Source organism: Nelusetta ayraudi, unplaced genomic scaffold, assembly GCF_046127955.1.
Source record: "Nelusetta ayraudi isolate G7.1 ecotype Tasmania unplaced genomic scaffold, CSIRO-AGI_Nayr_v1 ptg000023l, whole genome shotgun sequence".
Lineage (NCBI taxonomy): Eukaryota > Metazoa > Chordata > Actinopteri > Tetraodontiformes > Monacanthidae > Nelusetta > Nelusetta ayraudi.
The window spans coordinates 314378-458556 of NW_027466073.1; the positions used below are offsets into that span (position 1 = coordinate 314378).

At 43.8% G+C, this 144179-nt stretch overlaps 6 protein-coding genes and 1 non-coding gene across 10 annotated transcripts in view; 1 reads left to right on the forward strand and 6 right to left on the reverse strand.

Annotated features, from left to right (window-relative positions):
• rhpn2 (rhophilin, Rho GTPase binding protein 2) overlaps nucleotides 1–8780 on the reverse strand; it is a 26922-nt gene extending 18142 nt beyond the window's left edge. For both annotated transcript variants that reach the window (XM_076028422.1, XM_076028421.1), the window contains exons 1-3: nucleotides 8504–8780; nucleotides 2501–2616; nucleotides 1–83 (exon numbers count right to left, since the gene is read on the reverse strand). The exon at nucleotides 1–83 is cut by the window's left edge and continues 46 nt beyond it. In XM_076028422.1, coding sequence (XP_075884537.1) covers nucleotides 1–83; nucleotides 2501–2616; nucleotides 8504–8569 — 265 coding nt within the window. In that variant the 5' untranslated portion in view covers nucleotides 8570–8780. The remainder of the gene's footprint in view (nucleotides 84–2500; nucleotides 2617–8503) is intronic.
• A 12550-nt stretch (nucleotides 8781–21330) lies between these two features.
• On the forward strand, nucleotides 21331–45605 carry slc7a10a (solute carrier family 7 member 10a). 2 transcript variants are annotated; one of them, XM_076028409.1, is made up of 11 exons: nucleotides 21331–21555; nucleotides 28597–28801; nucleotides 30301–30452; nucleotides 37856–37981; nucleotides 38440–38593; nucleotides 38886–39009; nucleotides 40176–40279; nucleotides 40409–40505; nucleotides 40585–40734; nucleotides 43683–43860; nucleotides 43957–45605. In XM_076028409.1, exons 1-11 carry the CDS (start codon nucleotides 21450–21452, stop codon nucleotides 44055–44057), a joined length of 1497 nt encoding a protein of 498 aa, XP_075884524.1. In that variant the 5' UTR covers nucleotides 21331–21449; the 3' UTR covers nucleotides 44058–45605. The 2 variants fall into 2 exon arrangements, with proteins under 2 accessions (XP_075884524.1, XP_075884525.1); XM_076028410.1 differs by having other exon boundaries at nucleotides 21332–21555; nucleotides 37884–37981.
• Nucleotides 45606–52755: 7150 nt separating this feature from the next.
• Nucleotides 52756–64259, reverse strand: lrp3 (low density lipoprotein receptor-related protein 3). The gene is made up of 7 exons (XM_076028411.1): nucleotides 64055–64259; nucleotides 60957–61092; nucleotides 60419–60624; nucleotides 59263–59879; nucleotides 57293–57774; nucleotides 55791–55923; nucleotides 52756–55088 (listed from the first exon to the last, which is right to left on the reverse strand). Exons 1-7 carry the CDS (start codon nucleotides 64113–64115, stop codon nucleotides 54204–54206), a joined length of 2520 nt encoding a protein of 839 aa, XP_075884526.1. The 5' UTR covers nucleotides 64116–64259; the 3' UTR covers nucleotides 52756–54203.
• A 992-nt stretch (nucleotides 64260–65251) lies between these two features.
• Nucleotides 65252–65325, reverse strand: trnat-agu (transfer RNA threonine (anticodon AGU)). The gene has a single exon. It is a non-coding gene; the product is annotated as a tRNA-Thr (tRNA).
• Nucleotides 65326–67840: 2515 nt separating this feature from the next.
• Nucleotides 67841–76250, reverse strand: dnaja2a (DnaJ heat shock protein family (Hsp40) member A2a). 2 transcript variants are annotated; one of them, XM_076028412.1, is made up of 9 exons: nucleotides 76054–76250; nucleotides 74739–74798; nucleotides 73741–73967; nucleotides 73549–73629; nucleotides 72920–73053; nucleotides 72637–72833; nucleotides 70987–71131; nucleotides 70517–70644; nucleotides 67841–68955 (listed from the first exon to the last, which is right to left on the reverse strand). In XM_076028412.1, the coding sequence occupies exons 1-9, from the start codon at nucleotides 76129–76131 to the stop codon at nucleotides 68767–68769; spliced, it is 1239 nt and encodes a 412-aa protein (XP_075884527.1). In that variant the 5' UTR covers nucleotides 76132–76250; the 3' UTR covers nucleotides 67841–68766. The 2 variants fall into 2 exon arrangements, with proteins under 2 accessions (XP_075884527.1, XP_075884528.1); XM_076028413.1 differs by lacking the exon at nucleotides 70987–71131.
• Nucleotides 76251–79857: 3607 nt separating this feature from the next.
• neto2a (neuropilin (NRP) and tolloid (TLL)-like 2a) lies at nucleotides 79858–98504 on the reverse strand. The gene is made up of 10 exons (XM_076028414.1): nucleotides 97986–98504; nucleotides 93675–93731; nucleotides 93226–93369; nucleotides 89424–89672; nucleotides 88903–88950; nucleotides 86368–86495; nucleotides 84472–84700; nucleotides 82584–82697; nucleotides 82285–82415; nucleotides 79858–81761 (listed from the first exon to the last, which is right to left on the reverse strand). Exons 1-10 carry the CDS (start codon nucleotides 97999–98001, stop codon nucleotides 81048–81050), a joined length of 1830 nt encoding a protein of 609 aa, XP_075884529.1. The 5' UTR covers nucleotides 98002–98504; the 3' UTR covers nucleotides 79858–81047.
• Nucleotides 98505–108056: 9552 nt separating this feature from the next.
• The window catches only part of itfg1 (integrin alpha FG-GAP repeat containing 1), a 134282-nt gene continuing 98159 nt past the window's right edge, over nucleotides 108057–144179 (reverse strand). The window contains exons 14-18 of the mRNA XM_076028423.1: nucleotides 141278–141356; nucleotides 124248–124372; nucleotides 116366–116448; nucleotides 114966–115083; nucleotides 108057–109315 (exon numbers count right to left, since the gene is read on the reverse strand). Coding sequence (XP_075884538.1) covers nucleotides 109256–109315; nucleotides 114966–115083; nucleotides 116366–116448; nucleotides 124248–124372; nucleotides 141278–141356 — 465 coding nt within the window. The 3' untranslated portion in view covers nucleotides 108057–109255. The remainder of the gene's footprint in view (nucleotides 109316–114965; nucleotides 115084–116365; nucleotides 116449–124247; nucleotides 124373–141277; nucleotides 141357–144179) is intronic.

Genomic DNA, 144179 nt, shown 5'->3' on the forward strand with positions numbered 1-144179 from the left:
GTCCCATCAGCAGCTGAAGGTTGGAATTAACGTAGCTCAACTCCAAGAGCACCATGTCTTTAACCTTGTTGTTTGACGTGGCCCTGCACACAGGAGAGAGAGAAGAAAGAAGAAGAGATTGGAATATGAGAGAACGCGGACCGCTGAACCATTGAAATCATTCAAATCAACTTGACAAAAAAATTGTAGAGCCGTTATAATGAACGCAGATGCAGTCAAGGCCCCCCCCGCTGATGATTAGCAAAGCGAGCAAGCGTGCCTGGCTGAGAGACTGCCCACCACAAACCTGCGTCAGTGCTCTGCACTCCGACTGCTCTTGAGCGCAGAGCAGCTGACCGACAGACATGAATCACAGCTGTAGTTACCGTGCAGTTCCTCAGCCCAGCAACAGCGCGACGTCATGGGATGATAAGATATGAACAATCGCACAACGCGTGAAAAGTGAGAGTGGACTTGGTCCAAGTTTAAAACATGTCGCAAATTTCGCATCATTCGTCAAATGTGGTTAAACCCGCCGCCTTGTTTGTTACACAGCGCGTGTGCTTGTTTGGGGGCGTTGAAAGCACTGATTCGTGAACACCAGAGATAAGACGGCAATAATAGCTGCGGCGGGGGGGTGTGTGTGTGTGTCTGTGTGAGAGATATGCTTGTGTGGAAGAGAAAACACAAACACTTGCGAAGCAGAATTTCTGCTGAAATGGCTGCGGCCACACTCAGACAGAGATAAGACAACACAGCGTCGCGTTAACACATTGTCTGTCACTGGTGACTGATGATAGGAGACACACCCACAACACCCAGATGACGAAGGCTTCTCCTTCTTCTTCTCATTTGGACAACCTTAACACACTTTGAAATCAGCTAAATAAAGTTTCTAAAATCTTCTTCTTCCTACAAGAAGAAAGTTGCACCGATGTCGACAGTGGCAAATGGGATCTGACTCAGGAGAATAGACAAGAGAATGAGAGGAGAGGAGAGGAGAACAGGTCAGACCAGACCGACTCCCCCTACAGAAGGTAGAGAGAAGAATGCAGAACAGAAGAAATGACAAAACAAGGAACACGCATTGGCTGCAGTGCGGCAGCAAGTGAAACTCAGAATGAAAACACAACGACATATAACTTTTAATGTTTAAACCCCGCGTGTTTTAAATTTAATGTCGTCACAGTCCTGCAAAAGTGGGATTGATAAATTAAGGGTTGTTCAGGATCCAGTAGGTAAAAATTTAAGGAACCCAGGTATTCAAGGAAGTCCGCCTGACAGCGCGTCTGATTTTCAGTCCACTGTCAGGTGGACTTCCCTAAAACAAATTACTTTTATTGTACCGTGAGTAAACACTTTTATTAATGTATTCATGGGCCATATGTAAAACTTATGCAGATACAAAAATCATAAGTCAAGCTGTGAAAGTAAAAAAGAACACGTAGCTTTTATCTGTGTCTCTCTCTCACACACACACACACACACACACACACACACACACACACACACACACACACACACACACACACACACACACACACACACACACACACACACACACACACACACACACACACACACACACACACAACTCTACTTTTTTTGCCCATAACCTCGGCTGAGGGACTATGAAGTACTCAAGGAATGTGGAGGCTTCTGAGAGGCTCAGACAGACAGACCTTAGACATGGACACACACACACGTACACACACACACAGCCCTTGCAGAAAAATGTTCACTGGCCACATCAAAGTCAACACAAGAAAGAAAGAGAGTTGATTGAGGAAACTCAGTGGGGGGGGGGGGGGAGGAATAAAGGTGCCGACTCACTACTGGTGTCTCGAGAACAGAACCAAGTGATCCCAGGTCACTGACACGAACAGGTGCCACACTCTTTAATTTCATGCAATGCGCTGCTGCGACTGCAGGGCCATAAACACACCTTGACTGACACGAAGAACACTGGGTCCCCGTGGAGCAGCGCAATCTTACCAGCATCGGTTCAGCATTATTTTATCGAAGCTATGACAAACAACTCAACAGGCAGTCAGACCTGTAATGAGTCAGCCAATGCATGACAGACAAAAGAACAAACATCACCGAAGTTGAACCTAAAAATCAAAACACCGCTCTGTTCATTCATCACATTGCACACGACAGAGACTCGTGATTTTCAGGGCGGAATGCGTTCCTGTAGCATTGTTATCCAATATCCTCTGAATCTGCTGCGTCGGCTCACTGCTAACTCATCATCATCATCATCATCATCGCACACTGTGACAGAGCGATGACAGGGCGTTTGGGGTTTACTAAAGTTCAGATGTACTACCGTGATTAGCAAGTGCCGGGCAATATGAAGGAGATGAATGAACTCTCCATGAATGCTTGACAGAGACAGAGAATTGTCGCAGTACCAGAATGAAACTTTTTTTTTTTTTTTTTAAATCTCCCGTATAGGATGCATACAAGTGCTTTGCATGCATTTGTAATGAGTCATTAGCGATGGATTTGCACTTACTTGAGCAGGTTCTCAGCTCCGGCCCTCATCCTCATCTGTTTGATGATCTGCTGGTTGAGACCGGCCCTGGTGTTTTGCAGTTTGCTGCGTCCAGTCTGGGCAAACGGGTTACAACCCTTTCAAAAGAGGAAGATGGAAGAGCAAAGATGTCAGTACGGGAGACTTTTCCACATAATGGAGGTTTGCAGCGTCGTGGCGTTGCCTTGCGCACACAAACACACAAAAAAACTAGGAATGCACCGATACCGGTACCGGGTATCGGTACTGATACTAGGGTTGAGTACTCTACTCGCAAAATACGTGCTAGTTGCAGTATATATACAGCATATATGAATATGACAATGTTATTAAATTTGTGTTTTTGTACAGCAGTGAAACTTTGGAATGCTGTTCAAATAACAGAACATCCATGGAAAAAAAATCGAAGTACTTTACTGGTTTAAGTACTCAGTATCGGTATCAGTGCCGATACTGAGTGGTATTGTTGCATCCCTACAATACTGCGTGTTTCTTGCTGATGCTGATGTTTTGCAGGACATAATGTTTGGAAGGGGCAAATATCAAGCAGGCAGGCTGTGAGGCAGTCTCTTAACCTTGGACAGGTATCAATGAGGCGCGTGGTCACTCCCGCTGTGACATCACCATAGGTTGATTTCCCAAAACTTTATGTTTTATCACACACGTTTTAAAAAGCGCTGGACTTTTCTCATATGGAAACATGTTGTTGTCAAACATGCAATGAATTTTCCACGTCGCAGGACCTCTAAAGCTCCAAGCTGTTGCAATGTGATGGACTTGAGCACTGTTTGAGATTGCAGTGCGTCATATACAGTATGACAGATGTGGTATCAGCTGCACCTTGTTTTACAGTTTTACTTTTGGCTCAGACCTGCTGTCGGAGGGGTGGAATTTGTCCCGTTGTCCTTATTACAAGCGTCCCTCCATCATCACCGAGTCAACAGACCATGACTTCAAGTGGACACACACTAAGTGGCCTCACACATTCATTCTGACTCAGCCAAAGTACGGTCGAAGCGAACTCGACAGGAAAACAAAAACTGTAGTGGAGCGCTAGCGCTGACACCAAGTGTGGTGAGAGCACAGCTGGCTGCTTCAACAAAGTGGTGGTCATATGTGGCATCTTTTCAAGGCGAGACATTGTACTTATGGCTTACACGTGCACCACAACAAGCTGGAATCCTGCACATCCTCAGCAGATCTGAATGTAGCAGGTACTGAACCTTAGATGCACAAAGCCGTCCCAGTGTTCAACTTTTGCTTGCAGTTTTTAAATCAAAACATCCTTTGCTTGATCAAATTATGATACGAATTAAGATAATCAACAAGGAAAAATGTATTTCTAAACATATTTAGACCATGCATATTTCTCTCTTTAATTCTACACCCTCATAAATTGTGCTTTTATATGGAAATTAGCTGATTTCTAGCAACTTTTAGCTATTTAAAATGTGCTGTGAAGCAGTTAAAGCTCCATCCAATTCCACGATTCAACGTGAAAAACAACCTCAAGTCTCCTCCCATGCACAAAGAGTCACCTGACCCCTTCTTTCATCCGACATCAAGGACATTCATGATAAGGACATCAGAGCAGAAATCCGGCTCAGCGGCGCTAGGACAAGAGGGTCTTTATCTGGGATGAATTCAGTCCAAGTCGTCAGCCACGAAAAAAACACATTTGCTTGTCAACATTATCAGAGACAGGCGCACTCTTACTGCAGTAGTTGGTAATTACAGCAGTGGTTCACACATTCAGCATTGCCACTCAAATCAAAGTCAAGTGCACCGACGACGTCAATTAGTTTTTCAGATCTTGTATTTAAACTGAAGTTAATTCACTTTAATTAAATTAATACTCTTGTTGAAAAGAGCCGACGGCTAAGAGAGCGTTTACCCTCTTGTATCACACTTGTCACTTGCTGAAGCAACACCGAACCTCCCGAAACATGAGCAGGAGCATTGAGGCGGAGGTATGCGAGACTTCAGAGGGCTCACAATGACAGCAAACGGTTGCCACACGAACACAATAATGTCACACTTAATTGCGGCGCTATCTACTGTAGTTTGGCTTAAGGCCTATCTAAATAGGGGGTGAAAAGGTGCAACGATTAACTCTGTAACTCTGAATGAGTCAAAGCACTGACGGCGAGGCGCAAGAGCTGTGACGCGACTCGTGGAGGCGTGGCCAAAATGAATGTAAGCTGGACTTATTCTTAGAATGACGGCAGGGAGTGGACGCTCGTCCGGCGATCGCAGAGGGCGTGGGCTTTATGGTTGTCACGTCAAGCATGACATCAAACGCGGACGGTATGAGTGTACGTGAGTAAACAAAGGAGTACCCTGTGCTTTGATAGTAACCATAGCAGCACGTACTGTCTTTATTTTTGTACCGGCTATAAAACGTCAAGCCTTGTTAGCATTCCAAAGCCATGATCGCAAACCTGTCCAGCGACATTGCTGCAGTTATCAGCAACCTTTACATCTTGTTTCACTATACAGGCTGACAACATCAGTGGTTTTGCAACACACCAGAATATACACAAACCTGTCACACCAAGCGTTAAAATTTGGCACAGTGTCTGGTTTGCTCATTACCGGACAAAACCCAATGCGGTCCACTGAGTTACTCAGCACAGCTTTTCTGTGCAAACATACAAACTACATCATTAGGAGCACGCACAAAGGTGGTCACGTCCATTATCATATCCATCAAATAGCAAAAACATTATTCAATTGTACAACCGAGTTTTCGTGAAAAGCACGCAGGCCACTGATACACACAATAGGTGATTTGCCCGGCAATTACAACAAGCGTCCAATAAAAACTGCCAACATTTACACAAAATCTCACACCTCTCCGCGATTAGGTGAAACAAATTCATATTTGAAGTCATGCCAGTCACATACCCTTTGAGATCTCCAACAAATTAATTTGGGTCAAACACTTGTGTCAACCTGTGGGAGAAATAATTATTTCTCAACAAACAATATTTCTCAGCAGTATCCACAATGTGTAAATAACTAACACAAAGGAAAGTCTGTCTGCATGTCAAGGAAACTGGTCTGGGTACGAACCAGGACACGTGTTGTCAATTTGTGTCCGTGGTCGGGCTGGATCCCGGCCTTACGCCAGGAGCTACGTCAATGCCCTCCTTGGCCCAAAAGGATAAAGCAGAGAAACATGCCGATTCGGCTTTTTGTCCTGCCATCTTTCCATGGCGCTGCAGCCAGCTGGGGCTGAAACAGTGGACAGCTGGGAAGGAAGCCCTGAACCTCAGCAGCTCCCTGGAGCACCATGAGACCTCGTTACTCATTAAACTCATTTTCACCCAACACACAAGAGGGGCACAATTTGGACTGAACGATAATCTTGGCTGAACTTGGTTAATGCATTACCCAAAGTTTCCAAACTGCAAATGTCTCACCAAGGACATCGAGATAATGCAGGACTCGTTATTGCTACAGTTTTGAAATTAAAACCGAAGAATTTTCAGCGTTCAACATTTGCAAATATTACATATATAACATTTTGACTACACTGAACACAGTAGAATGGTTTATGTTGTGTGTGGCGTACAGGCTCTAAAAGTTTCTCATCATGTCTTGTGAGTGACAGTGCCACAGTCCGGCTCCCGCTGACCTTTATATAGACACAGGAAGTGCAGCACAGAGCCTAAATCCAGACAGCGTTCAGAGAGGGATTTGAGGGGATTCAAAGTTCCAAAGACCTTTCTCAGAAGCCCATCTAAACAAGCCGGTCTATAACAACACTGCAGCTGAGGACACTGGCACAATCGCCGAGGAGCGGGACACAGATGACAGCCGAGCAGGGAACTCGGTAAACACACATTGGATAATCGCCCAAACATCGCCAAAGACTTTTTCTCAAGGCCAACACCTGCTGCACAAACTCTCAGCTTTTACACGTTCAACAGTGGCAGGAACCGCAAGTCATTAAAAAAACTGGTTTGAGAACTTTCCCCTGCCCTTCTCGATTTCACGAGTCTTAATGACGACCAATTATGAGGTAATGACAGCCAATTAACGTCGCGGCAGCACTTCATCACTAATGGAGGCAGGACGAACGCCTTGCTAATCTAAAATAACATTGACATACCTGAATGCACGTTCGAATTGTTGAAGAAAATGTAAACTAGAGGAGTTTCCTTCGATATCAACTTCATAATCCCAAATGCAAAATGCAATGATTTTGAACATTAAGGAGCTGATTTCCTAAGATCCGAAATAAGGAGTGCTACACTGGTGTTGAGGGTGATCTACTAAGATTGCATGAGTAATTGTCCAACATGCGCTAAAAGCGGTCGAGACCACCCGATTTAAACGAGGACTTGGCTCCCGCTCCCGCCGGGGAGAATATGGGACAGCAGAGTGACTGCACTCAAGTGTAACCAGGACAGCACAGAGACACAGGAGGTGAGCACTGTTGCCTTAGATCCAATTCAATTCAATTCAATCCAAATAACTTTATTTATCTGTTAGCAACTTGCCATTTGTGTAAGACCATTATGAGATGTGCACATTCTATTTGGGACTTTCAGGCCATCGAGTCACTTCTGTATCTGCACTGACCGTAGACATGAACAGCTTGAGGTGCTTTTGCTATCCAGCTATTAAATGGCTCATGACTAGTGGCTTTGAATCACATCGTGTCCACAACATGGGTTGTCTTGTGTGTAAATAGTGCGTTGCGCAAGGTTAACGGCTGCTTTTTCAAAGCTAAGCAAACAAATAAAACAAAAAAAACTAACGGCTGCAACCAGTTTCAGTTTGGGTAAATCAAATTGTACCCTGCTGAATAGTTGATTTGTGTCCCCTCCACCCAATATTTTGTGCATTCTGTCAGAAACTGGAGTGTTGCGACAGAAGACCGTCGCAGCACTCATTGCACCCCTTTAGTAGAGAAAACCCAGAAACCCTGTGCTGAAAAAAACAGAGTTCAAGAAATGTGTGATACCCATGCCTATGGAGATACCACAAAGAGCACGGCTACCACTCCTTGGGTTAGTCACAACACCTAGCAAGGTTTCTGTTCCTCTCTCAAAGACTGCTTCTGAGCAGACGTGTTTGTCTCCTTCCAGACATGTGGAAGGCACAACTAAGCATCAGTTTCAGCAGGAAGCCAAATGTTCTGCTTTGCAGGTGGGCGTAAAAAAAAGGGGGGGAGGGGGTGGGAAAAGTGGTTTTCTGTCGACCTACAGATGTTTTTAATCATTTATTGCACTTCTGTGGAATGATTTGCAAAGTGGGTGAAGAATGGGATCTTTCAGAACCTATTACAATCAATTTGAAATGTCATCAGCCAAGGGTTCAGGAATAATGTAATTCCCTTTGGTTGTTTTTATTTTGTTTATGTTTTTTGTTTGTTTGTTTTTTTAATTTCGAGCAGATTTTAAAGAAAGGACACACAGACATGGAAGGGCAAGAGGCGGATCTGACCTACTTTCCTGGCAGAACAACAGAGAATGAGCTATCACACCTTCGACAACAGTGGGGAGCAGATCATGGCAAGATGTTTGCTCAGCGGTCTGTTATCGGGAACAGACGGACGGACGGACGCACGCGCACAGCTGAAGGTGACAGTGCCGACGAACGGCCGCTTCGAATAGACGCTGTCGGCTACTGGCCTTCTAAACTGGGTTCAGATTGTTTAAAAGCAGCTTTCTATGATAGTACCTCTGCTTCCAAGTCCGCATTTATTATGAAAGTATCTCGTCACCATTGAGCGCCACGGTGTTCAAACACGACCTCGCATACGAAGCAACAAGTTGACGGTCGATGCTGATAGCGTCGTTCTTCGAAAAGCAAGCGACTGTGTCACAATGAGTACTTGTGACAATGTGGACTTTGTTTCCAAAGCCAATCCATCCCCTTGGTTCCCACAGTGGGCAGAGTGTTTCCGATCGAATGAAGGACGAGTATGTGCGCTGACAGGGTGTTTGTAAGCGGAGAGGAGAGGTGACTGACCTTTCGGAAAAAATTGCGTTCTCCCCCGCCGTCCTTGACGCCGTTCGGTATGAGGGTGTCCGTCATGGTTCTCACTCAGTCTCGGAGACTCTTGGACACAGATTCGAGGAATGGGCTCGGACAGCTTGCGGTTCAACTGGTGGGCGAGTTATCTCCTCCGTCGTCCGTCGACACACCCGTTCTGACTTCTCTCCTCATTCCACTCGGGACTTTTCCAGCACCAAGGCTTTTAGGCCCCGCCCACTCTGACCGACAACAGCCCGGGTGGTGCGTTCACTGTCACATCCACAGTGCCGAGCAGCAACATCCGGCGGAGACACCTGTTTCCTTTAGGGCGGTGACGTCAGACTTTCACGCGTCCACTCCGTCAAGATACTGACTTTTGTTTTATGATGATGACCAATACAAGAATTTACGTCAACATAGTCCGCTGAACTTTGGACTTGTAGAGAGTAGAACTAATATCTCAAAGACATACTTCATATAGTATAGTCATGCTGGTATAAATATTGTGTGTGTGTGTGTGTGTGTGTGTGTGTGTGTGTGTGTGTGTGTGTGTGTGTGTGTGTGTGTGTGTGTGTGTGTGTGTGTGTGTGAAAGAGCGAGAGAGAGAGAGAGAGAATACTCATTCATCCTGGAAACTTCAATTCAAAGTTACATTGTGTACTGTTTTGTGTGATGTTTTCCCAACAGATGGCATTACCCTCATGAATGTACCATGGCCATCATTACCAAGCAGTAGTCTGCCGTACACATAAATGTATGAAAGCCAATGGCCACCATTACTTTGAGCACTTCTTGTAATTGTAGAGGCCAAAGGTAAGGTAAACTATTAATCTTGTGATGTCCGAATAAATTTGGTATTGAAATATTTATGCAAGTTTTTAATTTTCTTGATGTGTGTGGATTATTTTTGGCTGACTGTATAAACATATATATATTTATGTGTGTGTGTGTGTGTGTGTGTGTGTGTGTGTGTGTGTGTGTGTGTGTGTGTGTGTGTGTGTGTGTGTATCTAGACCTAGACTGAAAAATCCTATCTAAATGGCAACCATAATAACTCAAATGTTAACTTAAACGTTATTACATGCCATTTTTAAAGGTACGTTCACAGTACCTGGTGTTGCACGGCTAACCAGTTTACTTTGTCTTTGAGGTGAAACAATCAAGAGGAGCTGCAGTCGTTGCAGGTGTATGGCTGGTTTTTCTGGTTTGGAAGCAGGTTTAATTCCTACGTGTGTGAGAGGTAGTTGCGACTGCCGCAGTGGATTATTGATTGCCCCTGAAGAGGTGCACTGTAGTAAAAAGTGGTGTTGCTTTTAAGTGTGTGGCCATAAACTAGGTCAGAGCTGTAACACCTCCTCAGTAAGAAGGAGCACGTTTCACACTAGTGTGACCAGTAAGCTTGACCACTAGTTGACCAAAACTGTTTTTAAAAAAAAAGTGAAACCATGAAGGGAACTACTTGGTCCAAATAAATGGTACCTGTTATGTTCAGGTGATGTATGGCACACAACTGTCTCACAGTTGCCACTTTCCAGGGAGTTAAAGTTCAAGTTGAAACTGATTTATATAGCACTGTGAATAACAATTACATGCAGTGTTTGACACAGGATTTTGGGAGACTATGGTCGGTGGACTACAACCCACGCCAATGTCTGGTCAATGCATGGGGAACACTGTATATGTATTGGGAGGTTATTCATGGGTTTCGAGTCAAAGTGATTTTGGGTTTAGTCACCTGACACACAGAATTGACTGTCTTGATAAATTCTAGTTCTATTCAATTTTTTTTTTTAAACATATTTGTCTGGAAAGTTGCTTGTACAAAACAAACACAACAAACAAACTAAAGTGGTTCCAGCATTATGGACTTTTGGAAGGGAAGACCTTTTCAAAGAACACCAGGACTGGCCGAAGGCTTTCTCAGAGCAAGCGAATCACATTTCTTCAACTGTTGTAATGTTGTTGTTCTGCTTACAATAAAACAGTTTGAGTGTGTCACATGGGTGTGTACAGGCCGGACCCAAATGCAGAACAACTGGGTTGTGGAAAACAAACTCCATGTTTCAAACAAAAAGAAAAACAAACAAAAACTCTACTAAAGGTGTCCTTACAGGGTAGAAAGAACACATCTAATTATTATTATTATTATTATTATTATTATTATTATTATTATTATTATTATTATTATTATTATTATCATCTTTATTTCAGACCCAAGGGATCAGTAGCACGGTAAAAAAGTAAAAAAAAAACAACAAAAAAACAGCACAGTAAAAACATATACACACCCACAAAACAAACAAACAAAAACTTTCGACCATGTTTAATGCCTATCATCGCTGTGACTCCACAGCTTGGAAAAAGAAATCTGACAAAACTGCGTACAGGGTTCACCAGAACATCAATCAAGTTATTTTCTGACTCAGATGCCCAACACATAAATCTGTAGATCAGGTTGCGTAAAACAGCAGGGCAGGTAGGTCCCCCGACACTAACAAACATACGGCTGGCGCTGGAGCTTCTTGGAGCTCTCAACTAAAGTCTCGTGCCATCAAAGACAGGAGACTTTAACAGATAATTGAAATAGGCCAAAAACAGAAAGCCAAAAACAACCTAAACAACCAACCCCAGACAAAGGGAGCCCAGGACTATTTATAAAAGAGGGTAGGGGAACACAGGTGAGAAAAATTAAGAGCAGGACTGACAATGAGACACAGGTGATGAAATCACGCTGCTCAAAAACAAACAAAAAAACTCGGGAAATCAGAAACAGGGTGAAAACACAATGGGGGAACGAGACTATCAAAATAAAACAGCAAACAATAAATCAACAGGCCGTGACAAAGTGGGTATTCATGTGGGCTTCAGCCAAAATGACAGATTATTAAAGGTCCAGTGAGGTTTAAAAATAAATAAATAAATAAATAAGGAAGCCCGTCTGGCAGCGTGTTTCGTATTTGGGCCACTGTCAGGCGGGCTTTCATCAAAAGAAATGGCAGCAAAAGCTAGTAGCTAATAGGAGCAAGACCCTTATTGCTCTATGTATGTTCGTTTGAGAACCGTTGTAACGGTAGGAAAACCAAGCTAATTTTAATGCAGTGCGTGTGTACACTTTTATTGACGTATTTATGGGTAATATGCTAAGCCAATATAATATAATATTACCAACGTAAAAATCACAAATCAATGTCAGGTGGTTGTGGCCGATCAGAAATCAGCCTCGGCTAACCGGCTAGCCTTCAAGCTTGGGCAGATGAGGCAAACACAAGAGTTGTGGAAAGCCGAGTACTTTCCCACTGAAAACCTAAAAGTATTCGGTTCTTCGCCGCTTGTGAAGCAGCAACCACTGTTGTCAACTTTATTGTTGTCGTGTCGGATACCTGCCGGTGGTGTTACGCTCTCACCTTGATTTCTGTCGCGACTACATACCACAAACTGCACGGCGGTGCTGCCATCGCGAGGTGAACAGGAAAATTGCAGCGTCAGTTTGATTGATTCAATACTGAGTGGCGATCCAAGTCGCCCTGAGGACAATGGTCAAGTACAAACAGCATGACCACTGTGTTACATATATATATATATATATATATATATATATATATATATATATATATATATATATATATATATATATGTTATATATATATATATATATATATATATATATATATATATATATATATATATATATATATATATATATATATATATATATATATATATATATATACATATATATATATATATATATATATATATATATCCAACCATCTAGGAGGTCCAGCGGCATATGATGCGTCAATGCATCAAATGCATCGATCTGGTGAATTTTGAGTAGCAAAATATTATTAATGTTGACGACACCAAAAGGAGTCATACAACATGTTGTTAGGGAGCTAAACATTTCAGAAAAGATGACAACAAAAATAATTAAAACACAATAGTCAGTCGATATATTAGTTTATTTATATTGATAATATTAAAATTCTCTCTCTCTCTCTCTCTCTCTCTCTCTCTCTCTCTCTCTCTCTCTCTCTCTCTCTCTCTCTCTCTCTCTCTCTTCCTTCTGCCCCCTTCTCCCGCAGAAGAGAAGGGGGCCTCGGTGTGACTAGTTTCAGAAGAAGAGGTCTCTCAGTTTCATATTTGCAAACTCTCTGCTAAACAGAAGAGCAACAGTAACACCGGGATTTTGCATAATTTGCACCTTCACCAAACACAATTACGCTATGGTTTGTTACTATAATTCGTTGTTTGTTTGTTTGTTTTTTAATGTAATACGACATTATGACCACTAGATGATGGTCTAGTTAACTATATATTTCTAATGGCACTGTATGGACCTTTTTTCTTTTTTCTTTTTTTTTTCCTTTTTTTTAAACTAAGAAACGAAGTCCATAACACTTTTTTGTGTTGTAATTTTTTTTTTATTACATTATTTATTAATTGTTCCTCCAAAGGCTGGCTCACCAATATATTAAATCTCCGCATCATAGCTCAGTAATTAATGTTTGTAATAAATTGCACATCATCATACTTTTATTCTTGGTCTTTTTATCTTCCACTTATCAATCAATCTACTTCTATTTGTACAGCGCTAAATCACATCCATAGGCGTCTTAAAGCGCTTTGTACAATCAGAAGAAAACCAACCGACCCCTCCAAAGCAAGCAAGGTGCGACAGTGGCCAGGAAAAATTCCCCTGTAGAAAGAAGCCCAGAGCTGATCTAGCCTCCAGAGGGCGCTCATCTGCTTTGACCAGTTGAAAATGAATTCCAAAAAATGTGGAGAGATGATGGTGGTGAAGGACGGCATTCTCTTGCTCCTGGTGTCGCGGTTATCACCTGCCAGGGACGCACAGAGGGCGGCAGTATTTAACATATGACTGGTAATTCAGGTAAAGAGGAAGAGGTGATAGCAGCTCCACCTGCACAGAGCGACTAATCCTGCACTTTCACGAGAGAGAAAAATGTAAAAGCTAAAGGCCTACAGCAGCTTAACTGGCATTGAGTTGATTCTAACTGTAAGCTTTATGGATGAGGAAGGTCTTAAGTCTAGACTTTAAAAAAAACAACTTACTGTCTTCCCCTCCGAACTGAGGCAGGAAGATGGTTCCAAAGTAAAGGAGCCAAAAAACTAAAACTTCTGCCTTGTGATTGAATGGTGGATGTCATCTCTAACATTCTTAAACTCCATAATATTAAATTTTGCATTACATGTTTGACAGTGTTTTCCTCTTCTTCTTCTTCTTCTTCTTCTCAAGCTTATTGCAACAAAGTAACCGTTCAGTTACACAATATTTTTAGCAGTTACAGCAGGAAAGTGGAGTGGGCTAAAGATTTTAATCTTTTTTAACTGAACACATTGATATTACAAAAAAAGAATGCACATTTGCTACTTTTTCACCATTAAATAGGAGCTAAAAGAATACTAATTCTATACTATTCTATACTAAAAGTGGCCCTGCAATGAACTGGTGACTTGTCCAGGGTGTCACCCTGTCTTTGCCCCATGACAGCTGGGAGAGGCTCCAGCAGGTCCCCGCATCTCTGAATGCAGGATGGAGCGGGTACAGAAGAGGGATGGATGGATGGATGGATAGATGGATGGATATATACTTTAAACGTTTAAACCTTGTAGGTTAACAAATCCTTTCATTTTCTGCAACCACTGACGGGGTTGCTGGAGCCTGTGCCCACTGTCAGGGTTACACTCTCCAGTTTATCGCGAGGCCACAAAGAAAGACAAACCAACCATTTGCACTTTCACACACCTATTAGAGATCCCAATTCACCCCTTTTAATGTTTTTGGGACTATGAAAGGAAGCCGATGTGACTGAAAAGAGCATGTGCAGTCACAGGGAGAACATTCGAGCACATGCAAAACATGCAAACACCACACACAGAGTCCCTTGTTATGTTATGAAAAACAAACAAAGATAACATCAGCTAGCCCTGTAGACAGAGGCTGATGGTACACAATAATTATATTTTATGGACAAAAGCAAACCAAAGAAGCAACATAACATTATCAAGCCTACCTTACAGATATACCATAGAAACATTACAAAAATAAAAGCTTCATTCGCTAAAACGAATACATCTTTTATGAAAAATAAGAACAGTTTTTTTTTGTGCTGTTTTTCACTTCAGATAGTGGAATGTTTTCAGTGTTTTGGTTGGGGATGCTCCGATGCCAATCCCAGTAGGGGTATCGGTATCAATACCATGATCTGGGATTCCGGCGTCTTCTCTGTGTACTGGAGCTAAGGTTTGAGATTCCCAGCCGCTACAATGTCACAGCCATGGTGCTACCAAAACAGCATGACTCTGTGAAAAAACACCTCCGCAAGATAGTTTTTCACTGAACTTCACAGAAGCCAAATAGGTTTAGAGTTAGTTTTGAAGTTTGAAATATGTGGTAAAGCAGTTATAAAACAAACACACACACACACACACACACACACACACACACACACACACACACACACACACACACACACACACACAGTATTGAAATACAAGTACCCGTACTCGTTCTGTAAAAAAGTGGTATCAGTACATCCCTAGCATTGTTTGTTCTCCAAGGAACCCTTTGAGCTTAAACCTGAACTCGTGTGCTGTACTTCTTTGCTGCCGAGAGTCCTAGCAGACATGTCCAGCAAAAACAAAATATCTGTACATTCTTAAGCAGATTAAGTGCGTTATGCTAGTAGGGGCCCCTGGAGGTATTCTTGGAAAGTTATTGCACACAACTCTACATAATAACGACAACTAGGCCTATTTCTAAATGGCCTAAAAAAGATTTCTTCTAAACATGCATGGATATAGAATGACGGGGGATAGGGAGGTTGGCTGGGCTTCTGAAACACGCAGTCTATTTGATAAACCAATGTGGTAATATAGCAATATTTTGACGTTATTTTTTTTTAAGGATCGCTTTATATCCTGGGGTGGAAAAAATGGAACCCCGCAAGTTGACTGCAAACAGTCAGCCATTTAAAAAGTCACAGCAATCAACAAACAACAAAGTGTGTGCGTGCGCGCGTGTGTGTGTGTGTGTGTGTGTGTGTGGGCAAGTGGTCCATGGCACTTGAAAGCTCTCGTGGTTAGAAACACATGTCTGCATGCTTGGATTTTTCTCTCGCCATCATTAGCGATATGCATCAGGCACAGGCCAGTCTTCAGTCATGTCATCATCTCTCTCACATCTCCAAATTATGAGCGAACCACCCTTCAATGTTTGTTTTCATTAAACTAGACGTGCCTTGGTGTGAAATGTTTCACTCATTTCAAATATGACTGGATTGTCGGGCAACAGCTCGATGGCGTTGGGGAAATGTGTCGCGAAAGGTTTGTGTTCATCGACAGGAGCCACTTATTCATTGACACACCGGCACTTGCGCGGGACCGTAGAGTTCCACATTCCTGTCGTCGAGTCCTTTGTGTGTCATTAAGGCTCGGCTAACACGTGACCGAAACGAAAACTGGTTGCGACTTGACACACATGCGGCTTGGTTGCCCGCACCCTGTAAAGCGTCTCCTGACAGGGAAAACAGCAGGTCTCACTGTCTGTCGCACATCTGCACACACCCAGCCGTCACGCTGGGAAGAGACCAGATGCTTATCTTGCAGACTGCTTTGGCTCATCCTTTCCTTGTTTTTCTAGATCAATTGTCACCAGCAGACCAGCAGACCCAGTTTGACAACAACCAAACAACCATGATTGTATTATTCAGATCTGGCACGAACACCTGAATGACCAAAGTTTTAGTGGACTGGCGGTTTTATACATTTATTTATTTTACACACACACACACACACACACACACAGTATTGAAATACAAGTACCCGTACTCGTTCTGTAAAAAAGTGGTATCAGTACATCCCTAGCATTGTTTGTTCTCCAAGGAACCCTTTGAGCTTAAACCTGAACTTGTGTGCTGTACTTCTTTGCTGCCGAGAGTCCTAGCAGACATGTCCAGCAAAAACAAAATATCGGTACATTCTTAAGCAGATTAAGTGCGTTATGCTAGTAGGGGCCCCTGGAGGTATTCTTGGAAAGTTATTGCACACAACTCTACATAATAACGACAACTAGGCCTATTTCTAAATGGCCTAAAAAAGATTTCTTCTAAACATGCATGGATATAGAATGACGGGGGATAGGGAGGTTGGCAGGGCTTCTGAAACACGCAGTCTATTTGATAAACCAATGTGGTAATATAGCAATATTTTGACGTTATTTTTTTTTAAGGATCGCTTTATATCCTGGGGTGGAAAAAATGGAACCCCGCCAGGTTGACTGCAAACAGTCAGCCATTTAAAAAGTCACAGCAATCCTTGGCCAGTGCCACCATAATTCCAAACTCCTTCACGTCAGCTCTCAGACACACTGTTTTTTTTTCAACCATATAGAGGGGCCAGGCCCGTAAAGAGTGCAGTGAACTGAGAGTGCTTTGCCTTTCCGCTCATTTCTCTTCTCCTCACAACGAAGTACAAAGACAATTGTAAGTGAGCAGCTTCCAGGCCGCTTTCATAAAGGCAGAGGGGGCACTGCAGTGAACAACAGGCACCGGCGTTCAACCCCCAGACCAACAGGAAGTGCTGTGGGGTTGCTATGCAGCTTCGCTCCCCGACTTGAAAAACTCTAGGTCCCCTGTTAACAAATAGTGCGTGGTGTAGGCAGTGCGGCAAACCTTTTACACGGCCACTTCAGAAGCTCTACAGCGAGAAAAGATCAACGAGGGGATGAAAGAGAGAACAAGAGAATGTCTGTCCTTGTCCTCCGCCACTTCTCCTTGTCTCTTTCTCTCCTCATCCTTTCCTCCTCCTTTAATTCCTGCTGCAGCTCCCTCTTTGCACTCTCATTGGTGCTTGCCCAGGCTTCCCTCCGCATCCCTTTCCTGAAATATATATATGTATTTTTTTTTTCATAAACCAACAGTGCCATTGTTTTCTTGAAACCTGTTCACCAAGTGCACTATTGAACGCAGTAAAGCTTTGTTGCCTTGGACCAATAGTGAGCTATTACGTCCAATCAGCTCAATATGAACCTGCTGCCACTGTGCTGCAGTGATGCAATCTGTGTCTGTTCTCCTCATGCCACACCAGTACTTTGGCTGCCCACCCTACGCGTTCCTCCTCTTCCTCATCCCCGTCTGCTGTTACACTGAAGCTTGTGTTTCAGTTTGCCTTTCTGCCACCAACAAAGCGTCTTTTTTTTTTTTGGAGGGGGGTCGGGGTGGGAGGTTTGTGGCCTCCTATTGAAGACGGAGGTTGTCCTCCGAGTTAATTTTGGATTGGTTAGTGCTTGCCTGTGGCAGCTGAATGACTCAAGTCCTTAACTGGTAAATCCAAAAAGGAAGAATGTGGTGTGAAAGGTGGAAACATTTTTATTGATCCATCACTATTCTTTCGTTTTGACAAACTAATGACAATGTACAATAACAGTGAGGAATAAAATAGCTATTCAAGTTAGACAAATCGAGCGCAGAAATGTAGGATCAGATACGAATGGTAGTTAAAGGAATAAAGAATCTTGTAAATTACATTTACCATTGTAAATTATTACATTTTAAACATTGGAGTGTGCTATTGTTCTGTTGCAGATGTTTTGTCATGACTTAAAATGTTATAAATTTGTAAAGAAGTCAAAAGGAAATCTTTTGAAGCAATGCCTTCAAAAATAAGTTTTGTGTGAAATGCGTTTTGAGTAAACAAACTCAAGATAAAATGGTGTGGTTACTTACAATTTAGAGTTCTGTGAATTCATTCCAGTGGTTTGAAATTTCTAAAACTTGAAGTCACAGAAACTGAAAGGAATCAATTGAGCAAAATGAACACTTTAGCTTGAGCGCTATCAAAAAGTTCAAGTAGCAAGTTATCCAACCTTTGAAGTTCTGGATAATTTTGACTTTTAAGTTGATCAACTTTACAAAACTGATATGGGTGTGCATGGGTCACCAACCTTTTTGAACCTGAGAGCTGCTACTTGGGTACTTAGTCATATCAAGGGTAACCAGTTGGCTACACTCTCCTAAAATAACACATTTTCTCAGCTCGTCTTGAGTTATTTATGATTATTAATGACACTGATCTATGTGAAGACACTGATCACCTTAACGGGTTCTCAATAATTATCAACAATGACTCAACAAGGTTGGGTGAAATTTCATTTTAGACGTAGCTCAAGGAGTTTTGCTATTTTTCGAGGCCTGCAGGCTCCTCAAGTGGTCCTCGGGGGGCGCCACCTGGCCCCCACGGGCACAGTGTTTTGTGAGCCATGTTTTATAACAACAGTGAACAACGACAAGAGACATATTATAAAGAAACATTATTTCGATAAGGACTCAGGCAGGAGGTTGCATGTTCGATTCTGATGACTGTATGTTCTCCCTATGCCTACTTGGGGTTTCTCTCACAATGCCTTGAAATGCAAAACTGACATTTCTGAATCGTTCAAAGGTGTAGAATATAGTTGCTTATCTCTGGGGCCCCGAGATGGCTTATGATCATGGAATATGGGTGAATAGTTCTTGAAATTAAACTGACTAAATATAAAGTTGTAGTAATGTTGCCACATATACCTTTTGGTGAAATTGAAAGTTATTATGTAATGTATTTTAATGTTGTGGAAAATATGAATTTATATTTGATTTAATTATAATTATAAATCACTGGATTATCAAAGGTCGTTCCTTAAACTGGTGGTGCAAATGAATTGTACCAATAGACTAAAGTTGAAGTGAGCACAGTTCACTTTATAGATTCAAATTCATTATCTCTTGTTTTTTCTAATTGTCATTGAAACGCAGCTGATTGAAGTCATGCAAATTAGTCAACTACTTGAAGTCAGGATGGTGTGTCTGGTTCTTTCCTCTTACTCCCCATCCAAGCAATCCCATTGAGGAGTTCTCTTTCAGCGTGGACATGGAGGGTCTATGACTACCACATGGATAGGTGGCCCTCCTGGAAGCCATCAATGCCGCCTGCCAGGAGATCACACCTGCGCACTGTCAGGGCTGCATCAGACACGTGAGGAGATTCTTGTGTGAGGGAAGACTTCCGGTGTGATGTCGATGAGGCCATGTGGCCCAATACAGAAGACCGGACAAGTTAGGGTCTTGTTTTCTTTGTACAAGTATTTTTCTTTTTTTTTTAATTCTGTTTATCCACGCATTGTTGAATGGCAATGTTGTTTTTTTCTTGCAGGCTTGCAGCATTAAAGCTCTAAAGAAACAATGTATGCATCGAGGCCTACTACATGCCAAAAAGAACCTGACATACATGTGAAAAAAAAAGAGAGACGATAGTGTAAAAAATCCACAAAAGAATATCCAACTGGTGTTTGTGTTTTTTATGACAGTGTTATGTGACTGATTGGAAGTTTCTGATGTAAGAGAGAGGGGGTTGGTGTTTGGTTTACAATGTGAGCTTAGAGCATGACGTTAGCTGTTTTACAAGTTCTGTGTTGTAGGTGTGTTGGTGTCTTAGCAGCTTTGGAAAAGTGTGAGAAGGATCGGTCATTGTGCTCCGACGATTGTAAAAAAAAAAAAACTGTAAAGAAATAAAAGTTTTTTTTTAACCAGTTTTATAGCGCTCTGACCGTGTAGCGCATGCAACACCCGCTTTTCTGCTGTCGTCTAGCCACGCTATTGTTGTTTGCTGCAGGTGATGGGGAGGAGGTGCCGTGGAGATAAAGCACCAATAGGTGCAGCGATACCAAAGCTTTCTTAGGGGAATTCAAGAGCATCTGCTTACACAGGGGATCAGGTTTGTTTTTTCAGCAATTTACCCACCAACAACAGGGGGAAAGTCTTTTGTGGAATCAAACGCTTTGGACAGTGAGACAAAACACAGATAACTGAGGCCATTCATTTCCTGGATTGTTTGGCTAGAACCACAAATGACAAAAACAAACAGATGTGCGTGTGTGCGTGTGTGCGTGTGTGTGCGTGTGTGTGTATGTGTGTTCTTCGGAATATATTTTTAAACAACAGATTGAGGGCATTTCTTCAAGTTAGGATATCATGAAAATGATCTCCAAGATAAACATTGAAATTGGATAAACTAATTCATTAAAATTAATAATTGCACTTTGGTGTGGGGTCCTCCTGTCTGACTGGGCTGGGGCGGTCCCCGTGGCAGCGCCCCCCTGCAGACATGAACCATCACTCCTCTCGGTGTGTGTGCCCCCCAATGGTAGTCCTTCCTCACCTCAGAGCTCAGTGCCAAGCCATGTCTTCTCAATCATAGTCTGAGTGTGGCTGTGAGTACTGAGTCTGTGTGTATGTGTATGGGTGTGAATGTGTGCTTGTGCTTGTGTAACTGTGTAGGTGTTTGTTTGTCTTTGTATTGGGGTGTGTGGGCGGGTTAAGTTTGTTTTAATTCTCTTTCATTTTATCGATTTATTTATTTATTTCTATTTGGTGTTTATATTCTATTTCTTTGCTGTGAGTCACTTTGAGTCGCTCAATGTAGGAAAAGTGCCATACAAATAAATAAAGTTTGAAGTTTGAATCAAAGTAAAAAATATGAGCTGAATGGAAGTCTTTGGAGCCATACAAGGGTGGGAGAAACCATTAAGAATAAGAATAATATTGTCTTTATTTAGCTTATATATAGGTCTAATTAGTGTTGAAGGCTATAAAACCTAAAAAAAAACGATACAACCTATAAAAAAAAGCTATAAAACCATTGAATCCGTTAAATGAGTCATCTCAAACAAGAGGTAATACTTAACTCTACACCTGAGCCTTCAGTGCGCTTGAGGCGAGGCTGTAGGTGAAACGGTGCGCGGTACGCGGTACGCATGCGCACATCCTCCTCCGCGCATCCGAGATGTTAATAGGGCGACCCGGGAGAACGTTCGCGTGGTTCAGTACGCTATAACTGAACCGGGCCGAGGCGGGCAGGAAGACCGTTCAGCAAAGCCGAGGCGATGGGGGACAGCGAGAGAAGAGACCGGGAGGCGGCCTCCTCCTCGAGCGACAGGGTCACTCTGAAGAAAGAGATCGGACTCCTGAGCGCCTGCGCCATTATCATCGGTGAGTGGCGCTGACAGCGGGCTCGTCTCGCGCGGGGTCGTTCATTCGGAGGGAAAGTTGACGGGGAGGCGCGTGGCTCTGGCGGTAACGTGGCACCGGCACCTCCGCAGAAGTTCCAGTGGCACGGCACGAGTCGGCGGCAGGATTGGGTCAGAACTGGGTCAGCTCCGGATCCTGCTCAGCCGCGACTCTTACAGTAAGGAGGAAGTTAATAGGGTTTTATTGTTCGCACTGGTCTGATCCCCTGTGAGTTGGCGCTAAATTCGCGGCGCGTGTCAGACCGAGAGAGCGACAGGAATAAAATAGAAAAAAAAGAATGAATGAATGAATGAAAGAGAGGAAGAGAGATGCTTTTACGCAAAGATGCCCGGCTTTTCCTCAACTTGTGCCTCCTTGGATGCTTTGTGTCACTGTAGCGAACTGTTGCATCAGGTCTGGATGCTCTGCATGACGAAAATGCCGACGTGGCTTCGTCTTCACATTGAACTCGAGCTGCGTTGCACGCGAGGCTCCGCGTGGTTCCGCGGGACAATCGGGCTCACCGCGCTGGAAAACACTTGACAAGGTTGCTGCTGGTGTCATATGTCCCGCTGGTCTGCGGCCACATGAGTGCGCATGTCACGCTGGATCCAGTTATCCTACCACAAACCGCCTACCTATGAGAATAAACTGGACCTCTCTCTCTCTCTCTCTCTCTCTGTCTCTCTCTCTCTCTCTCTCTCTCTCTCTGTTTTAAAGCGCGTTTGCTTGGTTGTGCGTAACTGTGCATGACACCTAATCTGACGAAGCGAACTGTACAGAAAATCTCGTTTTGTTTACGTTGATCGCTGCGAGAACAGTCCACCCATTGCGCCAGCTGCAATCTGATACTGTATCCTGGGTTTATGTTTCTCATATGGGGGATGATGTAATAGTATTATTTTAGTTTGATCTCCCCCAGAGTCCCTCTCTCTGCTATTTAGAAATCCCTCTCTTTTTTTCCTATTTTAAATTATGCCAAGTATGTGTGCTGAGTGGCTTCATCTTAAAATAAGTTCTCATTTATTATTGGCCAGGAGTTTTTTTTTATATTGTTAGTTTTTTTTTTATAAAACGGTATGTGGAATAGATGAGGAATACATTTGTTTTCTAACACACGTGTGAGCTGGTGCTGATGGAAAACTTGGTCACGATGTATTAGAAGTTTTATTTGGGGTATAAAGTAAAAAAAAAACCATACTATATTAATGTACTGTAATGTACTACAACAATGTACTCATTGAATCATGTTGAATACGTGTATATCGAATGCTGTACTTGTCCCACATTCCAACAGATGTTAAAAGAGCTACAGTTCATTTATTATAAAAGCTGCAAACAAATCTGTCTGTGAAAGTCGCCATCATTTCCAAACAGTAATTTGCCACCAATACATGCATACATACATACATACATACTTACATATATATACACATATATGTTTGTCTCAGTTTGGCAAGGTGCCATATCTTTCTCTTCTTCTTCTTCTCACTTTTACACTTTTCTCATGTATTAAATTGTATCGTATTGTATTGTTTTTATTCCTCTTTTGACTTTATTTGCATTTATTGTATGGTTTGATTTTAACACAATATTTTTTTAAAGGTGCTGAAAATATTATAATTTTAATGATATTTATTTATTTAGTTACTTGTTATATTGTTAGAAATATAGTCCAAGCATGCAAATGGACAAGGACGAGGTGTTGGATAAGCTTTGTGTACTTTTTTTTTTTTTTTTTTTTTTTGACGAGCGCTGCATGCTTGAGAGGGTCAGTAGGACTTCACGCTTTCAGCAGAGATGCCAAACTTTATGACATAACAAACACAACACAGGCATTACATAAAACTTGCGCTGCTGCATCACACCACGGCCTCCACAATCAAATGTGACAGTGATAAATGTACTGCTCAGAGCGTCTTGTCTCCCACTGCATCATTAGCAGGCACTGGGAGCTGCACCAACAGCGAGGCTGCAGTGGCACGCCTCACTAAGTCTGAATGGCTGCAACTTTTTCGGGGATGCAGACATGGGCATCATTTTCTATATTTATTTTGTGGAGTTGCCTCGCATTGCAAAGTTGTCCAGAAGAGGACAAAAAGTGCTTTGCTTGAACAGCTGCATCGTGCTTACTTTCTTGTGCTAGCTTTTGTTTTGAGGGGATGACATTAGCAGTGTCGGGTTGAATGTGAGCATGTGACACGGTTGTTTGTGTCTCAGCAAGTGTTGTAGTGTAGATGGCCCGAACCCAGACCAAGACATTATCAAGACTAGAGAGTATCAAGATCGAGACAACATCAAGACTTTATATATATATCTAAGAAAAAGAACAACAAAGCATAACAAACTACCTCTTTCTTTTTTAAATTCAAGTTTGCTTCTACAAAAAATGGAACAGCGACATTTCTTTTCAGCAAGGTATCTTTTATTAATTTTCTTTAACATTTTGCTGCTTTGCCTGCTATTTTGAACCATTTCCAAGAAAAAACAGCTTTACTTCATAAAATTAAAAAATAATTTAAGTTGGAAGAATTTAACTGAAAATCATGCCATGCCAAGCATAAAACAAAATTCATAAAACCCTTCAATGTCAGAGCTTAAGCAAGAATAAAAATACACTCAACTCACTCGTGGTGGTTGTGAAAGACCTCAAAGTTCGGCACGGCTCCAGGACTGAGGTAGTTACACAAAGGCTTTCTTTTCTGTTGTTATCTGTCATCGCAGTTTTGGCCGAGTTTCAATAGGTCCTGATCAAAAATCCAGAGTGCGCCCAGTTCGAGACCGAGACAAGACAAGCAAAAATGCCTCAAAAATGCAACGACAAGACTGATAGTCTGAGACCCTTAAGAAGTGGTCTCCAGATCGGTCTTGAAACCAAGACCAATCTCAGGTACTACAACACTAGTCTAAGCTAAGCAGAAGAAACCAAATCGCTTGAGTAAATCCCTCTTTGGCTGTAAGCTGTGTCTCTGGATCTACTCTTCAGGTCCTGGGGGTGCTTTTGTTCAGACAATCTATCAGTATAATGTTTTAAAATTTTACCTTGGCTTGTGTAATTAGAATAACCTGATTTCCCTAAGTAAATTTGGTTAAGTCACCAAAAATCTGTTGCTGGAATCTGTTGTCTCAATTTTCAGGCTACTGCTGCTTGTTTAAACCCGTTGCCTGCTTAACAATCTAAATCACATTTTCTGAAGTACTATTACTTGATCCCTGCCCCAGCAACAACTGCATATTTTACTACCCTTTGTCATCAGCAGCCGTCTACTGTAGACACCACACTACATTTTTTAATTTTGGCAGACTGATTTGTCAAAGCTCAATCTGCATGCTCCGTCATGCAAGGGTAGTACTTTGCAGTAAGTGATGTGTCTGAAATAGTCAGGAGACGCACATGACATAAAAAAAAACTATATGAGTTACCACTGGAAAACGACAGTGTAGTTTATGTAAGAGCCAGCCCAGCCAACTGCTGCGCCAACTTTTGCCTCGTAGCCGCTACTCATTCTATGCCTGACTGTATATGAAATGTTTTGTGGTGCTGCTATCCAGGCTTTATACTTTCCATGTCGGCATTGAAAGAAGGGCACAAGCACTCTCCTGACCGCAAGATTTTCCACAGGAGTTGTGGGTAGCAGCCTGATTTACTCAGGCAGAAAAAAAAAAAAAAGAAAAATGTAATTACAGGCACTGACTGATGACGTAGCTGATCTACTGAAGAGGTGCAATGTGGGAGGCGGCTGTCGCTCGGGAAAAAAATTACATGATGCCCCTTTGGCGTTTTGGGCTTAAAGAATATGTAGATACAGGCATTTCTGAAAGAACGCGCAAAATATTGGTGAATTCAAAATATTGATTTATAAAATCTGAAACTGACTTGCGGCCGTAAGTTTTATGTTTTTATTGAGCCGGTTTGAAAGGCAAGCGTTCACTTCATGCAGCATGCTTGTTACACTCAGGGCAATGGATGCTGACTGGGTTGCAAACACAAGCCATCAGATTCAAAACCATGTCATGAGCTTTTTGATGGTTGGATAGTGACGGAAGTTATTATTATTATTATTATTATTATTATTATTATTATTATTATTATTATTATCATTATTATTATTATTATTATTATTATTATTAGTTGCAGTAGTAGTAGTAGTAGTAGTAGTAGTAGTATTGTCATACATTGATCACTCCAAAAAAATTCAAGGCACCTTGTCAAACAAATAGCAGTTTGTCAAAAACCGGCACCCATTTAAATATATTTTGCACAGTGAATCATTTTTGTTGGCTTACTTTCCCTTAAATGGTTGAAATCCCTCATGCCAGTGACGTCCAGTCCACTGTCAGTCCAGACAGCGCTCTATTGGGACGCCAGTCCGAGTCTCACCAACAAGACGCACACTCTGCGGGCCGCCTCCTATTTCACGTATGAGTAAATCAGTCCGTTAATCTATGGTTGTGTGCTCAGACTTGTTGGGACTAAAGATAGTCTGTACTTTGCTTCCTGCCGTTTGGCAATTGTGTCATGCAAAGATTATTTAAAGGGCCAACATTGTTGGGGCCTTTTATGTTTTGCTACTTCTACAAAGTGCACTTACATTCACACTGAATATTTTTAGTCCTTCAGTCCACAATGAGCACAGCCTGCAGGCATGCATAGTGCTGCCATGTGGTTCTGACTCAACATCCTGCCACAGTAAAGCAATGAGTCATATCACTGTAGACCAAAGCGGGTTTCCTATGTAGATACACAAAAGTGAGTTCACACTCACTTTTGCAGATATTTAAATATATATCTTCATGCGACAACACTGAAGAACTCATGCTCCTTTGTTGCCAGTTTAGGAATGTTTTACTGTGTTGTGTTATTTTGATGGGACAGTAAATTTACAGTTATTCAAGGTGTACACTGACTACTTTACATTGTATGAAATTGTCATTTCTCTCGTGTTGTCCTGTGAAAAGATATAATTAGATATTTGCAGAAATGTTTATGGTTTACTTATTTGTGAGATACCGTATGTCATACATAACTATTACCCATACACAACCTATAAAACAGGCACACCACTGACAGCAATGTGATCTTCCCCAGGTGATTGGAGGTGCTGTTTTTGAGGACAACATTCAGCCAAACTAAATCCCTTAAGATTTAGAGTGAAATGGTGAGGTTGCTTTAACAAGCTTTGTTGGGACATTGTGGTTTGCTGTAATGGAGGCGATCAGGGGGCAGGACCCAAAATGCAGACAAGGAGATTTGTAGAAAAGAAAAACTATTTATTTCAAAAAATATTTCATTAAAAAAAAAAGAAGAAAAAAAAAAAAGGTGTTTACAAAGGGAAAAAATTAAACAAAACCAAAATGGGAGACAAAAGAAAACAGACATTCTGGACAAGAAACACATGATGAAAACAAAGCTGAAGACCTCAACCACCATGAGGAAGATCCAACAAGGACAAAGGGAGACTAGGACTAGGACTGCGTTCAGACTGCAGCCGAATCCGATTGAAGTCTGATTCCTTCTCAAACCTGCAAGTTAGCAAGTGTCCAAATGGGATCTGGCTCTGTTCAGACTGGGCCACGTTACTGATCGATCGGACAGGTTCCTGTAGCAGCGAGTGTAGTGTAGTGTGACATACATTTGCAACAGCGGCAAAAACTAAATCGACTTGTTGCGATACATGCCCTGGAGCTTACGAGGGCACATATTGCATGTATCCATTTTGCAAAAATCGGATTTCGTGTAATTGGTGACTGTTCAGACTACAAAAGAGCCACCCAGTTTCAGTCTGGATGGGCTGAAAATCGGATTTTGACTGGCAGTCTGAACGCGGCTTAGGACCATTTATACAAAAGGTTTTGGGGGAACACTTGTGCGAGCAATCAAAGACAGGATTGACAACGACGCACAGGGGACAAAAATCAAGAGGCAGGAAAAAAGGCAGGAAAACAAAACAGGGCGTAAAGCACGGAAAAACACAAGGAGATGAGACTATCAAAAATAAAACAGAAACACTCAAACCACAGATCATGACAGTTTGCCAGTAGTTCACCAGTGTGTTTTGTCGCAGGTGTCATTAAACCTTAACTCCAATGTTCACTTGACTGTACAGCAACTTAAGAAAATAATTCCATGTAAAATGTTGCTGCTTAACAACCTAAATTGTTAAGGGCCAGGAGGTAGTCCAGGGTGTACTCTGCCTTCGCAACTATGACAGCTGGGATTGGCTGCAGCAGACCCCCATGAACCTGTGTGCAGGAATAAGAGGGTATAGAAGACGGATGGGTGGATGCTTCTGGCAAAAACGAATTCTATTAAGGCTGCACAATATCAGGACAACAGTTGTGCAGTTGCAATGATGACATAACTCATGATATGTGCGTAAATACTATCATCACACGGTGCCAGTGTCTCAGTGTTATGAGACGTCGCCAGCAGAGAGTGAGATGACTGTGCAGGCAATGACGATAAGGAACATTTCTTCTTCGCTTCCAGCAACATGAATGAACTGAGTGAAGCCCACTTCACTGCAACTGAACTAAATGAATGAACCAACTCCGTTGGCTTGAAATGCACTTAGTTATAGCTTTGTTTCCTTAAAAATATTTCTGTCTGCTTTCTATCCCCAACCATCAGTTTCCTCTGCTTTATGTGTTGCTCATTGCCAACCTCAACTACAATTTCGGGGGGATGCGATGAGAGTGGAATCACGGGCAGTAAAAGGCTTCACTCGATTTTCTGAGTACACTGTCATTTATTAGACCAACACTCAATGTAAGATTTGTCAGAGCTTCCCTAGTAAACACAAAGAGGTTTTTCTCTTTCTAAATAGAAAAGTCTGCGTCGTCTAAGTGTTTTCCCGAACCAGGACTACAGGATCTCTATGGTTTTTTTGTGATATGGTCAAATCTGAATGATGGACAGGATTGACTTGCCTCGGAGCTGAGACCAGGCATACACTCACACGCTCGGCTGCTGTGCACATGAAGAAAGAACTAAGGAAAACTTTCACTTTTTTTTTTCCGCAGGAAACATCATTGGCTCTGGGATATTCATCTCCCCCAAAGGTGTCCTGGAACATGCAGGCTCAGTCGGGCTGTCTCTCATTGTCTGGACCTGTGGCGGGGGGATATGCGCCCTTGGCTCCATGTGTTATGCCGAACTGGGTGTCACCATACCCAAGTCAGGAGGAGACTACTCATATGTGACCGAAATCTTTGGAGGCCTAGTGGGGTAAGAACTCTCCTGCAGCTGCAACTGATTTACAGTGCGCAGTGTGTGTGTGAGTGTGTGTGTGTGTGTGTGTGTGTGTGTGTGTGTGTGTGTGTGTGTGTGTGTGTGTGTGTGTGTGTGTGTGTGATCCACGTGATAGTTACATGAATGGAAGCTCCAATTAATTGCTCCGACCTGATCTGCATTGTGCTGAAACAGACGTGAGTCTGTTCTCATGGGAAGGCGGTTAACTTGAAACTCTCCCTCTGGGATCTAATCAACTCGGAGGGTCCTGTGACAGTCATGTGACAGTGACGTATCAGGTGATCACAGACTACTACTACAAGTCTGAGAAGGTCACACATGCCGTTCTCTGCCTTGTTCTTTGGCATGGAGTGGAGGAGTGCAACACTGCCAGGGTGAAGGAGTGCTGCTCACTCGTAGCCATGATGTAACTAAACAGGCCTCTTTCTTTATTATTTTATTTATACAACGTTTTAAGGGCAAAAGTCTAAAAGGTAGGGTGAGGTAATGGTATCACAAACGCACAATTTCTTATTTTCTATCCAGTCTCAAGCTCTACTTAACAGCTGTTAAGCTGTGAATAGGAAGAGCATTCAAACATGACCAAATATTAAAAGCTAAAATTCATGTACAATATTGAAGTTCACAACAGACTTCTTTCTGTGTACAAGGGGATTTGTCATGTGGCATTTCTCTGTTGCGTTTCACTGTTTCTCAACTTTTATTTCTAAATTTAAAACATAATGTTAAGTTGCGCCAACATTTTGGAAACTTTGAGCAGGGGAAATACTTCCAAAATTAAACAATGGCAATGCCAAAAAAATTAAGCCAATGGTCGATGAGTGCACTCAAAGAACGAATTCAGCGCGCTACTGTCTTCATGTCCTCGTGAGGAAATCTACTGCCTCTGTCCACCAACAGTAATGGTGTTTTTAACAGTCACTGACATCCTTTCAGTCGTTCATCTTCCAACGTTACCAAGTTTGCCGATCTGTCTGCTGTATAATATCCTTTCCTGATGCTCAATATACTTAATTAGTACTTCAATACCACAGTCGACTATTGCTAATGCTAAAGACCATGTAGTTACAAGATGATAAAATAGTATTATCGGGGCATCATTATAATAGTAAAGGCAGGACATGTTGATTATGATTTAAAAGAGAAATGTTTACCATTCTCAACAACTTTAACATAAAGGTAATAGTGCTGTCTCGCAGTAACTCTGCCTTGCTCAATTAGCTCAAAGGCATCATGGCATGAACCATTACCAATATATTTTTTTAACTACTTGTATGAGTGTGGGTTATTGGCCCGTGTTCTGACCACCCCTGAATAGAATTTCTAAATGTGAAGTGAGATCACGTGATGTAAAAGATCAAATAACGGCAACAAATTTCTGTCCGAAAACAAATCAAACCTGCAGTCTCGGCAGGGTTTTCTCCAGAGGCCAGTTAACACCATGTCCTGTTGTTGTTGTGCTCTTGTTCCTCTAGGTTCCTGTTGTTATGGAGTGCTGTACTCATCATGTATCCAACCACACTGGCTGTCATCGCACTCACCTTCTCAAATTACGTCCTGCAGCCAGCCTTCCCGTACTGCGTTCCTCCATACATTGCCACCAGACTCCTGGCCACCATATGTGTCTGTGAGTAGTCGAGACAAAAGAAGCCTACCAGACTTCCTTTTAGTCAGGATACACATTCAAGCTTGTGATGTTTTTTCTCTTGCTGTAGCCGTATCACTGCGCTGCATTGTTATGTGATAGAAAAGCATGGAAAATTAAAAAATAAGATTTCAGAGTCCATTCAAAGAAGAAAACGCTATTTATATATATAATATATTAATATTTATTGTGATTGAAAAAACAAGACAGAAATATAGAAATACAAAAAATACATCACTTTCCAGAAGACACACTGTACATTTATAATCCGTGATTTGACAAGAATGTTGTGCTGGCTTTTTGGTCATTTTGCTGTTTAATTCCTTGTATTATTTTCATCGCTCAGGCTGAACTCAGTAAAGCATCAAAACAGAAAGTTCAGTCTTCAATACAGAAATTAATATTAATTAATAGTTTACATCCACTTTTAATGGACGAAGCCTTAGCCTGGAAGGGGTCATTCCAAAAAAAAAGATAGAAACGCGCTCTCTCAAATAAAATATTAATCATAAAGAGGTGTAATGTATGTGTGCGTATATATGTGTGTATGTATATATGTATTTATATATATATATATATAAAAATGTATATATATATATATGTATATATATATATATATATATATACATATATACATAAATATGTGTGTATATATATGTATATATATATATATATATATATACATATATATATATATATATATGTATATATATACATACATATATATATATACATACATATATATATATATATATATATATATATATATATATATATACATATATATATATATATACATATATATATATATATATAGAGAGAGAGAGAGAGACACACATATGTATTTTATCTTTTTTTTGTTTTTGTTTTTTTTGTTTTTTTAAGAACGCAAAGCATTAAAAAGTTTTACCACTTACACCTGAAATCTGCACTTAAAGGTCACCTATTATACAATTTTCGGGCCTTTGTATTTGATATCTGGCCCCTCCAGAGCGGCAACACACGATTTTCCGCGCTGAAAGCTTTTTAGGTTTGCGTATCTCGCGCTCGTTTCCTCGTATTTCCTGCATCCCGCGAAAACGCTCTGTTGCACTTCACTCCACCCCAGCCTTGCCAGTGTACGCCCCCGCCGGGGGTCACACTCTTCGTCGCTGCTGAGCCTCACTTCCTCAGTTTGCCGGTGCGGGAGTGAAGAGGAAACGTCAAACTTTACTAAACAGGCACAATTTAAACACTTACCGTCGTGAAGGCTTCACCCTTTAGCAGTTGTTTACCGGCTAATCCAGCTTCGTACGGACCCAGCGCGGGCTGAGTTACGGCCGCAAGGCAGACCGAAGGTCCCTGGACGCTTTTTGTGCCTTCCGTGTCCCCGGAAATATATTTTACTTTGTTTACTGACCGTGTTTTTGTTTTGTATTTTTGCGAGACATCTTAATAGGGCTTAGAATGATTCCGTTTCATACTGTGGACTTGTATCAAAACACTGTCCAAGCAGAGAAAATATGGACGCTGAAACGATCGCTTCGGAGTTAGCGGTGGTGGCTAACAGTTCATCAACACCATTCAGCGGTTGTACGTTGCAAGTAGTCTTAAAACTAATGTTGCTTGAGGTCTCAATACACTCACAGTCCTCATACATGTTTTCAAATATTGCCGTGGCTGACTATTCTCTCGTCGTCCACCGGCCGAGTCGAGCCCGTCTCACTCCCGTCTCCCTCCCGTTGCCGACCGGACCGGCGTTCCATGGCATCCGCATTAGGCTGAACAAACCGCCAACATTTTCTCTGTTCGTTCCACTCCGACGGTTGTGGTCCTTGGTGCTTCGGTAGTTGCTCGGTATTTTTTATTTTATATTTTTTAATTTCCCTGACACCGAAAAAAACATTTTCTTGGAGCATCGCATTGCGACACCACTTCCGGGGCAGAGCGGGGGAGGGCGGAACCAGTCCGAGAGTGTGCCTGACCTTGGCCATGAAAGGAGCTCCGGAACGCAATTATGTCATTGCGTGCCCAGTGTTCTCTTCCTTGGTGAGACTTCTCAGGTACCACATTTCTGGCCGTTTTTGCGGCTGCATATCATTAGTGCTGTGTGGATTGTGGATCTTGTCCTTTATTTCTTTGCTTTTCTACAAACACAACATCAATAATATCAATTCCCTCGAAGGAAACTGTCTACTTTAAGTACATTTCAGATGATTTGGCTGACAAATGTTGTTTTCTTTGACATCATAGAGCAGCTTGAGACACAACAACAACTCTGACTTTGGTGAACTTGACATTTCCAAGTGTATCAGGTTCAGACTTCAGAGCAAAGTAAAAATATTGGCCTCTGGTGGTGGGTTGATTTCAAGTTTTTAAGCCCAAGGTAAATAAATAAATAAAAATGCTTTTGGGGTGGAAATCAGCCTTAATGTTTGCTGTGAAATGTGAGAACTTGTCTGTAATCCGTCTCCAAGCGTGATACTTTTTCATTTCTGCCAAATTTTTAGATATTCAGGTCAGCCGGCTGTGTGACCCACAATGAACCACGATGACGTAAACCTTGATGCGTCCTTGGGAGATCAACATTGCACGCGGGCTATATTCAGAGCAAAGGGCACAAGGCTTGGTAGCATTTCTGCTGTAGAATTATTTGATGAGTGTATATATTTAGAGATGATCCATATACATTGCCAGATGATTCTCTGAGAACAAAGTATCAGCATTTCAGAGCTCGCAGGCTGACTGAGACTGGAGCGCTGGCATTTTCATAGAATAGAATAGAATAAAATACACTTTATTGATCCCGCAAGGGGGTCATTTGTGTTGTTGCAGCAGCAACAGATACACAAGACAGAAACAGTATGAATGTTATCTATGCCAATGGCAGCCACACCATCAACAATAAATATTACAATAAATAAGATAAGGACAAAAACCTAATAAAGAAGATCAGATAAACTCAGATCAGATAAGGGAACCAGAGATTATTGAAAAAAATAATCAATGGTAAAACTCAAGCCAACCCAACCAAGCTTGTTATTTTCACTGCCAGCAGCATCGCAACTGCGCAAAACAGCTGTTGCACTAAAGGTCATTATTATATGATCAGTTCCATGTGAATTGCTCACTGCCACTATTTCTTGCCATTTCATTTTAATTGGCGTCCTTCCTCGAGGTGTTGGAACACAGCGTGCTGCACTTAAATAGCAAGTGGACGCAGCAACCAGTCTGAGCTTGTCTGAACTGGATGGACGGACGGACGGAGGGGGGGAGGGAGGGACGGAGGGAGGGAGGACCAGTGTGTCAGAGTGAGAGTTAGCATTGACAGCGCACGCCAACGGACCTCCACTATTTTTGGCCACAGAATGTTACAAGTTGCTGTCTGCTGAGGCCAGAGCCCACTCAACCCCCCACCCCCCACCCCCACCCCTCTGTGTAGTGCTCAAGGGCTCAACTAGTTTATGCGCTCACACGTGTGCTGTTGTGAGTGCCAGTATCAGTGTCAGACTGTATAATGGTGCCAGCCTTTGTGGCCGCCGCTAATGGCAGGGCGTGTCAATGCCTTTGTTCATTGTTTCCCACGGATAAAAAAAAATCATTGGTTGCCCCCTCACATCTTCCTGATTGTTATTCAATACCAATCTAAATTTCCTTAAAATGCAGGAGGCCTAGGATAACCTTACAATAGTCTACATACAATACAAGCCGACACAACAACACAAACATACTTGTACATATAAAAATACAAATTTGAATATTAGACTGGGTGATAAAGTGTCTTAAAGACTCAATTTTTTTTATAAATATTAGACCCCCTTAAATTTTGCTTTGAGGCTTTCAGGGGGTCTCATGGGTTAACCCCCCAGATACACCTGTATTTCAAACACTGCCCCCTCCCCTCTGTCAGACATTGCAAACAGCAGCATTCTCTCAATTTCAATTCAGTTCAGTTCAGTTCAGTTCAGTTCAGTTTAATTTAATTTAATTTCATATCATTCACTTTATTTGAATTCAGTTCAATTCATTGTTTCCCTCCAGTAACTGTGAGGCTTTGCTCACTGTGTTGTGGAAACAGGAAGTGGCAAGGGCTCATCAGCAACGGGGGATTCCCACCGGCAGTGCACATTCTGCTTCTGCTGTGTTCTTTATAGGTGTCTTCATCCAACCCCCTTTTTGGGCCACATGATCACAGTTCAGATGTGCTGTCAAGCTGAGATACGTGATCATCAGTTACAGTAGTTTCCATCTTTACAATGGAATCTACTCCCACTGGACACTTTCGTTTTGGTAAAGTGTTCAATTGCTTGTACTTGCAAATACCTAAGCAGCAAGTCACTGAGTCTGGACTTGGTGAAGATGACTTGCTTCAACGTATTCAGTGTATTTCGCAAACTGCTGTTTTTGCTAAATCAACAATCCCTTCTGTTTCCAGAGAGGGGTCCTGAAAGGAAAGCAGGGGTCCAGTGAGAAGCAGTGATTCAGGGGTCCAACCAACTGGTTGACCAATGAGAGACATTTTCTAACACTGGGCTCTGTGGTGGGAAGCCGGTCACATTGAGGGAGCTCTTTGAGTGGAGAGAGACAACGTTTAGACTCCCAACTCCGTGTGTCTGGGAATCAGGAGTATTGTAGTGTCACAGGTGGCCGACAAAAATCAGGACAACATAATACAAATAAATAATATAATATTACCTGTCTCTCATTCTGACAGGTAGGAGGTGCTCTCTGAACCGAAGGGAGGAGTCTCAGCTGTTTAGCCTGTCTGTGGTGGGCTTTGTCCTTTTGTGTTGCACTGCTCAGAAAGTGCCACCATTTGTGTGAGATGTTGTTTGAATGTGTTGTCAAACCAACCCGTGTAAGACGTGGAGATCAAATGTCATCCACCTTCCCAGACATTGTGAGATTGAGTGGAAAATTTCTCAAAGTAAATCCTTTGTGTATTAGCCCTGCCAGGCTGAGGCCTGTGGCCTTCATCAGGTACTTAGTCGAGAGTACTATAAACAAGAAGCTTGGAAACTACACACACTGAACTAGATAAAACCTTGTAATGGAAGCACAAGTTGACTACTGGCAGAACTTTGTTGCGTGATATATTTTAATGAGCTCAACTCCGTTTTCTTCATATTATTATGGCATGTCCAGTTTACAGGTAAAACGAACCATATTGTACTCATTATATGGAATGCTAACACACAAAATGCTTTTTTTGAAAATATTTAAAATCAGACACCAGGGCTAACAGCATGTCCTCAATCCCTTTAGTGTGTTTAATCTTTTTTTTATTTGCACTGAATAGATCTGTAAGCTCCAAGCATTTGGTATATATGAATAAGCATGTACAAATAAAGCAATATGCACACTACAAATTACTGCAGAAATGAGAATCTCTGAAATAGCAATGAAGAAAAAAAAAAAAGACACGCTGGTCAGAATGTGAACATGGCGCTATTTAAGTCGCAGGTGATTGATGCGCTGTACAATTGAAGAGCTGTTTGTGTCTTTGCAGACAGACATGTGCAACACATGCTAAAGTAAAGCTTATGGTTTTTGCACTGAATAAGGAGACTCACACACAGCGCAGAGTGTCAAGGTCTTGCACAGGGTGGTCACAGAATGTGCTCAGTTCCACGACACTCACATGCAAAATACAACACAACACACACAGCAGTACATAGAATATAAAATGAGGAAAAATTGCATTCTTACAGTCATGTCCCTGCATGGGTTTAATGTGTTGATCACGCTCTGATTAGTTCAAAGGATTAATTAAATAGCAGGATTTAACACAGCAACATATATTTATTTAATTTTATATATATATATATATTATTCAATAATGGTAAACAGGTTTTTTAAATTTGCAAAAGCTTTTTTTTTCTTTTCTTTTTTTACCTTTAAATTCAGTGTTTTCAGTGTTCACGTCCATCTGAACAACTTCCCGACTGCCCAGGTCTCTCTTTTTTTTTGGGGGGGGGGGGGTGGAGATAGTGGGTGAGAATGGATGTTCGATACAAGCAAATGAACTGTGATGCCAGGGTTAATTTTCAGCTACATTAAATGCATTATGTTAGGCGCCTGTGTACGTTGCAGTAAATTGCGCAGATTTACAGTCCTGCCAGGGGAAGCGAACATCTTTGTGTACTCAAGAAGCCTCTGGCAGCTCTTGACTCCGGTGACCAGGTCCTGGAGCAGTGGGGGGCGGTTCCCTCACATAAATCTGCCCCGAGTTTGGATGGGAATCCATTAAAGAGCAAAAAGCGGTAATTAGTTTAGTATTCTAGTGCCGACGCGGCTTTCAATGAGAGCTGTGACAGCGGGACACAGATTTACCTGTGTGTTCACATTCAGAGGCAGCTGGCACCTCCTTCCTGTCAGGGCCGACACTGGGAGAAGGGGGACAGGCAGGAAAATGGCAACGGAAATGTGCGCTACAGAAGCTCGAGTGGCCGACTATAAAACACCATGGTGCTGCAGGAGGAAGGAAGTCGTGCTCGGTGCCACCAGAAGCTCACTGCCAAAAATTATCGGCTCGGATGTGTGCGCTTAATTAAGCCTGTGCCAGATAAAGCCGTTTGTTCGGCGGTGGGAGGAGGGGAGACTTGCCCCCCCACCCCCAACCCTCTACGCCCTATTATCTAATACCGATATTACCTCCCATGACACACGATGGAGCAAATCGTCGAAAGGAAAGCAGACAGGATGCAGGAACCACGATCCCCAATGTGCCACGTGCCCTGAAACACATCCTCATCTTTACTTTTAGATTGCAATAACCCTTCTGTGGTTAGGCGACAGTGTGCGAAACACATGAGGGTCCGGAAGAGGATCCAATCAATGTCTTTAGGATCGCCCTGTTTGACATTTTATTGGCCAAGTGGAGCTTGTGTGCGTGTGTACGTAGACTGTCATGGCTCGCATCGGTCTAACACTCATTTGAATGGGAGGCGACAGCGTTTCTGTTGGTCTTCCTCGTGAACGAGTTCCAAGCGCCGCCTCGCGCCGGATCACTTGGAATTTCGTCTTCTTGTGCTGTGGTTGGCAGCCACGAGCACGTGAGCCTGAGGATCAGAGTGAAGTTCCATTGGTTGAGGGAGAACTGTAGGGGGCAGTCACACTGGAGAAAATAAAGAATAGGAAGCGTACGGCTTGATAAGTGGATAATTGATTCACCGAGACATGACTGTGCAAACACATGACTAGAACATTAACTTGTTATTGCTGTACTTAGTGTGTAGTTGATTTTTTTGTATTGTCTTTAGTGCTGCAACACTGTTGTTTCCCAATTTAGGATCAATAAAGTGCATCTATTTCTATTTCTATTCAATCTAGTGTTTAGCGAGATTGTGATTCAGTTTGTTTGTGTGTGTGTGTGTGTGTGTGTGTGTGTGTGTGTGTGTGCAAAGTGTTCCTCACCTGGGTGAATTGCCACAGTGTGCGCTGGGCGACGAGGATCCAGGACATCTTCACTGTGGGCAAACTTCTGGCTCTGGTTCTCATCATTGTGGTCGGACTCGTCCAGATCTCTAAAGGTAAAGTGTGAAGGTGTTTGTTGTAAAGTGAATTTATTGTTTCCTTTTTCTGTATAGATTTATGTATGTATATACATATATATATGTATATATATAGATATATACATATCTATATATATACACACATATATGTATATATATATATATATCTTTTAATATGTATATATATATATATATATATATATATATATACATATATATATATGTATATATATATATATATGTATATATATATATATATGTATATATATATATATATATATATATATATATATATGTATATATATATATATATATATATATATATATACATATATATACACACACACATATATACAGTATACACACACAAACATGCATTTCTCTGTGCCAACCTCGGTATCCTTCAGCTGATATATATAGTATATTGTAGGGAAAACTTAAAGGGGATGAAACGAATGGTTCCACTGTGTCTGCAGGTCATTATGAGGCGCTCCGACCCTCCGTGGCCTTTGAGTTCCGTCAGGAGCCGTCTGTAGGACAGATCGCTCTGGCTTTTCTTCAGGCCTCATTCGCTTACAGTGGCTGGAATTTTCTAAACTACGTCACAGAGGAGGTGGTTGAGCCACGCAAGTATGACATGCTCACAGACATTCCTTCAGATATGTTGACAGTTATCTCTAATAGACAGAATAATAGCATTTTAGGGCAACAATAAGCACATTTGTATATACAGTACTTGGTGAAATTGGTGCATTTCCCAGGCAAATTTGTCTCTTCAGCAAATGAAGCAAATCAACATCTGTAAAGATAGCCCGACTATTCATTCTTGTCATTCTCGGTTTGATGTGGCATTATTAGTTTGAACCTCTAGTGTGGATCCTGTAGGAACCTTGAATTCTATTTCTTTCATCAATTTTGTCAGGAACCTGCCTCGAGCCATCTACATCTCCATCCCCCTGGTGACTCTCGTCTACACCATGACCAACATCGCCTACTTCTCCTCCATGACCCCAGAAGAGCTGCTGGCCTCCAATGCCGTGGCAGTGGTGAGCACTACTCCTATAGGGATAGACTTATATACGTATATGTATATGTATATATATATATATATATATACATATATATATATATATATATATATATATATGTATATATATATATATATATATATATATATGTATATATATATATATGTATATATATATATATATATATATATATATATATACATATATATATGTGTATATATATATATGTATATATATATATATGTATATATATATATATATATATATATATATATATACATATATACATATATATATATACATATATACATATATATACATATATATATATATATATAAAAGGGCACTTTATAATAAGATAAAACAAGAGTTGTGTTGCCACACAGCAATATTTGACAGTAAAAAAAAAATGAATAACACAATTGAATCCAAGAGGACAATGCAAAATAGGCACGAGTTTATGACTGGGGTTTCTTTCAGTTTCAGATTAACTCTGAAACTGGTATTATCTTATTATCACTCTGACTAGCGCTTCCTAGGTGGGCCACCATCTGGCACCAGGATTAGCCTTGTTGCCAGAGGGAGGGTGGTTGGACTTTGGTGTTTCAAAAAATGTAACAGTTGTCGGAATCCATGAAACATTTACAAAAGAATATCTGTTTTTCAATAGCTTCCTATAAGTAGGCTGGAACACGAGCTAAACAAAATGTCAATGGATCCTGTGAAAAATAAAGTGGACAGTGGATGTGAACAAATAGTTTGAATGAAGCCAGAGTAGCATGTAAGCTAGCAGATGGCCATATACTGGCAGACATGAACAACAGTAAAGCAGTTATTCAATCACATCATTATGATACTAAAACAATTTAGCATTGTCTGCAGTGCTTAAAACTACAAAGTAAACCAAATTACGTACTCTAAAATAAAGGGTAGTTTACACTCATGACAAATATACATACATATATTTCTATATGTATGTACATTTACATAGCTAGAAGTTTAAAAGTTTACCCTCTATTTCCGACCACATTTTGTGCAATATAGTGATGCAATAAAACAATATGTACTTGCATTACATCTCCTGCACTGAAAAATAAGATCATATAGAATCAATCATCATATTTTAAGTGCCTCAGTGAAGCGATGTTCAGCCGTCTGATTTGTCAAACGTCATGTTGCTGCAGACTTTTGGTGAAAAACTGCTGGGAATGTTTTCTTGGGTGATGCCGATCTCTGTCGCGTTATCGACGTTTGGTGGCATAAACGGATATCTATTCACCTCTTCCAGGTAAAAACCCTTGCTTTCACGCTACTTCCCAAACTTTAAAATGAACAATGTTTGACGTCTTCTTTTCCAAGAGGGTAATTGAGGAACCACTCATGCGAAGTAGATCTGAGTGTGCCTGTCTATTTCTAGATTGTGCTTCTCAGGGGCCAGAGAGGGTCACCTGCCGTATCTCCTGGCGATGATCCACCTTAAGAATTGCACTCCCATCCCCGCCCTGCTGCTCTGCGTGAGTACAGCCATCCTATTTCTGTACTCCACTGATGATACGGCCAGAGGATCATTGCTCATCACCCTTTTTCCCTCAGTGCATCGCGACGATAGTCATCCTTTGCATCGGAGAGACACACAACCTGATCAACTACGTGTCCTTCATCAACTACCTGTCGTATGGAGTAACAATCGCTGGTCTCATCTACCTCCGCAAGAAGAAACCCCATCTGGCCAGACCCATAAAGGTAAAAAGTCATCAACCCTGTAAGATATTAGAAAATTGTCAATTGACAATTTTCTCTCTCCCTCTCTCTCTCTCGCTCTCTCCCTATATATATATATATATACATATATGTGTGTGTGTGTGTGTGTATGTATGTGTGTATGTATATATACATACACACACACACACACACACACATATATGTATATATATATATATATACATACATACATACATACATACACATATACTGTATATACATATATATACACACACACACACACTGTATTTTCTGAGTTGTTTTTTCTGTTTCTGTTCACTGGGATTTTCACACACAGTCATCTTGCAGATTGATGAACACAACACAAGCTCATGGTTCAGACTAGACCTTTCTCAACTAGTGTGTCTGTTTTGATTGGATGGCGGCTTTCTGGGCAGTTTCCCTTTTTTTTTTTGTAAAGGGATTTTAAAATATATATATATATTCATAGGGAAAATATAAATTATTTTTTCACTGGACACAATAGAAACTGGGCTAGCGTTTTTAATTTTGTGGAATATATTGGCTTCATTTTAAGAAAAAAATGTAGGTCCTGAGACGTTTAGAACACATTTGCAGCACAGCCTGTTCCAAGGAACACATTTTCTTTTTTTAAAAAAGTGCTATTTCGCAGAACATGCCCTCATTATTAACACTTTTTTAAATGCTGTATAAGATGCAGGACATCTTTGCAGAACCAGTGGCCCAGTTAGTTTCAGCCTCGGTGTGGGTGTTAAATAGACATTTCATCTCATCCTGCTGGTGGAGGGCCAGAGTGATCATGCTCAGTTCAGAAAAAAACTGAGCTGAGCAGCCCACTGGTGCTGTCTGTTCACATGTCCATGCGGAGAAGCTCTGTGGACGGTGAAAAATAGTGTTTTAAGTGTTTGGATAATCTGAATCGCTGTGGAGAGTCTGTAAGAACTGCGACCATAGGCAGTTCCAAATACGAAGCCTGTAGACAAACCTAAGACAACCTAAGAGCAGAACATCATCATTCGGGTTTTTCCTTCCTGATTTTTTTTTTTTCTTTTTTGTTTGATCCATCTTATTTTTTGTTTGTGTGAGGGTTTGTGGAATACAATGTTCAACATCAGTGGTTCTCAACTGGTGGAGGTTCAAGACCCACTTTTTTTTTTCTTGGTCATGAAGTCACGACCCAAATTTAATCGATAGCAATCAAATTTATTATACAAAATACCTTTGTTTTATTATTTTCACCCTTAATACATAAAGTCCTAGTGCTGCCACCCAGTGTCATGGTGTGTGCACGTTGTGCCTTTTAAAGGTCCATTGTGTAATATTTGGCTTGATTTCTGATTTTCTTTTGGTAAAAACGTAACGCACTGCACATGAATACATAATAAGAGTGTATACTCGCAATAGATTAAAGGTAATGTGTTTTTTGTTCTCACACACACGCACACACGCACACACACGTTAGCTTCCATCGTGTGTCACCATATTTCTAAGAAATGTCAGGACTGGACAAGGACTGAACCCAAAAGGCGACTACAACAAAGTTCCAAAAATAAAATGTTTCTTTAATAACTCCAAAAACAAAATCGCTCTTTTGAGGAAAAAATGAGTAACACAGCGACTGACCAAAAGCACAAGATGCCTACAAGAGGGACATCAAACGCAATTGAAAGCATGAGACACAAAATCACCCCAAAGTGGAAAAACGTGAACCAAACCAGAACAAAACGCTACAGATGTCCTGGACAAGACATGACTATGAAGGCGCTGCCTCTCTGTGAAACACAAGACGAACTGGAACAGGACAAAGGGGGACATGGAGTATAAATTCTCAAGGTAATGGGGAACAGGTGACCACAATCAAGGCAGGAAAATAAACTAAAAATTAGATAAATAAACGGGAACACTGAAGGAAATGTTCCAGTTGAAAATATTTTAGTCACACAGTGGAATGTGCCGAAAACAAAATAGAAATGATCAATCCCAAATGGATTTGGAAGTGCAACGTTCTCCACGGCTTCTCCAGAGTCGGTCACATGCTTAGTGTGAACCTGCTTTCATCTGTGAAGAGCACAGGGCGCCAACGGCGAATTTGCCAACCTTGATGTTCTCTGGCCAGTCGCGCTCTGCATGGTGTTGGGCCTGAAGCACAGGCCCCACCTATGGACGTCGGATCTGTTCCTGACCGTTTGAGCAGAAACGTGCACATCAGTGGCCTGCTGAATCTCATTTTTGCATGGTCCTGGCAGTGCTCCTCCTGTAACCCGTTGCGCAAAAAGTAGGTAGTGGTCCTGCTGCTGGGGTGTTACCCTCCTGCAGCCACCTCCTCGTCTCCTGGTATACTGGCCCGTCTCCCGGTATCTCCTCCTTGCCCTGGACACTACGCTGGGAGACACAGCAAACATTGTGTCGTTTTGGTGTTCCCTTTATTTTCATGAGCAGTACACATAAGGAAAGGGGCAGGCTGCTGGCACATAAGGGACAATGGGGTTTCAAAATAAAACAGGATGTGGAGACCGTGGACAGAAACAATTTGACGTGACAGGACACGACAAGGAAACCGGATTTGGACAATCCAGCCGCCTCGTAATTAGTATGAACGCTGGCGTCCTCAAACAAACCAACGAAGAAGAAGGTGGACAAGGTATCCAAGTTTGGTTGCGCAGGCCACCGTAGTTCACTGGAAAGCTCAGGAGGAGGAAGGAGAGACACTGAAATCTAAATTGGAACCACTTGATGTTGCTGCGTCTTCTTCCAAATCTCCAAATATTAAACACTTGACCTTGAAGTCATTTTTCGGCTGTCATACGTGTGAGGCTGACTGTCTGCAACGGTGTTACTTTTGGGCCTCGAAATAAACAGAAAATTCAAACCACAGTAATTGCGTGTTGTTAAATCTAAGTTGGAAATGGTCTTGTGTGAAACTGCAAAACCTTCCTCTCTCTTTCCAGGTGAACATGTTGATCCCTTTTAGCTACATGCTCTTCTGGGTGGTGCTGCTGGGCTTCAGCCTCTACTCAGAACCTGTGGTCTGCGGCCTGGGAATGGTCATCATGCTGACGGGGGTCCCCATTTACTTTGTGGGTGTTCGGTGGAGGGACAAACCCAAGTGGATCTACAGGCTAGTGGGTGAGTGAAGCCTCCGCGTCATCAAAAGTGTGTTTTTGTGCAGCGCCAGCCGTGCCATGATCAATGTCCTCGTCCCGTTCCTCCCTGTGCCTGCAGAGAGAGTGACGTACGTGGGACAGAAGCTGTGCTACGTGGTGTTTCCTCAGGCAGACCCCTCAGAGACTGAGCCCCTCACTACCCACAAAAACAGTGACTGACTCCTGCCAGCGGTTACAGCCGATTGAGATTTGGTGCCACGGCATTTTTTTTGGTTTTGTTGTTTGTTTTTTTTTGTTTTTTCTTTGTTTTTATTGAGTGAATGGTGACAAAGATGCAGTTTTGTCCAGCAGACTGAACTGTGGCTGTGGATGCCTGTACTGTACAGCATACGGCATCACTGAATAAGATACCTTATTTGGTACCTCACTTATCAACAACTTTTTTTTTTGGTGGGGGGGGGGCCTTCTAGCCACCCATTCTCTCCTGTGTGCCATGTTCCCTTGAGTACAGACTTAGTCAGTGTGCGAAATACCCAGTAATCGGTGTTCATTTAGGGGGAGGGGTCCCTGAGTGTAACACACAGGACCGGTTGACTCCGCTTGGCAAAAAAAAATTGTGAATAATGTTTTTTAAAAATGTAATATTAGACAGGGTGACCTTAAAGGCATATTAGTGGCCATTAGTGACAATAATGTATACATTTTTTTTTTTTAGCTGTTTGAAAAACCATGACACCCCCCTAAAATTTTGCTTTGAAGCTTTCGGGGGGTCTCATTGGTTAATCAGGGGGGGTCCAACCACCCCCCAGGGGTCCTCTGTATTTCGCACACTGGACTTGGTTTTCTTCCGTGTGTCTCTACTTTTGACTGTAACTTCATTCTTAAGCTAATGTGCCTTGTGTGGACGTGCGTGCGTAGCATTTTGGTTTCGTGCGGGTATTTTTCGATTGTGCTGTAACTTTTTGACGTAAAATATGCAAACAGTCTCTGCACTTAGCAATCCCTTTACTGCTGCAACACTCTTGCTGCTGATACTCCCAGCTCGTTTCGCTAACAACCTACTCTGTAAATATGGACTTTCCTTTTGCCGCGTCTATTTTACGCTCGTTTCACTGTGCGCCGCCTGTTGGTTTCTTCCGTTTATAGTTTTACACTTTTCTTTCGACAGAGTTCAGCTGCCTTTGGGTTTTCAGAGAATATTCAAATCATATGAATAATATCATCATAATAATATTCACAGAATAGCAGAGGCAGAAGGGTGTTGGACAGTTGATAGTTGACTTCCCAGGCTCTGTCAAATTTAGGTGCATGTCTTTTTTTGACGGGCTGCTTTTGTTTACATGCACGGTCATATTTTCATCCTGTCACTGTGAAGAACCGTTAAGGTGCCGGACCTGCCACTCAGATCAATATTGCAATTCAGTAATTTTTGGTTTGTTTTTTTACCTGAAGGTATTAGAATGGAATAGAAGAGAAGAGAACGCCTTTATTAATCCCACATTGGGGAAATTTGCATAATTACAGCAAAACTATAGTGCAAAGAGAAAGAAAATTATATTAATTAAAAATAAATAAATAGGGAAAATAAAATATTTATAGAATGAGAGGAAAAAGAAGATATTTACATCATCATCATCATACATGGACAGTTGTATTATTTACATTTAGCTACATAATACTGACATGTAAGTAAGTGTTTTATTGTACTTTCATGAAATGTAAGTGGTCCCTGACGAGAACGTTGTCATAATAACATAATTAATCATGTCAATGTCGTGTTTTCTGCACCAGTCCTTATTATTGGATAATCAATGCTCAAAATATGTGAGCATGCCCTAACTTATAGAAATTCCGTAGAAAGCAGAAAAGAGAATGTGACCAATTGGCCCTACAGCCAGTTTCTTCACGTTGCGACTTGAATCAGTCAGGAAGTCGACAGTTTGACCGGTTTTAGAAACTTTATGTGGCTTCACCGTAAAAGAGGAAGAGTTTGTAACTCAGCAATACCGGGGCTGATCCACATTCAGTTAGCCTGATTTGGCCTCTTTGATTTATTATAATGAGCACTTGGGCTTTTTCTTTTCTTTTTTGATGTAATGCTTTTCAAGAGCCACAATGGCTTATTACAAGCTGAGAATGCTGACAAGGCATAAAGGCAGCACTGACCAGGAGCACAGTTCAGCTCAGTCGTTGTCTGTCATCCGGTCAGCTACAAATTCAAGAAATAACATTTAGAATAGAATAGAATTGAAAAGAATAAAATAGAATAGAATGCCTTCATTGATATCACATTGGGAGAAAAAAAAATGCACAAATACAGCAACAACATAGTGCAAAAGAAGGAACATGTTATTAATTGAAAGAACTAAAGAAATATAACATTTGTTGTAACTGAGACAATATTATATCTCAGACAAATCTGTTAATTTGTCTTTTTCTATCCATTCATCCATTTATCCATCCACCCGCTTCCTCCTACACTCAAGGGTTGTGGGAAAGTCTCACAATACACACACACACACACACACACACACACACACACACCTATGGACAATTCAGCTCACATGCATGTTTTTGGACTGTGGAAGGGAGCAGAGAGCCTGGACAGAACCCACGCAGACTCCTGGAGAACATGCAAACTCCACACAGGAAGGCCCAACGAGACCCCGGGAATCGAACCCGCAACCCGCTTGCTGTGACGCCGACAGCCAGTGAATCCCCTTCATCCCCACTGCGCTTTATGCAAACACAAGGGTGTGTGCTTTTTCCAGCTTCACCCCCTCTACAAATAATACACTATAACTGCCAACTCAGGATATTTTTACGTGTACTTTTACAGCCACTGCTGCCTTCATGAGGTAGTTGTCGTATGTGTATATGTGAAGATGGAGGTATTAGTCGAGCCTGTGATTGAACAAACACAGCAGCTAAGTTCTAATATGAGTCTAAATGCAAAAGGTCCAGCACTTTGAATTAATCTTGAGTTTTGCTATTAATGTTTGTCAAGACACATTAAACAATTCTGTGTAACACAAAAAGACAACCAGCTGTTTTATTTTTAATTCAAAGGAACTGAATGTGTCGAGGGCACACTGTACTTCAGACTGAATCATTTACACATTGATCTCCACTTCATAGTCAAGTACGAGAGACAAAAACACCCCCCGACAAACGAGAAAGAGAAAACTGTGTTGATGGAGTTGTAGCCCCATGTTGTAGTTGAAGCTCCCAATTAAAAACATAATAAAAGACATTAAACTAATACTGCTGCATTATTTGATGTTTAAACCGTCCAACCTTTTCACCTCAGCAGTATTTGCAAACTCTTCCTCTCTGAATCTGTCATGTTGTGCTCCTTTGGTCACCAGTTGGATTCAGGTTCTGCCTCGGAAGAGAAAACCTGATCTTCTGGTCAAGCCATTCTTTTGGCAGTTTAGAACTTTCTTTATCGTCATGATTCAAATAGCCATACAGTTCCAAGGGTTTTACTTGATTGATTTTAAGCTTATTATTTTTTTTGGTTTAGTATTTATTAGAGCTGGTGAGTCGTGACCCACTTTCGGGTCTCAAACCTGTTTTGATTGGTTTGCGGCTTCCTAGGCAGTTTAAAGTTAAAAGTCCCAGTGATTGTCACATCCCGAAGGATGCAAAAGTTGTCCTCTGCATTTGACCCATCATCCACTGGGGGAGCGGTGGGCAGCAGCAGTGCTGCACCCGGGAATCATTGGGTGATGTAACCCGCCAGTTCCAACCTCAAATACTGAGTGCCAAGCAGGGAGGCAACGGGTACCATTTTTACAGTCTTTAGTATGACTTGGCCGAGGATCGAACCCACAACCTACCGGTCTCAGGGCTGACACTATACCACTAGACCACTGAACTGGTCCCTTGCCTTTTTTTTTTATTGAAAAAATGTTTGGCATTTTATTTTGCTGGTCACACAATTCAATATAATAATTTCAATAATTTATTTACTAGACACGATAAAAAGTGGGCTAACGTTTTTATTTTTGTGAAATAAATTTCTTGAAGGTCTCCCAGTCTTTCATCTGGTCTAAAACCACAATTCTAAATTATTTCTGCTGCCGCCACCATGCTCCACCGTGGAAATGCTGTTGCTAAATGTGCCATGTTGTTGTTTTTGTTTTTTTTATGACAGTCATTCCAAAACAGGTGATTGCTCCTTGCTTTTTGGCAGAAATGTTTTGCACAGCTTTGTACGAACACAGATCTCCTTGGATGCTGCAATTCAGTCTGATAGTCTTGTCTAAATAGCCCATGATGTATGCGTTGAGTTCAAGGTGTGTTGTTAATGTCAGATGCAGTCAGTAAACTCTCTTTTATAGTTCATCACAAGCAGGTTGCACCTCACCTTTAACTGTCAAAGTTTGAAGCAGGTTGTCAAATGCAAACATTGCTTGTATTACATTAATATTTGACTGTTAGTCTGTTCCATTTCTAAAAAAAAATAGAAAACAGAAATGAAAATGAAGAATGTCAATGTATTTCTATTGACATAGAAAATGTCAATGTTTTTGTGTTTAGTTAAATAGTTTGATAAAATGATAAAAACACTTTTTCAACACTAAATTGTTAATGTAAGTGCATATTGTAAGTACATTAGCAATCTGTGGAAGGCAGCTATGTCACATCATATTGGCCTCCGACTAACAGCTAACTAATGAATAAATAAATACATTTGGATAGAGCAAAAATGTGCAGTGGTCATATCCATCTGGTGCAACGGCTTCATCCAGACATGAAGCCAGCTCCTGAAAGCAACTTATTGACCGTCAGTCAGCTAATGCTCTTGAGCCCTAATGCACAGCTTCCTGTCCTAACAGAAGAACACAGGAATCAGACTACACAAAACATTTGAACACAGAGGCTTGAATCATCTCTGGCTTAAGGAAAATAAAGTCAAATGATACAAATTATTCACTCTGTGTTGATGTTCATGTTCCTGTCAGAATCGTCATCCAAATCCAAATCCATCCACCCATTTTCTTTCACTGAATTTGAGGTTGCAGGGGTGTTGGGAGCTATCCAAGGTGTCCCGGGTGTGGGCTTACACCCTGGACCCCGTCAGTTCATTGCTCATGCTCACACCTGCAGACAGTTTAGAGTTTCCCATTAGTCTTTAAAGTGCATGTCTTAAATCTGTGTGGTTCCAAGCTGTGTTTACTCAAAGGAACCCACACGACACGTAGGGACGGCACTGCTAATGGCCTCAACACTGTGTCCGCTTAATCCTCACTTAAAATTCTTAAGTGCACATTGTATCCATTTTCAAATTTCAGCAATCCTGTTCCCAACTTAATGATTATCATTGTTTTTGCTTGGCTTTCTCAGGCCATGATTGCAAAACACTACTCAAGAACATTGACTAGTCAAAAGTATTTCAAATTGGGCTTAAAAGTGTAAAGGGATTGCTCCTATATAGCGCTTTCAAGCACCTTCACACACTTTACAATGACCTCTCATTCACCCCCACATCAATAGGTGGCTGCTGCCATGCAAGGCTCTCCATTGGGAGCAATTAAGGGTTAAGTGGACACAACAACAGACAGGGATGGCGCGGGATTTGAACCGGCAACCTCTCGGTCAGTGGACGACTCGCTCTACCTCCTTAGCCACAGTCGACCTAATATTTGGAGAATTGGAGAAGAAACAGTGATATCAAGTGGTCACCATTTAGATTGCAGGGCTCACCCTCCCTCCCCCAAGCTTGCCAGTAAGGTACGGTGTACCTTCACGGGAACTGCTCAACTGATAGGACGACCAAGTTACTTGAACTGCGTGTATGTACTTTTAGTAATGTGTTTATGGGCAGTCTATATTAAGATTTTACAAATATAAAAATCCTAAATCGGGGCAAATTTTACACACTGGACCTTTAAGTAGGGCAGGCATTGAAAAAGGTTGCTTTAATTCATTTTTTCCCCCACATCCCTCTTAAAGCTTCATTCATCCAAAGATTTAGATGTAGACAAACCTGAACATTGTTTAGTATTCTTCGTAACTGACCTTTAAAACACACACACACACACACACACACACACACACACTCATAGAATTGAAAAAAAATATTTTATTTCTGAAACTCCAATGCCATAAAAATCCCAGAGACTCCTGATACAGTGGTGCACTACAAATCTATTACAGTCAGTGGTACCAATCACATGTCACATTAGTGATCCAAAGCCCATGCCCAGTCACACAGACACATCTAATCCCTTTCTAATAATGCAAACCACAAATGTGAGAGTGTTAACCCTATTTACAGCAAAAATCCATTAAGGCATCTTTATACACTTCTGTACAGACTACAGAAAAACATGAGGACAGACATTCTGCAGATATGTCGCATGTGACAGCAGCGAGACTTCTGTTCAAGAGCACGCCAGGCTTCAAAATGAAGTGTTGGAAAAAGGCACAATGAAAAAAGAAAAAAGACAGAAAAACTGAAAGAACCCTGTTGTCTTGCTGTCCACATCTTGGAAATGATAAATGAAAAAAAAAAAAAAAATCATAGCTCTTAACCTAACCAAAGTCCAGGTGTGATCTCTAATGGCACATTACACATAGCAGCTTAATGAGAAGAAAGCATGAGGTGCAAGGGTCATGGCACATTTAGCAGGCTAAAAGTAAAAAGCTGAGTTCACTTTGTTTAAAGAAGCATTACAGTGCACATGGAAAACTGGCAGCATTTTGGAGCACGTCATTCTCCGCTGTCCCCTGTCGTGTCACCTGATAAATATATTAATGCAGTAGCAGAGGCAGAAACTAAAAAAAAAAACACTATTGTGTGTTTGTATATATATATATTTTTTATATATAATTGAAAATAATAATTTTCAATAAAAATTTAAATTGTAATTAGAAGCAAGTAAAGGGTCATCACTTATGTCCAGCATATTGAAAATATCCGTTAAGTCGTTCAGTACCTTCTGGGAGGGGGGGGAAAGAAATCTTTGACATTGTGCCATTTCACGTTCCACAGTATAGATATATGACTCTAGAATCAATTAAACCGGCAGCTCAGACATCCACAGGGAGTAACTGGGCAGCAGCAGTAAGGCTGGAATATTCTGAAGTAAATGCTCTCTACAACATTTCCTGGCACGCGAGACTCGAGTTCATTCAAGGTGCAAAGGAGTTCCCCTGGAGGAGAGTTCACTCATCAATAATAACACCAATAAAGAGAGCGAGAGGGCCGAGTTAAAGGCCTGTCATTACATTTGGATTCTCAACCTGTGTCGACAAGTTAGAAGTAAAAAAAATTAAAAAGCTTTTGAAGTGTACAGTATTTGACAAGAGTGTTATTCTTAATGCAAAAGTAACTTTGATTGGTATCATCTGAAATACGTGCGTGTGACATTGCTGTGATTGATTTTTAGCTATGCTTCACCATATTAGTATTCCCAATTCTAAACGCTTAATGAAAACACACTTCAAATTTGGCTCTGATTTGTCTTCTTAGAGTGGCTTTAAGGAACCGGTAGCCCGCTGGCTTTGCGGAACTTAGCACCCCCTTTTGGACGAAAGTGGTTGTGACACCAGCGCCCTCTGCTGTCAGAGACTTTTGCTTGCACGCAGCGTACTCATCCTGCCATATGTGCATTTGTTTTGGAGGCGAATGAAAGTCACGGAAATATTTCACAATGAGTGTTTGATGAATATTTGAATCTGACGCCAAAATATTACTAAATGCAAAATGTAAAGACGGCGACACAAACTTTGACTGTTGCCATTCATACAGCTGAGTGAACCAAGTTAGTCTCTGTACGGGCTAACCACAATGTGTTTCCAACTGACAAGCTTTAGACTGGAGCTGGGATCTACTTGACAAGGCCAAATAAATAAGGTTTTCGCAAAAAAGCAAACTGCAATATAGACTCACTGGCCACTTTATTAGGTACACCTCACTAGTCTAGTCTTGCCCTCAGAACTGCCTGAGCTCTTGTGGCATACTTTCAACAAGGTCCTCAGAGATCTTGGTCCATATTGACACGATGGACGTTGCGGCTGATTTGTTGGCTGCACGTCTATAATGAATGCGGTTTCCGTCCTGATTGCGGAAAGCTGGGCTAGCTCTACGCTCTCAAACAGATGCTCGAGGGTTCATGGAAGTTCACCCCGACCGGTCCACATGTGCTTTGCAGATTTGGAGAAGGAGTCCGACAAGGGATCCCATTGCATCTTGTGGGAAGTACTCCAGGAGTACGGGGCCCGGGGTCCTCTGTTCAGGGCTGTTTAGTCCCTGTATGATTAGAGCAGCAGTCTGGTTCGCATTGCCAGCAGTAAGTCAGACTTGTTCCAAGTCTGTTTTAGGCTCTGGCAGGGCTGCCCTCTGTCACCGGTTCTGTTCATTATTTTTATGGACAGAATTTGTCGGCCCAGCCAGGGGCGCGAGGGGGTCCGGTTTGGGAACCACATGATTGCGTCTCTGCTTCTTGCAGATGATGTGGTCAAGTTGGCTTCATCGAGCCAGGACCTTCAATGCCTGCTGGGGCGGTTTGCAGTTGAGTGTGAAGTGGCTGGGATGAGAATCAGCACCTCCAAGTTCGAGGTCATGGCCCTCAACTGGAAAAAGGTGGCTTGTTCTCACCAGAGCCCCTGCAGATGGAGGAGTTCAAGTATCTCTTGAGGGTCTTGTTCACATATATAAAGCAGATCTCCCATTCCACCACATCCCAAAGATGCTCTATAGGATTGAGATCTGGTGACTGTGGAGGCCATTGGAGAACAGTCATGTTCTAGAAAACCAGTCTGACATGATATGAGCTTTGTGACATGGTGCATTATCCTGCTGGAAGTAGCCGTCAGGAGATGGGCACATTGCGGCCACAAAGGGATGGTCAGCAACAACACATAGGCTGTGGTATTTAAACAATGGTCAATGCCTTGAACCAGGTGTGGTCTTCTTCTACTGTAGCCCATCTTGTTCATGGTCCAACGTGTTGTGCATTCAGAGACGGTCTTCTCCACTCCTTCATAGTAATGAGTGGCTGTTTGAGCTATTGTTGCCTTGCTATCACCTCAAACCAGTCTGCCCATTCTCCTCTCACCTCTCACTTCAACAAGGCTTTTTCGTCCACACAACTGCCACTCACTGGATATATTTTCTTGTTCAGACCATTCTCTGTAAACCCCAGAGATGGATGTGCATGAAAATCCCTGCAGATCAGCAGTTTCTGTAATATTTAAGAGTTGCTTGTCTGTCACCAACAACAATACCATGTTCAAAGTCACTTGAATCCCCTCTCGTGCCCATTCTGATGCTCGCTTGGAACTTCAGCAAATTGTCTTCACCATCTAAACGCATTCAGCTGCTGTCGTGTGATTGGCTGATTCGGTATTCATGTTAACAAGCAAGCAGGTGTACCAAAGTGGCCAGTGAGTGTACGGCTCAGTAGCAAAAACGGTGGGTGAAATAATGCTATTTCACAGAATCTCTTGTTTCTTTTTACTTGGCAAAGACAAAGTGAAAGTAGTGACTGCCTGCAGTAAACCAATTTGTCTGAGTTTGCAGGGATTTGAACCTGGTCAGCAGTCTTTTTTGCTAAGGGTTTAATTTCCTGCCACAGGAAAATGTAAAAAAAAAAAATATTTAACATGATTCAGGGATCTCGACGTTGTTACATGCTGTAAATTGCTGGAAGTCCCTTTAGAATTTTCCTTTAGTTACCAGTCACTACTTACCAAAAAATAAGTTGAAGCCTAAACAAGTACTAACGATGTCATCAGATTTGTTATTAAATGTTCTAAAAATAATTCACTAAACGTCAGCTCATTTAATTACGTGGGTAATAAGACAGAGATCGTTGTCTTCTAACTTTATAGGCCTTGATGGTTCACAGTATAAAGCGGTGCAAAATGGCTCTTTTTAAAAAGGCGGCTTTGGCATTTTTGAGAGGACATGCGGCCTGGATAGTTTTGGTTACTGGAGCAGGTTTGCGTGGAGCAGGAGCGCAGGACTGCAGCAGGCTTTCTTCGACTGAAGTCAGAGGCAAATCCACCCAAAGGGAAATAAGCGTCACCGCAAAGAGAGACGGGACTTTACAGCGAACCTCAAAACCAATTCTACACAAAACTGGGTAAGCACATAAATCCTGAACGTCGGAGTGAACTGTCTCTTTAACATTCGGCTTAACAATAGAGATTCACTGTACAGCATAGACAGAAAGCGCTGGTTTCAATAATCAAAGGAGCTTTTGTGCAAATGTGGATTGGTAAGCGTTCAGAGGGTCGCTCACGGACCTGAGCGTCTTTGTTATTTTACATCACCTCCTCGGTGTTTCCTCTCTTGGAGGTGGAGGTGGAGGAGCATCGCGGGGGTGGCATCTTCCACCCACCACACTCTTAGCAGGGTGTCGATGCTGAACCTCCCCCCTCATCACTGAAGGTCCTGCTCAGCCTGCTGAGTCTCCTCTTGCCACGCCTCCTTCTGCTGGGCACTCCAGCAGTAAGGGGGTCCTTTGCTTTCACGGAGGAAAAAGAAGAAGAAGAAGAGGAAGAGGAAGTAGAAGAAGAAGAAGAAGTAGAAGACGAAGACGAAGACGAAACAGGCTCCGGAGATAAAGCCACTTCCAGCCCCTGTGACGGAGGCTGGCTTGTAGAGGCCAGCTGGGAGGAGGGAGACCCCGGAGACAGAGGCCCTAAGGGGGAGTAGCGTCTCAGGGAAACACCCTGCAGGTTGACGGCAAACTCCAGGATCAGTTTCTTAGACGCCCAGGGGGCCACCGAGGGCTCCTGTGGAGAGGGCCCACTTTGATGAGGGGTGAGGGTCTCCCACTGTTGAGGCCTGATGCTTTCCCTGCTGAGAGGCGACGGTCCCGCCCCCTCGGCGCCGTCCTCTGACTGAAAGGAGACGGGCGAGGCCGGACTCTCCCGTGCATAGGGCCGCAACTCCATGCTGGCCAGGCAACAGGAGCCGGGAGTGGCGCCCAGAGCTCCCTCCTCGTCCCCGAGCCCGGCCCCGGACCTGGGACTGGCCCGGGTCCCCGGCACGCTCACCGTCCGGTAGCTCTGAAGCCCCAGGGTGACCTGCGTGGGCCCGGGTGGGTCCAGGAGGAGGGCGTGGCCCCGCGTCCGCGGCCCCCGGGCGTTGAACAGGCGAGTCCACAGGTGGCTGAGGCGCCGACGGGAGGAAGATGAGGAGGAGGAGCTGCTGCTGCTGCTGCGGCGCGTCGAGTGACGCCGGATCTGTCTGCGCATCGCCAGGCGCAGGTTCTGCAACACGGAGGCCTGCGAGGACACATCGATGCTTTAGCGGTTTAGAGCCACTGTACGGTGGCAGGCTAATGCTAATGTACTGTGAGACGTCAGGTGTGTGGTGAAAAAATTGTACAATTTCAGTTAATTGGTCGAATTAAGATAAAAACAATTCCATTGAGGAGTGACTGTGCATTAAAACAGCGGTTCTCAACTGGTGGAGTCTCAGGACCCACATTTTTATCCTTTTAATGAAGTTGTGACACAATTTTTTCCCCCACAGCCCTCAAATTTATTCCACAAAAAATAAAAATGCCCAATTTCTAAATAAATTATTCTAATTACTTGAATGAAAATAAATGCCCAGCATTTTCTTTATAAATCAAAATCCTGGAGCTCCGCAACCCACTTTTGGGTCACGACCCACCAGTTAAGAAACGCTGCGTTCAGAAGAAATCTAATCTAAGTCCCTTAATTTAAAAAGAGTGAGTATAAGTAAATTCACAGACTATATTGTCATTATTAGGCTAAAAAGTGTAATTTCATATCATTTTTGTTTGGTGGTGTACGCGCCATGGGATTTTTTTCACTGTAAAAAATGTGCTGTGGCTCAAAAAAGGTTGAAAAACACTGTGCAGGTACAAATACAAGCGATCAGTTGCTAAAGCTGATTAAAGCATACAATGTTTTTTTTTTGGTTTTTATGTATCCAGTGTGTGTTGTGTTATCAACAACCTGGGCGGGGTTGTACACCGGGAAGTCCTCGACAGGAGGGATGAGGCCCTGAGCAATCAACTGGCCGTAGGAAGGCGGGGCTTCTCTCTCCACAAAGTCCGCCTCCATCTGAGTCATCTGGGTCTCGAAAGCTCTGCGAGAGAGACGAAAGCGAAAGAGAAGACGGACGCTGAGCACCTGCAGGGGGAGCCACGTTTCAGGAAACACACGCTGCACTTTGAAAGGACTTCTGCTAAACGCAACTGGCCCTGTTAGTACATACGTTGAGGTTTCAGGCTAACTCTGGCTACTTCCTGGTTACGTCATTTAACTCCTTCCTTACAGGCATATGTCAGTGCACGTATATACTTATATTGACGTTCACTCCTGTACAGGAGATGTCGTTTGACACACGAATGGACTATAAGAAAGCCATCCAGACTATCAATGAAGCCTTAAAATCCTCCGTATAAGTTAAATGTATGTGTTGATGATTTTTATCTTTGTCAATGTTGTTGAATTGCAATAAAGTTGAAGAAATAAAAACAAAGAGTGAACACCATTTTCATCACAGGCAAAAATAGACAAGGAGAACTTTTCTTTTAGTAGTATCTGATTTTGTTTTTTTTTTTTGAGCATCTGTATTCCTATTACAAGTAAATTTGTTTTTTAAATATCTGTTTGATAAATAAACATTTTTTTATATCTTTATTCTTGATATTAAAATAACAATTGTAGGGACGCATCAGCCTATCAGAACGAGCCGAGACACAGCAGCACGTAAGACGCCATGACGTCACGCTGGGAATATAAAAACTCTTTTCTATTGATTTTCTGGTCTTTATCTTTTTTCTTTTTTTTTTGAAAGATTAAAAGTCTGTCAAGTCCTGAAAAATGCACAATCCAAAAATTTATTATGAACTGTATTCCAGGTCACAGTCATCCTGCCAGCTGGTGTTTTTTTTTGTTTTGAAGTCTATGGGGAAAATGTGTTTTGAGCCTTATTTATGCGATTCTGGCTGCAGTACCTCGAGTGGCCACTGGGAAAAGAATTGACATTTAGCCAGTCTGCTGTTCAGTTTTTATGATCCATGTATGGTTTAGCATAGGGGTGGGCAAATTACGGCCCAGGGGCATATGCGGCCCGTTAAGATTTTTAATACGGCCCGCCGAACTTTAAGAAATTCAATTAATAGTAAGTAAGCAAAAAAAATGCTGTATTTCATCAATATTTTCAGTGTTTTAAGAGTAATTTTAATAAAGAGCTAAATACCTTGGGGCTTCAAAGACACATATTTTGTTGTAACTTTGCTTTCGTTCATTTTCAATTGACTTGAGAGCATAATTTTCACCAAAACACTCCATCAATCTGCTCCTGCCCCCGTCCGTCCATGTTTTAGAACCCATTGTGGCCCAACCATTCGAAAGGTTTGCCCAACCCTCGGTGTCGCCCCTGACCTCCAAGTGTGTCAATGCAGAGCAGAGCATAGCAGAGCAGAGCAGAGCGTCCTGGCGCCCCCTACCTGTACTCCCTGTTCCTGAGGGAGTGGAGTTTGAGCGCGCAGCCGAGCGCGATGACCAGCAGCAGGCTGCACACCAGGCTGCCGATCAGGGCGGCCGTGATGACTTTCCTGGGGACGGCGGCCAGGCAGTCCCTCTCGTCGCTGCCGTCCAGGCAGTCCTCCTGGCCGTCGCAGCGCCACGTCTCGAAGATGCACAGGTTGGTGCCGCAGTGGAAGTTCCCCGGCTGGCAGTCGAAGCAGTTCTTCTCGTCCGAGCCGTCCGGACACCTCTTCTGGTTGTTGCAGCGCTCCGAGGCCGGGTAGCAGCCCGTGGCTCCGCCCCCACCCCCCTCGCAGGGGAACTCCCCGCGGGGGCAGGCGGGGCAGCCCTCCTCGTCGCGGCCCGACGGGCAGTGCCAGTAGCCGTCGCAGCGCTGGCGCTCCGAGTAGCAGCCCTCATCGCCACCGCAGGGACGCTCGCCGGGGAAACAGTAACCTTTGACCTGGGAGACACGCACGGGAAGTGAACTCGAGGCAATACTCTCCTCCAGTTTTGCTTACATAGAAAACGTAAAACAGCGTTTCGCAACTCGTGGTTCGGGTGGGCTGTTGATTGGGTTGCAGCTCTGTGGGCAGTTTCCCCAGGTGTATACATACAGAGATACAAACAACCATTTGCTCTCTCACACACACCTTCGACAATTTAGAGTTTCCAATTGACCTCACATGCATGTTGTGAGGAGTGTGGGAGGAAGCCGGAGAACCCGGAGAGAAGCCACACAGACACAGGGAGACCATGCAAACTCCACACATGAAGGCCCCAGGCCGGGGATCAAACCCGCAACTTTCTTGCTAGGAGGCGACAGCGCAGTGTGTGTGTGTGTGTGTGGGGGGGGGGAATTTTGACAGATATTGGAATATACCAATAGTGACAAAAAAAGTGAATAATATTTTTTTAAAAATGTAATATTAGACAAGATGATCATAGAGAGATTTTAGTGACCATTAGTGACAATAATATATAATATATATTTTTTAGCTTTTTGAAAAAAATCGAGACCCCCTTAAAGTTTTGCTTTGAGACTTTCAATATTAATCGGGGGGGGGGGGTCCAACCAGCCAGGACCCCCTTATATTTCCTACGCTGCAACAGTGCTAACTGCTGCACCACCGTGTTGCCGTAACATCAATCCGTTTTTTTAAAACACCAGACAGTATCGATGGACCTCCTTCTGTCTTCGAGAGATGCGTCATCCTGTTGCTGGTGGAAACATGAACGTGCCTCATCATATTCATGTACATGCAGCACACCCTGCTCACTCCTCACAATCCTCCTTACTCATACCTGCGCTTGTGACCACATCAGCCTCGTCCTTCAGAATCTACAATGCATCCACTTCAAACTCCTCTCACTCACACACAGGCCCACACAACCCTAACCCCGTTCCACCAACACCACTCCTCTCACCATTCCCGTCACACCATTATACAGACCAAGGACAAAACCCTGCGGAGCGCGAGCCCTCTCTGCTGCTGAAATCTGTTCTCTTCAGTGCAAATGATTTTTGTTTCTTCCCACTTGATAATTTGGTTTTCACCACAGCAGTGATCGGCTATCGCTGCCTCTTTTTTTTTTTTGTCATCTTGTTTTGATTTTTCCTTTCCTTTTATGTTTGTTCATTCCTTGGTAACATCGGCTGATAAGACACGTTCCCCACCAACACCGGGGTGGCGCTTCTCTGAAGAAGACAGAAGAAAGCGCGTCGAAACTTTCAAGTATTTAAAAAAAAAAAACTTTTTATACCTAACATATATTAGAAAATGGAGAAAAGCATTGAAAACATAAAAGCTAAATGGGGCTATAGTGAACATGAGGCGCTTTATCGGCCGGTGCCTGATACTAAATTCACATTTAGCATCGAGAGGATGACGGGCAGCAGAGCTCAAATAGGTTTCGTGGTTATCATGCGAGACCAAAACATCGGCAGTACCTGGTAGGTGGCGTTGAAGCCGTGCCCGGGGCTGTGGAGCTGGGCCAGGTACAAAACGCTCATCTGGCCGTGGCTGGATTCCAGCAGCGCCGGGCGCCTGTTGTTGTGGTAGGACAGCACCTGCAGGAGGCGCTCCGCCCGCTGGAGCAGCCCGTCGTAGACGTGCAGCGAGTCCCCGGGGCCGAGGCGCAGGTCCAGCTGCAGCACGATGGGCTTGGGGTCCTGCGTGTCCAGCAGCCAGGAGCAGCGCAGCTCCGAGGCGGCGCTCCTGTTGGGCCGGAAGAAGTCGGGCGAGGCGAAGGAGCCGTAGAAGTTGCCCAGGCGTTTGCCGCAGGCGGTGTCGGGGCAGCCCAGCTCGTCGGCGCCGTCGGGGCAGTCGCGGGCCCGGTTGCAGCGCAGGGCGGCGGGCAGGCAGCGGGTGGACTGAGCCTGGGTGCAGGGCACGGAGCCCGGGGGGCAGAGGCCCGGGGGGGCCTCGGTGGGGGGCGGCCAGCAGCTGCGCTCGTCGGTGGCGTCGCCACACTCGTCCTGACCGTTACACCTCCAGGAGCGGGGGAGACACTTCCCGTTGCCGCAGAGGAACTCGTCCGGCTGGCAGCTGCTCTGACCCAGGTGACCTATGGTGGGGGTGGGCGGGGTGAACACCAAGTGGCGGGATTTTAAAACCAAGAAGCTGCTGCTAATGTCTACAGGGTCATCATGCGACCCTGTACACTGTGAGGACCCTGTCATGTGATACAGGGTCATCACAGTACGACACAGTATGACAAGTGCAGCATCTCGCTGCAGGACACACACACACATGCACACACACACACACACACACACAAATATTGAAATCAAACACACAATAACCTTTTTACATTGAGAAGGTTAAATAAAATTTAAAAAAAACATAAATAAATAAAAATATAATAATGAATGTAAATAATAAAACAACAACAACAACAACAACAACTCATAAAAACCCTTCTAAAAACTTGATGTTAAAGTGGAAATAAGGTGTTACAGCATGTCCTGCCTTTCACATTGCTCATATTGTTTCTTAGAGCAATAATATTGGTATTATAACAGAGAAGGAAAATATGTATTTTTTATTTTTACTCATTATACCTTTCAGATTATGACACATACTGTGACAGAGGACCCAGTTTACCTCTGATGTAGGAGAGGCGGAAGCCTTGCGCCTGCCCGCTGCTGTTGGGCTGAGAGTGGAAATAGAGCCACACCCGCCCCCTGGTGGAGAAGAAGGGCGGCGGCATCTCGGAGCCACACAGCCTGGACTCCCCGTTCCATGTGGGGCTCAGCACCAGCCAGTCGCCGGAGCAACTTCCGGACTCGGCCACGTCGAAGTTCCGGAAACTGCAGCAAGAACGCAGACGGCATCGTTCCAGTCAGTGGTGTGGTCTATGTCAGTGTTTCTCAACTGGTGGTGGAAATAGAGAAAATATCAATAGAGATGTTGTCCATCTATTTTGCTGGACACACAACTCAATTCAAAATAATTGATTTACTAGACATGACAGACAGTGGGCTCGCGTTTTTATTTCTGTGGAATAAATTTGTACCGCGGCTTCATAATAAGGCCCCGAGACTCCCACCAGTTGAGAACCACTGCATCAGAACAAACCAGACTCCAGCGCTGGTTCCAGTGGTCAGCCAGCAGCGGCTGCCTGCGTGAGCCTGAGCGCTACCTGATGGTGATGACCTCTCCCTGTCCCCCCTGGATGTGCCAGCTGCAGTTGACTCCAGGTGGGTAGTTTAAAGGCCAGGCGGGGCTGTAGATGACCCCCCTCCGCTCCGCGTGCACCTCCACTCGCTCGGTGCAGGCTGGTGCGGGACAGAGACACAGAGCCAGTCAGACTTTCACTGTTGAAAGGAGCTCGTGCTCCGGTCGAGACGGCGGTGACAGAAATATGACTCAGCGCGAGCCACCTTTATATCTAGTTTCAACGCAGGCAGGAGGTGGAGCTCTAAAAACATTTGAAAAGGCATTCCAGGCAACGACTTTATCATAGCACAAGCTGGAAGTAAGAAACGTTCTCTCACTTTGTCTGCTAGACATCTAACTCTTCTCATCAGTGTTAGTGGCATCGCCTGATCAAGCAGACAGAGGAAGGCAGAGCATTCACTGCACACGCAGTGCACTCTTGCTGATTATGTGTGTGTGTGTGTGTGTGTGTGTGTGTGCGTGTGTGTGTGTGTGAGAGAGAGCGAGAGAGAGAGAGAGAGAGAGAGGGGGCGGGGGAGAGAAGGAGAGTGAGAGAGAGGGAGGGAGAGAGAGAGAGAGAGAGAGAGAGAGAGAGAGGGAGAGGGAGTGAGAGAGAGCGAGAGAGAGACAGAGAGACAGAGAGAGAGAGAGAGAGAGAGAGAGAGAGAGAGAGAGAGAGAGAGAGAGGCAGGTGAAGCAGTCAAGTCAGCAGAAGTCAGAGGGAGGTGAGAAATCACTACTATCTCACCAGTGGATATTGACAGGCTATCACTCTTTTCTGTCCTTCACAGTTCTCACACGCTTTGTACACACATACAGTATATCCAGAGGTGGGAAATAACAAAGTACAAATACTTCACTCCTGTACCTGAGTAGAGTATATGTTTAAAATCTATTGAGGTAGATTATAAACACTTTATAGTTGTAGATTATATTATTTGTATCTGTACTTTACTTGAGTGTTTCTTTTTCTGATGACTTTCTACTTTTACTCACCACATTTGTTCACAAATATCTGTACTTTCCCCTACTTACATTGGGGGAAAAAAGATGCTTGTTAGCTTTGTGTTTAAAAGTGTTAGAGATGGAAATTCTTTTAAAAGAAATTCACTCAGTATTATAGTTGTTGTTGCTTAAAGTGAAGCTACTTGAACGATACTGTTGTGTAGTTAAACATAAAAGTGACATAAAAAACACAAAAGAAAATAACATTGGCTATTGCAATTAAGAGTGTAAACATCCAATAATGGTTCATTGGTCACAGGTATGACTGATTACAGTTTGATTGTGCCGCAGTTGAAAAAGGAAAAAAAACTATAATATTGAGAGTACAAAAGGTTTTTTTTTTTGCACTTTTGTAAAATTAACAACAAATGTGTTGTTTCATTAATTGCAAAAAAAAGGTAATTTTTCCTTTTCATTTCATTTCAGTACTTTTCAGAACTTGTACTTTCTTACTTTTACTTAAGTAAAAGAGCTGAATCAGTACTGTTGCTTTTACCTGAGTATTTCCTTCTTCTTCCTTTTTTACATCAGTATACATCATTTTTCTTAAGTACAGGATATGAATTCTTTGCCACCTCTGCACACACACAGACACACACACTCACACACACACACACACACACACACAGAAGCACATACTTTTCACAGAAGCACATACTTTTCACAGAAGCTAGTTATAAATGCTGTGTGTGACTTGAGTAGGAAGAAAAGAGTTGTTTCTACACAGCGTTGTCTTCTCAAACCATTACATTAGCGCGTCCGTTCGTGGGTTGTCCCGTGTGGATTGTCAACTAGCGTCACGCTTGTCCATTGTCAACTTGACAAGAAACACATTGGCCGATAAACCAACAATTAAGATGACCATTACTATTGTAACGACAACAACAACAGCGATCGACTAAAGAATCCACTTCAAACATCTCCAGGTCCTGCAGCCACCCGTCCGTAAACAGAACCTGTGCGTTCTGCAGTGATCTGGAGTTGCTGGACACTTTGTACACTCACAGGTAAAATCATATAATCATCAACGCAATGCTCCTCATAGTTTGGTAACAGGTTTACAGTAACATCTGCTGACCACTCAGAATGTACAGTATTGTCCTTCAACTGTTCATTTTTTTTGGAGAGAAAATGAAACTGAGGTACTTGGAGTACTGAGGCTCAGAGATCCATCCAGGGGCTGCGATCCTTGGTGTGCGAGTGTCGGGTCTACCTACTGGCATTTTGTGACAAGGGTGTCAAACAAGTTCAAGTGATTTGTATCACGGTGTGTGTGTGTGTGTGTGTGTGTGTGTGTGTGTGTGTGTGTGTGTGTGTGCAAAGTGTACACCCTTGTCAAGGTGTATTGCTTTTCTCTCTCTCTCTCTCTCTCTCTCTCTCTCTCCCACATACACACACACACACACACACACACACGCACACACACACACACACACACACACACACACACACCCTATCTCCTATCTTCCACACTGGTCGCCTGCTTATTTCTCTTAACACCCTTCGACTTTATTCTCGAGCCTGTTAAGTGCCGGCCATAACAATAGAGGGGGTGGGGAGATGGTGGAGGAGGTGGGGGTGCGGGTGCGGGAACCGAGCAGGGGGTTGACTGACTGACTGCAGAGGAGGAGTGATGTCATGCTGATGGCAGCATCACATTTGTGAGGTAGCCACCATGTTTCCACACAAACCCTGATCGTTTACCCACCACAGATCGATCACCATAGAAGGTCCCCACAGACACAGCGGCGGTCGCATCTTCTCACCCTCAACACATCACAAAAGTCAACACAACCACGTCTTCATTTGTCCCTTTAACAGGGAGATGCTGGATATAGCATGCAACACAGAGCCCCTGTACGGGGTGTGAACGTCCATTCTTCTGTCCCGACACTATCGCGTGTATGAGACGCGATATTAGACGCCAGATCTTTTGTTGGTGGCTATGATCTCGCAACAAACACGCACACCCAGGAGGATGAGAGAGCCCGTGGAAACACACATCCCCGGCAGTGGAGACGCTCTGTTGTTGTTGCTGCTGCTGCTGCTGCTGCTGCCGCTGTGGCTGTTTCTCACCTGCACAGAGCGAAGTGGAGCGGAACCACAGCAGTCCGAGCAGCAGCTCCGTCAGACCCATGGTCCTCCGGGGACTCCCGCTACGATCCGGGACACGGTCTCATCCACGTCGGTGTCCTCCAGCATCTGCTTTCCGCTCAGAGGATGGTGATGGTGAGGGCTCCTCTCTGCGGGAAGGCATCATGTCCTTAGCAGCGAACCAACAGGAGTCAAGTCGGCGGCAGTTAACAACAAGCGCTTCCGGTCAAGTTGCAGCACAAGATCAATCTTCGACAATTAACGCATTTAGAGGATTACTGTACACGTGTGTGACAAATTATTCTTTACGAACAGTGTGGGATGTATTTTAGTCCACAATAAAAACACAAGTTACCGTCGTTTGATAACACACCGGATGTATAATTACATATGCATACACAAACTGTAGGCGTAGTTGCTCAAGTGGATTATACCTAGTTTGCAAATCTGAAAATAGATAATATAGCTAGGATCTATCTTCTATTCTATTTATTTTTCTTTGGGATGGGTCAGGCTCCATCAGACCCCTGTGACCCTGACCTCAGGAAGAAGTGGGTATTGAAAATGATTGGATAGATGGAAAGATGGGAAGGAAAAAAAAAAGACTGAAACCTTGTGAACTAAAAAAAAAAAAAATTCAAACATAACTGCAGTCACTCCAACGCCGGTTTGCCCATCAATGACGTGGTCGTTGCCGTGGCCGTATAATTGCTCTTATTTTGAAAACAGCTCGCTATAATTTCCGCTCATCGTGGCCTCACAGAATTTAACAAGATCAAAAACATCCATCCTTTGTTTTTGATCTTATTCACGTTCTGAATCAAACGCACTTGATGGCGGCGATAACGGTGGAGCACCAATAACATTAAATAGGCAAACTGCTTCATGAAACGAAACAGCATTTTGATTTGTTTTTTTCTGATTTTCCATCTGTCGGATACGGTCTCACGGATCCAGTTGTCAGACTTTACCACCACCGTGTGGTTATACGAGAGTACTGCAGTCTATGTCGTATAAAAAAAGGAATCCAACATATATCGTATGTGCACATCAGACCTGACACATATACCTAAACATATAATACAATGGTTCACAGAAAGCACGTAATGTATAGATGTCATACGTCGAGTTTCCTGTTTAGCTTTCTTTTGACCCAGGCACTTTGAACGAGCTACTAAAAGGCACCGCTGGGATTCGAACCCAGGATCTCCTGTTTACTAGACAGGCGCTTTAACCAACTAAGCCACGGCGCCAGTGGCGGCAAAGTAGGACATCTAGGTTCCTGAATGTAACGTGTACATCCAGGTCAACCGTATCAAACAGGCTCATCAATTTGGTTTAGACAGTGTCCCCTAAACAGTTTATTAAAAAAAAAAAAAAAAGTAGCGAGACTGAAAAATCTAATGCAGTCCCACGACTTAGTGAACATCTGGAGGCTTCTTTATCCTATCAGAAAGTATTTTCCCAATTTTTCTGTTGTGTCGTGCATGTCCCACTTCACTACTTTTTGTTGGATTTAAAGTTGTTGTCACAATTTTTCCCAAACTTTTAAACTGTGCATATACACTTTTGCTAGTTCACACCCTTGTGTCTCTCAACCTTAAACTGAATTATAAAAGAGGAAAGGAATCAAACAAAGGAATTCTGCCTCTCTGTCTCATGTCTGTTTCTCTCACGGCTACGTTCTCTTGTGGCCTCCTTCGCCCTCTCCAACCAACTTTATATCTGTGGTATGGAGAGGTTCCCAGGTCCACCTCCTCCATGTCCCCAGTGATGATGTCTCCAATGTGCAGCCCCAGCAATCCTCAAACACATTCTGGTGGAAAATGTGGAAAATACAATCACTGATTGTGAGATCAGTCTATGTGAAGCAAGTTACACCTGACACCACAACCAAATGCCGCAGTGCTTATCCCCCAATGCCATACCTGGAAGGAGAGAAACAATGGTCCAAGCCATCTCCTCTAGAGTTGGACCCACTCAACATTGCCCAGGATTGGGAAATGCAGGTTGACCTCAGCCAGACTTAGGGAGGTGAGGGTGGGGGGTGGAGAGAGTGGACCATGACGTTGTGGAGTGGATTTGGGCTGCAGAGTCTTTGTAGCCAAGTGCAACACAAGGCTCCAGTAGGCATCAGAGGACAGACCCAATGGAAGGCAATCAAAGAAATTACCATTGTAACAGTTACTGACTGTGGCTGAAATGAAGGGACGCAACACGGGCTGCCAAAATGACCATGCAGTGCCACCTGCGAAACACACCCAGGTCTGATCAGTCTGTGGTGTGCCAGCCCCGGTAGGGGGTGTCTTGTGATAAGTGCCTGAAATACCCAATGAAGTCGGGGCACACAACTGATACGGCGTGCTCGTGGCACTGCACAATCAGCAGCTAATCTCACCTCACACTCAAGAGGACATCTCCAACCCCATTCAATTGCTGTCTTGAAATTTTGGCATCTTTAAAAACCGGTCCTAGTAGGAAGTCTGTGGATGAAGAGGAGAGACTCTGCCTCGGCTCCGAGGCGAGCCAGTGGCATCCCGGTGGTACTGACAGCACACTTTGCTTTTCTGGACAAATCTCAAAGTGCACCAAAGTGATGCCGGGAGTCACTGCTGAAAACCTCTGGAGGTGTTGACGGCCTATCAGCAAAACACCCAAGGAGGAGGGCGTCCACTTAATATCCCCATAGGCACACACAACTGATGATGTGATGTGCAGGGGGCACCGCACGATTGGCGCCTAATTCCACCTCACCCAAGTGGACATCTCCAATCCCATTCATTTGCTGTGCTGAAATTTTGGGATCTACTGTATAACAAACAGCGCCTGTCAATCAGGTGGCAGTATCATATTTTCATAGAGTATTTCTAGTTGCAATGTTTTTGACAGTTCACACAGCCAACTGTCGAATGTGGCACAGAGTCCTTTCACATTCTTAGGATTAACTTTTTAGCAGTCACCATATCAAATAAAACAGCAACTTTTTCATTTTCATTGTCGGATGGCAAAATGCAAGAGGCCCCAATGATGACAATGAGAGGACCTGGATCCCAGTGCTTAACAAAAGCCTCTGAAAAACAATGGAAAATACACTTCCAGAAATATTTACTGTTTGGACAGAAGGAACGTGTCAAAATGCCAATTGCTGACTCACAGCCATTGAAAACTGGTGACTCATTGGTGAAAAGAAAAAAAAAATGCAGTTCAGCTTCTCCCTCCAGTAGTACAATCTGTCTGCAGTTTTAAACTATACAAATGTATGCCTGGCATTGACTGAACAGTCAGTCACCCCAGATCTCCTCGGCTAGTTTCACTCCCCGCTCGTCTTCCCATGCCTTCTTAATTCCAGTCCTGTCCTGTCTGATACGGTCCCGTCACATAACCTCTTGTATGAATTGTTTTTCATTTCGTGAAACTGCATTGGAGATTACTTGGCGCAATGCAGGACAACAGCTGCCAACGCTTACCTCATCGATGGGTTAGCCAATACCCCCGATTTGTTTTTCATTGGAAAGAACGTCCATTTGTTGTTTGCCATTTAGTTCCTCTCTATCGCACACACAGGTTTGTTCCTACTGGTTTGCTATTGCTCCGCCGAGGTACTGCAGACAACCCCAATAGGATTTACATCAATCGTTTTTGTACTTTAGCAGAGGCAGCAACGTGCCAATGACTACATACTGAGCAGACACTAAAGGCAATGTTCCTATAACTATTACAACACTTTATTCACTTTTTTGTGACGCGACAAGAAGGCACCATACGTGATATGTTTTAGCAATTTATTCAATGCCATGGAAATGTTCTGAGGTGTGAGGCTTCATCTGATGTGTGGTCAGTGCAGGAACTTTCAAAGCTTTTTACATGCGCATGTTCTCAGTACGGACATACACTTAACATTTGTTATTTTACTTGTATATTTTTCTTCTTTAATAATAATAAAAAAAAAAAATCACAAAGCTTCAAATAAATCCACTGATGAAGCTTATCCATTGCCAGTCCAATGTTTCACACAATATAACCAGTTCTTTAGTTTCAATTAAACTATAAAAATGAACAAAATCTGAGTAAAAACTTACAAAGAAAAACAAAAACGTAAAAATCAAAAACACATCCTACAAATGGTGCCAAACGGACGAACCCGTGAACAAACGAGTCCCAGGAACACATTGCACTGCTTCGTCTTTAAATTATTGTAAATATTTAAGAAAACAAAATACAAGTCACACACTCGGCAATCAAACATATTTACTGTTGATCCGGAGTTGACACCCACTATGTGGGGAGAAGGGAATTGAACACGGTAGCAGAAGTAGAATGAAGGGTGAAGGTTCACCTGAACTTTATTTTGTAGAACGACGTTGCTTGGCATACACTGAGGCAACGATATGTTTTCATACATCGTGAATGTTAATTCTAATTAATTAATCGTTTCCTGTTTAAAGACTTTTAATTTGTTTCAGGTGCAAAGTCTTTGGCTACCCCCCCGACCCCACTAGTTCCTCTGACACTAGTCATAATCCCACAACACAAATCTTCCACGATTCAATAGAAGTGATCAATGTCAGTTGGACACGTCCAACCCTCTTGGACGTTTTTTCTTTTTCTTTTTTTTCTCTCATTCGATTACACGCACATCTTCTCCTAGTCCAAGCAGTGCACTGCTGACCGGGTGAGTGCGTGTGTCTGCGTGACTACTGGTGGGCACACTGCACCCCTGGCCCGTGGTGGCCGCCCTCGTCGTCGGAGCTGTCGTTGTAGGCCTCCCTGCGGCCGCCTGAGCTGGAGCTCTGGCTCATGTCGTGGTCCTGCAGGTCCACCTCCTCCGCGTCCGCAGTGATGATGGGCGGCTCGGATCGTGACGGCAACATGTCTTCCAACTCCTTCATGTGGACCCAAAACAAAAACAACCTTTGTTTATAAAGGAGCTTTGACAGACATCTTCACCACTTCACACTTCCACCAATAGCCGCAGTTTTTTTTTTTTATTACTTCAATTTAAAAATTCATGACCCTATTTCAAATATGATATAGGCCAGTGTTTCTAAACTGGTGGGTCGTGGTCCAAAAGTGGGTGGTCAGAAACTGGGATGCGGCTTTGGGGCCAGTTCAATAAACCCTCCCAACTCCTTTTTTTCTTCTTTTCTTAAAAGGGATTTCAAAATATATAAAGACAATGTAGGCCATTTATGTTGCCTGACACACAATTCAATTCAATAACTTCAATAATTTATTTACTAGTCATAATTGTGGAATTCATTTGGGTGGCGACTTCATGATGTGGGTCCTAAGCAGGGCTGCATTAAGAATTCAGAGGCCCCTGGGCCAGACTCTTGGAGAGGCCCCCCCACACAGCTGTTCTCTGGAAGCTGAACTACGGAGCTGGTACCACACACAAACACGCTTATACATGCATCAACGCATCAAATGGCTTATGGTGCACAAGAGTGGCCTTATATGTTGGAAGCTCATGTATGTCCACAGGATTCACACTGACTGGCGACATCTTATTTTAATATTTTTTAGATGAATTCATCCCAAGACTCTCAGAACGTGCTGGTGCTTTTCACCTTTATACTGGTAGAGACATGTGCGTTCATGTGGTGTCGAAATAATCGGAAAAACGACTTTCCGACTGGGTTATATTTCATGGCTGATCGTATCTGTTGCCTCTGCTACCTGGTGCCTCACACCTGATTTATTTGTTTGGAAAATTAAAGAAAATACTAGTATTCATGTTCTCCCACATTACAACTTTAGAGCACACAAACGCAACAAAGTTGGAAGAACGGCTTGTCAAGAAGGACTCGGATTTCCGACACCACATGAACGCAGCATACGTGACATAAAAGAAAGCTAACTGCCGGAGCCCGGAGGCTCCTGAGAGCTCGAGGCCCCCGGGCCGCCGGTTCATGATCCGGGCTTGGTCCTAAGACTCCAACAGTAGTGAACCGCTGCTGTGGGCCTCCACACTGCACCTTTCAGTCAGTCATAGTTCACCTCCCTAAACCCCCTTCATTCCAAATGGAGCATTGAACAGTGAGCAGTGACAGGTAATTTCGGTAAAGGGAGGAACGATGGTGAGTGAGGAGACAACAGGTGAACGAGCTCTTTGCCCTGAAGCCCAAGACGACTGCGCTTCAGGAAGAGTGACTGCAGTTGGAACGCTGTGGTCCACATCTTGGAGATATGTCACAACGCCAACAGAATACAAACACAGAACACAAACAGGCCAATTCCCCTGCGGTTACTGACGCGCTTTTCATCTCCACTTAATAGCAAAACATTTCAGCAAGTTTACTTCCCACTGTGTTGAGCAAAGTGATTAGCGTCTGATTTACCACCAGCTCAACCAAATGAGGGCTTGTGCAAATGCCCTCACACGGTAGCAAGCCTGACAGCACGAGAGAACAAGTGCGACGACACACACACGAGCGCCCTCACCGTAAGTTTCTCGGGACTGATCCAGTTGTTCTGAGGGAACTGGACTTCAAACTTGACGAACAGATCTCCCTTCTCGAAGGGGTTGCGATACTGTGGCATTCCCTCCGCTCGCACCACCCGCACAGAGCCTGGAGAAGTGTTGAAAACACACACATTCAGAGAATCCTGATCCCAAACCACGAGAAAAAGAAGGATTAAAAACACTCACAGGGCTACATGGGAAATTCATTAAGACCGAACAGTCACTGGGCAGCATTGGTTTGTAGCAATCAACCAAAACCCCTTTAAACATTATTTAACCGCTGTTTCTAGGAATCAGTTTAGAAGGAAAACAGTCAGAACACGGAGGCAACACACTCGTCGCACACACACTCGGTCACAATGTAGAGTTGAAACTATTTGGAGCTTCACTTTCAATGCTTCCGACACCTACGACGACTATCATTATAACCATAGAATGTATTGTCAACCTGGTTCGATGACTTTGCCAGCAGGGTATTTCACCACAATCTGCCTTCCGTCCAAATGCTTGAGCATGAACTGGAAGCCGCACAGCGCCTCCACCAGGCCGATCTTGTGGTTCATATGCAGGTCCTTTCCTTCTCGTCTGAACGTCTGCAAGTTATGAATAAAAGATGATGAGACAGATGTGTTGCAGATGTGTTGCAGGCCGACAGTCTTTTGTTTGGGGTCTAAACACGAACGCCAACGGCCAGCGCTGCGTTTGACGAAGGCAACTGCACTGGACAAGGTTTCTTCAAGGAGGGGGGGGGGTGGGAGAAGGATGAGCTGTCACAGCCAGATGGGGGCGCTCCACTGTTCTGGTACATGTGACGGTAAATGTACTCATTCAATGAATCAATCACTTGATTTTTACATTTAGTTATTGTGGAGCCGTTTCTGGCTTGGCTAACTGAAGTTTCTCAGTGATTGTATCAGATCTCACTGCAGCGGGCTCATGAGGCAGTGCCAATCATACACTCGCTGACTACACGTCCGCCCAACAACAAGCTAACAACATGCAGTCACTGTGTACGTACAGTCTCTTATTTGGCTACGGTGCAGTTGGGACACCAGTACAAAATATTTTTCGAAGACATCCAATGCAGGTGAAGGGGACACAAAAATGTCAGTACCAGAAAGACAAGAACTTGTTTTCTTCCCACCTGCATGAAAGACTTTGTTTGTCTTTTTGAAGTCAAAGGGTGAATTCCAATTCCTCCCTTAACCCTCAATCTCAAAAATGCGCGCTCCCGCGAGGTGCAAGTACTGTCCCGATTCTAAGAACGTCAAGTTGAGGGACGAGTTTAAGGGCTGTATTGCCCTCAATATTGAGATTCTCCGGCACCACCCTTGGCAGTAAGGGCTACCCAGAAGGCATTGCGTATTTTCGCCAAGACATCTTCGAAAAAGATCGCGATGTAAAAGCGAGCTACAAATGGAAGTATTTTCTTAGTCAATAAAGATATAAATATTACGAAACCATTGTATTGTCTTAGTTTTTAGTTTTATGGATTATTGACATCGTTGTGGCGTAACACTTTTTTTTTATTACTTTATGAGGTTTGTCAGCCGGACTGGCGGTCCCGGCTTCACGTTACTTGTGTACCTCGTTGTGTAGCGAAGGAGGACTTCTTCCTTTTTCACCGTCTTTTTCTTTTTCTCCTTCTTCTTCGTCGTTGTCGTCTTCTTGACAGACTGGACGTAGCTTTGGCGTAAGGCCGCCCCCCACAGTCTGAAGACGTAACTGCACTTAAGGGGTGTCCCATTTCTAAGCCCTTACACTTATTTTTGAGGGCCAAGATTGAGGGCCAAAGATTGAGGGTTAAGGGCGAGGGTTGAGATTGAGGAGTTAAGGGAGGAATTGGAATTGGCCCAAAGTAGCAACGCACCTGATTAAACTTTGCCAAAACTATTTGTGTGGGTTTGGATTTGGCAAGATGAAAATAGATTTTTTGACATATGCAGTTGATGGCTATAAGACACACTGCCTAAAACCAAGGGCATGCATTTACAACTGGAAATAATGATGTCATAATAATGAGAACTAAGACAGCAGTACAGATGAGGCAATGGAGAGCGGCCTGGCCTGGTCTGGCCCGGCCCGGCCCGGCCCCCACCTCATGGTCTTTCTCCTGCAGGACGAGGACGATGTCTCCAGGCTCCACGCTGGGTGCCTGGTCTGCTTCGCCCCCAAAGGTGATCTTCTGCCCGTGCTTCATGCCTTTATCCACGTGCACCTCCAGAATCTTCACCTCCTTCACCACTTTTTTGCCCTCACATTTTTTACAGCGATCCTTCTCGCTAATAACTTCCCCTGTAGAGAAACCACGGGTCACGGAATTGCAAAAGAAAAAGAGACTGTGACTGCGTTTGACCCGACAAGGTAGGTGGCACACTGACCTTCTCCATTGCAGTCTGTGCAAACCGACTGCATCTGTTGGACCATGCCTGGGGCCAGCTGCCTGATCATGATGCGCATTCCCCGGCCCCGGCACGTTGTACATTTTTGCACGGCACCTGTCTTGCCTCCTTGCCTACATACACACACACAGACAACGTGCACACGCACATTTAATTACCTAACAATATGACAGAATAAAACAAAACCAATATAATTAATATAATTACAAGGCATCAACATTGTGACGCAGCGCATAACGGAATGACAATGAATACTAGAGCAGTGTTTTTCAACCACTGCGCCGCGGTTCACTAGCGCACTGTGAGATAATGTCAGTTGTGCAGTGAAAAATTGCCCAGTTTCAATGAACACAGACAAAACTGATACAATTCAACATTATGGTGAGACTGTGCGATAAAAGGAATGTAACCCTATATATTGCATCTGAACAGGCCCAGGTTTCACTCTGAGTGACTATAAATACATTGAGACTATATTGTCATGACAATAAAAAGTGTGATTTTATAATATCTTTGCCTGGCCACGGGATTGTTTCAACGTAAAACAGATGTGCTGTGGCTCAAAGAAGGTTGAAGAACACTGTGCTTGAGCACCGTGTTGGACTTACCCATTACATGTGCTGCAAAGAACATTTTTGCTAAGCTGTAGTTTAGTCGTTTTTCCATTGTAAAGGTCTTCCAAGGACACTCTGGAGGGGGACACAATGTATTTAAGCCAGTTAGAAGCCATTCAAAGACAAATAATTATTCTTAATCAAATCTCAAACAACAATGTTACGATGCAAGAATTGCACTCTTACTTCAGTGGATGAACCATGTCCTCTCCTCTTCTCCGACCCCCGTTTCTGGAGCGACTCTGGCCGCCCATGAACCCGAAGAGTCCGCCACCAAAAATGTGGGAGAAAATATCATCCATCCCAGGTCCACAGCCGCCTCCTTCTCGCAGGCCTTGCTCTCCATAGCGGTCATACAGTTCTTTCTTTTCAGGGTTGGTCAGCACCTCATAGGCAAAACTGATCTCTTTGAACTGAGGAGAAAAGGTAGGATAAGCGACACAAGAGTTTCCCATCATTAACATCAACATTCGAAGTTGGAGGTTTTGTATGTCTTTATGCTGTGTGCTATTATAAAGCAGTCCTTGTTGCAAGTTCAGTCTTTCGCCCTGCTTTCATTTGTGCCTGGTACAAATAAATTACCCCCCCCCACCCTGTCACCATACACACCAGCATACACATCAGTCTGTCCTGTCGCGATCAGAACTAATCACACAAATGTTTCCAAAGTAGGACAATACAAGATCGTGATCAACATGCCAGGTTGGTAGCACTGGGTATCAAAACGGTTCAGAGCAACTCTGAAGTCGGTGTGAGCAGCTCAAGAAGCCACTTTCATCAAGCAACCCCATTGGAGGAATTGCAAAGGAACCAACCCAGTGTGACTCTCAGGATAACTGCAGAACACATAGAACAAACTGAAGTTCCAGTGGAGGGAACACCGGGCGGCTCGCTGTCAAAGTAGCATGATTTTGATGATGGTCATAGCGCAAAGGTCAGTAATAGTTTTGTTTTCATTCATGGTTTACTAAACCTGTACTTGTCAATATTTAGAGAAAAAGAAACAACTATAACCACACAGCAACATTATGTTAACATTTGAAAAAACAAAACAATGATTTAGAAATAATACTACTAATTTATAATACAATGCAGTCACATTATATTTCAAATGGCATTTCATTGATTTGAAATGAAACATTGTAACCGTTAGTTCTCCTGCTCAGCATTGGTTGACGGGTTACCTTGTCGCCAGCATTTGGGTTCTTGTCAGGGTGGTATTCCTTTGCCAATTTTCGGTACGCCTGAGAAAAAAATAAAACACACAGAATCTCTTTCAGACACAGGTGCACGGACTCAAAAAAAACCGAACACACTTATTTTCTGTTACCCGTGATCGCAGCGTTACAGTCAACACATCCTCAACGACGTAACCCACCGCGTGACGTCATTGCTTACGACATTTCTACGGTCCGTTCTCACCTTCCGTATCCTCGACTGAATGCGTGTTTCTCCGTTTCCACGAACTTTCAGCGACAGAAGTTCCAAATGTCGGACTAATCAATCGGTAACCATTCGGTGAATAACCGTAAGCCAATTTGTATACACAGCTAACGACCCCCCGCTAAAATGGCGTCATATCGCTCTAGCTACGTATACCAAATATAAAGAACATTCCCCACAAAAGATATGTATAACCGTATTAAGAATTAACTTAAATATAAATAATTATTTAAAAAAAAAGAAAGAAAGAAAGAAAGAAAGAAAGAAAGAAAGAAAGAAAGAAAGACGGATACCACGTTAACCACAGCCATGTAGTTAAGAGCACACTCATTTTCACATCACGTCGTCTATAGTGAGTGTAACCCCTATGCTAGCCTTGTGGTTAATCATCAGAATATACAGAACATACAGCAGTTTGCTGGCGGATGATACGGTTCAACAAGGGGAACAATACTGGATAACTGACATCAAGGCAGCAGTCTGATAGGGGGACGAGGCTCTGCGTAGTAGCCGTCAACACTCGGCCGGGGACCGAGGCAGCAGGAAATTAGCAAAAACACTAAATTACATTTATAAGGGACTTTGTCTGTCGACATTTTTCCTCGCACGCAAGAAACACGGCTGCACTGACAGGTGTGAGTTATTACAGACTAGGATCCGACCCGAACCTCTGAAACATAACAAACCCTCAACCAGCCGGCAGGTTCAGAGAGCTCTGTGATAAACACCTGAGCTAATGCTAATGCTGGGGCCAATCACATGTTAGCATCTGGTTTAACACGGCCGTTTTTACATTGTTCACGCGCTTCCTATCTGCCTCGAAGCGACGGTATACAATGTGATTATCTGTACAGTCATTTCCCCAATGAAATCGTCGTTTAAAAACTACGACATTGGACGTTGTAGCCGCACTTTTCGAACGAACATCTGCCGGTAGAACATCAGGTTCTACCGGCAGCTTCTCCGACCACGGGACTCATAGATGAACGCGTTTCACGATTTCTGGCTGCTGTAACACGTGAAACGAAGAAGCGACCCGACACCGACGACAGTTACCTTCTTGAGCTCATTTTCGGTGACCGACGGAGACACTCCGAGGAGGTCGTACAGCTTCGTGTCGACAACGTTAGCCATGGTGCTGCTGTGGACGATGTTCCAGCAGGGAGGCGAGCGGACAAAGAGAGCGAGCCGGTGGTGCTGGAAGCTGCTTTGCTTGTCTCCTGCCGATTTCCGGTGTAACGCCGACTTCCCAGTAGCGTAGAATACGAACGGTCCTTCGTTTGTTTGTCTCGATGTCGAGTTTAAAGCTGGAATCGTGAGTTAAATTCCACACAATTCTGAGATTGAAGAAGACAGATACATTAAAGCAGGATCTTTCTTTTGTTTTTGTTTGAAGGACCGTGTTTGTTTGTTTGTTTGTTTGTTTGTTTTTTACTGTTTGTATCTAAAAGAAAAAAAGTGTTTTATATGTCTCCATATTGATACTCAGTTTGCGTGGAATGAGTATGTAGGTTTCTTGTGAACCGTCTAGACCAGTGGGTTTGTTGTAACACTTTTGTTCATTTTCAATTTACACCAAAGCACATGTTTTCTTAACATCCCGTGATGACACCAGCACACCAGCACTTATCACCAGCAATATATAAATACCTTGCACTATACATATATATGTATATATATACATATATGTATATATATATATATATATATATATATATATATATATATATATATATATATATATATATATATATATATATATATAGATAGATAGATAGATAGATAGATAGATAGATAGTATTTGTTTATTTCCTCATTGCACTGTGTTGTATGTCTGTCAGTTGATGTATATGTGAAAAAAGAACTGAAATGCACACATGCCATTGCCAAAACAAATTTCTATTTGTTTTACACAATGGCAAATAAAATAAATCTGAAATCTGAAGCCTATGAGGTGGATCACCATCCATCTGCTCCCGCTCTGGCCCCTCTGTCGAATTTTAGAACCCATTGTGGCCCCCACCAGTCAAAAAAGTTGCCCACCCCTGGGGCCCGTTGCACGAAACTAGGATACGGGATTAAGCCGGGGTATGTTGGTCATCCTGGATGAATTTGTCCGTGATCCGGTTGCACAAAAGTAGGATAGGTGGAAGAGCAACATGTTATGGTATAAGTTACCATGGAGATTTATTCTGTGGAGTGACCCTGCTCCAGACCAGGCTAAATTCTAGGATCTATTTAATCTCACCCTGTATTTCAGTAAACAATCACCACCAACGGAAACCAATCGTTATTCCACTCAACACTGCACATTGTTATCACATTCAACTAGACTCACTGACATTATTTCAACATTTGGAATAATTTAATTATAGCATTTCAACTTTTGGAATCATTTAATTTCAATTATTATAGAGAAATTAGTTGAGATAATGTTGCAATCATTTGATAATTTGTTACATAACTTATACTTTACCACGCATCATATATAAAAATACACATCCCATATAAACATGAATACACATCAAAGAGTAACATAAGGTTCTTTTTTGTGACAGTTGACGGTCCTGTCACTATGCCTCCAATAATTGATCATGCACCCTGGCTACTTGACCAAATGGTTAGTGTGCATGAGTATCACCTGGGAGTCTGGGGTTTGAAGCCTGCCCAGGCCCTTTACGTCTTGCCACATTTATTGAGGTTTCTATTTACACCTCACAAGCTGCAAATTGTTAGTTTGTTATCACTGTACTTTTTTTTTCTTTAATTCAATGTTATTGTGATATCTACTACCTTAAAGAATAGATATTTTAACTGTTCCCTGTTCTCACGTTTTATTACCATAGAGTGTCTTAATAATTCTGAGAAGTTGCATTTCATGGTACATTAAGTGCATTTCTTCTAACCTTATGAATGATGCCCGAGTTTCAACTTCCAACCAATCATAGCACTGAGGTAGGATTACAGATAAAAAAAAAAACAACAACTTTCATCTCTGTTTAGGTCAAAAGGTGCATACATGAAACAAACAGACACCATCATAATTCAATTGACCTTTATTTATTTTAAGATGTCATGTTCTTGGAGCTGGGAGAGGAAAGGAGAATAATTATTATTACATTTTTGTTCCAGTCAGCATACAGTGTGCATTGAAAGCATGACTCAGCTCTAATTCAAGTTTTTTTCTTTTTTTCCCCCCCTCCATTTCAAGGTTGAGTTTTCTTATTGTTTCCCTTTTTATTTCGGACTCTTATAAAATGTCTGCAGTCTTCACCTTCTTGTATTGTATGCCCCGATCAGCCAGATGTATTTGCTGCTGTAGATGCTGGGCATACAATTGTCTGATAACTTATGAGTTCTGTTAACCCATGACAATTAGCACAGTGGCAATTTTGCATAATGGAAATTTCCTTCCATTAATTCCCACTATGTTGCCAGGATGGCTCTCTCCATGCACAACATCTGAGTCCTGTTACACAAATGAAATTTTGTGCAAATGATGCTAATACAAAAGGTGAGCAGGCACCTTCTGCATACAATGTACACTTGTGTATCTTAAATATTAGTTAGGGTTACCATTTTGCAGGATGTTCTTGTATTTTATCGCAGAACTTTTTTTTAAAGCTCAAACGGACATTCAGTGAAGTTGTCTATTTGTCATTGTGACGGTTTTTTGGAGCTACATTTACACAATTTCACTCACATCTGCTATAACGTCCACCTACAATTTCAACGGGCTCGTAATCGGAGTACGACATCGTTTTCGATTATTATTATTATTATTATTATTATTATTATTATTATTATTATTATTATTATTATTATTATTAATAACTATTATGATCGTAATTGCGATTGTTCCAGCGGAGGAGCGAGTTCGTATTTGTGCACTTCCTACGCATTCAGACGGTCTGCAATATTTCGCCACGCTTTTCTCTCTTGTTTTAACGCTGTGGTGGTGTTGCCTTTCTTCTGTATTTCTTCTTTTACCTCCTCATAAACCTCCATTTGGATTTCCGCCTCGGACGAGAAAAAGGACGCCGCTCTCGTTGTCATGGCAAATCCTTGATTCTGAGCTCGATAACGGGGGTCTATCTGAGGAAGCCGCGTGCGCGCACTTATCCAGGATAGGTTTCACCTGGCTTGATGAATCCGTGCGCTCTCATCCTGGATGTGTTTTTGTGCAACCGATTAAGCCTGGACACACGTGTTGTGGATTGGTTGAGCGCGGCTTAGTTACTCATCTTGGATGACGGAATCCTACTTTCGTGCAACAGAAGAAGTAGAATATTCTGGTTAGGTTGGGGCTGTAGGATGTGTTGGGATGATTAAAAATTATTAAACTTTTTTTTTTTTTTTTTTTTTGCATATTCGGGAAAAAAATTAATTAATCTGAATCTGGTATCCATGTAATTTGTGAAAATACACCAACACATACTTGTGGGTTAGTGCCATTACATTTTAATGACTCCTTGTGAAGTGAGCCACAGTTTCTATAAACATGCGTACGGTCGGTCTCTGCTGCCTCGCAAACCGCAAGGATTGAATACGACGATTCCAAACCCAGCTGGGCAGACCAAGTCGAGGAAGAAGGAGATGAAGGGACATTACCACCCTCCAAGGAAACCATCAAAGGAATCATAACGGGTTTAATATTTTCAATAGATGCCAAAGCTTAAATAGTTTTTTTTTTTTTCAGTGAGAACCAGAAAACCTTTTATTCAGTTAATGGAAGTACTGAGGAAGCCCTACTCTATTTATTCTACTCTAAACTATCTTAGATTGCATGTTCATATGTCTAGTATTTAAAAAATATCTTGTGTTCTGCTGTGAAACATCAGTAGCCGGTAGGTTGAGCCATTTTCATAGGAAACAGAAAAGCTCAATCATGGAGGTGAGTAAGCTCTCATTTAATTTAACAGAATGAAATAATACAACCAGTGGTTAAAATCAAAAAGAGTAACACATAGGCTACTTGTCTGTCTCTTCAGTGAAGAAGGTTGTGCTTGTTTTAAACACTTGGTCCATAGGGAAACTGAGACGTTGAAAAAAAAAAAAAGAATATTCCAGCAAGGTTGGGGCTGTAGGATGTGATGTTTTCCATTTTAAATTCAGTCTAGACCACACAATCAGACAATTTATAGTTCATAAATACAGGCAAGGGAAGCAGGGAATTCAGGCTACGACTCATCATAGTTTGTATTCCCCAATGTAAGAGAGCTTACAGAGCAGAAACAGTTTTGTGTCATTCTTTCCCTCATTTCTTACCAAAATAGGTCTCTTCATGTTCTGTTCCTGAGGAGAAGTGAATGGCATATTCCCTCTGTGTGTGTGTGTGTGCGTGTGTGTGTGTGCGTGTGTGTGTGTGTGTGTGTGTGTGTGTGAACCGTGAAAACTAATAACTATAGTTATATTACATCGTAATCATTATTGTCATCATCAACAGCACCATGAATTGTCTTCATAAAATCATGTGGGCAACATCGGCAAACATAAAAAGCCAAGCATCATCATGTGGCTGGATATTTACTGGAACAGTACAGAACACTGACGAAATAAAGACTCAAATTATTAGACCCACTATATATTCATATATCTGTGCATGGCAGGTGAGTAAATGTAAAAACTCAGTCTAGGTGTCTCTTTGTATTTCTCCGTCCCTGTTTGTGACTGGTATCTAGTCTACTGTGCTGACAGCAGAGAAGAATTCTGGGCCTGCATGCGAGAGCCCTCTTGTGATTGGTGTCCTTTGAAAGGGAGAGAATAGATGAGTTATAGACCAAGGACTTCATCCTTCCCAGCCAATTCAATGTATAGTCCCCCCCCCTCCCCACCACTCCTTTTTTGGTCTCTTTCACTCTTATTTGTCAGGCTCCCGAAGCTGCAGATGAGGTGTTGGGACAGGATGTCATTGTTTCAAGAGAAGAGTTGTTTCAGATGTTTCGACTGGGGTGTGGTTCTGCCACCGGTCTCCTTTATCCCCCTCTCTCTTCACAGGTTAAGTTTGACCACTCCGCATCCACCCTTCACTTCCCCCTCTCTTCCACCATCTAGAAGTCCATGGACATTGAGCGCTGCTGAGGGTCGACTACGGTGGTGCTGTTCCGAGCACTATTGCCACGAATAGTTAGGGTTCCGCAGGCTCCTGCCATCCCACCGCCAATACCTCCTGCGATACCGCTTGGCCCCGCCATGCCCATTCCTCCGGGCATCGTCATCCCTCCAGTTATGCCCACTGCTCCTCCCATCGATCCTCCTGCTATCCCCATCGGTCCTCCTACTGCTCCTCCCATTGAGACTCCACCAGTGGCTCCTCCACGACCGTAGATCTCACACGGGATCTCCTCCGTGACGCGGTCCTCGATGACCTGTTGGTCGCAGTCGTGAGTCTGTGAGTGCTGTTTGTAGCCGTAGCAGCTCTTCTTGTAGCTGGACGTGGAGTTGAAAGTCTTCATGGGCGGCGGCTTGGAGAAGTCGTTGTGGTAGGACAGCTCCATGGAGCTCAGGGTGGTGCGGCTGTGCTTCATGCTGCCGCCGCCGCCACCGGTGGTCACTGAGCCTTGCGAGCCACAGTGGTGCTCGTGGACACAGCGGGACATGGTGGAGGAGCGCCTCAGCTTGTGGAAGCTGTCCAGCTCCTCGGACAGATCCGCCAAATCTGAAGATACCTCTTTGTCGCGCAGAGAGAAGAGCTCGTAGTGTGGCGGGTCAAAGACCTCCTGGAAGCCGGCCTTGTTGAAAACTCCAGGCCGACGAGCAACAACCTGGGGGACCAAAACCGACCATGAGAACAGGCTCTTGCGTCTTGTTGAATTACAAAAAACGTTTGCTTCATTTGGGAATTCTGAGCAGGTCCAGTGTATTGAGTCTATAGGAACAAAACAACTTGTTTTATTGAAGTTTGTTTCTGTGCATTTTATCTGCCAGATCTCAGGTAATACTTTGAGCTTGTGGGTCAGTATTTTATATTCTACTAGTTTTGACACGTCATTTTAATTCTTCACTAAGTTCTTTCCAAATTCTTTAATATATGCTCTGCTCCATTTGGTTAGTGGCCAATTTATCATAGAAAATAGTATTTGTAATAGTGACTATTTTTGAGTGTAGAAAAAATAATGAGACCCATTTTAAACTGAATTTGGAATCAGGTATTCCAGTGTGGAATTTCCACACTTCCTCCCGGTTTCCAGAGCTACGTCTGGAATTCCACCATAACTATGTGTCTCTTTTCCTGGCTTGGTCGGATTTTGTGGTGAAAGAAAAGGTCAAACAAAAATGATGGCTTACCTTCTTCCTGGGTTGCTTCATCTGGACCAGGATGGAGATAATGAGAAGAACAAGAACTATGCCCGATGATACGCCAATGACAGTGCCATGGGTCTTAGTTATCTGATGGAAAAATCCTTTGGATCTCTTCTCTGAAGACACAAGATGGAGAGACGGAGAAATACGAGGAAAGAAAAAGAAAAGTAAATGAATTCAAACTTCAAAAAATTAAAAAATAAAACCGCAAATTACATCTTAAGAAAAAAAAAGTTCCAATTAACTATAATGACACACTGATAACCTCAAGGAGAAATAATTACCTTTGCAGTGGTTTTCATCCCAAGGGTAAACACAGTTCTGAACCCCATTGCACACCAGGGAGTTGTTAATACACATGTTGCTGTGGCAGAAGAATGTATTGGCTGAACATGGGGCTGCAAGGAAAAGAAGAAATAGACATTGAGGAAGAGCAACAACAGGCAGCTGTAACAGCCCGGTGTGAGCTATTTATGCTTGGAATAATAAAAGGTCCATATACTTTTCTGTGGGAATGTGTACAGAAAGTTAAGATAATAATGGGCGAATGGAGACCGTCCACTTGCTGATACAACATTTGTGTTCAGTGAGAGCTGAAGACGACAAAGCGTCAAAGAGCTGCAGTTTCAACAAGTGCGGCGATGTGCGAGAAATTGAGCTTGAAAAACAAACAGCAAAGGGAATAAACAAGAAGGCCTAGAAGAATGACAAGGTATCATTAGCGGTAAAATGTTTTAGGGTGCACAAAAGTCAGACAGGTGAAGCATGAGCTGACTATGAGCATATCAATGCTGTAGCGGCAGAAACAAAGAAAACGTTGCTTTTTCCAAGTAAATTAAAGAGGAAAAGAGAAACTAAGTTCACCTCTGACAAAACTAACAAGCTTTCCAGACAAATATCAGCCTTTTCTCCAAGCCTCTTCTCTTGTGTCCTATGACTCCTTCACTTCATTACTCCTTTCTCGATGTCTGTGGCACTTCGGGTTTTCCTTCACACCCCATGCAGCATGTGTGTAGCTTGTAAATCCTATGATGTCTTGAGTACATATCAAAGGAGATTGGCTCAAAAGAGTAAAATAGGGATAATGAAGTGTACAAGGAGGAACTTTATCGTTGCAGTGACACATACCCCAAAACCCCAAATAAACTTTAGTCCAAGTCTTTTAGACCCTGACTAAATAAAATTTCAGAGTTATTCAAGAGACCTCCTTGAGTTGAGCTGTGTGATCGGAATTATTTATCCAAGTGTAGCTCTTAAGAACTTTCAGAGTTACACACGCACGCATGCGTGAGCGCAAACACACACAACCATGGTGAGAGAGAAAAACAAACAAACCCATTTAAACTCTGCATATGTTATGAATGTCCAAATGAAAACACCATTAGTATTCACCCTTGGTTCGGGAAGTGTGTACGGGAATGTGCCAATTAATATTTCAGTCTATTCAGGCATTTAATAACAATATTATGTTCCTTCCTGCACTGTGATTCTTGCTATTTGCAATTTTTAACAGCGGCAGTTTGAGAGTTCCTCGTCCTTCGGAATAATGAAGATTAATGAATAATTACTTCCAGCAGATCTATTAACCCAACTCAGCTTTTCTTTTCGCTCAAAAAGGAAAATTCCTCTGCACTCTTCCGCAAACAGACTTTAATAAGCAAGGTGTCACGCTGTGGAAAGCATATCAATTCACTCTCTGAAGCTTTTCTGATGCATTTATTTAAAAAAAAAACGTTAGCATCAACAAATTATTTTTATAGCTGTAATTTAGAAACTATAAACTGTGTAATTGACATTTTTGCTGAAATGAAACTTCATTGTTGGGTCTTAGATGCTGATATAGACAGAAGGCAGAACACCATAAATAAGCTGTGTAAATATGGGTAATACATCAATTTGCCTCTTTTGTAAGAGTCAAATCCATCAACAAATCAACAGCTTTGCCTCTCTTCTATTATATGTCTACAGTCTTTCAAGGACATAAAAAACAAGTCAGTCTGGAACCATAAATGGGGTCTGACATAACTGTACTCTTCCCAGCTTGGTCCATAATCTTAATAACAATTGATTTTTTCGAAAGCATTAAACTAGTGAACAAAAAAACAAAAAAAACAAAACTAAACAGTGGAATGGTATCAAAAAGTAAGATCCAGACAGAGTTGTAGGACTTACGGTCAACAAATGAGGTGAAGAGCATGCGGAAGCGGCTCAGTCTGCTCTTCTCATCAGCCCACATCCGGACGACTCCCACGCCGTTATCGAGCATCACGTCGTTGGCCACGGTGCTGCAGAACTTGGCTTTGAGGTTTTCAATGGCGCTGCTGCCATCATACACAGCCACAAAGTTTTTCTTGCACTCGTTAGAATGCTCCATCTGGTACTCCATGAAGCGCAGGTAGATCTGCAGACACACAGCATGTTTGGACCATTGAGGAATTAAACCAGCAATAACCCCTCTCCAAAAAAAAAAAGACAGAGCTCTGCTTTGGGTGGCCTCGATTTGTTTAAGCGCTAGATAAATTTTCATTACTTTGAACTGAAGCCCATGAAATGTATTACTGCCTTTCGCAACCATACAAAGGAATATTATGGGCACCTAGAAGTGCCTGATTTTAAAGAGAAGCTTTAGATGATTATTACTGTTACTATTTATATGTATATGTATATTTATGTATATATATATATATATATATATATATATATATATATATATATATATATATATATATATATATATATATTTCAAGACACTCATAGCACTTTAAATTGAAACCATTTTTCATTCGCACACTGGTGGTGCTAAACTCCATGTGTAGCCACAGCTGCTCTGGGACTGACTGCTGGTATCGTGGCTGCCAATCGGCGGCAAACGGCGGCAAACGGCCCCTCTGACCAATAAATGATTCCCATCCAATTCATCTGGAAGCACCAGTTTCACTAAAGTCTCTCATTAACTTCTGTTTATGAACAACATTTTGCTCATAAATCTCCTCTATTTCAGAAAAAATATTACAAGTACAAAATATTACATTTCTGGAGCACATCAACATGCCTTTTTGTGTAACAGAGACTGTTGCTCGCACCTGTCCACCAGATGTCTCTGGCAAGTTTCTCGCCTGTCTCACTGACACCACTTTAACCAGCCACCTGTCCGTACAGCTGCCTTTCATTTGCCAGATCATCACAAATGCATTAGGCTTTAATCTGCAAAGTAATTACAAAATGTGTGTCCTTAAATTGTGCAAATATGTGGAACCAGCAGTAATGATGAGAGGACAGGATGCCGTCTGTGGGGCAAAAATCCTCTGGTTGAAAACATTTGAACACATTTGGCACTGGGACACACTTTGCCGCGCAGTCGTTGATGCTCCGGCATCGTTACGCTCTGCACAGCATCGCTTTTGCTACTCCATGAGGCTGATATCTGGCTAGATGTGTCAGCGAGCTGCTTTCCTGAACTCCTTTCTGCTGCTGCTGGACACTTTGTGCGAGCCTGTGGGTAAGAGTGAGTGTGTGCATGTGTGATTCATGCATGCGGGAATGTCAACATTCATATGTGAAAAGTGAATGCATAAGAGTGAAAATGTATGTGTGTGGGCAACTGCGTGCAATGAAACTGTATTATGTAATGTGTGTGTGTGTGTGTGTGTGTGTGTGTGTGTGTGTGTGTGTGTGTGTGTGTGTATGTGTGAGTGAGTGAGTGAGTGAGTGAGTGTGCGTGTGCGGACGTGTGTTTTGCACTGTTGCCAGTGAACAGCACAAGGGCATGCTGATGACTCAGTCCTAAGGGGGAAGCAAAGCAGTAACTGTATCGCAGCTGAATGTGTCTGTGATTGTCATCCATCCATCCATCCATCCATCTATGATTGTTATGTGAACGGAAATTTAAGGGTCTGGTGTGTGAAATTTGGCTTGATTTATGATTTTTATATCGGTAAAAGCTTATCATACAAGCCATAAATACATATACATACAAATAAGAGAGTATACTTGCAGTACAGTAAAAGTCATTTGGTTTTCCTACACTTAGAACGGCTCATACACATAAGAATATTCCCTGGTACTGACCTTGGAATTAGGAGGAGCCCTGATAGTCCAGATGCAGTCGAGAGCGTCTCCAGGTTTCACTCTCTCTTCCTCGTCCACCTGGCTGGAGCGAATGATCCCATCCCATCCAGTGATCTCAAACTGACAGTCTGAGGAGAGGCAGGGGAAATGCGGCGAGCGAAGGTCACGGGAGGAGAAAAGAAAGGGGAAAAAAAGGAGTATGGTCACAGAGAGGTAAGGTTAGAAAGAAGCCCGGGAGGGAGAAGCAAAGAGTGGCAACAGACAGAAAGGTGAGGGATTGTTGTTTCATGAAGTTTAGTATTCGGGATTGAAGAGCAACGAGAACAATAAGAAGCCAGAAGAACAAAGATCAAAGTGTCTGCGCTCCACGCTAATATTAAATTACATGATATTATATGATAGTATATAAATCATGTAACTATCATTATGTAATTATATTATATTGTTTATTATGTTCCCCACACCTCTGATGTTTATGTTTATTATATTTTGTTATACTGCACTATTGCACTATAATTATGACAATACTTATATTCTTACCATTATTATTTTACTAATGTTTTGATTATAATAATAATAATAATAATAATAATAATAATAATAATAATAATAAATAATAATAATAATAATGATAATAATAATAATAATAATAATAATAATAATAATAATAATAATAATAATAATAATGAATATCATAATAGACTTAGACTTTCTTTATTGTCATTGCAAACAGAAACACTGCAGTGATGTTGTTGCTCTGCTCCGGACGGAGTACAGCAATCTTTGCTACACTGTATAATTTAAAATAAAAATATAAAAATATAAACATCTAGAGGTAGAATGGTGCTAGAATAAAAATAAATAGATAGAATATAAAATGCACAGGTCAGAAAAATATTGCACTTCATGTACGTATCAACAGTGTACACAGAGACATATATATATATATATGTATATATATATATATATATAGTGGCAGCAGGGTGGAGGGGATGGGGGGGTTATTTGGCATTTGGCAGTCTGTTGGCAAGGGTAAGTAACTGTTTGTGAATCTGGCTGTTCTGCAGCGGATGCTACAGAACCTTCTGCCAGATGGCAGGTGGGAGAACAGTCCATGGTTGGGGTGGGTGGGGTCGGACAGGATCCAGTGGGCTCTGGATAAGCAGCGGCTGTCTGCAATGTCTTTGATGGGGGGGAGCGGGGTCCTGATAATCTTCTCTGTCCTCACCACTCTCTGCAGAGGCTTCCAGTCCGCGAACCTGCAGCTCCCACACCAGACGGAGGCATGCAGCTTCTTCTTCACCACGGTGGAGGTGTGGAGTGACCAGCTGAGTTTGTCGGTGATGTGCACCCCCAAGAACTTGGTGCTACTCACGACTTCCACGGCTGTGTCGTTAATGAGGAGGGTTGTATGACTCTCCTTTGTCTTGTCGTTGTTCAGGACGTTCAGGTTTTTCATCCTACACCGTAGCCCTAGATGTTTAATTTCCTCCCTGTAAGCCAGTCCATCGTTATCCCGAATGAGGCCTACAACTGTTGTGTCATCCGCATACTTCAGGATGTGGTTGGTGTTGAACCTTGGACGGAAGTCATGGGTCATCAGGGTGAAGAGCAGGGGACTCAGAACGCAGCCCTGGGGAGTGCCGCCGTTCAGAGAAATGACACCAGAGTTGTTTTTACCCCCCCAGACAGACTGGGTTCTGTTGGTGAGGAACTCTAGCAACCAATTACACAGGGTTGTCTTAAGGCCCAAGGGTCCCAGCTTGCATACCAGGTCTTGGGGGATGATGTTATTGAATGTCGAGCTGAAGTCCAAGAACAGCATGCGTACAAGGGCGTTCTTCTCCTCCAGGTGTTCCAGGCTCAGGTAGAGAGCAGTGGAGAAGGCATCCTCAGTGGAGCGGTTGGGCTGGTATGCAAACTGGAACGGGTCGAATGACGGGGGGAGTATGGAGATGTGTGGTCCTTCACGACTCTCTTGAAGCACTTCATGATGACGGTGGATGTAAGTGCAACATGGCGAAAGTCATTAAGGCATGTGATGGTTGATGGCTTTGGTACTGGAATTATTGTAGCTGCCTGGAAACCCGGGGGGGAGGATAGCCTGGTTAAGTGAGGTATTGAAAATGTCCGTGAGCACGGGTGCCAGCTGGTCTGCTTGATCAGCCATCCTGGAATGTTGTCCGGGCCTGCAGCTTTCCGTGCAGCAATGGCATAGTTTCATATTTTGCATTCCATTGTTTGCAACTAATTATATTATATTATATCATATTATATCATAAAATGTATTTTAGTAAACTTATATTTAACTTGACACTTTTTTTTTTACACTTTCTGTATTCCTTGTAATGAACAATCAAAAATATAAAAATCTTTGAATCTTCACCTCATGCATGTTTTCACCGGACACCTTTTCACTTCATGTGCACACATTCAGAAATATTCTCCTGTGAGCTCCGGCACAGCGAGGCTGCGTCCAAATCTTTCAAGACGCACTGAACACGAGACAAGAAGGCGTCACGACGGAGAGCTTACCTGGGATGGGGTTTAGCAGTCCACCCACGTGCAGATGGAAATCAGGGTCTGAAATGATAAGATTTGAGGAGCACTTCTCTCAGTCCATGTTGGAAGAAATTGGTAAAGCAAGAACACAAGATAAGATCCCGCTAATGGCAGCCAGATAAAGCAGAGAAGGGTGTGTTTGAAGCTAATGCCTGTCGTCTGATGAAGTGCAGCGATTCCTCACTGTATTGGGTTTAGGAGCCTCTCGTGATGACGAGCAAAAAAAATTAAAAAAAATAAAAAAATGCGAGGACGATGCTTTGACCTCCCCGGTGTCCAATGGCCCAGTGGTAAATGCCAATCCAGCTCTTAAGTTCCCATTTCCTTAACTGGTAATCAACATAAGTTTTAATGGGCCATGCATAAAATGATATTTTATGGACCGGATCTATTTATTTGCTCGGGTTGCTTAAATGAAACTGATGAGCCCGAGTGTGTTGTGAGGCTAATTAGAACTGCGAGCCAGCTGCCCAGTGCAATGGCGAAGCACTCACCTGCGATGAAGGTGTACTTGATGCGAAAGCCGAGACCCTCCAGCTCCTCGTCGCTGTTGAACTTGATCCACATGAACCGCCCCGTGGACGTCACCAATCCGGGGTTCTTCACGCCGCAGAAGCGATCAATGAGCGGCGAGAATCCAAACGGCCCGTCGCGGATTTCGATGTGATCAAAGCGGCACTCAAACGACGGCTCCATGTAGTAATTCTTATCAAAGGCCAGCTGGATCCTTTGTTTGGGGAGTGCTGTGGCAAACAAAGGAGTGGCGAGAGGAAAGAAAACAACTCTGTAAAGCCGTGAAAGAAATAAGATTCTAATCTCGTTTTTGGCAAGGCTGAAATGCAATCTGAAATGCAAATGCATTATTGAAAGGTGATTGGATACGAGTGAAATCTGGATTTTGAAGTTGAGCTACTTGTGTGGGGAGACAACAGTGATAGAGACTCTGTGTGTGGGGAACCGCAGACCCCCTGCTGCATTTCCACAATCTGTTCCGTTGCTTTTTGTCTCGTCTGATTTTTCTGCTGGTCTGAACGTTGCTGTGGCTCGAATCAAACATGATGGGGAAAATTTAGGGTCACAATCACTGAGGAGCATTTGAAGCAGCTGGATCGCAACATTTTGCTTTGCGACAGTATTGTTTTGCACCCTCGGCTTTGCTCTATTCACAAGTGGCTGCAACACAGGCTCTGCTGTCCGCACATGGGACGTCAGCTTTATTGAGGACCAAGAAAAAGCAGCTCGACAGTATTAAAGGCTATTTATTGCCTCTGACTAATCTATTTTAATGATCAAAGGAGAAAACTAGAAAATCAATCAATCTTTTACGACAGGCGATGACACTGTCTGTCCCGTCCCGCTCATTATGTGGGACCTTTTCGGGAAACACTTTCAGCTGAAGGTGACCTATTAGAATGGCCACTGAATAAAGCCAATCAACTGCTGAGCTGAGGAGACCTCTTCAAAAACCCTGGCTCTGTGTTTGGCCTTGCCACTAATCAACTGCAGGTCTGCGCAGACAAAAAGGAATGAAATACGATTGATCTTTAAAGACCGTACTAATAATAACAAGACTTCATCTTACTATTTTGACACTTCAGAGCTGTTCTAGCGGTCGGCTCAGGGTGTTGACGTGTTCTACTTTAATTCCAACAACAATTTTTGAAATGATTTCCATTGCTTTTAAAATGTGTGTAGCCTTAAGCTAGTTCCAAACACAATAGTTATATAATAGTGCAGTTGTAGCATTTCTCTCTTTCTCCTCCTCTTGCACTTGTTCTCCTTAGTTAAGTTTTCATTGTGTTGTCTGGAGAAGACAGCCTCCCGTGGCAAACAAGCGTCCCCGTTGGGAATCAATAAAACTCTCAAAGTCTTAAAGACTTAAAGTAACTGCATAGCATCATACTGACAAACGTGTCACACAGTTGCCTACACAAATACACGTGCACAAAATTGAAGTTGAGTAACAGTTCAGGTAAGGAGACCATCTAGCCTGCACATTCATTGAACAACACAGTTTCCATCTGTCAGCTCAGTCCACTTATTGTTCTGGTCCAATCATGAACCCCATGCGTCCCCTAATGGTGCCAGTGATCTGCAGTCTCCCAGTTTGAAGGCCCACATTTCATACATTTATCATATTATACTATGTTACACTATTGCACTATTCTTCTTCTTCTTCTTACCACCACTACTACTACTACTACTACTACTACTACTACTACTACTACTGTTTTATTAATGTATTAATTAATTAAATAATTCAATGTATTTGCAGATCAATGCTAAAGTTCAAGTCCCACTGATTGTCACATCCCGAAGGATGCAAAAGCTACCCTCCGCATTTGACCCACGGCCCCCGAGGCAGCGTTGAGCAGCAGCGGTGGGTGATCTATGTTCCATCACATCATCCATTCCCAAACACAGCAGGGCCTCACAGCACCACACACAGCAAGATCGTGTTCTTCATAATGTAGTAAATAACAAAACCAAGGTGCTAGACAACTTCTAAAACACTCACACATATAAAGGCAAAGTGTGTATAAAAATGTGGTTAAAAATGTGGTAATATCCCGGAATGTACTTTTTCAATTTATTTGTTGGTTTATTTTTTATTTGTCTTATAACATAAAATGTTATAACTTTCCTGAAAATGAGAAAATAGTTTCAGTTACAAAAAGAATCAGTTTCTGAGATCATATGAAGTTAAATAGATTAATCAATTCAAAAAAAGTGAGTCTGGAAGTTCTTTATTTCATGTCATTATCTCTCCAACTCTTCTTTCCCCCCCAAGCACGCGCGCCCACACACACACACACACACACACACACACACACACACACACACACACACACACACACACACACACACACACACACACACCACGGTGGACGTAACCCAATCACCAAGCCCCATTAAGTGCAAATTATAATTCCATCGCTCTCTGCTACGCACTGCAGCCATACATGAGCACGCCTTGATGAGGACATAACCAACAGGTTTGAAACTGCTAGTCTGTCACCGATCTGATGAATGCTGTTCAGCAGTAAATAATGGCAAATGATGGCTTCCATCTGTCACGTATCAGACTCAGCAACGTACTGCTGCACACATCAGCAGGCTGACTGTGATGGAGCCGCAGTTCATTTATCAAAAGCAGCGCTGAGCTTCATTTGTCCACAGGGGGAGCTCATGAGCCGTGTGTGAAACGCACTCTGCACTACAATATGGACTCGCCGGCGAACGCCTCATCAGTATAAAAGGCTGCAGCCTAGTACTGCATGAGCAAACAGTTCATCAATTTACTCGGACCACTACTCCAAAAACCCATCTACTACAGCCGCTAATGATATTTTTCATTATGCCTCCGTTGGGAGGGGGGCACCGAATTCCTAATGGATGTGATACTTCTGGTAAACACTTTCCAGACACTCACAATTCAGTGACATCCTACCAAGATTTTGCGGCAGATGTCCCAGTGTTTGATTGTTTCTCTTGGCTCACGCTGCCGACGCAAGTGAACGCAGCACAGTGGTGATGGTGGGGCCAGGAGTCTGGGTCTGCGCTGCGATATTGCACTCTGACTCCGTTTGACAGGGTTCTTAGCCAGTGTGCGAAATACAGGGGGGTCTCCAATGAGATCCCATGAAAACTTCAATGTAAAATTAAAGGGGGTCTCATATGTTTTCAAAATAAAAAATAAAAATAGAGAGATATAGTATTGTCAGTAATGGTCACTAAAATATCTTAAAGATCATCCTGTCTAATGTCAATTTAAAAAAAAAATATATATATATACATGCTGCATGTTAAAGAAATTTAGATTGGTATTTAGTAACTATCAGGATAGTATGGGGACCCCCCTGAATATTAATGGGTATTTTGCACACTGGACTGGACTTGTTGTATATAGATTCACTTGAATGTTTCTTGTAATTACTGTAATCACTGTAGAGATTACTTATTTTTTGTATTGTTTTTAGTGCTGCAACAGTAGTTTCCTAATTTGGGATCAATAAAGCACTTCTATTCTATTCTATTCTATTCTATTCTATCTGTGGGGTGAAGGAAACTCCAGATGGCTCGTTGGAAAAATATCAGGCTGGTGGCCCTGCGGTGACGGCGAGGCGAAAATCAGACGCAGTTATACAAAACAATGTCAGCCTGACTAAAGACATAAAGACATTCAGTTGAGGGAGGCGACACGCTGAGGGCTGCTGGGAAAACCGTGTCAGCTTTTCTGCAGGCAGGAAAAAAAAACCACAGTGCAGAGGACGACGATGATGATCCAGACGGTACCTTCCAGGATGTAGACGCACTCCTTGTTGGGTGGGTAGGTGTTTGGGTAGTTGGGGGACGTGAACACCCCACCGTTGATGTTGCGCACCCATGTGCCACAGTCGTTCTGATTAGGGATTTGGCCGCCATGTTCACTCGGGGGATCTTATAAGCAGAAAGGCAGGGAAGAGACAAACAGATGGGTTATTGAGCCGAGTGGATCGATGAGGGAGTGATTGAGGGTCTGAGCGAGAGAGAGAGAGAGAGAGAGAGAGAGAGAGAGGGAGAGAGAGAGAGAGAGAGAGAGAGAGAGTCAGTCTAACTAAAAGAATGCAAAAGAAGGCAGGGAGGAAAAGGCTGTTAAAACAAACCCTCCTTGTGCTACGTCAGAAGGACAGATAATTCTTTCACTGACAATTTGAATGTGGTGGTCGCCATCAATACTTTGAGAGCTTTGATCTTCAACATACCTTTAGTTCTCTGCGCCAAAGAAAAGCCCTCCTCTATTAGAAAGAAGAGTATCCACACTGCAAGACAGACACAGCACATTGGTCACGCCGAGCAGAATATCGGACTTACATACGAATGATTAAAAGCATACTAGAATAAAAAATAGCAGTGGCAGAATAAGTGCGAGTAATATAAACCGCAGTATGGATTTTTATCAGACTTTGATAAACAGAGAGCAATGCAATGTTACAGGTAACAGACTTAAAAAAATACTGTTTGTGGGAGAGTGAAAGAGGCAATTCACATCACACAATCAATAGAAACACACCGCGTTTTGGCAGAGGGAAACGAAAGAGGGAAAATCTATCTAGATATTTCATAATCATACTGCAGACTGCACAAAACACTTACTAGAAGTCTGAGCTGTAAAAACCGCTGCTCATCATGAATCATAAAAGGTAGCGCTACACAACCTAAGGCAATGCTGAGAGATACTCTGTCATGTGCGGGTGCTTCGTATTTGTGCAACTCTGAGATTCTCAAACTATTTGAGTTGTGCTTGTACCCAGAGGGACTGGGCATGATTTATTTTTTTGTTGACATACCAAATGTGAACCACATTTACAGGTCGATTTTACAGCAAACCGGGATTGGAAATGATCAGTATTTTACTGGAAAGCAACTTCTAGCGGTATTGATGATTACATTTTTTGCAAAATGTGCCAAAAGTATCCTCTGATTTTGCTTTTCACAAAGACAACAAACAATGAAAGCAGACAAAATTCTCCCACTGACGAGTTTAAGAAACATTGAACACGTGGAAAGAACTGACCATGGTCACTTCTACAGTTAAACCCTGGACTTTGAATCAGGCATTTTTCTACAGTTTGCAATAGAACAAAGTGCCTATTAAAAACAATGTAAACATTTCCTGCTCAATTTTGATGATGGAAAGAGGACCACAGTGGTGACCTACAGCCCCTTCATATCAGAGGGATCATACAAATCAATTGGGACTACATCACAACAGTCGTAACTGGCGGCTGGCAGTATTATTGACCAGCAGCAGCGGTTCATTAGTTTGAAACCTCAAACTCACAGTCAAACTATGAGATCCTGGAACCAACTAATCTGCAGCCTCTGGGCACCAGACACGCAGTGCATTAGCAGAAACAGCATTACAGGCTCCAAGCCTTAAAGCAATGATGAGACGACAGGCATTTGGGTCGGAGGACAGCTGCAGACAAAAGGTGAAATATGTTGAACACAATGATATCTGCACCGAGGGCCAGTGTGCCACTGTGAGACTGACAGGGTTGCTTCAATAAGCTGCTGGAGAGCTGAACCCCAATCAGTCCCTCATAGGTTGGCACAGTCACAATGAATGATACAGTGTACCTTATATTACTGTATATATTACATTTTAAAAACCATGTCACTAATTATATTATACTGCTCTATGACTACAGCACTATTATCATTACTTCTACTTATTACTATACTATATTATATATCATATTATATTATATACAGTATATGATATTATATTATATATATATATATATATATATATATATATACATATATATATTATAGACTAAATGGTATAGTTTCATACGTTGCATTCAATTGCTTGCAAGTCATTATATCTTATTATATTATATTATATTATATTATATTATATTATATTATACAGTATTGCACAACACTTCAAACACGCTTATCTGTACTTGCCCCTTTTTGCGAATCTTTTTAAGCTTATCTTTAACTTGCCATTTGCCACTTTTCACACTCTTTTTTTTATATCTTCATTCATTGTACGCACACTCACATCGGGCTCGGCCACACGAACATTTCAAAGCCATCTAACATGACATGTGACAAATGTAAAATCTTTGTATCTTTGAATCATAAGCCAGGCGCATAGCCTGGAGGCGCCCAGTGAAAACAGAGGTTGATCGTGGGTGTGGGGAGCAGCTGACGGGGCAGAATGGAGACCGATCTGGTTGTAGCGTACGCAGTGAGCACAACTGCACACATGAACACGCGTGTTTAACTGAGGTCGTTTTGCACACAGCCCAGCTCCCCACCCCTCCCAGGGCGCTGGGCTCCTCATTACAACTACCTCCATTATCTCTCAATGAAGTGCTGTAGGTGGAGTGAGAACCGTCCAAGACATATTCAGGAGGGGGAGAAAAGGCACTCAACCTCGAGAAGCAGTGATAACAACTATGCTAAAAGCCCCAAATGAAGCTGGATATCCTGAAGCGTTCAGTCTTGTGCACACTCAATGAGGTGAGTGTGGGGGAAATGTTTTTTTTTTTAAGTGTCTCTTCCTCAAATTATATATTAATTATTATCAAGAAAGAACTCATAAGGCAGTCAGTGTCTTTACATTTATTTTAGCTCTGGTAGCAATATTATGCTGAATGATTGTTAAAATGCAAAAATAAAATAACACTGGCATAAATATTTATATTTCCTTTAGGAAAACATGTTGAGGAATGTTGTTGAAATAACGGAACATCCGTGGGGGGGGGGGGGGGGGGGGGAAATCAAAGTCATTCTATAATGAGTAGTGGGATTATTAAGTACTTGGTATTGGTATCGGTGAGTACTGAAATGCAAGTACTAGTGCTATTGGTGCAGCCCCAATTTTTCCCATGGTTATTTGTATAAATGGAGCTGCATAGACAGCTGGCTGAAGCGACCTTAAAAATGCACAAACAAACAAACAAACAAACAAATGCAGTTAGTGAGCAGGTGGCCAAAGGTCAGTTTCACCTGCGGTCACTTCTGCAACACGTACAAAGATACCGCAGTGAAGTTAAGGCTGAATAGAATAGAATAGAATAGAATAGAACGCGTTTGTGAATCCAACGGTGGGCGGGAGGGGGGGCGGGGGGGTGTTGCATAATTAGCAACAAAAAGTAGTGCAATGAGAATGAAAATGTATACTAACTGAAAAGATATGAAGAAATAAAAATAAAATGAAAATATTCATAGAGTAAGAAGGAAAAAAGTCTAAATGATTGATTAAAAATAAAAAAAATAAAAAATAAAAAATAAGGCAGAATACTTAAAACGAAGGAAGAAACCGCCGGGAAAAGGGGCAACCGGGCGGGAACACGGCGCGTGCCTCAGGTGTGAGCGGCGCGAGACCCGCAGAAGCACGCGCGCACGCACACTGGGGGAGGGTTGCAGGCTCATCGCGTGCGCAGCGAGACGGTTCTTTTTCTCCAAGAGGGAACAAGACGCGCACGGCTGATGAATATGACGGCCAAGGCTCGTGATTATGGCGCCGCCGACGCCCGCTTTTCTCCTCGAAAATGTCAATAAATAAATCAAACTAATTAAACAAAAAAAACAAAAAACAAACACAAAATCGTCATCGTCTTACGATAAACACGCGTGTGTGTCCCCTCCTGACCCGACAGGTGCGTTTCAAACGAGCTCTGACGGCCGCTGACAGTGAACACGGAGCGGCAGCATCGCGTCGTCCCTCACCGTAGGATGGAAGAGGCAGCATCACGTCGTCCCTCACCGTAGGATGGAAGAGGCAGCATCACATCGTCCCTCACCGTAGGATGGAAGCGGCTCTCCGAGCACCGCGGCGCAACCAACCAACCAACCAACAGCGCAACGTCTTCGCTTTTTGACTTCATTTATCCACACAGAGCTTGGAGAAGCACCCGAGGTTCTGGAGGTGGTGATTCGGTCAAACTAATCCGTGATACCGTGATATGCGGAACAACTCCAGCTGGGCGGCTGCATCTGCTCGATCAACCCGCAAGAAACGCGCGCAAAAAGGGGGGCGGATTTGCCACCAAAACGAGGCGATTTATGTGTTAAGAAAAAAAAAAAGAAGGTTGAAACAAAACAGGTGAAGGATGGAGGTGAAGTCGATTGAGCACTTTTGGGGTTTTATTCATTTTTTCCTATTTACCCCCCCTCCGTTCTCCACAGCTGCGTCCGTGCACCTCAGAGGAGGGTGGATGCGCACGATGCACGTTGGTAGGTGTGAAATTCCACACACAACCACAAACACAAAGTGCTACGTGCGTGTTTTAATCATGCTCGTAGTAGATGGAAGACAATAATCACATGAAAAGAGAAACATTAGAATAGCAAAGAAATAATCAATAACAGCTGATTTATCCAAACCAGCAGCTGGAGCTCGAAGCGCATCGCCGAACTACGGAAGCAGCATCATTGCTGCCACACTAGAAAAAAAAATATGTAGTGCTCAGTTTCACGTTTTTTTTTTTTTCTAGTGTGGCAGCAATGATGCTGCTGCATCCGTAGCAACTGAACAGCCCTTTCCCACTCACCTCCTCGGAACATCATCTCCTCTGTGTCGCTGCGACCCTCCAGCTGCTCGTGTCTAGACTCGCTCCCCCTTACTGCCCATCCCTCCTCCTGTTCACGAGGACAAACTTTTCCCCGCGCGACCACAGTGATAAATCCATTCCGCAGGGTCCGGGTGGTGCGATCAGCCGGGTACCATCCCTGTGAGGGGCAGCAGCAGCAGCAGCAGCAGCTTCTGGTCGGACCACCACCACAGCGGGGAACCACGACGGATGCGATTGGGTTATCCCAAAGTCCAAGGTGCGCGCGCGCGCACTGGTGGATGGATGGACGTGTGGATATGGGCGCGAGAGCCGGAGCAGAGCGCAGCGCGTGCAGTGGAGGAGGCGGAGGAGGAGGAGGAGGAGGAGGAGAAGGAGGAAGAGGGGGAGGAGCAGCAGCAGCAGCAGCTCTTCCCACTCGCTCGCTCGCCGTCCGTGCGTGAACTGAGAGGCGCTCCTGAGCGACGCTCGTTTTAAAGCCGCGGGCGCCGCTTACATCAATAAGTAGCTTGTCACGAGCAAACCGTCAAGTCTCACACAGCGAAGACTTTCACTGCTTCCGGGGAAGTCTAGAAAAATAAAATCAAAATAAAATAAAAAGCCACTGGCAACCCCCATGGTTTAAATATACAACCTTGAAACGACACCCGAGGGGCACGGGGGTATTAATAAGCAAACATTTCCTGAGTTGAACCCGGCTTGATATTGCGGGAGGAAACATGAAACACGATAAAATCATTGAATTCTATCGATTGATTGATTTCTATTGATAGATAGATAGATATTGATAGATAGATAGATAGATAGATAGATATATGGATGTACTTTATTGATCCCAAAAGCAAAACATAAAAATAAACTATACAGTAATTACAAGAAACATTCAGGTCAATTTACAAACAACAAGAGCAGATGTGCAAAGACAGTAAAATGTGCAGAAACAGGGATAAGCAAGGTTTTTAGAAAACATGAGCGCAATATTTGCCATTGAGTACAGAAAAAGTCCAGTATGCTATCTGTCACATGGCAGGAAAGAGTTCTAGAGGGTGGTGCCTCTGGGCAGGAAGGAATTCCTGAGGCATTCCTTCGGACAACCAAACTGTCTCAGTCTCTTGGAGAAGACGCTTCATTGTCTGTCCAGTGCGTGGAGGTGTAGAGTGCGGTGGTCCTGGCTGTCCATGATGGAGAACAGTATGTGGTGATAGAGGGGGTGGTCCTGGTCGTCCATGAACCAGATAAAGTCAGGAGCGGCCAGCACTGGGGCGTGAGTGAGGAGTGATTTCTTGCTGTTGAATGCATGCTGGTACTCAGCTGTCCAGGCAAAACCTACCTTGGGCTGAGGTGATTAGTCAGCGAGTTGACCACAGTGGAGTGGAGTTACGGCAGAAGCTGCAGTAGTACCCGGCCATCTCGAGGAACCTGCGCAACGTCTTCCTGTTGAGTGGAACCGGACATGTTAAAATGGCGGAAATCTTGGCGTCGACACGACGCACCTGTCCCTGTCCCACTTTTCAACCTTAAGTTAGTGACAGTGGCTTGGACAAAGTCACATTTTGCTAGGCTGAGGGTGAGGTTGGCACCTGTGAGACAAGTGAACACCTGTTCAAGGATTTTCATGTGCTCTTCCCATGGTTGTGTATAGACCACAACGTCATCTAAATACGCAGTACAATGTTCCACCCCAGACAGGACGGTTTTGAAGGTGCTGAAAGGTGGCGGGGGCATAACACATGCCAAATGCCATCACAGTGTATTCCCAAAAGAATTGCGATTCTGGATTGTACACACTCGAGACTGCATGCTGTACGTTTAGGGTCACTGTAATTGGATGCAGAGGAGCCGGCGGAATCACTTGATTCAGTTTGCCAGTCACTGTGATGTGCCACCATCAGCATGTGCTGTTGGTAGCCAACCGGGACAGCTATTTGGTGTACAGCACTCCACTCTTCAGATAATAGTTTACCCCTTTGATGATCGCTTGACTTGCCGTTACTCACCACCTTTGTGAAGCATTCCACGAATGTCGGATCGGCTCTCTGTACCTCACACAGTTGAGCCCAGTGGGAGTGACGAGCCGTCATCAACCTGTACGTCGGGATCGAAGCCGACAGATGTAGTGACATTCACGCCCCAAATATCAGCTGTTGGCTCTGCCTGAGCTTGTTCTGAAAAAGCTGATATGAGTACAGAATCATATAGAGCTACATCATTATCAGCTGCCTTTTGGTAAACACCCGGGCCTCGAGTGACCATCACATGCGGGATACAGACCTGGGGTTTCGTGTTTCACTTGACCAGGTAGGGGGGTTGGGGAGAATTTAGCACCTCCAACGAGTGAATCACTTTTCCTTCGGCAATGCCGTTTCCCATTAGAAGTCCGACACCCTCAATCGGCAACTCCGGGGCAACAGACACAGGGAATAACCCACTTGTTAGTAGCTGGCACTCCATATGAATACGGTGGACGGATTGGAGTACATACCCCATTTCCACTCCACCAAGTATAGAGCCTTACCAACTTGCTGATTGATCAGAAAATGGAAGGACAGATAACAGAACAAATGACTGTGGACACGTCGCATCGCGTAGGATACAAACCAGTTGCTTACTTTCAGGTTCACCTGAAAGAGAAACTAGACCATCAAATATCAATGGGGTAAAACACTCATCAATGGCGCGGCTGTGATCATGGTTGTGGAGTAGATGTTGCTTTTTCTCATTTTTGATCAACCCCATTCCCTTTGGTGGAGACAATTGCTTGGCCCTCGTTAATTCTTTATGTTTCAGGGTTACTTGCAATAACGTGACCTGGTGCGTGACAACAAAAACACACTCGTTCCTCCTTCTGAGGACCGGCACTGATCTGACTAGGAGCTTTGGTTTTTCCTTCAGCAGCGGTACTCATGGGCTCAGGTCCAAAAGCACTTGTGCCTAAGCACATACTTGCGACTAATGCAGCGGCACAGGAGAGAGTAGAAACGTTTCGCTTTTTAGATACACTACCATGTGATCGGGCAGACACTTCTTAAATTCCTCAATCAACATAATGTCTCAAGGGATTTATAGTCTGAGACTTAACAAGATGAACGCCATTTATCGAATAAAGTTCCCTTTTCTCTTGCAAACTCAACATGTCTTGATTTTTTCTTATAATTATGAAATTTTTTGTCGGTATTCCTTGGGTACTAACTCATATGTGCGAAGGGTGGCTGCTTTGGCATTCATAATTTAAACTATCCTCCACTGGGAGTGTGGCTACGGCGTCTCGTGCTTTGCCATAAATCTTGCACCGCAAGAGCAAAGGCCAGACTTTGTCAGGCCGTTGCAGCGCAGATGTAATACATTCACATGTAGCAAAATATGAGTCCACTTCTGTTTCCTTAAATAGTGGTACCCTCACAATATGTCTACTTACATCAAATGCAGTAGCAGGCCCAGGTTGCGGGAAGGCAGAAGGGGTGACACCAGTCCCAAAGGCCCTGTGCGTCTCCCTGTGAGATGCCAACTCCAGCTCGCGGAGGCGCATTATCTTGTCCGCCTCGATCTCCAACTGCTTTCTGCCGGGCCAGAGCTGAGCCTCTCAGGCTTGAGCTCTTTCCTCCGACTCTGTCTGGAGCCGGGCGAGGTGGATTTTCAGTCTTGCCTCACGCAGCGAGTCTGAACTCTCTGTTGAGAGGGGTTGAAATTTGGGCAGGGTGACTACAATTTTGGGGGCATTTTCTGCCTCGTGGGCCAGTGGAGTCTCCTCCAGCTGGAGGTTGCCCTCTTCTTCCACAGCCCCAGCTGCTGGTGGTTGCGCTGGGCGTGTCACCAGGGTCCATTCTTCCAACTCTGCCAGCATCAGTTCCTGAAGATCAAGCTTCAGAATCCATTTGGGGTGATTCACTCCCAACTTTGCCGCAATTACAACTATCTCATCTTGCTTATATTTAATGAGGTCGGTTTTAATAGGAAAATAATTACATCGAACTCTGTCGCCATATTTATGGAAAAAAAAATTACTCTGCCAAAAATAAATAATTACCTTCCTCCGGGTCTGCTGTAATGGGTAAAATTATCCCTGACGGGATAATTAATGATGGTGGAGAACAGTGTGTGGTGGTGGAGAGGCTGGTCCTGGTGGTCCATGATGGTGGAGAACAGTGTGTGGTGGTGGAGAGGCTGGTCCTGGTGGTCCATGATGGTGGAGAACGGCGTGTGGTGGTGGAGAGGCTGGTCCTGGTGGTCCATGATGGTGGAGAACGGCGTGTGGTGGTGGAGAGGCTGGTCCTGGTGGTCCATGATGGTGGAGAACAGCGTGTGGTGGTGGAGAGGCTGGTCCTGGTGGTCCATGATGGTGGAGAACGGTGTGTGGTGGTGGAGAGGCTGGTCCTGGTGGTCCATGATGGTGGAGAACAGTGTGTGGTGGTGGAGAGGCTGGTCCTGGTGGTCCATGATGGTGGAGAACGGTGTGTGGTGGTGGAGAGGCTGGTCCTGGTGGTCCATGATGGTGGAGAATGGTGTGTGGTGGTGGAGAGGCTGGTCCTGGTGGTCCATGATGGTGGAGAACAGCGTGTGGTGGTGGAGAGGCTGGTCCTGGTGGTCCATGATGGTGGAGAACGGTGTGTGGTGGTGGAGAGGCTGGTCCTGGTGGTCCATGATGGTGGAGAACGGTGTGTGGTGGTGGAGAGGCTGGTCCTGGTGGTCCATGATGGTGGAGAACGGTGTGTGGTGGTGGAGAGGCTGGTCCTGGTGGTCCATGATGGTGGAGAACGGTGTGTGGTGGTGGAGAGGCTGGTCCTGGTGGTCCATGATGGTGGAGAACGGTGTGTGGTGGTGGAGAGGCTGGTCCTGGTGGTCCATGATGGTGGAGAACGGTGTGTGGTGGTGGAGAGGCTGGTCCTGGTGGTCCATGATGGTGGAGAACGGCGTGTGGTGGTGGAGAGGCTGGTCCTGGTGGTCCATGACGGACAACAGTTTGTTCAACGTCCTGTTCTCCACCACCACCGCTTCAAAGGTCTCCTGTTTGCAGGCACTGACAGAGCCAGCCTTCTTCTTAATCAGTTTGCTCAGTCTGCTAATGTCGCTGGCTGAGATGCTGGCTATATATAATCAATATAATCACACTGTACTGTTTTAATAGAGGTGTTCTATTCTATTCTATTCTATTCTATTCTATTCACTTCCTTCCCATTTCTGTGCTGACTCTTATTTTAACACCACATGACACAACTTCCGGTTTTGTACGTCTTATAAAACTCGATGGTTTGCATCCTGCCTACGAGCCCCCCCCCCCCCCCCTCCCTTCTCTTCCCCATTCGTCCGTCTTGCGATAGCAGGCAGCCACCCACACACACACACACTGTCTCGCTGCCTGCCTATCAATACCACTCGTTCCCCTCAACCATGTATGCTGTAAATTGTAATTTGCTGAAAAGGCTACACCAAGCCCGGGACTAGCTTCCTCTGATTTACCATGCAGGGGGAAAAGGTGATTTATGCATTATTTATCAGAGCGACTCCTAAAGTCGGCCGCCGGAGCCGCAGGGGTTTTTTCAAAGGAGCCTCTGGGGAGAATCTGGCAAATTAAAAGCAGCTTCATTTTCCCCCATTGCTTCAAACACAATAGATTAGAATAACGAGGGCACTCCAAGGTTTTTATTTTAGGTGTAAATTTCCCTGTTTGACTGGCAAATAAAATCAATATTTTGAATATTACTCTTTTTGGATTGAGGTTTCAACTTTTTTTTTTTATGATGATGATTCGTATTATTTTTGTATTAACTAAGTACCTGTGAAGATCCAGGCTAATGGTCTACCTGCTCGGCATTGCTGACTGACGCACCTCTAAACACCTCAGAGGGCCTGAACTGGGTATCAGCTGATGCCCTAGGTAGGTCATAGGTGTTCAACTCTGGCCCGTGGAGCAAATTTGAACCGCAGTATAATTATATTTGGCCCGAGCGGCAATCACTTCCAGAACTAACCCGCCGATATTACACAGGATGTGCTCTGCCCCATCAGGACAGGACATTCATTGTAGGATCTTATTATGGCTTAATAGTTTATTATTGTTATTTTATTTTTAAATGCACTATTAGGCTGTGGAAAAAAGATTCATGTTGAAATAAGTTGGCTGTAAATAAAAAAAAAGAGCCATGTGATTTTAATTTACATTTTATTTATTGTGAGGATTTTTTTTTATTTGATATTTGATATTGAATGTGTGCAATATAAAGTTATTCATAGTTTAGTATTTAGCTTTGCTTGATCCATCTTCATTTTGAAGCAAAACTTGTTCATAGAAAAAGGTTCACTGTTATATCTGGAGGAAGGTTTTGTTCAATAAATATCAATATTGGCCCGCGACTTTGTCCAAGTTTTACATCTTGGCCCGCAGTGTGTTTGACTTTTTGTTACTTGGCTGTGCTTTCTTCTTAGCTACAGCCAGAAGCTGCCCTTCTCTGCCTCCTTCGCCAGTTCTTTGATGGCTTTCGGACACGCTGCTCCTGTGAATCCCATGTCACAGAGCAGGGCAACCGTTGAGGACCCAACGAAGCCCTCACATCCCACTTCAACGGGGCATGTGATGGTTTTCCAGCCAGCCTCCCTTGCACTCTCCCGCCAGGTGTGCATATTTGGAACGTGTCCACTCCTTGGCAGCCTCCATGCCACCTCATCCCATGGGATCGTGAACTTCACCATTAGGACGGTCTTGTGATGTCGCGGGCCGTGCATTTCACCCCTGGGCCATCAGTGACGTCATATGTACTCCACCCACAATTAATATTCCTCATAATATCCTCAATATCACGCTAAGGTTTGAGAATCCAGACAAAATCACACAAACACATTCTATCACCTTCATATAGGGGACTTAGTCGAGCAAAGCTTAGTTCCTGGAGCATTTAAATCATAACTAAGACCAAGTAACTAAGGCCATTGATACTGTTAAAACTTCCTTTTTCAAGAGATTTCTCAACAAAGTCAAAATAAGTTCACCCAAACTAGACTCTTTAGCAGCTTTAACTCTTGTCCAATAAACCTTCTCCTTCAGGCGTCGTGGGTTTGCCCTGGTGGATCTCTGGGTTGAGTTGAGTAAGTCTGTAAGGTTCTCAGGATGTGTACCTGTGAAGTTCAGCAGAAAACCAGCTGGCAGGTCTCGGCATTGCAGACTCATGATCTGATTGGCTATCGCAACTAACTGTGTTCCGTTCACTTACAGCAGACAGGAGGAGCCTTCTATGTAGATTCTGCTGGCCTAAAGCAGATTTCATAGAACCTGACAACACAAGCTTAGCTGAAATATGATTGGATAGGAACTCTATCGTAATACACGACAATGAAAGCAACGTAATCAACAGGATATTACACGTGGTGAAAAGAACAGACTATTGAGAATAACTATTATCATATTTAAGGGAACATTTACTTTTAGACCAGCAGAGAAGGCCTTGCTGGCCCTGATGCCCCCCCCCACTGGTCTTGCATGGCTCTGACCAAATGACCAGATCAGGTCTGATTAATGTTTAAACTATCTGCCTGGGGAATTACAGTGGTCTCCCCAGGTCCACCCTCATGGTCCACTCACTGCTGGCTGAGAGGAGTCTTGGATCTTTGCTCTGGCACATGGGACGGGGGAGGGGAGGTCTTCTCCCCAGCTTTTGCAAACAGACTGGAAGGTCTCGCTGGAGCAGAGGGTCTGCTGTTAGCCTCCTGTCTGCATGACTCTGCCACCTCTGCCAGCTTCCTCGGCACCAGATCATGACGCCACCTGTAGCGACCTTGGGACAACACGGTCTTGCAGCCCGGCAGGATATGCTGGAGGTTCGCTTTGATAGTAATATTGATAATAATGATGGATTCGATTTATATTGCGCTTTTCTAGGCAATCAAAGCACCTCACATTGAAATCATTGTTCATTCACACCACATTCACACTGGTGGTGGTTGAGCTGCATGTGTGTAACAACAGCTGCATTGGGGCAGACTGACGAAAGCGTGGCAGCCAATCTGCGCCAAACAGCCCTTCGGACCACCACCCGACATTTACTCACATTTGTACGTCTCCACACCTCCGTGTGTGGAGGTGGAGAGGCTGGTGGTTGTAGTTGTCGATGATGGACAACAGTTTGTTCAACATCCTCCTCTCCACCACCACCGCCTCAAAGGTCTCCTCTGCATCCAGTTAGGTTAGATTTATAGAATACTTTTCTGAGCACTTAAAGCACTTTACATTGAAACCATTATGATAAAGAAATTGTTTAGACAACAGGCAGCAATATGTACAGTTTGCCGAGGAAAACGTCTGTTTAAAAATTGAATAAGGAGTCCCACAAGGCTCGTTTTTGAGGCTGAAATAGTTCATTTTGAACATTAATGACTTTTGCGAGGAATCAAAGATAATGCGTCTCATTTCATTTGCTGATGATACAAGCGTTCTTAGCTCAGGAGATGATTTAAAAATGTTAGCAGAGAGCATACAAAATGAGATGGTTGAACTCAAAAATGGTTTGATATAAACAAATGATTAATGATTAATGATTGAAATAGAAAAAAAAGGATGAAAATGTCTCACTGTCTATTAATGGCGCTGTAATTGAAAAAGTGTCAGAAATTCTTTTTTGGGTGTAATGGTGGATGATAAATTAACATGGAAACTAAAAATATCTCTGTTTTAAGTAAAGCAAAATATGTGTTGGATTACAAAGCAATGAGGATTTTATATTGTTCACTTGTTATGCCATATTGAAGTTTTTGTATGGAAGTATGGGACAACACTTGCATGAGTAACACAAATCCATTGGTTTTATTACAGAAAAGCAGGGATGGGAACTTATCACCTCAGACTTTTCTGGAAGCAAACTGTTTCAACAGGTCACACTGGAAGGAAGGATGGACCATATGGCTCACGGCCAAATAAGGACCTGCTTCCTCATTCACAAATAATGACAGTAACACCCAGGAACCCAAGGGGGAAGAATGGACAGCCAATCAAAGGACGACACTTGAGGAGTCAGATTGTCTGTGCATTTAAGGTCTTTCTTGGGAGAAAGGAGTCGGTCCGACTCCGGCGACGGCCAGGACTCGACTCCAGAGATCTCTCCATCAGATCTCTGTCCCAAATGTCTTGTGCTTCTTTTCAGATAAAATTGATTAGGATTTACTTGTCTCCTTTTCTTCATTAAACGAACATGCGGTTTGGTAACATGATATTAGATAAAGGAACCAAACCAACAAGATAGTGTACAATGTTGATTTCAGGCACCAAATTAGTTGTTTATAAAATCAGGACTCTTGAAATCCATAGAGATGACAGAATTAGCTACGCTGTTAGTTATATATAGAGCAAAAAGTGGACTGTTTGCTTTCCTATCACTGGATGACAATTACAAAAGGAAATGTAATTTCGCTTTACTTTAAAACAAATTTGTATTTCTCTTGTTGGTGTTAAAACATGGAATAGGAGAGTTATACAGTATAATAGCATGTGATAAAATCACTATTTATGGATTTGTTTGTTTTGTTTTTTGTCTTCGATGATGGCGACTCATCTGATGTAAGCAGGTAATTGTTTTAAGAAAGGAGCAGGTATTAAAACGTTTTTTTTCACCCTACTACTTTCCAATCACTTGATTGGAATGAATGAATAAATAAATTATTCATTGACACTGGTGGTGGTAACTGGTGGCGCCACAACTGCCGTGGGGCAGAGGCACAGCTCCTCGGACCACCGCTCAGGAGTGACTCACATTCGTGTGAGGCAATGTGGGTTAGAAGTGTCTTGCCCAAGGACACAAGGACAGACTGGGATTTGAACCGCCAATCTTTCGGTCATTGGACAACCCGCTCTACCTCCTGAACTACAGTCGTCCTATGGTACTGGTACCGCAACTGCAGAGTGGACAGCACTGACAGTACTGAACCACTGGTGGAGGCTTGGAGGACAAGGTGGGAGGGTGTCATAGGTGGATCTGATTAGGAAGCTGAGCCTGGCTTGGGGCTGAGTAACTGATGACATTTCAAAATGGAAATGATATGGACAAATATTTAAAAAAAGTATCAACACAGAGATGAATTAAGCAGGATAAACCTTTATTCTCTACCCCAGTAGTAAACAGGTTAAGTAGCTCGGACATTCATTTGCAAATCACTTCCACAGAAACAAAAATATAAATTAAACTCACCAGCAGTTAAACATTAGTAAAAAAGTGCAAATCACCTGGAAAGGCATGACATTAAAAATAAATAATAAAACACACTGGGGCTCTTGGCCCAATTAAGTAAAGACAAAAAAAAGAAAAAGAAAGAAAGAAAAAAAGAAATCACAGCAAGAAACAAGTTGGAATAAATTGTGTGTCATTTCGGATGGTGTGCATATCTGCTGAGCCTCAGTGCAGCTACAACAGAATCACAACAGATTCATCAAAATAACTGTTTTGGCACCGTCACAATGCTGCTACCACAATCAACCGAGGAGAAATACTTTTTTCATTTCGCAAGGCCTTTTCGCCAAAGGTTTTTGTTGCCTGCATTTTCAAGCGTCGTCGTTCTGTTGTTCTCTCTGCAACATGTTCTGCATGCAGTTGCGTGGCTGATGTTGACATCGATGAATGTGATACTGTTTGATTTCCCAGGAGATGAAGTCCTTGAGTGAAACGCAAAAGACGGAAATACGACTCAGTGTGGAGTTGAAATCACCTGACAGGTTGTAACATCGTGAATAAAGCAAGTAACGGAGCAAAACAACGGACCCAGTGTTTTGGTGGTTCTCACCACCGTGCATCATACCACCTTTCATTATTCTGACAATTATGATATTTAGAAAGAAAAAAATTACAAAAAAAAAAAATCCCTGTTTAGAACATTTCGATGATCTCCACAAAAGAAAATTAAAAAAAAATAATAAAAAAATCCTCTCACTGTCTCTGCGGCTCGACTTTTTTGAGCCCTTGTACTTCTAACACCGGAGTGAATTACGGGGAATCAAGCATAAATATTTGAGGTGTGACAGGAGGATTGGAGGATATCAAACAGAAACATTTTGGGGCAAATGAGGACCAATTTATGGGCCCTTAAAATGAGTCTGAGTGAAACTGTGTTCATGAAGGAGCCGGGTGAGGCAGGAGGCAGAGGAAGAGGAGCAGAAGACATTGAAGGCAATAAAAACATGGGGTGTTGCAGAGGGTGGATGGGGTGGGGGTGGGGTGGTGGGGGCAGAGGAGGGCAGAGTGGAATGCCCCCCCCCCCGCCCACGATGAAACTCTCTTGCATCACATGGCATCGAAGTGGAAACGGTGAGCTTCCTGCCTCTTCTCGCGGTCGTCTGCTTTCTGAAAACACAAAGACAACCAGTCAGTCGCCAATGGAAAATAAGCTCACCAGTAGTTGACCAGTGGGGAGTGTGCGCGTGTGTGTGTGTGTGTGTGCGTGTGCGCGTGAGGATGTCAATCCTACTGCCAAATGTCACTCGTCTTGGTTTATAACTTCAAAAAGTCATGTTTTGCCCCAACGATCAATATCTCCATGTACATGCCAGGTGTAAACTTCATCATTGCTGAGGCCTTCATCAGTAAGAGGCTGTTGGACATTCTGCTGACGATAGAGAAAGCTGAATCTACAGAACATAGCAAAACACCTTGGCTCGCTAACTGTCATCTCGGGTGTGTGCGTGTGTGTGTGTGCGTGTGTGTGTGTGTGTGTATGAGATGAAGATCTTTTTCTTCGGGCGTTTCTCACTAAAGGCCGACCAAGACCGATGCGGAGACTCTGATTTGAAAACAGGCTGCAACTACTTCCACGACAGGCTCCAACACATTTACATACAGCACATACTGCAAGTTGGCTCACGACTTTGATACGATTTGTGTCCTGTTTGTCGGACGGCGGTGCTAGGAGTGCGTGTCGACATTGCCGCTGGTAATGGTCGTGACGTGGACGTGATGGTCACAGCGTGCAAATATTGCGGCCGCGTTTGAAAATCCAGAAATAAACCCGTGTCAATACGAAATGGACAAATATAGCTCGCCGTGTCGGCAAAACAAAAAAAATGTATATATTTAAAAATTCAGACCGGTGGAATTGTGTAATTTTACAGTGTGAGATTAACGTCAATGTTCGGCAGATATCAGCGGCTCTTGTAACACATTTATAGAACCGCTTCATCCCAACCAAAGGGAGAACCAAGCAGATAATGAACTGAGAATAAACTGCGGGCCGCTGTCCTGGTATCCCCAACAACTCCACCTCCACCTCCACCTCCATCTGTGTTCTAATCATTTTTCGCATGTATCAGCCAATACTCCTGCAGGCCACTCCACACCTGGCAGGTAACAGACACTGAGCTTCCTTTCAATGGGCTGCTGTAGCAAAAGCAAAAGCACAGCCAAATACTCTGCTAGCCAATAAAAGAAAAGACCATCACAAAAAAAATGTTTGAAATTCGTCCTTTAGCCTCGTTATTTACCGTTCAATGTTTAACATCGTACCAAACACTAGCGTAGCATCGTCTCTGCTGTTATTTGACATCTTCAGTGTTTCGCTCAATTAATTCTGAGGTAAGAGAGTGCGGCGCAAAGCGTCCCACAGTCCCAGTCCCAGTCCCAGTCCCCCACATCTTCTGCACTCCTACCAGAGGACCAGGAGCTTTGAAGAGATAATGCCTTCCGCATATCGCTGTTCCCAGTCTGTGTTCATCACCTGGGCCGGTGTGATGGCTGGAGGAGGCTGCAGCGGTGGAGCTAAGCTGACAACGAGCCGACAGACGCACTCGGCCGCCATGTGAAAAGTACAAGTAGCGGAACAAGACCTGCATCTGCAGGAGGAATCAGGCCGGCAGCCGCAGCTCCACACACACTGCGTACGACTCTGCTGTTTGTGTTCAAACTGCGTTAATGACAAACCAATGAACAAAGAGTTGTTGAAACTCCTCCACACAGACACACAGACACACACACAGACACACACACAGACACACACGCACACACACACACACGCACACACACACACACACACACACTACTGTAGATGGTCCTTTACAGCAGCGGTCCCTAACCCCTGGGCCGCGGACGGGCACCAGTCTCAGGGTCATGAGATGGTACCGGGCCGCACAGAAAGAAGAAATCACTTACATGACTTCAATTCTATTTATTATCTGAGTCTGAACGAGGTTTTATTTTGAAAAATGATCAGATTCTCTCTCTCTCTCTTTTTTTTTTTTTTTTCATCAGTCTGTGGCTCAACTCTTGGTGCACAAGGACTTGACACGTCAATGCGCTTGTCTCTGTCATGTGGTACATTACCACTAAAATCAAACCCACAAGCTAGCTAGCTAGCAAAATGAGTGAAAACAAACGTCTTTGCAGAGTTTCTATGCAAAGGGATCACGTCTGGTTCTCCCACACCCACATTTCACTGCCCTGTCAGGTGATATGTGACACATAAAATCTATGAATCTTCGAATCAATCTGTAGACTCAAGTCAGTCACGTTCTGACGATGTAGATTTACCGCGGTATTCAGCTCTTTATTGAAATGCCTCTTAAAACAATGAAAAAAAATGGATGGAATAGAGTTATTTTATGACTATTAATAAAAGTTCTTCAAATTCGGCAGGCTAGATTAAAAAGCTTAACAGGCCACATATGGCCCCCGGGCCGTAGTTTGCCCACACCTTTGACAGTCGATCACCTGATATCGATCAATGTGACTTTTTTTCCTTCTCCGAGGGGCCGGTGTTGAGTGCAGATGGATTGATGTGATGTTCTTTACGACTGATAGCCGAACCACCGAGCTCCTGTTCAAGTCCCGCGCTAATTGACTATCTGGGGAACTGTACTGAATGTCTATCTGGAATGATCATTAAGCAGCAGCAGCAGCAGCAGCAGCCGCATTGATTGAGCCTTAAATGGCAGCGTGATGTGTCTCTGTCTGGATCCAGGTGGGGAGCTGCAGTGAGGCGCCGCTTTAAATACCAATGCCGCTCTGTGAAGGGAGGCTTCAGTACCCCCCCCCCCCCCCTCTCCAGATCCAGGACGTGCGTCGTCCTCGCACTCGGTGTGCAGTGTTTCTTTCTTCTGAACGTTTGAACCAGCCCGACCTCCCCCTTCACCCGGACTCGTTTTATTTTTCAGCAACTTTCATAAACAGAAGTTCAAAGGACAAGCGTCACGGCACCGACAGCAGTTATTTAACACTTGAATAAAATGTGAGGCGACTCAAGAGCTGCTGTCTCATTCTGTTTCTCCATTTAACCTTCATTCATTGTGAATGCAAGACGTCGGCTTTTTAACATTACGGCAAGCTGTCTTCTGGGGGCGCGAATGCGGTATTAGCGCGCGCTAACTGCCAGATTGTCACGCACAGTGCTGTCACAGTCTCATAGTATGAGTATGCACCAATGCTAACGTGTAAATGTAGCACTGTATTAAGAGTGCACAAAGCAGTAACAATGCTGCAACAGTAACACTAGCTAACGCCACTGTTAGCATCGCCGTTAGCCTCAGGTCCTAAAACAGCCTGAAGTCACAATGGAGGAAAAAGTCCAGAGAAGATCACGCACACCTGGATCGTGTCCTGTTAAAACTGACCTCGTTCAGGCGCTTTGCCTGTAAAAAACATTGTGGCCGTTGCAAATGAAGAACAACAGCAAACACAAAAGACGTCTTCTCTGACCTCGGCCTCCTGCTCCACCCTGAAATATCTTTAAGCTCCAGTTTCAGTCGCTTCATTCTGGTTGCACATCAGTGGGAAATATCCTTAGAAATTGCTCCCAAAGATTTGAAGGCGTTTCCCCCCCCCCCCATTTGAAACGTTCAACCATTGAGCTCTAAACATGTGGTGTGCAACATGGCAACAGGTCACACAGGGTGCATCGCTGGTCTGTTTGCTGCTTCTGGGAGGAAGAGTCTGCGTCGAAACGCTTCTTTCTTCATTAGTGAAACACGGGAGTTGGCGGCTTGGAGACAAAACCCCTGCAGCGGCAGCACCGACACTTGTGGGACTCATTGTATTTGGAGACGCTGTTGTTTTCTCTCAGGCTGATCAGCTGGGAAACTTTTCAGCTCCTTCATTAGAAAAAAAGAGCAGAAAGTGACGACTGGCAGAACGGCCTTCAAAGTGTTTGTGTGTGTGTGGGGGGGGATAATAAAAAAAGAGCGCGGCGGCTTCTCTGCCTGAGCGAACATGCCAGACTCGATTCATGTGAGAGAGAGAGAGAGAGAGAGAGAGAGGGAGAGAGAGAGAGAGATAGGGAGAGAGAGAGAGGGAGAGAGAGAGAGCGGGAGAAAGAGAGAGGGATAGAGAGAGAGCGGGAGAAAGAGAGAGGGATAGAGAGGGAGAGAGAGAGGGATAGAGAGGGAGAAAGAGAGAGAGAGAGAGATAGGGAGAGAGAGAGATAGAGAGGGAGAAAGAGAGATAGAGAGATAGAGAGGGAGAAAGAGAGAGAGAGATAGGGAGGGAGAGAGAGAGGGATAGAGAGGGAGAAAGAGAGAGAGAGAGAGATAGAGAGGGAGAAAGAGAGAGAGATAGGGAGAGAGAGAGATAGAGAGGGAGAAAGAGAGAGAGAGAGATAGAGAGGGAGAAAGAGAGAGAGAGATAGGGAGAGAGAGAGATAGAGAGGGAGAGAGAGAGGGATAGAGAGAGAGAGAGGGAGGGAGAGGGAGAAGAGAGAGAGATAGGGAGAGAGAGAGATAGAGAGGGAGAGAGAGAGGGATAGAGAGAGAGAGGGAGGGAGAGGGAGAAGAGAGAGAGAGAGCGGGAGAGAGAGAGAGAGGGAGAAAGAGAGAGAGAGAGAGAGGGAGAGAGAGAGAGAGAGGGAGGGAGAGGGAGAAGAGAGAGAGAGAGAGGGAGAAAGAGAGAGAGAGAGAGGGAGAAAGAGAGAGAGAGAAAGAAAGAGAGGGAGAGGGAGAGAGAGAGAGAGACAAACACTTCATCTGTGAAAAAGAAAAATAACGGTTTGCACACGAGTGTTTTGTCCTTTTTCTCTCTCTCTATTTTTTTTTAAAACGTTTTGTGCACATTCTCTCTGGGTGATGTGATCTCAACACTCACAGAGCTGCAGGACACCCCCACCCCACCCCCCCCAACCATCCAACTCCCCCGCTGCCCCCCCCCCCCCTCCCCACCCAGCTGAGCCTGCGAGCCTCATCACAGCCTCGCTGTCGGTTCAGGTGAAGCTGCTGCCACCCACGTAAAAGCCCCAAAAAGAGGGCAATTACAACACGTGTGTGAGTGTGTGAGTGTGTGTGTGAGCGTGTTTGTGTGCAACAGACACACATGTGCAGTCTCTCTCTCTCTCCCTCTCTCTCTCTCTCTCTCTCTCTCTCCCTCTCTCTCTCTCTCCCGGCAGATGGCTCGGAGGAGGAGGCGCTCACACACAGACTGCCAGCGACTCTCAGCGATGGAGAGGGAGACCAGTTCAAGGCCGGCGTTAAAAAAACAAGAGATGTTGCTCTGCACCGAGTCACATCACCACAGGAACTTATTATGTAGCATGTGTGTGTGTGTGTGTGTGCGTGTGTCACTGTGACGGAACCAGCCGGCGGGGAGAGAGGGGGGCGGGGAGTAAAAAAAACAAAACAACGATAACAACAAAACAAAGGCTCGCTGCTCCACTGCAGTCAGAAACAGCAGCGAGCAATCAGAGAGCGCAGGAGGAGGAAATGACTGCTGAATGTCCTCTAGGTTGGAGGAGGAAGAGGGAGGTAGAGGAGGAAGAAGAGGAGGGGGAGGTGGAACAGAAGGAACAGGAGGTGGAGGAAGAGGAGGAGGAGGTGAAGGTGGTGGAGGAGAAGGAAGAGGAGGAGGAGGAGGAGGAGGAAGAGCGAGAGTGTGTGTGTCAGTGGAGCCCAGAGGAGGCAGGATGGGGACAGTCGGACCATCTGCTGCTGTTTGTGACCAAGCTGCTCTCTTCCTTAAATCTCTCTGACACACACACACACACACACACACACACACACACACACACACACACACACACACTGACCTTCTCTTGCCAGTGCAGGATCCCGATGATGACGAGGATGAAGACGCAGACTCCGATCAGGGCGATGGCCGTCAGCAGCACACTGTTGCTGGGCGTCAGGTACAACTTGGCACTCCAGCTGAGGAGAGAAGGGGGGCAGAGAGAGGCAGGGGGGGAGAGAGAGGGAGAGGGTGGGGGAGTCAGGGGGGAGAGAGAGAGGGAGAGGGAGGGGGAGGCACAGAGGGAGGGAGGTGAGACGTCTTGTGCTCATATCAATCCCTCACATGGGAAGAGATCAGCTGGTGGTGGTGGTGGTGGTGGGGGGGGGGTCGGGGGGGGGCAAGACTTCCTCTTGAGGTTCATCCTGGTGACATCATCTTGGAATCTTGGAGCTCCTCTGCACTTGTGTTGTATGACGCTAAGCATTTGTACATGTGTGTAATACACTGATGTGGCCTGGGCATAAATCCTTTTACGAGTCTTTTAGGGGGGACAGCAGAGGAGTTTGATGCATTTTTTTTTTTTTTTTTTTTTTTTTTTCAAAGAAAATAAGCAGGAAATACCCAACAGTGGTGATGGGCTGGGAGCTGCTCAGGGAAAACCAACAGATCCGTCACGGCATCAGTGTGTCAGCTCATCAAAGCCACTTTATTTCAGCCGTCTAACAACCGTTTGGTCTAAACTGTGTGTCATCAGGTCTGGAAAGGACAAAGTCTAAATGATGTTTTACTTTAAGAATCTAGCAGCTTCTCTCCATTACATCCGCCTCCACTAAATGTAAACATACGAGCTAGCTAGCTAGCTAGCTAGCTAGCAAAAGGAGTGAAAGCAGACGTCTTTGGGAGGTTTTCCTTTTCCCAATCAAAAAGGGAGGAGACGGAAGAAGAAAAAAAGAAAGAAAGCTGCGTCTGACAGACCAGACCAGGAGTCCGACTTAAGATACAGATTTTTATTTGGACCGGAGACTCCCGTGCAGCAAGCCCACTCTGCATAATATGCAGCTACCGGCTCTCTAGTGACGCAATGAAGCCTTCAAAACTGCTCCTCCTCCACTAGGAGACCAAACGGCCGCACTAAAAGACCCGCAGCCTTTGGAGAGGTTTGTGGGAAAAGATCCTGTAGTACTCATGTTGTATTGTTGTCGCAATGTTAAGAAGACCCTGCTAATAAACTTGCGAGCGAGCACACGGCGGATTCATCTTTGTTATCATCATTAGAAAAATACCACAGTTGTCCCGCCGGTCAAACGTGACTTTGTGATATTCATCCACCTTCAACACCTTCAAGGTCGGTCCCTGACAACATTGTCCGGCATTAAACCGGCCTGTTGTGCAAAGCTCTTGTAAACACTATGCTAAAACACTATGGAACACTGTGGTAAAAATGAGGTGTACTGTAAAGGTGCGACGACATGCAGGTACCTGCGAGGTTTGTCGTGCGGGAAGGGGATGACGATGAGCTGCGAGTTGGGAATGATGGCCGTCCACTCCTGCTTCCTGATCTCCTGCAAACAAACAATGCGGCCGAGTTATTTACAGGTTGGTGCATTATCAGCGACAATCTGTGTTCATATATGCAAGATTTGTCCCCGCCGGGGGGAGAACAACGGAGCCCCGCAGGCTTCCCTGTCGCTGCGCTGCTGCAGAGTTGCTAATTGAAGCTGCACATTTAAAGCAGAGACCAGCAGCTGCCACCTGCTGAGATAAATGACCCTGAAGAGACTGTGGTGGTGGTGGTGGGGGGTGGGGGGCGGGGGGGTCAGGGGTGGGGGGTGCTGTTATTTGACTCCCTAGCATGATTTCTTTCTCGAACATGTTGTTACAAGTTTCACTGCAGTACAAAGACATATTTAACTAAATTGACATATGCATACATATACCACTGCTATTGGTGTCAGCACCGAAAGCCAATACTGGCGTCAGTATCAGTGCATCCCCAGTATCAACATGTATCTGTCCTACTTTTCATCATTGGCCGTATTCCACAATATTACAAACATACGTTATACTGAATGTGACCACATGTTTATTATTCATTTATTTAACAATAACGATCCGATAACTCTGAAAATTCAGGGTTGTTTTTTATTTTTGAATGATTGACATTGATGGTGATTTCTGTCCACCATATTTGGAACAATGTCTTGTATTGTACGTGTGTGTGTGTGTGTGTGTGCGCGGGTGCGTGCAGCAGTGTATCCACTCGCCATCTCCTTCAGTCCTGATGAAATGTGCACGAGTGTTTTTTAGTTATTGTTCTTAATGTGTTTTCATTCATTCAAGAGTGTTTTTCGCTCAGAACAACCTCAAAAGAATAATTTGTGACGTGCACGTCACGACAATAAACAATCTTGAATCCCGTTAATTCTGCTGAGATCGGCTTTGAACTTCCCACAGTCAGTGGCCACTTTCACTTCTTTTCCAACCAGGACTCCGAAATGAGCCGCCACACAAAAAACATTGTTATTGCCGCTGCTGCCGCATTTCTATCGCGTCTAACAAGATCTCCACAGGACTCCCGGGAAAAAATAAAACAAAGCCAACAAACTTGGCCCTCTGTTTATAGCCTCCATCTCAAATCCTGGATTATAGTGTCGCACGTTCCACGTGTTTGGAAGAGGACAAAAAAAAGAGGAAGTTTGAGGGCAGAATGGACAGAATGAACGTTGGGGTTGCTTTAATTATCCAGAGAGAAAGAGAGGTATCAGCTGGCTCCCCTTGTGACATCAGAAAGAGAAGAGAAGAGAAGAGAAGAGAAGAGAAGAGAAGAGAAGCAAGGAACGTATTTCAACAATACGCTTGGAAGTGAACTTTCCGTCACTTGGAACCTTTTGAAGAAAATAAAGGGAAACCTTCAACGTGTCTGAGTGGAGAATCTAATAAACCTATCACTCAATTTGCATTCCAGAAACCTGGTATAAAAAAAAAATTTAGCATTTCCCGTATCGAGTGAGACACTGCCGATGAAGATCAGCTCCACGTCGCAAAGTCAGTGGTTTGAAATCTTGCCGTCCTTCCCTTCCCATCAAGGGACAGCAGAGGTTTTCCGGTATTCCGGTCTTTTACGAGCAGCTCCACGGCCTCCTCAGATGCCCAGCGAGCACAGGGTAGCTACATAGCTAGCTAAGATATTCCAAGAGATACACTCGCGAAAAGCTGCAGACAAATGCACAACCTCGTCCCGCCGTTCCACCAATTCCTCCAATTTCCTCACCATTCCCAAGACCAAGGACAAGACCTGGGGGGACCTTGCCCTCTCGTTACTGTCCCCACCCTCTGGAACTCACTGCTGACCAGTAGCGGGCCGTGCGTTTCACGCCAAGGCCATCGGTGACAAAATATTTAGCCCACCCTAAATGAATGCACCTCATATTACAATCAAGATTACACTCCGGCTTGAGAAACTATAGAGAATCACTCTCACACATTATATCACCTAGTTGAGCAAAACGTAGTTTCCGGGGCAAATCATAATCTAATTAAATCCTAATCAAAACTAAGCAACTAAGGCCACTGATACGGTCAAAACTTACAAAAAAGGCCTCAACAAAGTTTTAAACTCTTGTCCAAACTCGTCCAATAAACTGCGCATTGTCGCTGATTCATATGAGTGACCAACGAGATGACAACGAAGCAAACTATTAAGTTATTAAACAATTAAACATGTCGGCTTGTGTTTACAGTTTAAATTGTGGACGATTCTGCAACTAAGTCTTCATTTTCTCTTTCAGCCGTTGTGGATTCGGATCCTGGTGGAAACCGGGTTGAGTTAAACCTGGAAGGTTCTCAGGTTCTTATCCAATCACAGGACACGCGCGTACGTGTAAAGTTCAGCAGCGTCGCAGACTCGAGATCTGATTGGCTGTCGCAACTCACTGAGGTCCGTTCACTCACAGCGGACGGGAGCCTGCTTTATCGGTTCTGCTGGCCTGAGGCAGATTTCATAGAACCTGGCAACACAAGCTGGCTGAAATACGATTGGATGAAAAGTGTACCGTAATATATACGACGATGGAAGCAGCACAACCAAGAGGATGTTACATAATGTGAAAAGAACAGACTATGGAGAATAACTTTATCATCGGTACGTTTCTAAAGGAAGTCGGGTTTTTCTAAACTAAAACCCGACTGTACTGACCTGCCATCATTCAAGTCGTGACTGAAAACACATCTAGTCTGTCCCGCTCTGTATGTTTAGCCACTGTTTCAATGTTACTTATTAACTACAACTGATACTCCCCTCCCTGTTTTCGCTTATGTTACGCTAATCTGCATTGGTTGATATGTTTGTATAGTTTTCAGTATTTTTTTTTAACTGCAAATTTTATCCTGATGTGTTTTAACCTTTTTTTGGAAAGTGCCTTTGAGGACTTTGAGGAAAAGCGCCCGAAAATAAAATGTATTATTATAATTATTAAATGCATTTTTTAAAAGCAATATTCCAAACAAACTGGCACTGAGTGCAAATCCCAGTACGTCAACGTTTGATGGTTGTTCAGACTGGGCCACTCCCAGTTCAGTGCCAGGCCCTCAGAACGAGGCGGTTTAGGAAGTCCTGAACATTGTGAAGGGAGCTCAGCGGTCCGGGGTCTTCAGGCCCACCAGGGTTCAGAGACACTCACACAGCTTCCGCATCTTAAAAGATGTAATCCTGTTTGTAGCTGCCACGTCTCAACTGTTCCACTTTCTCCTTTGCTCCTCCTCCTCCTCCTCCCTCCACCTCCTCCACTGTGACTCTCCGCTTCTCCGTCGTTTGAGAAGAACCACATCTCGCAGCTATTTTTACTGGGCTCGCCAGCTATTATTTTTTCCCTTTCTCCCATAACGATGAAACATTCTCGCCGGCAGCCACCCGCCGCTTTGCTCTTGAAAAGCGCTCGGCTCCACTGTCGGTGCTGGCAGCTGGCTCGCTGGGGAGACTGAGCCTCTCGCTCGGCCTCCACCGCCACTGGTGGCGCCGGAGAGCACGGTGCGCCGGGCTGTTTGGAAGAGAAAAGTGCCGCCGAGTCTTCAGAGAGACAGAGAGAGAGAGAGGGAGAGGGAAAGGGGGAGCAAGAGAAAAGGAGAGAGAGAGAGAGAGAGCGATAGAGACGCTCTGGTTTTTCAAGTCGGAGGGGAAACTGGCTCGAGGAGGACGGATATAAAGATGGAGGGAAGCGAGGAGGAGGAGGAGGATGAGGGGAAGGGAGGGTGGGAAGTGGGTGGGTGGGTGGGGGGGGCGTGTAAGCGACTGATTAGTGAAGCAAAGCACTGCGAGCGGCGGAGAGAATCCCTCCCGGGTGGAGCATGAGGGAGAGGAAGAGGGAGGAAGAGGGGGAGCGATTGGACGGAAGATGGAGGATAAACGAGTGGGTTTTAGCGAGACGGCCCCACGACGAGGTGGGAGGGGGGAGTGTGGGGAGTGTGGGGTGTGGGGGGGCGGGCTCTGGAGACAGGTGCTGCGGGATTTCTATTTCCAAGCCTTCTCCTAATTCCAGGTGGCTTTGACGGAGCCGCTCCACTCCTCCTCCTCCAGAGCTGCCAAGTAATGAAGTATAAATACTCTGTTAAATACTCTTCTGTTACTGTTCTTGAGGAGATGTTTCAGGTATCTGTACTTTACCCAAGTATTTTTACTTTTACTTCTTTCTACATTTGCACGCCAATTTTTGCACTTTTGCAAGCAGGTTACTAAACTGTGTTTAAAAGACACAAATTCTGTTAATTTGATAATCTGTATTCCCAGTTCTTATCTATTACAGTTATTGTTGGTGGCTGAAGTCGAGCTACTAGAACTCTGCTGGTGTGTAATTCAAAATAAAGGTGGATGATATTTTAGAGGGAGATTACTATAGAGTACTTCGGCATTGCGGTCACTTTTCAGTATGTACTCAAGTATTTTATTTTATTTTTTATACAAAGGTATCCGTACTTTTACTTACAGAGTACCAAATGTGAATCAAAATGTGAATGATTTTGTTTTACCACCTCTGCCCCTGAGGCAAGGTTGGGGGAGGGCTGAGCGGGGGTGGTGGCTCAACTCAGCATAATGGGACACATCTTTCGGAATTCATTAATTCACTTTGGAGAGAGAGAGAGAGAGTGAGCCAGGGAGAGAGAAAGAGAGAGAGAGAGAGAGACAGACAGAGAGAGAGAGACAGACAGAGACAGAGAGCGAGAGAGAGAGACAGAGAGAGAGAGAGAAAGAGAGACAGAGAGAGAAAGAGACAGAGACAGAGAGAGACAGCGAGAGCGAGAGAGAGAGAAAGAGAGACAGAGAGAGACAGAGAGACAGAGAGAGAAAGAGACAGAGACAGAGAGAGACAGCGAGAGCGAGAGAGAGAGAAAGAGAGACAGAGAGAGACAGAGAGACAGAGAGAGAGAGACAGAGCGAGAGAGAGAGAGACAGAGAGAGACAGAGTGAGAGTGAGAGCGAGAGAGAGAGAGAGAGAGAGAGAGAGCGAGAGAGACAGAGAGAGAGAGGGAGAGAGAGAGAGAGAGAAAGAGAGAGGGAGAGAGAATGGATTTCTTTGCTCAGGAAAAAGGCAGCGCGGCAACAAAGCAGCTTGTTTGAGACAAGTGCTCTAGATGCGCTCGAGCTTCTCAGTCCCCAGACTAAAGCCATCTACAATTCTAATCAGCTGCTTGACGAAGATCTGTGGCGCACGGGGATGGCGGGGCGGGGCGGGGAGGGGAGGGTGTCGGGTGGGGTGGGGTGGGGAGAGAGGGCCCCCGACGTGTGATGAACATAACGAGAGCGAGAGAACAGAGGGAGTGGGAGAAGTGCACGGGGAGGAAGGACGGAGGCTGCCGTGTTAAAAGTGGAGCAGCAGCGCCGCCGAGCCCGACAAAGACGTTACAAACGTAAAGTCAATCAATTATTCACAATATTAATGGAGCGCCGGCGCGTGTTGTGACAGCAGCCACAGCACTTCTGGGGAACTGACACCATTCCAGTTCAAAATCATAAATGACAGGTTCTGTTTTTTTTAAAAAATACATTTGAATATAATAATGATGATGATGATGATGATGATGATGATGATGATAACATTGGATTGCAAAACGGACGGAAGCCTGGCAGCCAACCTGCGCCAGACGGCCCCTCCGACCACCACCCAACATCCGCTCGCTTCCACATGAGGCAATGTGGGTCTTGCTCAAGGACACGACGACAGACTGGGATGGAGCGGGATTTGAACCGCCAACCTTTCCATCATTGGACAACCACACATGAGCTGCAGTCGCCCCATATTTCCTTTTCACTCACTCTTTAATTCTCCTCTTTGCACGGCACATGCCGTTGAAACTATGCAAATCAACCCAACGTGGGATAAATGAAGGCCTAAAGAAGAGCGCCACACCATGGCCAGTCCCAGAGGAGGTGTCAGCCACCTCCACACATTACACCAGCTCCCCCATGTCGGCTATTTTAAAACTGGGCCTCCGTCCCTCTGCCCCTCCCCCTCCCTCCACTCTGCCGCCTTTGTGATTTCCAGATGGGGGCGGAGACGAGAGGTGTGCACGAGACGTGCGCGCGGTCAAAACGGGACGAGTCATGAAGAGAACGATGAACAGGACGAGGAGGGGGAAACAAATGCTTATTTAACACTAGGACACAAACAAAGGGGTAAAAATCATATGATAAGGAAACACATGAATCAACCCTATTGCCTTAAAGGTGCAGTGTGTACATTGTGGCTGGGTTTATGATTTTCCTTTTTGGTAAAAGCTTAACATACCGCCCGTAAATACATCCATAAAAGTGTACACTTGCAGTAGAATAAAAATCATGTGGTTTTCCTGCCGTTAGAATGATTCAAATATGCAAGAATATCCACGGAGCAAAAAGACTCTTGCTTGCAGTTAGTGGGCATCTGGCGCCGCCATTGTTTTCAGGAAGCTCTACTGACAGCGGCCATGTACATATGGTCGAAACCACACCCCCTCCTTGGAGCAAATTACAGCCAATCAGATGGTTATCAGAAAGTTCCTCCTATATTCACACCTGTATAATGCCAGGATATTCACTCGGCCCAGGGAGGGAACTCAGCTGAGAACTTCTTCCCGGGCCAAACAACCAGGAATCCATGAACATGCAATATTAGACCTTGAAAACCCGACTGGAGACGCCAATGTGCGTCTCCATCTTGGACAAACCAACACACCACAGAAGAAAAAGTCAAAAAAAGTACACAACAACAAACACAAACAAAGGTTTCTTATCGCCAAGCAGGATTTAGCAGATTAACAGAAAGCTCAACTTGAGGAATTCAGCAACGGGACGGGACGAAGAGGAATGAGTAGAGACACCAACACACAATTACACCAGAGACTAGCGGGAGATAAGTGGAAAGAATGAGGAGCTGACGGGCAGCATCTTAATGGGTGAGTTGACATGCAGAAAAAGCAAAACAGAACACAAAGTAAGAATCAGCGGACGAGAATTTGAAAACGGTTTTCGCTGATTTGTGAATTTCCTAATTTTCAAAGACTCACTCCAGCAGAAGCAGAAACTCAGTCCCTCCTTCTCCCTTTATCCTTTGACTCATTGCCGACACATTCAACGTCCCAGCCACACAGGACAAATTCTATCACACTCTTTTTGAAAAGCCTTAAAACCCTTTAACGTTCTGCTCAACTGTTGGTCGAGCACATTTGAGTGCTTTTATCCTATTGAAAAATGAGCTGAAACCAAACTCAACCTGATTTTTTTTTTTTTTCAATCTTGCTATTATTGCCCCAAGAAAATAAAAAATGTAAAGAAAAAAATCCATAGTTTTTTTCTTGGTGTGGACTTCAAAAAGCTTCTTAAAAAAAATAAATAAAAAAAATGTATATATATATATATATATATATATATATATATATATATATATACATTTTTTTTATTTATTTTTTTATATATGTATATATATATATATGTATATATGTATATATATACATATATATATGTATATATATATATATATATATATATATATATAAAAAAAATGTATATATGTATATATATATATATATATATATATATATATATATATATATATATATATATATATACATATATATATACATATATAGGATAGGAACTACACATATATATACATATATATATATATACATATATATATATATATATATATATATATATATATATATATATATATATATATGTATATATATATGTATGTATTTTTTTTTTTTCACTGCACCTCCTCCAAAGCATCGATGAAACCATGAGTCAGCCAGTGGCTCTGGGCACTGACCAGGTTATATAAACCGCACACACACACACACACACACACTCGTTTTTTTCCTTCCTCACCGTCTCTCCAGGTTGCCGTGGGATGCCGACGAAAAGGTGATCCAGGAAGTTGGCGCTGCGTCCAAGGCCGAGCACAGTGTAGGGCAGCTGGAGGGAGAAGTGGGCTGACTGGCTCAGCTGGCCGGCTGCGGAGCAAGGACAGGGCAAGACGTCAGCAGTCGCACTCAGTATTTCACTGAAAAGTAGGGATGCACGGATACCACTTGTTTACAGAACCAGTGGAGTAGCAGTACTTGATTTTTCAGTACTCACAGGTACCTAGTGAGGCCATTACACATGATTTTCTTTTCATTTTTCTATTATTGTCAAACATTCCTCAGCATGTTTTTTTTAGAACAGGTTTCACTGCGGAACAAACAAAAATGGAACAAACACGTCATACACACACATACACAACTGGTATCGGTGTCATGGTATCGGCACATATTTTATGAGTCTGAGCAGAGCACTCAATAATAAAATAATAACACAAACACGCACGCGCGCACACACACACACACACACACACACAGAGTAAGTAATAAATAATAAAATAATAACACTAAAATAAAATGGAACAACACAGTTAGACAGAGTAGCCTATTTTAAACAGGTGGGTTTGGACTCTGGACTAAAGTGTGAAAAAATAGAATAAAATAGAATTAAATAAAGAGTTTTTGTTTCCTTTTCTCTCAGTGCCTTTGTCTAATAACCAACCCAGCAGAAAATGATATATAACCATTAACCAATCCAGTGGAAAATGGTGCTGATTGACACCTCGTCTACTTCTTCTATTACCATATCTAGTTTGGTTAAATGATGGCCAAATTGTTGGAGTCGGGGTGAAGGGGCTCGTCTCAGAAATGTCGTTATGTGAGGCAAGGAGAAGGAAAAAAAAAAAAAACGTCAGTTCAGGTTACGATTACACTGATGTTGTTCTGTGACTATTTCCAAATCATTTTTGGTTGGTGTGAATTCCAAACACATCTAGTTCCAAAAAGAAAAAAGAAAAAGAAAAAAGAAAAACTGTCTGTAGAACATTTAAAACCACAAGGTTGCCATGTAGCAACACAAACCCAAATCCAGGAGTGTCACAGTGTGGCCCCGTCTCTCACCCTGCATTCAGTACTTTTCCACCGCTCACACCACACCTGCTCTCACTCCATTCATCAGCACACCAGTCGCTCGTCCCCTGCAATCAGCCACACGGTGCATCTTCACCAGCTCCTCACTCAGCCCCAGACTCTTCTTTGCCATGCACGCAGCAACATTTATATTTTCGAATACGTTTATATTTGTATATGCTATACACTCATGCTTGTCTTTCTGTATTTGAATTATTTATCGATACACAACTACATCTATATTATGAGAGCTCTGTATGTATTTGGTTGTTCACCCTTGTGCAAAGTGCTTTGAGAAGCCTTTGGATGTGATTTAGTGCTTTGATTGATTGACTGACTGATTGATTGATTGATTGATTGATTGATTGATTGATTTTCTGACACGACTGTGCTGGACTTCCCGATACCAGGCTGTCCTGGTAAATTGCTTCTGCCTTCCTCACTTGGCCAAGAGTTCTGCCTGTGCCTGGTTGCCTGCAACTGGAAGATGTTTTGCTGTACCTGAGTGCAGCTTCACCTTCACTGGCTACCAGGACTTTGAGATTGTCGGGCATATATCGAACTTTGCCTGTTCTGACCATTTTATTTTATTTTTTGCTCTGATTAAAAAAAAAGTGAGCCCCTCATTAATCCTGTGTACCTTTGTTGTCCTGCATTTGCGTGTGTAATCCATTCGTCACACCGAGTTAAAATAGGTAAAACGCTCTTTGAAAAAAAAAAAAGCCCTGTTCTTCTCACTCCCTGTCCAATCAGCAGTCTGCACTTTGTTGACAGTGAAATTCGGCTTGCTTGGAATTCCGACTCGGTCGATGCTAAAATGGTACTTGTTAGTATTACAAACCAAGTTGGCCGAGCCAATTGGTGGAAAGGTCTGTAGTGATAAAAACCATTCACACTCACAACTACAGCTAATTTAGCGTTGCCAATTAACCTAATGTGCACGTCTACGCCCTGAGGTAGGAGGCCGTACTTGGAGCGAACCCACACAGACCCGGGGAGAACAAGCAAACTCTGCGCAAAGGCGTCTTGGAAGCGAATCTGAGAACTTGTAAGGCAACAGTGCCGGCTGCCAACTTGCCAACGTGTTCAAGATGCTGTTTAAAAAGACAACGACGACGAAATGCTGCGTTCTAATTTCTGTAATGCACTTGGAGCCAGTGAAGGAAAAGTCAAAATGGGCTCACGTCTGTTTGGATGAAGCGGCAAGCAGGCACGTGGTAACGGAGTACGAGTCAAGTACTCAATTCCGGTATTGGTACCGATACTGGTACTGGTGCATCCCTACTAAACAGTAAAAAAAAATAAATCGATAAATAAAAAAAAAGAAAAAGTGTTTTTTTAATATATTTTTTTTCTCAGTGCCTCCGTCTAATAACCAATCCAGTGGAAAATGGTGCTGATTGACACCTCGTCTACTTATATTTTGGTTGGTATTCTGATGCTCCAGAATCTCTTTTGCGATCAGTGCATCCAATTAATGTTCTAAACATTAAAAAAATGTGTCAAAAATCAGCAGTAGCACACTGTCAGTGTGAGGTTGCCAATTTTAAACATTTCCTGAACAAGGCTGCTCTTAAGCCTAGCTTATTGTGGCTAATTATGAGATGCGGATGTAGACACGACTCCAATCTCCCTCGTCTGTCTTCTGCAGCAGTGGCAGCAGCAGCGGCAGCAGCAGCAGCTCCTCCCTTCCCTTTGCCAGAGGATTCACTTTTACTCAATGTCGTGTAATCAGCCCCGACCTGACCTATTGTGGCAGTGACTGACTGTGATACAAATAAAATACACGTGTAATTACATTTACACGTGTGTGTGTGTCAGGGGAGGAGGAGGTGAAGGGGGGTTCGGCGATGGAGCCAGAGGTGCCTCGAGTCCTTGTGTTCTGACATTAAGCAGCGTCATAAAAGATACAGATCAGAGGGGTGGGTGGGGGGGGGATGGGGGTGGTCACCTGAGGCCAGTCTAACAACCCCCCCACCCCCCGTGTCTCCTCACACAACCTCCCTCCTCCCACTTCACTATTCTCATCCAACCCCGAGAGCCCTTTGTTTCCTCGTCTCTGCTTATCTCCTCCCCCCACCCCTCCCTCCTTCCTTTGCACAACGCATCACTCGGATTTCGCCTTACTCATTTCGCCCCCCCCCCTCCACGCCCCAAACACGTTTCTTCCCCCCCCCCCTGCCTCCCCGTCAGCTGCTGTATCTCGCCCACGCCACCCAACTCTGCCAAGTGCAGCCGACATAAATCAACCTCTATGTGGTAAACAAAGAGAAGAGAGAGAGAGAGAGAGAGAAGGATGCAAGAGAAGGAAGGAAGACAGGAGGGAGGGAAGGAGGGAGGGAGGCCTGGAGGCAGCCAGTGATCAGAACTAATGTGGATGGACTGCATATTGCAGGCTGAGAGCCCGATAACAGCTTTGCTTCCTGGACTTAAATTATATTAGAAAATCTCAATCTAACCTCGTTTTAAAGTTAGAAAAAAAAAAAAAAAAAAAGGTTGAGGGGCATTTTTTTGGCAGTCCTCAGGTTCAGCCATTCAATACATCCCAGCTTGTCAGCAGTTTGACAGCAAAACGTGTTACATATCATCATATATACCTCACATGACATGCATGCTGATGTCGTTTATCTCCCTTCTAGCACTTTACTCACTGGTCAAACAGGTTTGAGGGGAAAAAAAACTCTTCAAGCTGGCGCTTTAAATAGTTCAAGATAACGCAGTAATTCTTTAGAAACTGTTCAGGTACTCTGACAAAAACCCTTCAAAACTCTACCAGGTGCATGCACTGCAGCATGTGGTTCAAATAGAGTGCAATGAGGAGACAGTCCTGGATTAATCAAGGCCACAGAAGAGACAAAAACAGGACAGTTGTAAAACTGACTACTATATACAGTTTTACCCATAAACCCAGATTGCCAGACCATATAAAGTTATAAATTGGTTCCATCAAGCCACAACTTCCCACATGTCCTCTGCTGGACGTGTACTGCGGAAGATCCTACCAATACAAAGTATTGTTTTTTTTTGGAGAATCAGAACCAAACATTCCAGCAGGATGCTGTAAACATGGGGCTAATACAGTTTGAGCTTGATACAGTCTTTCTTCGATAACTGTTGGAATAAAAAGAGGCGCCACTGCAACCAAGAATTAAAGAAGAAACATGGAGAACTGGGTCGAGTCAGTGGGACTTGTTTCCAACAACCACCTGCTGTCTGTCGGAGTCCTGCATGTCTTCATTACTACAAATGATTTTTCTTACACCTACCCCATGTGTATTCGAGCATTACCACTATAGGTGTATGTTTCCACAAGGTGATAGCTATACATCCCCTCCCCACCCCGGGGGGGGCTGCTCAACAGCGCAGAGATGGACCTAATGTTACCGAGTGCTTCCTTCACTGGTCTGTACAGAATGGGATTTTTGAAGCAGTCGGACCTGTAAGCCAGTCATGGTGTGATGTTGGTGACAGGCTGCTGCTCCCCGTCAGGTGGATGGCATGCACTCAGGCACTCAGCAGGGTGGAGTGCCTCTGATTGTGTGTGTGTGTGTGTGTGTGTGTGTGTGTGTGTGTGTGTGTGTGTGTGTGTGTGTCTGATAAGGGATCAAGCAGGGTTACATGAAGGCAGGAGGCCTGGGCTCAGTGTCAGCTGAGAGGTTGTGTGTCTGTGTATGTGTGTGTCGATGGGCGAGGAAACGTGGCCGTGGCTGGACGGGGGCCCATTTCACATTTCACAAACACGGGCCACGCTGGCAAAGGGTATTATGCAAAGTCCATTGCCGTGTGTGTGTGTGTGAGCGGCGCGTGCGTGTGTGAGAGCCATCAGAGGCATTGGCAGGGGATTCCACACATGACTGACAGGGACCAAGCCATCTCTTAGAAGACAAATCCAATTCAAAGCAGCAAAGGCAGTCAGCCTGTTTGTGTTGTTGTGCATCTTATATATATATTTTTTTCCCACACTACAAACACAAATCCTCGTGCGGGAAGCAGAGTTTAAAAAAAAAAAAAAAAAAATGAAGGCCACACACTGTCGATGACCATTTGGATTTGTTTTTTTTTTGACTGACAACTTATGCTCCTGAGATGATCATTAACTACTGCAGGTGGCCTTCTACTCAGAACTCTGCTGCGGTGCCTCTAAAGGAATAGTTCACCCAGAAAGTCAGGTGACTCAGTGAAATCTGCAAATACAATGTGTGTTGGAGACATGTATACAAACCACGATCATTTGCAGTCTAATGACCATGTGAGAAATTAGATAAAAAATAATGTGGCGTAAAACATTAAAAAAAAAAGAAGAGAAAATGGAAAACAGATTTTAAAAGGACCTGCATAAGATTCCCTTATACAATACTGTTATTGAGTTTGAGGCACCACCTAAACAGGTTTGATTATCATCACTACAGATTAGACAGCATGTAATGTATAATACCTGCATGGTGAAGGGGGAGGAGCAGGTTGAAGGATAAATATGTTTACCGGAAACGCAGCGCGCGCTATCATTCTTCAAAAATCATTTTTCCCCATCTTTCCCACAGGGGGCGAGAGCGGAGCGAACGGCATAGCCCGCATATGGTGCTGAGCTGTGGCATGCAGAATGAAAAGGACATATTAAGTGATAACAGTGTAATGCTGGATTTGGAATACGGTAAATGTCACGCTTGAAAGGTCACTTTGTGCTACGTCTCTGTAATTTCCCTTTCATTGACATCAGTGTTTTTCAACCTCTGTCTCTTTGGGGAATGTCACATCGCGAGGACGCCGACTCTGTGCCCTGGAATACCAGCTCGCTCCTCATGGGCAAGCAAAAATAAATAAATAAAGGAATAAAATAAATAAAGAAGTGAGATTTTTAGAGAGGGAATAACAGCCAGGGAGAGGACATGGATGCCTCTGAGGGAGTTACTGCAAAATGTGTGTGTGTGTGTGTGTGTGTGTGTGTGTGTGTGTGTGCCCATCACTTGTCAGCGAAGGCAACACCCCGCGTTGAGGTTTCACTGCCGGCAGTCGGCACACACGGCGTGATGAAGTGATGCTTATTTCAGCCTGAAACCGAGAAACACTGATGAGAGCAGTGGTGAAAACATTGCTTTTGAGAGAACGACACTAACGCTAAGTTCCCGGCAAAACCGAGACTTGGAGCTAATCCTGACGCACATTATCAAGCTTCCCTCCAAAATGTAATCAATTTCCCGAAGAAAGGAGGCGCTAGCGCGATGATGGACAAATTCATGGGGTGGTTTCTGTTGTGAGCACGGTGTATCTCTATCACCTTTCTCTGGGATTCAAAAAAAAAAAAAAAAAATTCCCAGCGCCTGTCGCTATAGAAACCATTTGCTCCCATGATGGCGATAAAAGAAGCAAATTGCAGAGATGGAGGGAGAGAGCCCACACACACACCCACACACAGACAGACAGACTCGCACTCACGCGTGCGCGTGCGCGCAAGCACACACACACACACACACACACACACACACACACACACACACACACACACACACACACAAGCACACGTCGAGATAAGGGCATTGACTTGCGTGTGTGTGTGGATGTTGTGCATGCGCTGCAGTCATTCGCCGGGGGGGCGGGGGGGGTTTGTAGTTGTTGGTGCCTTATCGTTGTCCAGCTTTGTGCCGCCTCTCGCACACTCCTGTACTGACGCACGGTGATACGAACGCAGCCCAGACGGCAAACTGTGCGTAATGTTTGCCGTTCACATGAGGAAGGGAAAACTGACTGTGAAGAGCTGAATGTGCAAAGTGGGAGTGGAAGTGCTTTACACCTCTCACTCACTCTCGCCCTCCTTGTCAAAACAGCCTTCCTATTGTGACCGAACACCTGGTTATGTTTTGCCATCTGCGGCAGAGTAAAAAGAACAGCGACTGAAGTGACTAAGCAACAAGGTTCAGGATGAAGATGGACCACCATGTCAATACACGCCGCTAAAACAAATGTGAAAAATCAAGTTTGAAACATTTGGAAGAGTTGCATTCACGTGCGCAGAGAAAGAAAGGAGAATTAATTTGGAGTTGGCTGGCCAACTTGTCTATTTTGCAGAGATAGTAGGAGGGACGCATTTATTCACCTCTGCTAGCAATTTTACAGTAGTGTAACCGTTACTAGTATTCATTGACACAAACAGTCACTACATGTACCAAAAAATGTGTCGTTTGATGCTGCTTTTCTGTTGGCTGGTTTGTAGTGGTGGGCTGTAAAACTGTCCGAATTCCATCGAAGGCCGTGTTTGGCGGCCGTCCTTGAACCTGTCTCACGGTGCGACGCCAGACCAACATTTTGGAGCCAAAACCAAAGACTTTGACAGGATGGTGGCGCGATGGCCGTCTTTCATCTGAGATGGACAAAAATCGTACAGTGTCTGGCGACATTTAGGCAATTTTCTTTACATCCTATCAAGCCTGAACTATGAGATTTTGCTTAAAGGTCCAGTGTGTACAATTTGACTGAATTTATCATTTTTATATTTGTAAAACCTTAAAATACTGCCAATAAGTACAAATAAAAGTGTATACCCACCATACAATAAAAGTCATTTGGTTTTCCTACCCTTAGAACGGTTCTTATATGTACTATATAAGAATATAAATAGATCAAGGGTCTTCCTCCTAGTTAGCTTCTATCTTGCACCGCCTTATTTCTAAGGAAGCCTGGTGTGGGCAATCCAGCTGCCTGACGGCACATTTCGTATTTAGGGTGAACGCCTTCAAATAAACCAACAAAGAAGAAGGTGGACGAGGTCCCCGGGCTTGTGTGCTCAGGCCACTGTAGCTCACTGGCGAGCTCGGGAAGGGGAAGGTACGCGACACAAGTGATAAAGTGGTGCCGCATCTAAAATGTAACCACTTGATGTCGCTGTTTCTTCTTAAAATCCAATCTCCAAATATTACACACTTAACTTTTAAGTCTAACGGGTTGAGAAGGTTTGCAAGGTGAATGAAAATGACTGTGAGAGTAAGCCTTTATACTGTGAAGGTAGTACAACAAAACCATCATTGAATATTAATGAGAGTTCCCAGCAAAAAGTGGTAAAAATCATTGAAAAGAACAAGTAAGAAAAAAAAAAAATCCTGGCAGGTTCAGCAGAGAACAGCGTTGGAGAGTTAAGACTCTTATGAGCCTTATGGCGCCATTCCAACTGAAAATAAAGAAAAGCCAAACAGCCTTGAACAACATTTGTACAGATAAGATCAAAATGCCCATTTGACCTCATCAGCGCAACAGCTTGGCTATTTTTGGCAGCGTTAAACCAAGTGCCCACGGAGCGGCAGAAATACGGACGAGCATTAGCATTAACGAGCTACAGACATTATCACACTAATGAGGGAGGCTCCCGCCAAAACCTTTCAGCAAGCGAGTGAGCAAACAAACCAACCACCCTGAGACGAGTTCAACGTCGTACGCTGGGACACGCACAGCCGTTTAGTTCCTCTCAACCGGGGGATATTTGAAGATTCACGCGCGGACGTGGAAATTACATATATATAAAAAAAAAAAAAAAAAAAAAGGCAAGAGACAAAATAAACAGCCTCCTGACGATTCGTGGAACGCATGAATTTGCCACAGGGAAAGAGAGATAACGTGGCGAAAAAGGAGGGAGGGAGGGAGGGATGAAAGTCAGGAGAGAGGGCTGGAGGAGGGAGACGCAGGACAAACAGAAGAGAAGGAGCGCAGAGGCTGATCAATAGTAATTCTGCTGGTCACCGCAGAGGGGTTATCTCTCTGCAGTCTCTCCACTCAATTTCTTCTTCTTTTTCTTCTCTGCCTCTCCGCTCTCATCTCCCGCCGCTCCACTCCTCCCACTTCCTACTCGCCTCCTTTTTTTTCTTTTTTTTTTTTTTCTACACACCACTCTTTATTCTTCTGCGCGCCTTCAGCTCCTTCTCATTTCCCCGTCTCCCGGCCATTTTCATTTCACTCCGTCTCGTTCGCCATCGTTCTACTTTTCCCGCCGTGTAACTGGTTGTCGGAGTCGCAGCCTCGCCAATGAACCCCCAGCCGGGTCGCTATAATTCCCGGCTTCACCAGTCGCCATGAAGCCCCTTTAATTCATATCATTTTCCTTCTTTTGTACCGTACTGTTGCTGTAATTATGCACATTTCCCCAATGTGGGCTTAGTAAATGCTTCTATTCTATTCTACTATTCTTTGTTGTTTTGTTAGTTTTGGCTTTGACTGCGCCCCCTCATGCATGACAAGGAGAACCTAGAAAACACAAATGGATTTGGGGAGAGTCGACTGCAATGCACATGCCGGATACACAGGACCCCATGCGCCCACTTTGCATCAAACTTAGTTTTAAAACCTAGTTAGCATTTTTAAACAGTACACAACATAGGGAAATGATAAAGGCGGCATATGTGTGTAGTTGCTTTGGGCAATGTGTTTTTCTTTAATGTAAAATAAATGTGTACAAGTGTGTGTGTGTGTGTGTGTGCGTGTGTGTGTGCGTGTGTGGGAGAGAGACACTGCTAATCCCCCGAACTCATTAGTCTAATTGGACAGAGTGCATAGCGCTCCGAGTTGATCTGGGCCTGTTATGATTCTCCTCCCATTGAGTCCCCCACAACCCACCACAACAACCCCATATCCCACGCCACACACACACACACACACACACACACACACACACACGCACACACACACACACACACACACACACACACACTCACGCACGCACGCACGCACACACTTCACTACAAGTCCCACATCTCTCCCCACTGTGCATTGGAATTACTTGGTGTGCCACACAACCTGGGCCCGTCTGTTGCAGCCAGCGAGCCAAACGGCGCCGCTCTCCTCTTTGTGCTTTACGCTGTTCATTTTTTAATTTGTGTCTCAGTGACACTAACAGCCAAATATGGCGGGTTAATGGAAGAGGTTAATGCAAAAATTGCTTGGTTTGAACACTTTGGCAGTGGGCCGCACATCAGCAGTCCCGCCCAAAATGTGCGGTGCGCGATACAATATATCAGTTGAAACATATGGTAAAGCGCAACTGTTTTTTTTTTTTTCTTTCCCCAGTGAGTTAAAAATGACAGAAATTAATTGATAATCATTTCAAGTGTTTAAGTCAGCACACACAATACAGCCATGAAGCCGTGTTGTAAAGCATCTTTGGCCTTCAAACAGATTTTATGGTGAGGGCGAACTTTGACAACAAGTAAAAGTTTGCATTTGGAAAAATGATGTTAAAATTAAAATATGTACGCGTGTTTGGTTCGTTTTGTAAAGCATTTTGTTGTCTTGAGAGTGGTTAGACAGTTATTTTGTATTCTGGTCATTGTTGATTTTTGGATTAATTTAAGAAATGTTTGGTTGTTTTCAACTTGTTTTTTTGTTATTTATCACTGTCTTGGTTGATGAATTTAAAAAGATGTGGTGGATGGGGGTGATGGGGAAGTGGGGCGGGGCGGGGGGGGGGGGGGGGTGTTTGGGGGATTCTTCCAACTATGTGAAAATACTTTGGAGACACAAAAAAAGATTTCCAAAGAACATACGCTAGCCTTTAAATGAGCATTTCCATTAGTTCCGATGGTTGCCAAGTGCTTCCGTTAGAATAAAGCTAATTTGTCTTCTCTGTCCTTTGAGCCGTGAGCCAGCTGCACTGCAGACTGGTGACAAACAACTCTGCCTTCAATACACCTGACAAATCTAAAGCACAGAGGGAACAGTCAGCACAAACCGAGTCCACATTTCCAGCTGAGATGGCATCCGCACAGAGATGTGGAGGTAAAGCAGCATCGCTCAAGAGGAATGCAGCTTTGAGTTCAGGACGGCTCATCTCGGGCCCGACAGCCACACCGAATTAAAAGCCTCTGATGTCTTTGTCTATTGTCGACTGTAATCTAACGCAGCGTCATCACCGTTTACGCAGTCTCGGATGCGAAATGAATGGCCGTGGAGAGAGACATCGCTCATTTCAACCAACCAGCCAACTGGGCTCCTCCTCCATCTCCCTGCCTCAGCAGTAGGCAGTTGACAATGAGGTGTGGTGCTGTCAGAATCACAGCCAGGACTCATCCATCCAACCTGCTTAGTAAGGACCACCGCAAGCTGGTGTCTGCTCCTGCCCCCCCGCAAAAAAAAACAAGCAACCACAAGAAAAACAAAGAACACACGCATGTACAAGGTTAAAAAGAAACACATGCCATTGCGCACACGCACACAGGACCCACACTCTGGTGAAAGGCAGAGAGAAACGTCTTGAGTGGAGCTTTTTGAAAAATCCCGAGTGCTGCTGTTGACCTTTTTAGACAAGCTGGTGACATTATACCTGATATATGTCGGTGAGTGAGTGTGTAGGCACGCCATGCTGTAGCTATGCGTGCACTGGTAGAGCGTCTCTGTGTATTTGACTGTACTGGCATTCATGGCACTGAACCTTTGATTTCTATTCTGATGTTTTCATCCAGCCACTCTCTGTTCTATTAATACCCATCACCTTCATTTAATAAGTCAACCTAAAGTCACTTGTACAAAGACAAAGCTGACAGGAGTTTCCTTGAAAAAAAGAAAGAAAGAAAAGAAAACCAGGCCAAAAAAAAGCACAATTGACCTATAGAGTGTAACATATGACTGTAAGAATTTATAGAAACTCATCAAACTGGTATTCCTGGAGTATGAGTGAGGTGCATCTGAATGGAAGTTGACCTTGCCAATGCTAAATAAAGGTCACGCTGGCCCAGAAGAGTGGTCGAATTTTGCTAGCGACGTACATATGGTCATCCCCTGTTAACCTGTTTCCTGTTGTCTGACCCTGTTGTTGGTCCTAGTTTGTCTTTACTATTTATTTTATTCAATTGCTGTAAAGCACTCTGCCCTCTCCCTGCGCTACATCCTACAATTTGTCGGCACTCAGATTGTATCTTGACAAAGCCTATTAATCTTAAACACGATTAGCCTATTAGAAGTTTTTAAGCTTACGCATGTACAGTAAGTGACAAGAGCGACGGGCTGTACCTGATTCAGTTTTTTTTTTCCCACTGTGTAAAATTTGGCTAAATTTATGATTTTTATATTGGCAAAATACTGCCCATAAATACATTGAGAAAAGTGTATACTCGCAGTACAACAAAAGTGATTTGGTTTTCCTAACCTGAGAACGGTTCATATGTATAAAAGGTACACATACAGCAATAAGGCTCTTGCTCCTGCTTAGCTGCCATCTTGTGGCACCATTATTTACTTAAAAATTTGACACACTGGACCTTTAAATTTGTTTTAGACTTTTCAAACAGGTCAAAAGTTTAGCTCACACCTTCGCAGGCCTTGAAGTCCACTGGCGCTCGCTATATCATCCTTAACTTATCCCTCTCGGGCTCCACTTACACTGTCTGTCATTGCCATCTAACACATTCAATCCCTCCTGCACCCTCTCACCCCTTTTATCCTTCCTCTTTTTTTCCTCGGCTCTAACGCCGTGACTTCTCTGACCCCATCTCTGTCACCCGGCATAATATAATCCCTCCTTCCCTTTCTGTGTGTCATCATGGTGGAGGGGAAGTGAAGATCGTTGGAGGAGAGAGGAGGCCAAGACATCTTTGGTGTGAGTGAGGTTAGAGAGAGAGGGGGAGAGAGAGAGAGAGAGAGAGGGAGAGAGAGAGGGAGAGAGAGAGAGAGAGTGTGAGAGAGAGAGAGAGAGAGAGAGAGAGTGTGAGAGAGAGAGAGAGAGAGAGAGAGAGAGAGAGAGAGAGAGAGAGAGTTTTGAAGGCAAAGACATTTTTATCTTTCTGTCAACAATAGATTGCAGGAAGATTTTTTATTTTTTTCCCCCCAGCTTCCTGGAAAGATAAGGTGAGTGCTCAGGAAGTGACGCTGGCTAAAATAGTTTCCTGACCTACAGTTTCATGTAATTCTGTCCTATCACATCTCTTGTGTCTTGTTTGGGTTGTTCATCAAATCACCTACCAATTGATGTGCTTCTGTTTGGAAATTCTTTCTATGGCTCTTTTTCCCAGGTAGATGTGTGAATTAAATCAAATGGCTGTGGGACAAAGTCAAGGTAATGGGTCACATGCATGTGACCCATTCATATATATATATATATATATATATATATATATATATATACATATATATATATATATATATATATATACGTATATATATATATATATATATATATATATATATATATATATATATATACGTATATATATATATATATATATATATATATATATATATATATATATATATATATATATATATATATATATATATATATATACATATATATATATATATATATATATATATATATATATATATATATATATATTCAGTGACTGCCTTTGCCTTGCAGCAGAGTGGTCTTTAGTCAGAAGCACACTTGGATGTGACCAGCCTAGAGCATAAATAATAATCATGAATGATAAAGAGTCAGTGTTCCATCCTCCACTCTACTCTCACACCTGCAGTGTTTTGCCCTGTTTTTGAAAAACAGATGTTTTTTTTTTTCCTCTATCAATTTGCATATTTCCCCATTGGGTTGTTTATTTAAGTGGCCGAGGCTCCCAACGTGGTCCTTGTTCAGTCCTAATCCCATCATTGGGCAGGTAAGGTGCAGACCCAGCATGGAGGGTTGGAATAGATTCACCAACATTCCACCTTCAGAGGTGATAAAGCCAACATGGGGTCATAGCGACGCCTCTGTAGAGAGGAATGCTGCAGGGGATTGAAGCTGGCAATTGGAGATAGCTGACTGGGCACAGGTAACCCGCTGAATCAGAGAAATCATGGCAGAAGTAAACCAGTGGTTCTGAGGAACGGTGGAGGGTTGCAGCACTGTGAGTTCTCACATAATTGTCATGTTAAAACAAAGGCGGTGGTGGTTCACTGGTGGACTTCTGTTATGGCTGTCGGTCAACTTGTCGCAGAAATTAGCCTTGATGGACATTTGGCCAGAGAAACACATTTTCCAGACACCACACATAAAAAACACTGAAGTTTGAAAAACTGTGACTATTGTTGCATTTCTCTTAAACAGCCGTTTTAGACTCGACTCGACTCTGCATCGTATGTTCTCAATAGCAATTGAGTACCACCTCAATGTGGGCGGAGCAGTCGCAGCGAAAAAGCCGCACATTCCAACTATGCCAAATTTATATCACCATATTCTTGTAATGGCAATCACTTATTAGTTTTTTTCAGTTTCTCTCAACACATTAAGAATGTCAGAAGGTGCTTGTGGACGGCCGTCACCTCAGAGACCTGATGGACCTTCTCGCTCCCTCTGAATTTTTGCACGTCGTCATTTGATCACAACACTGGTTTCCTGGTATTTATCCACCATAGATAAAATCGACACAATCGCTGGAGCCAGATTATTATTATTAGTTTTTTTTTAAATGCCGGGTTTGATTTCTGAGAAGGAGCCACTAACTTGAAACATCCAGTGTCGTCTCTCCCGGTCCAATCAGTGGTCTGCACTCTATTGATGTAAGAACTTTTGACTCGACTTGACTCAGCTCCCTTGGTACACTAGTAAAGTAAGTACTAAAAAAAGTACCTGGTACTACGTACTACCACCTAATGGAAAGCCTTAAAAGCTGAGTACAGCATAGCCGAGTAGAATCAAGTAGGAGCAGGGAAAGCCCCATAAATAAATGAAAGAGAGGGACTATTAGTAACAGAGCCAGAGGAAGGGAGCAACACATAACAATAAGAGAGCATGCTGTCCATATTCACGGTGATCTCTTGGCGGCGGTTGCTGAACCGGCACATACCAATTATTCGTTCCGGCTTAAGCCACTCGAGTTTTTATTCCAAGCAAAATGCTCCAGAGTTTGAATAGAGTGCAGCTGAGACTAATGAGGCCCTTTTCAGGGCAGAATCATGGCTGTTATTTGGTTTCACATCGGTGTGATCGATCTGCGTTCACGTATGTCCAAAGTCATTCTGGTTTGGAAACATCTAAAAGCACCGTGAGTGCCCACTGTTGCTGAGTGCTGTGGCGTGGGGATACAGCTTATAGATGTTCTTTATGAAGACACCAGACAGGAGGACCTCATATTTAGTCATATTTAGGCTTTGGCACAGTGATCCTCCTCAAAAAGTTCCAAGCCATTGATGGTTAGGGTCAGTTTTTCTTTTTTTTTCTAGCACTTTCAAAGCCAGGAGCTTGCAGCTGTCATTTCGGTGGGGAAATAATGAGTGCGTCAACTCTGATACGTCTACTCATTCTTCAACTATGTATACAGTCCGACTATGCCATCAGATAAATGAGACAATGACATTCGGGCAAAGTGGGATAATGCGGGACAATGAAACACACATGGCACATCCACACACACACACACACACACACACACACACACACACACACACACACACACACACACACACACACACACGTACTATATATATCACTGACCCCAGGCTGTCGGGCCATCTTGTTCTCTTCCAGCTCTGTGTCCTTCCCACAATGTTACATCAACTAGGTTAACAGCAGCTAATAGGGTGCAGCACTGCTGTCTTCCACGTCTTGCCCAATCTTTGTGCGCACCACCGTGAAGCTAGCTTAGCCTCGTATGTTCCTGTTCCCATCACTCTGACGGTGAGAGGTTGTGATCATCAGCAAGGACTGCACATATATGCAGGAGCCTATAGAGTCACTTGTCCACTGCAACCTGACCAGGGTGCACCGCTCAACCATATCCATACTTATCTCAATCACATTCCCCAGATGTTCACGCTGTATTTAATTGTGCGTCCCTGAGGGTTGTTATTATACGTTGGGTGTGAACACTGAGCCTCTGTAAATGTTGTTTTAAATGGAGATGGGTGGGGGGGATGTGGGGATGAAGGGGCCTGTGGGGTTGTGGAAATCTTGTAACTGAGCTCCTATGAGGAACATTTGTTTTTATACGGGAATCTATTTTAAAGATGTATCTCACCATTTTACAAAGACAGGTGCAGAGGATCGTAATGGGGGTCAACCGTATGAGCTGGCTAGAAAATTCCAAAACCACATGAAAGCTGAGAAATATTAAAGGGCAGCTGTGGCTCAGTTGGTAGAGCAGGATGCAAACTGATGATCGAAGGGTTGGCGGTTTAAATCCCGGCTCCAAATGTCCACATGCTGAAGTGTCCTTGGGTAAGACACTGAACCCTAATTGCTCCCAATGGGGCGAGGCAGCGCCATGCATGGCAGCCGCCACCCATTGGTGTATGAATGTGTGTGTGAATGGGTGAATGAGAGGCCAATGTAAAGCGCTTTGGGTAACCGTGAAGATGCTGAAAAGCGCTATATAACTGCAGTCCAAATAGACCTTTGCGTCCATCTCATCCAATATCATCCCATGTCGTTACAGTAGGCTCAAGAACCTCCCTGGTACGACCGTCCAATCAAAGTCAAAATTCAGCATTGCATCACGTGTGCTTCTAATTACCATAACTCTTGAACCGTTGGTGCAATTCAAAGACTTGGAGAAGGAGAGCTTTCGTGTGATGTATTGTGTAATACACATCACTTTAGGTACATTGGTGTGTGAAAAGCAACCTGCTGACAGATTGGAGTTGAGTGAAGGGGAAAGAACAGTTCACATTTTGTATTGATTGACATTGAGAATATTTCTTCTAGATTTTTCTGATCAGACGTCCCTCCCTGGCGCTCTCTCTCTCTAGCTCTTTCTCTTTTTATTTTTTGGATATTTTGTTGGGCTCAGCTGTTGTCTTTGAGCCATAAAGGATAAGGAGAACCGTTTTCAGCATTTTCAAAAGCCGATAAAGAAGAGAAAAAGAAGAAAAAGAAAAAAAATATAAATACATCTACGTCCTTCCCCCTTTTGTGTTTTCTAAAAGATTTTCCAAAACTGACCCTGGTCCTGTGCTCAGCTAGGCTAAAGACAGCTGCCACTGTTTGGGCGTTATGTCATCAATAACCCTGACGCAGTAACTTACCTGAGGCATTTTTCAAGTCACCGTTAGAATCCACTGTGGTGTACATGACGTAGGGACCAGGCTGGTTTACACCAAAAGGCTGCAAGACAGACAAGCAGACACAAATTAAGACATATTATCTTTTTTTTTTTCCCTCCCCCAAATATGTCACAAGGTTTTTGTTTTTTTCCCCTCAGCAAAGCTGTTTGGATGGAAATTTGGAGATAAAATGGATGGGGGAAAACAAAGGAGGTGCAAGTGCGACTGGTGTCGCTGCAGGTACCTCGAGCAGTTTTTAATTTTCACTGTAACCGGGTGACAACAGACGCTGATGCCGCGCATAAACGAATGTGACAGCGGCGTGTTTATGTGCAAGCGTGGGTGGAGGCAGAGAGTCGTCTCAGCTTTTCATTGTGAGGGGACAACAACTAATGAAGAGATCTTTCAAGCCACCCGTCGCTGCGTATCCCACTAATCATGGTTCTGTAGGGCACGCACGCACTGCTAGAGAGACGTGGTGATGGGAGAAGTCAGGTGAGGGAGGAATAGAATGAGGTTAAAGAAAGCAAGTCAGAGAGATGAAGAGGGCTACAGCCTGGACGATGGGTGGGCTCGGAGAGAGAGACAAGGCAAGAGAGGTGTGACTAAGAAGGAGAGTGCAAGATCACGAGAGTGAAATTAAAAGACAGAGGGGATGATGGATGGGAGAGGAGAGGAATGAAAACAGCCGCGAGCTCCACCAGTCTGCTGCACCCATCAAACTGTTCACGGAGAGTGGAAGAGCACACAGCGGCCCAAAAAGGTCCGCTGGTAACAGCGTCTTGTGGGTGTCAAAGCTGAGAGGGTTCTGTCTCTATCCCAGCTGTCATAGGGTGAAGGCAGGTGACACCCTGGACAAGTGGCCAGTTCACTGCAGGGATTAGAGTTTCCAATTCAACTCACATGCTTGTTTTTGGACTGTGGGAAGAAGCTGGAGAACCCAGAGAGAACCCACACAGACATGGGGAGAACAACTCCAGACAGAAAAGTCCCAGGCTGGGAATCGAACCCGCAACCTTCTTGCTGTGTTGCCCTGGGCAACGTGTCTAAAAATGTATTGATCAGGTTAAATCACATGCGTGTCTGTGAGATGGGAAAGACAGGGCCGAATCAAGATGAGCGGCTCAGGGAGAGACGCGGAAGTGGAAAGTTCTCTCTGTTGAGGCTAACTTTAGCTTTACTCAAGTCGCCGTCACAGCTGCTGAAGTTGCTGCCGGTCTGATATGTGACATGGGTCCTCTCGTGGTAGTTATTGAAATGGAGTCGGTGAAGTGAGCGTCAGGCTGCCTGCTACATGTGGCAATGATGATCATTAACGAGCTTATTTCACTGTCGGGGTGCTTGCGGCGTTGACACACACACACGCACACACACACACACACACACACACACACACACACACACACACACACACACACACACACACACACACACACACACACTACTGGCACACAGCAATGACCTTAATTAAGAGAGACAAGCTAATGCAGGTGACGTGTTGAGTGACTTAATCGTGAGGCTCAGTTAAGCCCCCCCCCCCCCCCCCCACCTTTAAAACCTTCTTCTCCATAAAAGCGAATCCTTGTGGCTGTTCCCTCCAGGGGTAACCGCAGCTAAATGACTCGCATCTTTAGTTTGGCGATGGCTTTTACATCGAATGCCCTTCGTAACACAAAACTCACATTTATCAGGAAGCACAATGACTTTTCCAGACTTGTTCTTCTCCTTTAGGCTCCTCGCTTCAGGGGGGTTGCCACAGCCAATCACCGGCTCACACAGAACTCCAACCCCGGGATTCTCTTCTTTCGCACCTACCGACTCCCTCCTTTGCTACGTCCATAAATCTCCTCCTTTGCTCTTCCTGTAGGCCCCCTGGCCTGCCAGTTCCAACCTCAGCGCTCTCCTGCTGATATTTTCACCGTCCCTACATTGGACATCTCAGTCTGGCTTCTCTGGCTTTATCGGCAAAACCCCAAAGAACACATGCCATCCCTGTGCCGTACTTGATCCCACCCCCGCTTGTCACTCCCAATAGGAAACGCAACATTTGAATCTCTGCTGCCTTTGGCTTGTCTCCAAACAAAACAACAGTGCTGATCTCATCACTGTTTCCCTTTTATCACTCCTTTCATCCGTTCATCCATTTTCTATACCTGTGGCTGTTATGTTTGTTACAGAACACAGCTGACACTTTTCCCACCCTGTTCCATCTTGCTTTTCTCCACTCTCAGTGGCCCTGGACACTTGACCCTAAATACTTGAGATTTGTCACCTTATTTATCCCAACTCCCTGCAATCTCGCCGTTCCACTTATGCCTGTCAAGTCCCCCATCTACGTTCTTCCAGCTCTCACTACAGATCACAATGTCGTCTGCAAACATGATAGTCCATGGAGATACCTGTCTAGCCTCATCTGTCAGGCTGCTCCGCGATGCAGCCTCACCTCCACCTTGATCTCCTCTGTCACACCTTTAGCACACCTCTCTTTCCCCACAGCTCTCGTACGTGTCTCACACCGCTCGGAAATGCAAACTCTGGCCTCTCAGACCACTCCAGGCCTCCTCTTTCAACACCGCAGTCCCTCTCTCGGCACCCTGCCATTTGTCTTCTATAAAATGACACCGGCCCAACACAGCTCCCTCTGACATATCAACATCCTCAAAGGAAAACAATGTCTGCAGTACTCTTTCTAGGAATGAAACCATATTGCTGCTAAGTTCTTTAGTTTCAAATGTTTTCAGTTGACTTCATCTGTAACTTGGTTTCTGAAGCTGATGCCACCCTGATGTTTTATGGATCCAATAGTGCTTGGGGCATAGGCCTTCAACAAGTGATCTCCAGACATCTCGGTAGTGCTTCTACTAGCGTGACTCAAAATGCAGGG

Excerpts from the sequence above, each read along its gene's own strand:
- slc7a10a (XM_076028409.1), top strand. The coding sequence starts at position 21,450 with ATGGGGGACAGCGAGAGAAGAGACCGGGAGGCGGCCTCCTCCTCGAGC. Across the intron at positions 38,594-38,885 it reads GAGGTGGTTGAGCCACGCAA|GAACCTGCCTCGAGCCATCT; the intron begins GTATGACATGCT and ends CAATTTTGTCAG. Across the intron at positions 40,506-40,584 it reads TCCCCGCCCTGCTGCTCTGC|TGCATCGCGACGATAGTCAT; the intron begins GTGAGTACAGCC and ends TTTTTCCCTCAG.
- lrp3 (XM_076028411.1), bottom strand. The coding sequence starts at position 64,115 with ATGGGTCTGACGGAGCTGCTGCTCGGACTGCTGTGGTTCCGCTCCACT. Across the intron at positions 59,880-60,418 it reads CCGCCTCTCCTACATCAGAG|GTCACCTGGGTCAGAGCAGC; the intron begins GTAAACTGGGTC and ends CCCCCACCATAG. Across the intron at positions 57,775-59,262 it reads GCTTCAACGCCACCTACCAG|GTCAAAGGTTACTGTTTCCC; the intron begins GTACTGCCGATG and ends CGTGTCTCCCAG.
- dnaja2a (XM_076028412.1), bottom strand. The coding sequence starts at position 76,131 with ATGGCTAACGTTGTCGACACGAAGCTGTACGACCTCCTCGGAGTGTCT. Across the intron at positions 74,799-76,053 it reads CCGAAAATGAGCTCAAGAAG|GCGTACCGAAAATTGGCAAA; the intron begins GTAACTGTCGTC and ends TTTTTTTCTCAG. Across the intron at positions 73,054-73,548 it reads CTTTGCAGCACATGTAATGG|GCAAGGAGGCAAGACAGGTG; the intron begins GTAAGTCCAACA and ends GTGTGTATGTAG.
- neto2a (XM_076028414.1), bottom strand. Across the intron at positions 84,701-86,367 it reads GGGCTCCTCCTAATTCCAAG|ATCTACCTGCGCTTCATGGA; the intron begins GTCAGTACCAGG and ends GTGTGTCTGCAG. Across the intron at positions 82,416-82,583 it reads GGATGAAAACCACTGCAAAG|AGAAGAGATCCAAAGGATTT; the intron begins GTAATTATTTCT and ends TTGTGTCTTCAG.